We start from the raw sequence: 141302 nt of genomic DNA, 5'->3' as shown, positions 1-141302 counted from the left end.
GAAGGGGGCAGAGCTCTCCAGGCAGGGAGACCTGGGAACGGCCCCAGGAGAATAGGGGAAAGGGGGCAGAGCTCTCCAGGCAGGGAGACCTGGGGGAGACCCTGGGAGCACTGGGGAAAGGGGGCAGAGCTCTCCAGGCAGGGAGACCTGGGAGAGGCCCCAGGAGAACAGGGGGAAGGGGGCAGAGCTCTCCAGGCAGAGGGAGCTGCCACTGGAACTCAGAAACTTGTTTGGGGACTTTTAAGTTTTATCTGGACTCTGAGGGAAAAGCCTGCAAACCCTTGGGCTCCTTTCCAAAGTCGGTTTTAAAGGGGGGTTACACTGCTGTAAAGTTGTTTTCTCCTTGACTGGTAGGGTTGCCAAGTTTGGTTGGACGTGTTCCTGGAGATTTAATCACATTACATAATCTTTAATTAAAGATTAATCTTTAATTCCTGGAGACTCCAGGCCAATCCTTGAGGATTGGCAACCCTATTGACTGGGCTAAGTGACTTCATTGTTACTTCATTGGGTGGAGAAAACTGAGGCAGGCAACACAGCTGCAAGGGATGCTTGGGAGATGGCGGTGTCCCTTCTACAGTCAGCTGGTCTTGATAAGTCATCAAATCATAGAAATGTCAAGCAGGAAGGGACCTCGGGAGATTATTGAGTCTAGCTCTCTCCGCTGAGGCAGGGCCAAGTAACCTGGACCTTCCCTGGCAGGGGTTTGTCCAACCTGTTCTTAAAAACCTCCATTGATCAGAATTCCACAACCTCCCTTGGAAGCCTGTTCCCAATATCTGACCAAAATCTCCCTTGCTGCAGAGTAAGCCTGTTACTTCTTGTCCTATCTTCAGTGGACATGGAGAACAATTGATCTCAATCCTCTGTAGACCAGCCCTTAACATATTTGAAGACTATCAGGTCCCCCATCCAACTTGTCTTCTCATGACTAAATATGCCCCAGATTTTTTTAACCTTTCCTCATAGGTCAGGTTTTCTAAATCTTTTGTCATTTTTGTTGCTTTCCTCTGGACTCTCTCCAATTTGTTCACATCTTTCCTAAAGTGTGGTGCCCAGAACTGGACACAGTTCTCCAGCGGAGGCCTCACTAGTGCTAAGTAGAGCAGGACAATGACCTCCACTGTCTTACATACGACACTCCTGATACTACATCCCAGAATGATATTAGCCTTTTCACAACTGCATCAGATTGACTCATCTGTGATCCAACATAACCCCAGATCCTTTTCAGCAGCACTGCCACCTAGCCAGTTATCCCCCATTTTGTAATTGTGCATTCAACGTTTCCTCCCTAAGTGCAAAGTACTACACTTATCTTTATTGAATGTCATCTTGTTGATTTCAGACCAATTCTCCAATTTGCCAAAGTCATTTGGAATTCTAATCCTGTCTTCTAAAATGTTTAAAACACCTCCCGGGTTGGTGTCTGGGACGCTGGCAGATCAGGTGCCAGCCCTTGCCAAGACTTTAGGCCTCATCCAAGCACTGATCATTTCATTGCTGGAAGCAGTCTGTTTCCTCTCTGTGTTTAATATGGCTAAGATGGGTATTGACTTAGAACAATGTGTTTAGCATTTAGACTTTATGAAATGCTTGTAAGCTGCTGCTTACTTGTAACATCTTTATCACATGCTACACGCTAACATTTACGTTTTTAACAAGTGTTTGCCCTGAAACTGTCAACCCGTCACAGGGATCATCTCCTGCTCACCAGGAAGGCCTATCAAAACTAAATGGGTCATTGTGGGACATCACAATACAAAGACTTTGCTAATTGTCCCCCTGCACACCCATGAAGAGGTGACCTGTAAAAGGGCTCGTCCCATCAGCTGGAAGTCTTTCAAGAAGGTAAAAAATATAGTGAACAAGAAAAATTGTTGTCCGTTTTGCTGTTTGAACTCTCATGGGGCCGGAGCTATGAAACAGAAGCAGAGTTCCCCAGGGTCAACCTGGGTTAGTCCTAAACGACATTCAGTGCTGACAGATTAGTATGTCTCCATCACCCTTTGGAACCACAGACTGTAACTCATTTAATATAATAAATGGAGCTATACCTATCTCATAGAACTGGAAAGGACCCAAGAGGTCATTAAGTCCAGCCCCCTGCCTTCACTAGCAGGACCAAGTACTGATTTTGCCCCAGATCCCTAAGTGACCCTCTCAAGGACTGAACTCACAACCCTTAGCAAGCCAATGCTCAAACCACTGAGCTATCCCTCTTGCTTTAACCTGTAAATAACCCTCTTATTTCTTTTTCCTAGTTAATAAACCTCTAATTAGCTTATTACAGGATTGGCTACAGGCGTTGTCTTTGGCGTGAGATCTAAGATGCAAATTGACCTGGGTTAAGTGACTGGTCTCTTGGGACTAGGAGTAACCTGAATATTTTGTGATCTTTGGTGTATAGCAACCAACTATCACTAAGTCCAGCTCACCTGGATGGCAAAACAGACTGGAATGCCCAAGAGGGCTGCCTGGGACGCCAGGGTCAGACAGTTATAGTGTTTCAGGAGTCCACATTTGTTACTGGATTGGTGAAATCTAATCACAGAACATACCACCAGTTTGCGGTGTCTGCCCTGCTTTTTGACAGTCTGCCCTGAGGTTGTGAACCACGCCAGACAGTGTGACAGTGTTGTCTTCAAATTTTATAAGCTTCCTCTCCATTAGCCAACTCATTAATGAAATATTGAGTAGTCCCAAACCCTAGACTGACCCCTGCAGGACCCCGCTAGATACACCCTCCCAATTTGACAGCAAACCATTGATAACCACTCTTTGAGTATGGTCTTTCAACCAGTTGTGCACCCACCAGAGAGTAATTTCATCTAGACCTGATTTCCCTAGTTTGTTTATGAGAATATCATGTGGGACTGCATCAAAAGCGTTAATCAGAAAAGTCCCTGAGCCCCAGCTGGGCTTGGTAAATCCATGCTCCCTAGCTGCATTTGCTCCCCCAGCTATGTTACTCTCCTCTGTCTGGTTCCAAAATCCTGCGGAGCTGCAAGGGAACATTGACTGGGTGCTAGGGCCTCCTCACAATGGTGTTCAGCTCAGGCCGGCGCTCATTGTCATCCCACAGCCCTGCTGATCTTGTGCTCACCAGCAGCACGATCACAGGATGGCTGCTGTCTGGAAGGCCTGGTGCTGACCACCAAAGTGAGAGGTGATTTGCCCACGATCTCACTGAAGGACAGTTCAAATGGGAACGCAGGTTCCTAGCTGGGGTATGCGCGTGTGCGTGTGTGCGTGTTAAAAATGGAAAAATCCTCAATTTGAGCTCAATTTAAGTAAAGAAAATGTCTATTAGGATGGGACTTTTTATGTTCCAGCCCGGATACTTATCGGGAGTAAATTTGTATGACTGAATTCAAGAGAACCCCTGAAATTTCTAGTGTAAAAGAGAAACACGGATTAGTTCTTAACACAGGTGGGAGTGGCAGACACTATTGTAACACTATCTAGTCAGGACCAGCTTCAGGTTTTCTGCCGCCCCAAGCGGCGAAAAAATAAAAAAGCGCCAATCGGCAGCACTTCGGCAGTAGCTCAATCGCGCCACTCCATTCTTTGGCGCCAGGTCCTTCACTCCCTCTCTTCCTCTTTTGGCGGCACTTCGGCGGCAGCTCAAAGAGGAAGAGAGGGACTGGGGGACCCGCCGCTGAATTCCCGCCGAAGACCCGGACGTGCCGCCCCAATAGCGGACGGAGTGCCGCCCCTTTGTATTGGCTGCCCCAAGCTCCTGCTTCCTTCGCTGGTGCCTGGAGCCGGCCCTGTATCTTGTATATATTTTTCTGCTACCTTTTTGCTTTAAGAGGTAAAACGTATTTTAATGCCTGAAATGCCCCATTTTTATGGACATAATGAATCTTTCCCTGCAGTGACATTACGACCACTCCTGGTGAATTTCATGTTGCTACTGGGAGGAGAATGCCATACTTTATGTAATCATCACATTAACATGTATCCCTTTGTGAACTCTTATTGAAATATCATGGGGGGTGAGGCGCAAAACCATAGCAGTACCCAGAGGTGGAATTACTGGAAAACTTGAAGGAAACATTTGGACTCAGGACAAAAGAGAACTTATGAACATACGAGTCTTTTGGGAATCAGCTTAAGGCAAATGGCATAGAAAAACGAAGAGAGAAAGGATCTGCAGACGAGTCTTGCAATCGGCACTGTTATGGAAACACAATCGCGGGACTAGAACTCAGCGGCTTCATTGCAAAGGCAAACAACAAAAATGACACAATGTTCCATGCTAAACATCGTTCGTTAAAAGTAGAAAATACGCCACTACAAATGAGGGACAGAGCGTCTGACAGCAAATTTGGAGTATACTGAGGTTGTCAGCTCTTTGGGGCAGGGACTGTCTTTTTGTTCTGTGTCTGTACAGCTCCTAGCACAGTGGGGTCCTGCTCCAGGACTAGGGCTCCTAGATGTGATGGTAATACACATTGTAAATAATAACAGCTCCAAGAGACATTGGGTGGAAAGTGTAACCCCGGATAAAATAGAATCTGGTTCTTCCCAGTACTTCATCTTGAAGGTGTTTTAGTGCGTTTTATAATGTAACAGCTACTGCGGCTCAAGGTCTTCCCTCAGATATACATACCTGCTGCCCCATTGACATCCTTATCTGAATGGTACCCGTCATTGGTACAGCAGGGAGAATTCAGTGCTGCATGGACAAAGGGAACAATTATCATGCGCTCATCATTTGGCTCTGCTTGTTCTAGCTTCTTATTTACAGAGCTCCATTGACGTCAGAGGAGTTATGTCATAACTGAGAGGAAAGTTTGGCCCAATGACGTTCAGCATCCGTTTCGCTGACAGAGGGAAGGCTGCACAAGGACATGGGCTACTCATTTTGGAAAGCGTTGGGGTATCTTACTCCTGAGGTGGGCAGACGGGGCCTGAGACCTATATCTCTGACAGCCACCCCAGTCCCATACAACTCCCAGGAGTGTCGGCACTGGTTCTGAGCCTCGAGCCTTGTGTGGACCTTAAACCCCAACCTGCTGAATTCCAGGTAGATCGTAACCAGCTTAGCCATTCTGACAAGACGAAGTGGGGACAGGACGGGCCAGCATGAGCCCAACTCCAGGACACAGCGTGGGAAGGATGAGCTGCCAAAGCACAAACTCCGAGGGACTGGGGCTGAGCAAACTGGATTTGCTCAAACAAACCTGGACCCCAAACTGAACCCAACCACCTGGAGTTGTCACAAATTGCCCCGTGTGCCTTCATTTCCTGGTGTTGGTTCAGTTTGTAAACAACAGTCTCATAGGCCAGGCCAGTCCAACATGCTCCCAGGTAGAAAGGACAAGGTTGTTGTGGAAAGACCCGTTTCTGTGAGTTTTGATGCCCAGATTCTAGACCAAAGAGGTTGGGATGAGCTCTAAAACAACTGAGCTTCAGACCTCTTGTGGTTTGTTCAGTTCCTCGCAGCTTTAACAACACTACCTGAGACAGTCTGCTCGGCTAAATTCTCCCCAGGATTTGGCCAACACTGCCTGCAAAAGGGGGGCGGGGACTGTGCCAGAGAGAAGGCAATTTCTGTGAACCTTTGAGACTGAGGAGGGAATGAATTCCGCCCGCTGCCTCTCCTCTGGGGACACCCTCTAGATGACCAGGCACAGGTAACCTTGGCAAGGTTTATATCTGATCCAAGAGGAAAGGGCACAATCTCTTGGCCATCTGAAGATGAGAATTGGCTTGTCTGACCACTGGCTTTACCTGAGAGTCCAGGAACAGAGATTAATCCAAGACCCAAGACTTCAAACTGCTATCAACAATCAAGAGGCAAAATTCCTCAGTTGAGAGCACAGTTACATCCCATACTGGTTCCTCCAAGTATCTTCCTCTGCCAGCAAGCAGCATATCTGTCTCCTCCATTCTGAGCTCAAGCCAGCTAATTTCCATCAGTTCCTTTGGCCAGGGTGAAAAATATGTAAATCAATTTACTACAGTACCTAGAAAATGTCTGTCATTGTCTAATTACATTAATTGCTGCATGAGTCGGCATGCCGGATGGCTGGCGTATGGCTTTGTTATGCCTCCTGTCCCTTCCTGAATGATACATTTGTCCTTGGCACTGCTATTATAGCATTGTACCAGCAATGCTGGTGTTTGTTATTAATTAATTAATTCATTAGTATTATGGCAGTGCCTAGGAGCTGATGTATTAATTTAGATGGGCCAAAGGTGTTAATATAACCCAGTCAACGTCCAACATTAAACAGTTTTAAACAAGGTTCAGGGTTTGGTATGTGTTTGTGTAGTGCTGGGGCAAACAAACACATCATGAGGCGTCCTTTTAACATTTTATTAAAGATCAAAGAAGGAAAACCAGTTAAAGCATTTGAAATGTAAAGTGTTAAATAAAGCTTCCATTTTAACAGCATCCCCGCTTGTTCCCTTTCCCTTTAGCTGGAGAATTTCAGAAGGAAAAGAGCCCTCGTTGGACAGTCTCTTAGCTGGTATCAAAGCTGGTAATAATGGTCCATTGAGGGAAAGGGAAGTGAGCTAAGATGGGCTTGTAATTGTTGTTGCAGCTGCTGTGGTTACAGTCTGAGCCTGTTTAAACTCAGGTCATGTTTGGGATCCAGCTGGAGCTGGTAGGGATGTGGCATTATCTGGATCCCTCTCTCTCAGGACTGGCTCTAGGCACCAGCAAAACAAGCTGGTGCTTGGGGCGGCACATTTTTAGGGGCGGCATTCTGGCGCGGGCCAGGCCACCCCTAAAAATGTGCCCCGGCCGCCCTAACTCACCTCCGCTGCTGCCGCTCGCACGCCGCTGCTCGCCCTCCCTCCCAGGCTCTCAAACCCGGGAGCGAGGGGGAGACCCCGAGTGGCCGCGGCGCGCGAAACAGCTGATTCACATGCCACTGCTCCCCCTCCCTCCCAGGTTTGAGAGCCTAGGAGGGAGGGGGAGACCCCGAGTGGCCAGGGCGCACGCGCTGCTTCTCTCTCTCCCTCCCTCCCTCCTAGGCTTGAGAACCTGGGGGGAGGAGGCAGGGCTGGGGATTAGGGGAATGGGCGGAGTTGAGGCGGGGCCGGGGGGTGGAGTAAGAAAAAAACGGAGGGGGGGGGCGGCCAAAATTGTTTTTGCTTGGGGCAGCAAAAATCCTAGAGCCGGCCCTGCTCTCTCTGGCCCGATCTTGTCAGGACAGCTCTCAGAATGAGGACAGTGAAGGTCAGGGTTCTCTCTAATTTTTCCCACCCATGTGTGGAACGAATTTTTGTGATGTGCACCAATATGGAGGTGACGTGTGACACATCTCCTCCATATTGGTGCACCTAGCAAAATTCATGTGGTGGGGGTGGGGCCAAGGGGTTCGGAGTGTGGGAGGGGGCTCAGGGGTGGGGCAGAGGGTTGAGGTACAGGGGGGAGAGGGCTCCGGCTGGGGGTGCGGGCTCTGGGGTGGGGCCGAGGGGTTCAAAGTGTGGGAGGGAGCTCAGGGCTGGGGCAGAGGGTTGGGGTGCAGGGGTGTGAGGGCTGCAGCTGGGGTGGGGCTGGGGATGAGGGGTTTAGGGTCCAGAGGGGTGCTCTGGGGCTATGGAGCGGAGAGAGAACTCCCCCCAGCGCTCTCTCCTCGCAGCAGCACCTGGGCTGATGGGGAGAGGAGCCTCTCCCTGCCACGGGAGCTCTGGGGCTGGAGCTGCAGGATAGGCGCCCCTTCCCTGGCCCCAGCAGGTCCAGGCCAGTGCTGGGTTCGGGCCGGGGGAGGCATGCCCCTCCCCCGGCAGGTCCGGGCGGGTTCCCTGAGCACCTGCGTGGCGCTAAATAGGCTGCTGCGGGCTGCGCAGCTTACAGGGAACGTAGGTGAAGGTTGATGGTTCCAGGAGACAGTGGGGGTGGCAGCCATGTTGGTGAAGCTCCCTCCAATAGCCTCTGTCTGTTCTTCCATAAGGGCCCAAAAAGGGAGCGATGGGTGGAATAGCCCGTCCCCTCCTTGTTTTGTCGACCAGTTAGGCCTAGTTTCTGACACACCGATTTTGGTTCATAGATTTCTAGACCCACATTTTCTTGGTTACCACGCATGATCTTAACACAGTCTTGAGTTATAACCGGAGGCCTTTTTGTTTAGACTAATTCCATTTTTCTGTCTCCTTTTCATACCTTTCCCCATCTACATTTGTTAGTAGACTCATTACAGACTTTACGGCCAGAGGGGATCATCTAGTCTGACCTCCTGCACATTTCAGGCCACAGAACCTCACCCACCCACGCCTGTAACAGATCCCTGACCTCTGGCTAAATTACTGACTTCAATTTACAAAGAATCCACCATTGACACTAATTTAGACCAGAAAGTGACCCATGACCCATGCTGCAGAAAAATCCCCCAGGGTCTCTGCCAGTCTGACCCGGGGAGAAATTCCTTCCCGACCCCAAATATGACGATCAGTTAGACCCTGAGCATGAGGGCAAGACCCACCAGCCAGACACCTGGGAAAGAATTCTCTATAGTAACTCAGAACCCTCCCCATCTAGTGTCCCATCACCAGCCATTGGAGATATTTACTACAAGCAGTCACCGATGGGCCACATGCCATTGTCGGCAATCTCATCATACCATCCCCTCCATAAACTTCTCAAGCTCAGTCTTGAAACCAATTAGTTTTCTTCACCCCCACCCCCTGCTCCCCTGGGAAGGGTGTTCCAGAACTTCACTCCTCTGATGGCTAGAAACCTTTGTCTAAGTTCAAACCTAAGCTTCTTGATGGCCATTTACATCCATTTGTTCTTGTGTCCACATTGGTGCTTAACTTAAATAACTCCCCTCCCTCCCTGGTATTTATCCCTCGGATGTGTTCTAAGTTATTGTGACATCTGATGAACGTTCACCTATTTTTTACAGTTCAGTTCATGATTAGAGTTAATGTGTGGGTCCAATTATCACAACAGAGCCCAGCCACAGAACTGGACCCAATGTACTAGCTGCTGTATAGACACAGAATGAAATGACAGTCTCTGCCCCAGCCACTGACAATCTCAGTATAAGACAAGAGAGAACAGATGAATTCAGACCAACAGATGGGGGTGTCCAAGGCAATATTGGTCAGCATGACAGGCAGGGGTTGCAACACACCAACTGCCCCGGCTTTTGGGGTACTGGTCACTGTCTGCAAAATCCCACTCTGGCCAGATTCAGAACAATCTCAGAGCAAAGGAGATTTGTGAGTGTTGGTTTAGCTTAGTTTAATAAACTTAATTAGGGCCATTTGTGTGTTGTCTGAATGGGGGAAATAATGATGTTTTGTAGAATGAAAGAAAAAAAGAAGTATTTGGATAATAAAAAAAATGACAAACTGTCCCCCCCACCCACCCAACAACCCTTCAGATTTTCCATGGATGTAGGCCGGAGCCAGCCATGCCCTTAAGCAGAGGAGTGGCCTCATTCTCCTAAGGAGCATCAGCAAGGAGATCAGCTGCTGTGCTCAGACTGTCAGGTCACTGGGAAAGGGACTGTCTTTTTGTTCAGTGTTGGACAGCATCTCACACGGGGGGAGGAGGGTCCTGGTCTGTGGCTGGGGGGGTCCTGGTTACAATAATACCAGCAATAACTCCTCCTCCTCCGAGTGGCTTTCAGAGGAGAGGGGGGCTGGTGAGAAGGTACCTCCTGAGTCTAGAAGAGGCTGGTACACTTGGCAGATGAAAGGTGCCCGTGGCCAGAGTCTTCCACCAGGATCAACTGGAGCAAGTCACACCCCGAGCTTCCTTTCTGGACAGGGCTGCAGGCAGCCATCTGGCACTTTGACTTGGGGCTTTTGAGGTCAAAGGGAAGTGGCTTGTGCGGGCACTTAATGCACAGTAAATATCCCAGGAGCATCACAGATAAACCCTCCTTAGTGACCCTTAGCCAGAAGGATGCTGGTGAGCCTTCTTTGAGGGCTGGGACCAGCTTGGGAGGGGGAGGGGGCAGTGGAACCAGACATCCTGAGCGATGAACCAGACCCTCAGATCTGAGCAACCCCCCATTTTGGAAATACCTTGTCTCAGCTGTGCAGGTGGGGCCCATCTCTGATCCATCCCTTTCCTGTCTTTCTCATGTAGCTTTGGGATCAAGCCACTAGGAAAATCTAGGTAAGGGACACTGAATTGTCTGGATTAAATACAAACTCCATTGACCCAGTTCAATGGCGTGATGGGGACAGGGGATACGGCAGCCGCCCAGGGAGGTGGCACAGGGTTAGGCCGAAAGGTCATCATGATTGTGTGCTAACACAGCGCAGCCACCATTGCTGTCAGCGCCCGCTGGCCCAGCCTCTCCGTGTCAAAAGGAGCTCTGGCGTCACGGCGTTTCTTGGGAGGGGGCAAAGATTTTTATGGTGGATGTACGGAAACAGGCAAAAGGATTCCGAAAAATGATTTCATTCAACTAAACTGCCTGTGCCCTGAAACAAAGCCAATTACAGAGCAGCTGGGATCATGTTTCTTTTGCTTAATGAGACTAATTGCATCATTGTTGGGCTGTGCGGGCATCCAGCTCTCTCACCTTCCGTTTCATCGTCAGGAGGAGAGAGCTGGACACAGGAGACGTTTCAAACCTGTCCGTATTCTCTGCAGCATGATTCTTTCCAACGATTCATCAATTATGCTGACAGGGGCCTTAGCCGTTGAGCCTCAGCCACAAATTAAGGAGAAATTGTCACATAACCTTTTGTTGGTTAAGAAAAATGTTAGATTCTCCACCTTGAACTTTGCAGAGCACGTAGTGGTGCTCTGGAGGAAATTAAAACAATAACCGGCCACGTGTTCGGCTCATGTAAGCCAGCAGGAATTTAAATGTCACCGGTTTTGGAAGAGCACGTTGTGTGTCCCCCCTGCAGCCCCGGGACCGGAGGAGTTCTGTGACCCTGCCACAGCTCCTCACGTCCCACCGAAACCCTGGGGCGGCAGGACCTGTCAGCTCCTGCAGGGGCCGGAGAAGTTATGCACCCCTGCCAATTATTGGGGCGGGGATGCCCCTGCTTGCCCCCCCTTCTGCACGCCCCTGTAAGCCAGCATTGCTCCACTGATGTCCAGAGAGCTACACCGATTTGCTCGAGCTTAGGATCTTACTGGGACAAGTTCTACGGCTTCTGTAGGGCAGGAGGTCAGACTAGATGCTCACCATGGCCCCCTCTGGCCTTAGAGTCTGTGAATCTGAGCCAGTATTTCTAGCTAACTGACCCAGTGGAACACGTTTTTCCCTGTAAGCAGAAGTAACGGTCTCCAGTTGAACACAGCTCCATGGAAGACCAGGAATCTAAGGTGACTCGGCAGGGGTTATCTGAATGCCTTTGAGAATCAAACACTGCCTGTAAAAAAATGTGACACCTGGGATGGGAAAGAAAGAGCAAACCTCTGGGCCAGTAGTTCCAAAGGTGAGGAGTGGCGGTGGGTGCCTCTCCGCTGGGTGACTTTAAAGGAGGCGGGCTTGTGGGTTGTGAAAACTCCAGTCCTGGTAGGGTTATCTGCTGAGCGCTGCAAACAGCAGAGACCTTCCTCGCATCAATGGAACCAACATCACATTAAAAGGGAAATGATGCTGCGCCTGGCAAGTTTCACCAGCCTGCTCAGTTCAGGTGCGATGCCCCGGTAACGGCCCCAGCTCCCATAAGCTCCACTGCAAGGGGCCTTTTACCCAGGCTCAGATTCACACAGTAGGCCTGATTCTCATTTGCACTAGGGCCCCTTTCCGCTACTCCTTAGTGTAACTGCAAATCAGGCATGTTGGCTATGTGCTCTGGAGCTATGAACTTGCCTTCCCTAGAGGCCTTTTAGGAGACGTGGCCTTATTTGCATTTCACAGGAGAAAGGCCTCTAGGAAATGTGACCTTATATACATATGGCCTGATCCTGCAGACACGTATGCACATGATGTTCCTGCAAGGCATCCCTCTTGGAGACAGGAAAATTGGAAATGAATAGCAATCGATATGAAAGACAAGAAGCAATGGAAACAGGTGAGTTAGCGTCAGGTTTCCCTAGGAGCATGGCAACACTCAATGGACTCTGCCTGAGCTGCCAGCAAAACACATTTGTGAGCTTTCCAAAAGCTTTTGTGCCTTTTAAACTTTGATCTATATAGAATTACCTACTCTTATAAAAGATGATGTTTTCCTTAAAGCCCCAGCTCCTGGAGTCCTGTGAGTATGTGGGAATCTCAGCTTTCATTTTAAAAAATGTAAATGTCTAGTCCTCGTGGTTGCAAAGAAAAGCTTGAAAACATGATCCCAAATGTTACTCTGACGGCTCAGAAACCAGAAGGCAAATGGAACCCCACATTTATTTTTTAATCTCATGATTTTTTACCCAATCTCATGATATTTTGGGAGATGATTTACGACTTTCCAAGGTTCGGGGCTGGCAATACTGTCTACAGAGTGCCGTTTGCATGTATGTTCCATATAGATACTGTAAAACCCCAAGGGAATAAGGTCACCTACACCAATAAGCAGTTTAGTTATGCATAAACCAATTAATATTTCCCACTACAAAGTCCTGGTCCGATTCTCATTTTCCCTAAGAAAATTTCCCCGCTTATGCTGCTCTGACAATGTGAATGAGAATCACGTTGGAGTGTGTACCTGGAAAATCTGAACCTCCAGGTCTGACAAACAAGGCCACAGTTCCTGAAAGCTTCTCTGCTCTGTAGGGAGCCAGTCGTGTGAACAGTATGGGACTGCAGTGTCTACACACAAGTTTGCACTGGTTTACCTAACTTGTCTGTGGATACTTCTTTTGGTCTGAGAGTGGCTTATTTTGAGTTATCTGACATGTGCTCCTAATCCACTCAGGCAAAAGTGCAATAAACTGGATTTAAATTGAAATCAGAGTGTTCACGCAGCCTCTTGCACCCGTTTACCGAACTGGTATAAAATCACATCTCCAGTTAAACCAGTGCATTTCTGCATGTGGACAAGCTCTTTCTCACATGCTCTGGTTTGAGGACTTTGGTGGCTGAGGGTGAATCGTATGGATAGACACACGCAGGTGACCATCAAGGAAGAGTTCACGGACAGGTGGGCAGCAGCTGCACAAACCGAGCACACCTTGGTGCTGCTGAACTCTGAAAGCTGGAACAGCTGGTGGAAAAATCTTTTCCTTTCTTTTGGGTGACCTGTTGCTTCTCATCTAACACGACCAACGAACAGCGTCCAAGTGCCAGGGGTCTTGTATTCCTCCCTCTGCACAGGAAGGCGTCAGATGGCTAATGTGAGCTCGGCTGGGAGGGGGAGGGCTTTGAACATCTTTCTTGTAACACAATGAAAAGGGACTTCTTACAGGATTCCAATACAAGGAGAATGTACCTCAGAGCTGAGAGAATGCCTACGCCCAGCAGTCCTGGGGAAAATGATCCCAGCAGCTAGATACACAATATTGGGTGGGTTCATAATATAACTAGGAACCCAAGGGAAGTTCTGCTCTTCAGAAGCAGGGCTGGGGTGGCTACAGCTGGATAGCTCCCCATTGGAAGAGGAACAAGCAGCACAGAGCCTTCTCCCCTAATCCATTGCCAATCGCACATTGTGCCCAAGTCCTATTCACCTTTAACAGAGATGGCGGAAAACAACAGCAGAACAAACCTTTTCAGACCAGTTCAGCTCTAGCTGCTGTCAGCTGGAGCCAGTCCCTCCGTGGTGTTCTCCATATCGGGCCCATCTGGGTGCGGTGACCATAGCCAGGGGAGCCAGACTCTCAGCATTTAACCCCTTCGTCGGGTCAGGGAGTTTCACAGTAAACAATTCACAAGATGCATTTTGCCGCCACCTCTGCTAAGTGAGAGGCTCGGATTCTGGCTTATTCCTTCTGTGGCGATGGGGTTTGCCTGAGAACCTCAGGGATCTGTGTGTAAAGAATTCTACAGACCGGGGAGACAGCGCTCTCCAGCTGTGCACATCTAGGTGGGCTGGTGCGTACGCTGTGACAGTGTAGGCGAGAGAGATTCTGGATTGCCTTGATCCCTTTGGCTGGACAGTCTCTCTGGATGGCCAGGCCTATAGATCCCCCTGGCTGTAATGTGTAAGGCCCTGTCTATGGAATGGAAACGGTACCTGTATAAACCCCCAGTGTGGGTGCCATGCACTGGCGTAAAGTGGGGCTTGCCCCACTGTGACTCACAGCCCCACAGCAAGACCTGCTTCACAGGGGTCATTGGCCAAGCACAGGGGTCATTGCATGGGTCTCGCAGTACTGGCACAGGAAGCTCTAATGTACTCGGACCCAAGAGAACTGAAGCCTGGAGACCTGCCTCGCACCCCACACAGCCCCACTGCAATCAACAGATCACTCAGGCCTCAGTCAGGAGACAGTCTGGCTCCAGAGGGGTGAGGAAGGGGCTGTATGAGGCAGCATGAGCTGAGTTTGGTACAGGATAGATTGTCAAACTTCTCACAGCCTAGCAAGGTGAGGCTGGTCCTCCAGGACTGCTGTGCCCAGGGCCATCATGACGTGAGCTCTGTCTCGGGCTGATCGTTGAGCCAAGCTTTTGCCTGAGAACTAGTTACTCCCAATAAGGCAGGGGGAGCAAGCCCATTCCAAGCGAGGAAGAACAAGCCTCTGTTTTTCCCTGTGAGGACAGCCGGTAACACTCATCTTGTAAAGGCGTCCAGCAGCCCTGCTGGAATCAGAACAGGGCTTTTATCACCACCCACTGCCCACCGAGGGAAGACAGGGCACAAAAGAAACTCCAAAGGAAGCTGAGCTGAAATGCCTCGGTTTCCCTACCTGTAAAATGGGGATAAAGATACTGGCCTCCTTTGTAAAGTACTTTGAGATCTACTGATGAAATGCTATCTAAGATCTAGGGATCACTATTATTGTTATATTTCTTAGAAGTACATCTTGGGAAATTATATAGGAACCTGGATTTGAGTAATCCAAGTTATTAGAGAAAGCAGAGAAGCTAAAGAGAACATTTAAAGCATTAATGCCTGTTATGCTTTATAGACCCACTTTGAAAATGATAAAGTTTGGACAAATTTGCATAAAGATACTGGGCAATATTTTCTATAAACATTTTATATTACTTCAATGGTCCAGATAAAAACCCTGGGGGATTTGGTCTTAAAAAGGTGAAGTTGTATCATCGGAATGAAAAAAAGGAAGATCAACATGGTGGGGTAGATCCTCAGTTGGTTTAAACTGGCATAACTTCAGGAACATCTGTGGAGAGACACCAGTTTGTACCAGTTGAGGATCTAGCCCCGTATTATCACTTCAGTCAGTCCTGAGGTTCCTCTTGAATGTCCTTTGGATCCAGAGAATGTACAGAAAGATAAGAATGGATTTTAATGCATACTGAAGAATAAGGAGAAAAAATATTAGAGTGGCAGGAGATTTGGAGAGACATGACAAGTAACTAATCAGTTCAAACGTGAGACCCTGTTGTATTCATGGGCTCTTGACTCTGCCCGGTCCAGCAGTTATGAAGGTGTGACTGTAGTGCAATCAGAGTGTGACAGGTGTGACTGTAGTGTAATCAGAGGGTGTGACTGTACTGCAATCAAAGTGTGACTGAGGTGTGACTGTACTGCACTCAGAGGGTGTGACTGTACTGCAATCAAAGTGTGACTGAGGTGTGACTGTACTTCAATCAGCGGGTGTGACTGAGGTGTTACTGTACTGCAATCAGAGGGTGTGACTGAGGTGTGACTGTATTGCAATCAGAGTTTGACTGTACTGCAATCAGAGGGTGTGACTGAGATGGGACTGTAATTGAATCAGAAGGTATGACTGAGGTATGACTGTAGTGCACTCAGAGGTTGTGACTGAGGTGTGACTGTACTGAGATCAGAGGGTGTGACTGAGGTGTGACTGTACTGCGATCAGAGTGTGACTGAGGTGTGACTGTAGTACAATCAGAGGGTGTGACTGAGGTGTGACTATAGTGCAATCAGAGGGTGTGACTGAGGTGTGACTGTACTGCGATCAGAGGGTGTGACTGAGGTGTGACTGTACTGGGATCAGAGTGTGACTGAGGTGTGACTGTAGTACAATCAGAGGCCATGACTGAGGTGTGACTGTACTGCAATCAGAGTGTGACTGAAGTGTGACTGTAGTGCAATCAGAGGATATGACTGAGGTGTAACTGTACTGCAATCAGAGGCCGTGACTGAGGTGTGACTGTACTGCGATCAGAGTGTGACTGAGGTGTGACTGTAGTACAATCAGAGGGTGTGACTGAGGTGTGACTGTACTGCAATCAGGGGATGTGATTACAACTCCTGTAGCCATATACATACAGGCCCCGGAGCACTGAAGCTGCAGCAGCACCAGCTCACTCCATGAGCAGTTACCCCGGGATCCAGGACCTCCAGGACCTGAGCTAGCTAGATAAGCGCTAGCTTGGGTAGATCAACTGGATCCCCAATCACGCCATGTGACTGCCATTCAGACGTGCCCTGAGAGGCAGTCATCAGAGTTACAGCATTCACTGAACTTCACTCCTCGCGGGGACCTCGTCTGTTCTGCAACAGTCGAGCACAATGTAATTAAAAAGAAGAGCCCATGGTTTCCCTAACAGCTCAGGCTAATAATCCTGCTACATTTCACTGGATGTTTGTACATTGTCATTGTGAGCAAGTGCTTAATTTCCACCCCCACTGTAATGCTTCACCCCCCTCTCGAAATCCTTTTAGCCGCAATTAGCTCCAGGACGTGTAATGGAGCGAGTGCCGATAATGTCTTCGCCTTGGAAGAACGTGTTCTCTCATCCGTTCCTGTCTCTCTCTCTAATGTCCCTTGGTTAAAGCCAAGGCCAGTGGTGACACCTACACACACAGGGCTTCCTTCGGAGAGTACTGACTGAGAAGGCTGGTAACTGGTGTGTGGTGCGTTCCTCAGCGGTCACGCCCTGCTCAGCCTGCACATTGTAACTGGCAGGGAGGTAAATTGGAGCGTCGGTGGTGGCTTGTGCACTAAGCTGCCTGACCGTCAGGGGCAGATGGCACCTGTTACACAGGTGGGGAACTGAGCCCAGGAGCCCCTACAAAGGGACCCGTCTGTACCTGCTGGGCTTGGGCACCATGGCTGCTCCCTGCTATTCCCCACCACGGCCTCCCAGCACCTCACGGTCATAGGGGGTCTCTACCCCGTGCTGGCTTGACAACCAAGGGGCTGAGGCAGGAACTGCCTGCCAGGCTGATGGGCAGGAGATTAAAACGGCTGGGACGCCGAGGAGCAGGACAGCTGCCAGAGGAGTTGGCAGGCTGGAGACAGAAAGTCCTGCAGCAAGCTGATGGGAAGCCACCCAGAGACGGCCCCAGAGCAGGGACCCGACTGGATCTATGGGCTGGGGAAGCCCATAGAAACCCAGGGAGGTAGGAGCGAGCGCAGGGCCAGCAGGAGGAGTTGTGGAGGTCTGATTCCACCTGCCTGGTTTCAGGGCCCTGAGCTGAAACCCAGTGGAGTAGGTGGGCCTGGGTTCCCCTGCCAACCCCTTACCAGTGACTGAAGAACCAAAGAGGCTTCCAGACACCCTGAGGACCAGGCCAGCTGACCCACCAATTATAAGGGGAAACCCGCACACTCCAGCAGGACTGAAACTAACCCCCTTCACAGCCCAGAATGGGACTGCCCTAGAGACCCAGGTAAGAGGAGCTGACTGACCACCTGTGCAGTGCTCCATCCGACCAAAGGGGGCGTTGTTGCATTAGCACACCAGCCCTCACTCAGGCACCATGAATTCCCACAACACACCTGTGTGAAAGGGAAGGCTCATCAACAGATGGGGAAGGAAGCGAGATGTGGAGAGGAAATGATTGATTTACCCAGGTCACCCAGAGCAAAGCAGGGAACAGAGCCCAGATCCCCTACATGCCAGTCCAGTGACTTCTCCACAAGCCCACCCTGCACCTTTGGCTGGACACAGACTGAACATCCAGCCAGACTTAGGTACAGATCGATATGGAGGCTATGTCCCTTTGGACGGGGACGACAATAGATTCACATACCCACATCAGGCCAGGTATCTGGAAGCAAACGTACAACATCCTTCAAATGCAGAGCCCTTGTGCTGAGCTACCACAGATGGCATTCATCATCACTCCAGCAACCCCATAAAACGTATCTGGCCTGGTTCTGATACCCGAACTCTGCAAAGGATCCCATAAAAGGCAATAGTGGAGCGAGGAGCTGTTCTGGAGTCCGTCCCTGTGAGTGGTGTGAGGTTAGACAGTTGTAAATTAGCAACTAGCAGTTCTTTGTTCCAGACCCGCCAAACACAGATTCATTTTGTAGCCCTTATGCCAGGCCTGTGGTCCTGCTGAATTGGTGTCCAGCGAATGTAGGACCACGTCAGGGCAACTGCTTAGCGCTGTGTGGGACAGATCTCCTTGCCAGCCCCTTGCTGCACAATCCACACTCTGTTGTACAGGTGGTGGAGGCCGGTCCTGGATGGTGTCACCAGAGTCCGAGACCTCCTGGGCTTCAGATAATGGGACTGGGTGGATGCATGGTGCTAGCCTGGCTGGTCCATGGGGCTGCCCACGCTGCATGCTGCCAGCCCTGTGCTCCAGGAGGCGAGGACAGCATCATCTCCCAAGCAGGTCCAGTGGAAGGGTCTTCCCCATCTGCCCTACACCCCTGGCCCTCTGGTCATTGCCTCCCAAGCCCCCTCACAGCCACCTCCAATGTACTACTCGAGCAGGCTGAATGCCACCCAGCCAGCCCCTCTCTGAACCAGGCCTCGCAAGCACCTCTACATCCTCGTTCACTCCCACACCAGCCACTTCCTCGCCCTCATGTCCCGCCCTGATACCAAGTGGCAGGACTTGCTGCCGCCCGTAGAGGGCTGACGGGGTTCACAGAGTCTCCTGATGCTGCTTGCCCATTCTGTGTACTTCTCCAGCTCCTCCGGAGTGTGCTGAGGTCCTGGCTACACTTTTCCCCACTTCTCCTCAATTGCACCTACGCCATCCATAGCGCCACAAGGTCGCGAGACCTCCTCATCGACCTCCTCCCAGCACCAGCCAAGATGGCCACCCACAAGACGGGAGAAGGAAGCTCGGCAGGGAGGGGGTCGGTGACAGTGGGACTTATTTCCATTCTCTACTAGTTTTGTGTCTCCAGGCAGAGTTCCTCTGAGCAGCATCCACTGACTCCTTGAACTCTTTGCAGAACTCTGGGCGCTGTCCGGTGTTCTTTGCTCAGTGTCCTCATCTGGTGCCCTTGTTTTGAGCCTTTGACCGTCAGTCCTGTCCCTGTTTTTTCATTTGTTGTCCCCAGCAGCTAGTTGTGTTCTGGGCCCGGGGTCTCCTCCCTCAATTGAGGGGATGGGCCTTGAGATTTGAGTGGCCCTGGGCCCACCTTCACCCAACGTTGGGGAGCTACTTAGAGTCACACTACATGAGGCATGGGTCATCATGCTGCCATTGAACGGGATGCAAAACTCCAATTAACTTCAATGGGAACAGAACCTGACCTAGTCTACTTATGCCAGGGCTTCTCAAACTGGGGGGTCGGGACCCCTCAGGGGGTCACAAGGTTATTACATGGGGGGTCGCGAGCTGTCAGCCTCCACCCCCAAATCCCACTTTGCCTCCAGCCTTTATAATAGTGCTAAATATAAAAAAGTGTTTTTAATTTGTAAGGGCGGAAGGGTCGCACTCAGAGGCTTGCTGTGTGAAAGGGGTCACTAATACAAACGTTTGAGAACCGCTGATTTATGCTGACTTGTTCTGCCACTTCTCAAGCCACAAAAGCTGCTGCCCTGACCAAACGAAGGCTGAGGGGGGATATGATTGTTCTCTTTAAATATATCAGAGGGATAAATACCAGGGAGGGAGAGGAATTATTCCAGCTCAGTACTAATGTGGACACGAGAACGAATGGATATAAACTGGCCGTGGGGAAGTTTAGGCTTGAAATTAGACGAAGGTTTCTGACTGTCAGAGGGGTGAAATATTGGAACAGCCTTCCGAGGGAAACAGTGGGGGCGAAGGACCTGTCTGGTTTTAAGATTAAGCTTGATAAGTTTATGGAGGGAATGGTTTAATGGGATAACATGATTTTAGTCAAAGGAACAGCGTGCCATGGCAGGTAAATAGTATAATGGCTAATGAGGGTCAGGCTGGAGAATCTTGCCTACGTGCTCGGGGTTTTACTGATCGCCATATTTGGGGTCGGGAAGGAATTTTCCTCCAGGGTAGATTGGCAGAGTCCCTGGAGGTTTTTCGCCTTCCTCCGCAGCACGGGGCAGGGGTCACTAGCTGGAGGATTCTCTGCTACTTGAAGTCTCTAAACCACAGGATTTGGGGACTTCAACAGCAGAGTCAAGGGAAAGGGTAGGGACGGCTTTGTGACCTGCATCATGCGGGAGGTCAGACCAGATGATCATATTGGTCCCTTCTGACCTTAAAGTCTATGAGTCTATGAGTCTGTGCTGGTTCACGTGGTCAGGTGATGCAAATCTGTTTCCATCAATAAAAGCTTGAAATGGAACTTCTAGCCCCGGAGATCTTTAAACACAATCCACTGCTAAATAGCACTGGTGTCTTGAAGAGCCTTATGGAAAACAGATCCATGTGGAATAGGATCTTGTACTCGGTCAATAATGTGGCATAGGACAAGAGAAATATAAGGCAATGTGATCATAAAAAAATATGGGATTTTCCTTTGACATGGTCACAATATGTGTTGTCCAAGCAAAAAAGCAGTTGACCTGATCACGTTTTAGTGAAGTGTAATGGTCCCAACCTTGACTATGAAGAGAACAAACCTCATAGACTCATAGACTCATAGACTTTAAGGTCAGAAGGGACCATTATGATCATCTGGTCTGACCCCCTGCATGCTGCAGGCCATAAAACCGTCCCTACCCCTTCCCTGGACTCTGCTGTTGAAGTCCCCAATCCTGTTTTTAGTGACTTCAATCGGCAGAGACCCTCCTGCTAGAGATCCCTGCCCCATGCTGCGGAGGAAGGCGAAAAACCTCCAGAGGCTCAGCCAATCTGCCCTGGAGGAAAATTCCTTCCCGACCCCAAATGTGGCGATCAGTAAGACCCCGAGCATATAGGCAAGAGTCTCCAGCCCGACCCCGTTAGCCATTATACTATTTACCCACCATTGCTTGGCTTTCCTTGACTACTATGGACCACTTCTAGAAAGATTGCCACTGCGAAGATCAAGGTTTTCACTACTACTACACTGCAGACTGCTCACTTTCATTAAGGGCTCCCATCCAGTTAAAGTGGAACGCCAGCTTCCAAGAGAAGCCCCTTTCTCATTCGGTTGCATGTTCATTTCTTTTGGGCTGACATTTTCCATTTGCTCCCGTTTTTTGTTTCAAAGTACACACACAATGAGCTGAGCAGGGTTGTGAGTGATCAGAGATCGAAAAGCCCATTTCCCCCATACGTTCCACTCAGAAATGTGTGATGAAGCTAGAAACTGGGTTTATTTTCTAGATCTCGTTGAGTTTTGAAAGGGAATCCACGTTTGAAGAACATCACTTGAGCAGTTTTCAGGTTAACTTGCCAGCAATTAAATTTTGCCCATGCACAGTAGAACTTTTCTATTCCTTTTCCCCCCGCACAGCATTTTGAGGAGGAATTCTTCAGGGCACGGCAGCTCAGAGGGCTGTAAACTCTGCAGAGCAATCTACAAGCTCTGCCAGCAATGGAGCACATAAGCTCCACGGGTTGAAGAGGTCCAGATCAAGTGCCTTACACGGTCTGATAGGGAGGCTGACAGTGCTTATAAGCAGAGCTGCTAAAGGTTTTCAAAATTTCAACAAATTTTTTTTTCATGAAAAGTTGTCACTGTTTTCCAGCAAGCTCTGTCATTGGCCCAAGCCAAGTGGTCCAGATTTCTTCAGGGGGGTCTGTTATAGGTCAAAGCCAGCACCTTGAAGAGCTCCATCAAGAGACCAGTTGGTAACAAGAGCAGATTTCAGAGTTCTGACGTTCTGGGCTCGCTGCTAGAAGAGACACTTAGAAAACACTAGCTGAAGTCTCTGGGCTGTAGGGATGTGCTTTAAAACTATCCAATCTCAAGACGACAAAATTGCAGCAAATGAAGGACAAGAAATATCTAGTCACATCCTGGAAGTATCTCCGCCAGATTCCTAAGCAGGAATGATGAAGTGGGTATTCACCCACGAAAGCTGATGCTCCAATACTTCTGTTAGTCTTAAAGGTGCCACAGGACCCTCTGTTGCTTTTTACCGATTCAGACTAACACGGCTACCCCCTGATACTTGAAACCAAAGAAGAGCTCACCCTCACAACACCTACCCCAGTTCTCCCTCCGGACCCCGTGCATGCTGGCACAAGTTCAATATATCTAACAGCATGGAGCGGGCACAGATGACCCCTTTCTAACAGAGCCAGCTTTGGGACCCCAGAAAGAGAATCCTTTTGTTTTTCTAAACGGAAGTTTCTAATATCCCTTGTGCAGGTGGGCCGTGTGCAGCTGTGGAAATGTAAAATGTTGACAACCTATGTAAGGCCTGGAACAAAACAGCTGCGATCTGTTTCTGCAGCAGGAGGCTGCGGACTTAAAGATGCCACTCCAAACGCATGCTGTATGTCAGTGCTTAATTTGTGCCAGAGTTTGCCAGAGGTGAGCCCTGGCCAGGGCCGGCTCCAGGGTTTTTGCCGCCCCAAGCGGCGGAAAAAAAAAAAAGCCGCGATCGCGATCGGCGGCAGCTCTACCGTGCCGCTTTCTTCTTCGGTGGCACTTTGGCGGCAGGTCCTTCACTCCGAGAGGGACCGAGGAACCCGCTGCCGAATTGCCGCTGGAGAGCCTGACGTGCCGCCCCTTCCCCTTGGCCGCCCCAAGCACCTGCTTGCTGGGCTGGTGCCTGGAGCCGGCCCTGGCCCTGGCACCGCTAGGCTTGGAAGTTCATAGCCCCGGTACCTCTGGGCTTGCAGCATCCATTATGAAAATTAAAAAATCGCTTGAGCCCCGGCATCTCTTTCATTACAAAGTAAGCCCTGCGGTATGTACATTATAAGATATTTCTTCTCTCTGCAGCATTCTGGTCATTCTTCATTGCCCCTGACTTTGACGTGTTGAGTCTGGATTCTAGCAGAGCCCTCTCACTGGGGATACACCTTGTTTCCCCCAATTCCTCAGGCGTAGCATAACACGTTATTGTCAAACCCCAGGATTTTAGCCGCAGACTCAGGCTTTTGTGGCATGTCTTGGGCTTGCCTCCAAAACTGTGGGATTTCCGGGTCTGCAGCTGTGACAGCGGCACTTAGCTAAGCAGAGGAGAGATGCAAAGGTGGGACCCGTTTAGGCGGGCTGTGAAGAAGACAGCTTTAGAGCACTGCGAGATACCTCACATAAGGGACCCCGTTCTTAGCTGGTCCTAGGCACTGCTGTAATGAACATGATTCACCATCATCATCAAAGGGGAGCAGGGATGAGCCATGAGGAACATCTCAGGCTCTGCACGTCCCCACTGCAGGCAGATCCCCGGTGGCGTGATAACGGGGGCCGGAACTGGCTATCAGAGCCCCTCCCCACACATGAGTTAAAGCCAGACCTGCTTGTTCAGATGGTCAGCGCTGCCCGCGGCTAGCACTGGGCCTGACCTCTGCTCTTCACCCAGGCAGCTGCTGTAATATGGATGCATCTGCCACCACAGCAGATGCTCTCTGGGCAGAAGGAGGGGAGGGAGCCCTTCCCACATCCACTCACATTGCAGGGGGGGAGGGGAGCAGTGATGGTGGGGTGCGGAGGGCCCCTCCCAGCAGCACTGGCGGAAGGTCCCCTTCGGCTTTCATTTCAGCTGCGGCGGAGAGCGCTCAGCACCTCTCGGGACAGGCCCATGAGTGACATATTACAGGAAACAGCAGATCCGGGCACAGCCATCCCCAGGCAGGAGCAGGAACAGGAGCAGGGGAGAGTTAGGGGGTGAAGGGAGACAGATGCCCAGTGTAGACACCCTGTGGTTAGTGAGCCCGGAAGGGTGAAAACAGAGGCACAAAATAGAAAAGCCAATGGCTGCCTCGCTAGGCAATTGTCTTCTCTTCGTGACACACCCCATGCCAAACAGAGGGCTGCAGACTGTCACCCAGCACATTTTAAACCCACCTCAGTGCTTTGGCACCCTGATGAATTTTATTCATTTAAAACACAGAGGGAGAGGGAGAGGGAGAGGGAGGAAACTGGAGGCTGTGGGCCGGGTTCCCTTGGGCCATCGTCCGCCCCAGTGCAGCAGAGTGCGACACACTGCCCATTGGCGTTCCTGCTGTGAGACCCCCACTTTGCAATGGCTGCACAAGATTCAGGACACCGGGGACTCAGTCCCATGGAGGGTTGTAATAGTTTTCTTCATGCTGCTATGCTGAAAGATGCTAATACCTGCCAGCAGGGCGCTCCCAGCGGCAAAGCTAATCCCAGACCTTGTGAAAGCCAGTGGATGCGCCAAGCACTCACCACCTCAATAGAAGGAGCAACCAAGGCCCTTTATGGAACAAAGACAGCTGCAGATAACTGGGTGTCTGCCCAAACCAAAGCTGCGTGACAGATCAAAGCTAAGCTGTGTGGATTGAGGGGTTTCCTTGGTGGCAAAGGCAGTGGCTCGGAGGTTGGTTGCAGGTTGTGGGGGGGGGGGGGCAGACAGCCAGCAGAAGGAGTTGTGAGCACGACTCTGAGAGGAAGTAGAGAGACAGGGCTTCTTGGGCACAGAGCCTGTGGGAGCGGCAGATGTGGGGATTTCTGAGCCAGGAAACTGCCTGCTGATGTTTGTTTCAGGAGAACAGGACTGTGTGCACATTCTTTGTAAACAAGCCAGACTCAACACCAAGAAGATACTTGTCTCATATCCCTGATTTCTCCTCCAAATGGAAACAACTGTACAAGGCCCTGAATATTGGCTAACCTCTGGGGCTGTTGCAACACAATTTGGACCGTGTCTTGACCAGAAGAAAAGATGTTTTACCAGTCAAGGTAGCTCAGTGGAGCTAGCTTAACTGGACTGAAAACCCCACTCAGCGCCAGCGGGGACGCAGTTTGACACCTTCACTCGAACTGCTAACATTGAGCTTTAACTCCATGTTTATTCTCTCCGAAGGGCAGATGCCAGGAGCTTAAAATAGAGGCTGAAGAGCCATGCAGGAGTGTCTGTGCATCCTCTACATCTCGGCACAGGCCATGTATTGCGGGGGGTGGAGGCTGTAGATCCATGTTTTGTCCCCCAATCGTAGATTCTAAGGTCTGACGGGACCATTCTGACCATCTCATCTGACCCTGCAGAGCACAGGCCAGAAGATTTCACCTGCTGATTCCTGCATCAAGGCCCCGATCCCGCAAACACTTAGATGCGTGCCTAACTTTACTGCCACAAACGGTTCCACGTAGGGTGAGCATGCATTTTGCTTTGTCTAGCGTCAATTTCAGCTTGGAGCCCATGGGTCCGCCTGCAGTCAACGCAATGCAGGATCAGAGCATTGCATAGGTCCAGTGGCCCTAGTGCCCCCTGCAAATTGGCCTATAACAGGAGGAGTGCACTATCATCCCAATATTAGTAGTGTTGCCTGATCTATTGATTGTGTATTAATTATATTGATTACTTACGAATAGGGTGACCAGATGGCAAGTGTGAAAAATCGGGATGGGGGTGTGGGGTAATAGGCACCTATATAAGAAAAAGCCCCAAATATCAGGACTGTCCCTATAAAATCGGGACATCTGGTCACCCTACTTACGAATTCCCAGTTAACACGGTGAGGTTTGGTAGGGTCTGGTCCCAAGATGAGGCCCAATATTATTAAAATTGAAGTTCCAAGGGGAACCCCGACATGCACAATTGCAACACTCACACTTAGGGAAAAAACCTTCTGTATTTGGAATAGTTTTAACACACTTAGCAACGTTACAAACAGGCCAGGCCCAGCAAGGGAGATGGGGATCAGACAGAATGTGCATCTGAGTATCCATATGCTCACACCAGAAGCATTGTCTTCCTCATCATCTTCCTCCTCACCACCCCCAGCGGGTGTCAGCCTGGCATCTCTCAAGAGTTACATCTCCCCACGGCACACAGGCTGGGGTACAACTTTTATCATGTGTTACGCTGATACCACTATGCCTAATGCGTGTGCAGTAGAGGTTTCTCCCCTCTTCCTTATTTGTATTTCCTCACCTGACTAATGTGGGGGTGCCCTTCTCCCGTAGGTGACTAGTCCATTTGCCTCAAGGTGATTAGCATATACATCAATTAGTTACCATGGCATTCTTGTGGTCAGAGGGCTGCGAATGTTCTTAACCTAAAATAACCCCCGCTGGTATAAACGAGCATCTTGTGGTTACCTGGCAGCAGTTTAGTCATTCCAGTGCTCTGTCGTGTGGTATCTTATGATCTAGGGTTACTCCTGGTTAGCTGCTTATGCCAAGGCTTTTGTTTAACTAAGCTATTGTCTTACAGGCCTAATTGTTCGATTTCATTACACTGCTGCCTTAACTTATACCTGTATCTTACCTAGTGAATACCTAGACCTATAGGAAGAACAGGAGTACTTGTGGCACCTTAGAGACTAATAGATTTATTTGAGCATAAGCTTTCGTGGACTACAGCCCACTTCTTCGGATGCATCTTTTTGCGGATACAGACTAACACAGCTGCTACTCTTAGACCTATAGGCTACATTAGACTAAAACAGTCTGTCAGTTAAACGTGCCAAAGGCAGCTACAGATGATCCTTTAATCGAGGGTTTCTTTTTTAGCCCATTTCTTCTCCTGTTCCCATCAATCACTCCATCACGTAGGCCAGACAGCCAAAGCAGTTTAAAGAGAGAAGACTATCCCCTCCCAGAAACACTGCTTCCGAGTCTTCTGAGGTGAAGGGGGTTGAAATGATGATGAACATAAGGTTATCATTTCCCACTTTGCCCTCTCCCAATGCCACAGTTGCATTTCCCAGATCCCTGCACCTCATCTTTAGAATTCAGTTTTTTGTACAAAATACTGATTTTCCAGGGTTGAAACTGACACATACCTTTCCCTTTTGGAAGGGCTAGGCCAAGGGTGTTTCTGCCCTGCAGCTGAGAGCAGGCCTCCCAGCCCAGGAACACAGACTTGTGTTCATAGAATCTCAGGGTTGGAAGGGACCTCAGGGGGTCATCTAGTCCAACTCCCTGCTCAAAGCAGGACCAATCCCCAGACAGATTTTTGCCCCAGATCCCTAAATGGCCCCCTCAAGGATTGAACTCACAACCCTTGCTTTAGCGGGCCAATGCTCAAACCACCTGAGCTATCCCTCCCCCCATAGCAGGGCTGGTGCCAGAACTCACAAGGTGGCCAGTCTGGCATGGGCAGAGGCCAGGCACTCAAGCCCACTTGGCCCCGAGGCGGCAGAGCGCAAACTGCAGCCCGAGGTGGAATGTCTACATTGCTATGGTTAGCCCCGCTAGCATGAGCCTGTCTCCCCGGGCTGGGCTGCTCGCTCCAGCTGCGGTGGAGACACACCCGAAGGCCTAGGGAATAATAATCTGTGCTGCAAGATTGGGTCTTAACCATACATGGCTTAGGTGGCAGAGCGGACCGCCTCCAGGGGTAGGAGCTTGGCACAGGCACTTGGCTGGCCTGCCAGCTGAACAGCGGGTAAGTGTCACAAGGGAGCGGGTCCCTACAGGGCCTGTGTCAGAGAGCAGGTGAGCCGAATACAGCCAATCAAAAGGGGCTGGGCTACATTTGGGCTTATGAAGAGCTGCTAGAGGCTAGGCAGAGGGATGGGGCAGGCTAGCCATGGTGGACTGGCGTTAATGCCTGTGGTGAGTCCCTAGAGCAAAGGGGTAGGGGGTCAGGGAGGCAGCGCTGGGGTTACGGCAGTGCTCCAGGAACGGAGCTCGGGCTGCAGCCTGGGCGTCTACAGCCCAAGTCCGCTGGCCCAGGCCGGCTGTGGGTGTCTAACTGCAGTGTAGACAGACCAAAGGAGAGTGGGTGTGACATCACATACTTGGCCATGGGTGGGGGAGAAGCCCTCCATGGTCACAGTAATGTTTTGGAGAAGAGGGACCTCTGACAAACTTGAAAAGACTTTAGAAAACTTCAATTCCTCCCTAGTGGATGAAAATTGAGATACCGTTCGCCTTTCCTTAACCTCCCATTCCTGCTTTCTACCATCCTGGCTGCCTTTTTGTTCTCTGCTTCCTTAAAATAGCTCTTTATAAATGCAAAGGTCCAATCTTTTTTTATTTTCTCTTTTTAAGTAAATGCCAGGGCCCTGCTATGGAAGTGAGTTGGGGTCACCTAAGTGTTTCCATTCCAAGGGCCACGTTCCTTAAACATCTTGTTCCACTGGGGTGGCCTCCTGCTGACTTCACTGAGGCTTGCTGCAGGCCCGGCTCACAGGGTCAGGGCCTTTGGGAAGTTATTCTGGAATAAGGCTGCTGTGACGTTAAAGTGCTAGAGCGAGTGCCAGAAAAGAGCATCCGCGTGGGGAATTACTCTGGAATAGCCATCGCAGGCTAGTTATTCCGGAAAAGTTTCACTGGCCAATTGCCCCATGCAGACAAAATGAAATGCCCCTGAACGGATGTAACTGTTGTTGCACTTTTCACAACTATCTCCCACTTCTGTCGATGACCAATGGGAGCTGGGCACAGGGGCTGGTGGCTAACTTGTATGTAGTTAAAAGTGAACCCAGCCCTGCCTCCTCCAACCAGCCATGAAGCAAGAGCTCTGCAGGGAAACGGGGGAAGGAGGGGAAATCATCTCCGAAATGGCCTGACACAAGCCCACAGAGGTCTGGGCAGGTTAGGGAGGTGGGAAAGTTGAGGGGGAAGAGGTAAGGGAAGGGGCTGAGTAGGAGGAAAAGGGGAAGGGAATCGCATATGAGAGAGCAGCCCTGGAGGGTGGATGGTGAGACAGGTAAGAAGATTGGCATGACTTACATGGGGTAGGGGGCACCCTTCGCAGCAGGGAGCTGTGGGGCCAGGGAGGAGAGGAATTTAGGGGGAGTCAGTGAAAGGGGGCAGAGGGGCTAAGGGCACTGGGCATCACTGCAACATTGCCAGCCGCAACACTCAAACATCATGAGATTGGCTTAAAAATCATGGGAAGGGGAGGAGGGGTGTTTAAATTATCTTTCTGGTTGTTTTCTTCGAGGTCCTGGGTCACATATCTGAGGTTTTGCACCTCAACCAGGAGGGGTGGGGACTGACTTTTGTATAAATGACAGCTGTGATCCCCGGGACTCCAGCAGCTGGGGCTTTACAGAAACTACCAAACAGTGGGAGATTTGTGATAAAACTGCAAGGGCTGGCAAGGCTGGCACTGCCCAGGGGCTGGGAAGGCTCAGGAGCAGGTGAGAGTTTGGGGTGAAGGTGAGGGGCTGTGGATTTCAGAGGAGCCCGGACTTGGGTTGGCAGCTCTGGGGGGAGGGGGAGTAAAAGTTTAGGGTTCCTGGGAGCAGGAAGGGTGTGGGGGGGCAGTTGGCTGCACCACACTCAGGGAAGGATGGGGAGCAGGGAGGGGTTGGTGAGAAATTAGGGTTGGGGGACAGGAGGGTGCTCCAGGCTCTGGGTTGGAAGGAGCATGGTGTGGATAGGACGCAGGCTCAGGGACTGGTCTGGGGAGGGGGGATAGGAGGCTCTGGTGGGGTCTGGGTTGGAAGGAGCATGGGCGATTAGGAGGGTGCCCAAGGCTTACGGAGGAGTTAGGTTTTGTGGGGGTGTGACTGACCCAAGATTGGGGAAGGGTCAGGTTGGGGACAAGAGGAGCGGGCCACCCCAGGCTTGGGGCCATGGGGTGGGGGAGGCACCCAGCTGCCCCAGGCTTGTGGGGGGAGGCCTGCCCTGGGAAGTTGGGGTTGGGACTGGGGGAGCCTGGCTCGCAGCCTGGGGGTTGCCCCAGGGAGAGAGGAGGGAGGTTCGGGCTGGCCCAGGCTCAGGGAGCAGGGTTGGGGCTGATTCAGCCACAGGGGACGGGACGGGTTTAGGGTCGGGGTGGCTGCCCCAGGCTCAGGATAGCAAGCTTGGGACCAGCTGGGGATGTGCCCCAGGGAGGCTGGGGAGACCATCCCAGGCTGGGGGGGACCCAGGTTGGGAGGCTGCCCTGAGGGGCCATCCCACTCCCAGGCTGGGGGTCGGGGTTGGGGCTGTACCAGGCTGGGGGGGCTGTCCCAGGGGGTGCCCAGGTGGGAGGAAATGGGGTGGGGCCAGAGGGGCTGTCCCGGGGGGGGGCAGGCGGGAGGGAAAGGGGTGTGGCCAGAGGGGCTGTGCCAGGCTGGGGGGACTGTCCCGGGGGGAGCGGGGTGGGGGGGGCAGGCGGGAGGGAACGGGGTGGGGCTGGGGGGTGCCAAGCTGGGGGGGGCTGTCCTGGGGGGAGCGGGTTTGGGGGGCAGGTGGGAGGGAATGGGGTGAGGCCAGGGGGGCTGTGCCTGGTTGGGGGGGGCAGGCAGGAGGGAACGGAGGGGCGGAGGGCTGTGCCAGACTGGGGGGCTGTCCTGAGGGGAGCGGGGTTGCGGGGAGCTGGCGTGAGGGAACGGGGTGGGGCCGGGGAGGCTGTGCCAGGCTGGGGGGCTGTCCCGGGGGGAGCGGGGTTGGGGGCAGGTGGGGGGGAACGGGGTGGGGCAGGGGGGTGCCAGGCTGGGTGGCTGTCCCGGGGGGAGCGGGGTTGGGGGGCAGGCGGGAGGGAACGGGGTGGGGCAGGGGGGTGCCAGGCTGGGTGGCTGTCCCGGGGGGAGCGGGTTTGGGGGCAGGCAGGAGGGAACGGGGTGGGGCAGGGGGGGCTGTCCCGGGGGAGTGGGGTTGGGGGGGCAGGCGGGAGGGAACGGGGTGGGGCCGGGGGGGCTGTCCCGGGGGGAGCGGGGTTGGGGGGCAGGCGGGAGGGAACGGGGTGGGGCTGGGGGGTGCCAGGCTGGGGGGCTGTCCCGGGGGGAGCGGGGTTGGGGGGCAGGCAGGAGGGAACGGGGTGGGGCCGGAGGGGGTGCCAGGCTGGGGGGCTGTCCCGGGGGGAGCGGGTTTGGGGGCAGGCAGGAGGGAACGGGGTGGGGCAGGGGGGGGCTGTCCCGGGGGAGTGGGGTTGGGGGGGGCAGGCGGGAGGGAACGGGGTGGGGCCGGGGGGGCTGTCCCGGGGGGAGCGGGGTTGGGGGGCAGGCGGGAGGGAACGGGGTGGGGCCGGGGGGGCTGTCCCGGGGGGAGCGGGGTTGGGGGGCAGGCGGGAGGGAACGGGGTGGGGCTGGGGGGTGCCAGGCTGGGTGGCTGTCCCGGGGGGAGCGGGGTTGGGGGGCAGGCGGGAGGGAACGGGGTGGGGCTGGGGGGTGCCAGGCTGGGGGGCTGTCCCGGGGGGAGCGGGGTTGAGGGGCAGGCGGGAGGGAACGGGGTGGGGCTGGGGGGTGCCAGGCGGGGCGGGGGGCAGGCGGGGCCCGCTGGGAGCCCCGCCCCCGGGCCGAGCTCCGCCTCCCCGGGGCACAGGCAGCACCTGCCCCGCCGCCGCCGCCCGCAGGCTCCGCTCGCCGCAGCGCTCCGGCCACCCAGGTAAGGCGGCGCCCGGGGCGGCGATGGGATGTCGGCTCCGGGTGTGGCCGGGGGAGAAGCGCCGGGGCGGGGAGCCCGGCTGTCCCGGGCGGGGAGCGGGGTGTCCAGCCGGGGCGATCACTGCGGGGCTCCGGGCGTCCGGCGCGGTCCTTGTCCTCCCGCCGCCAGACCCAGCCCGGGCGGAGTCTGTGCCGGCGCGGCGGGGGACAGAGGGGCGAAGTCAGATGCCCCAGGGGAAACGCCGGGGCTGGCCGGCCGGTCCTTCGGCCTCGGGGCGAGGGAGTGGGTGAATCGGGATCCCTTCAGCACCCGGGGGTTGTTTTCCCTGCTCCAGACTCCGCTGGGTGACTAGAGCCAACAGACTATGTGGTTAGCTGCCCCCAGCCAGTCCGCCTGCTTCCTAACTCCCCTTCTCAGGGCCCGGGGCTGCCCTCAAAGACAGGTGCCGAGCCCCTCTGCGCGGTGACCATGTGTTCCCAACGGGGGTCTTTTACCTCCTAAGTAACTTGGTAACATCATCTTTCTGGCTGTGCTCTTACGCGTAGGATGGTAAAAAAAAAAAAATAAGAAGGTGCGTGTCTCGCTTTCTCCAGAGCAGCCCTCTTCTGGCTCTGGGACAATACAATAATCCATACCCTCTTCTGCCAGTGTTCAGCAGGACTGCAATGTGAGGTATAAATCTTGGTAAATGGACTCTCTTCCGGTAGAGCAGCGTCTCCACTAGCCTCATCATATCAGACTCCTGCTAATGTGAGAGAGAGCTGCTGGAAAAAGTTGTTTTCCCCTCTGAAGAGGGTTGTTTGTAAGTAGCAGAATGTATGTCATCACTGTGCAGACAGTACGCAGGGCCCAGTCCTGAGGCGCCCAGATCCTCAAAGGTATTTATGTGCCTCACTCCCATTGAAATCATAATTTGGACGAGAGCGGCCAACAACTGCCTGAGTAGTGGTGCCCATATTGTTTGTTAGCCTCTTGCATCTTGTGACACTTCTAGAGTTCGTTGCTACCCGGTTTCTGTTCATATTTCGCTGTAGACCCCTCCCTCCTGCTTATTACCATTATCTCCCAATTTATTGATCTAGTCTGTTTCAGCATCTTGGCAAACAACCACTCCTGACATGCAGGAGGCTGGATTCAAAGAGGGAGAAGGTTGTATTCGGCGTTCTGGTGGATAAATGGTGGCGTATGTATGTATTTATTTAGAGTTTCCAAAGTGATTATTTCTGGACATGGAAGGCATTCTGGAGTATCGTCAGTCAATTCTGAGCGAAACCTGCTAACGCTTCTTGAAAAACATCTAGCAAATTGCTTTGCTGATCCTGCTACACCAAGCTTCTGTAAGTCAGTGGAAAGAACTCCCCCCGTTCTCCCCCTGATGTTAGTGAGCTTGGGTCAGACAGAGCTGGATGCATTTATGAATGGGATGAATGATGGGGTTGCTTATGATGGTGCAGGCAGGGCTTGGCAGCTTTGGGGCTCTCGGCTAGTTTGTGTCTTATGTTCTGAAAATCTCGTGCTTTAGGGCTTCAGATAGTTCCTGCAGGGACGTTTTTTTGCTCTCAGTGTATTCCGGGGTTTGAGGGGAGGGGATCTGTGTCCTTCCTCCGAAGCGTCATGGCTGGAGATGGGACACTGGACAGGATGGGCCAGGACTCTGAGGGGGCACCAAACATTCTCTCCCTCGGGTGCTTGGCTGGTTTTCCAGGGTCTAACTGATCGCCATATGTGGGGTCAGGCAGGAATTTTCTCCGGGGTTAGATTGGAGTTTTTTTCACCTTCCTCTGAAGCATGGGGTGCGGGTCACTTGCTGGGATTATCTCAGTATATCTCACCTAATGATTTTTCTTCCATGGCAGGGCCTTGGGCACTGGTGTACCTCAGACCCTCCTATTCTCTGTTTGTGGCACATAATAGTCTAGTATCCGTGGGGTTGTATGACTTTTTGGTCTAATTTTGTTTCTTGGGTTTAGTGTGCGGGTGTTGGTGGCTGGATGACCTGGTGGGCCCTTCTGGCCTTAACCTCTCTGAGCCCCACAAACAGTGAAAGGGTAAAGAGTGAGATTTTGCGGTAAGATCCACCTGTCTAACAAGAGTCCAACGTTCTCAGGTTTTGATCTGATGTCCCATTATCACGTCTCATCCAAAAATAGCCCCGGGCTGCACCGCAGCCTTCTTCTGCTGTGTCTGAGTGAAATGCGATTGACCTTGAATGTGAGAAGCTTTCTTTCCAGTGAAGTGCTTTGAGTTGGATGGCTTCTGGCATGATTTCCCACTGTCACTGGGCCACAGTGAGTCTTGCCTAGGGAAAAACCTACAAGAGAACAACGAATTCCAGGAGAGGGACTTACATGATTGAAAGGGAAAATAGGAGATGGAGAAAAATCTCTGCGAGTTCTTGAACATGGAGGTTGGAGTGACTGTTGCCATTTGGATGGTGTGTGCTCTGGGTGAAGATTACTAGACTAGACCTTCTCAGCTGGGATGGTTGCTGGCTCCAGGCCTGTGGGTTAAAGAAGGTGCAGCGGGAAAGTGAGGTCTGCAGGAATGGTCATGAATAAGGTTTATAGTGCTTGAGTCGCAATGTTAGCAAGGACACAGAGCTCTATAATGAGGATGGTGGCATCTGTTCAGTTCAGGCATGGTAATAAAAACCTCCCGGAGGTCCCCCTTGAGTAGCTATCAGCAGGGAGAGTCAAAGCAGGGTCTGCATCTCCCTTCCCACGCACACAGAATGGGCAGGGGTCTTGGGGGAACCACGAGAGGCAGTTGCCAATGGCTCGGCGCTGCTTCCTGACGGCCACTGGTCCATGACTCCCTTGTTGGGGATGGGGGCTGCCTGCACCCGGAAGGAAAGCTCTCCGGCTATTACTGGCTGAGGGCCCAATCCTGTGATAGCCGCACTTGTGGCTACAGCCTGGGGATTGAATTGGGGACGGGACGTCCAGAGCTAAACGCATGAGCTGCTGCAGATGGAGGGGAGGAGCCAGAGCTTCCTAGTCGCGTCCTCTGTGGGTAACACTGGCAGGTGCGTAACTTCCTGTGCCGCCCAGGCCTGAATGGCTGCAGCAGCAGGGTCAGTCAGCGCTACCCGAGGCAGCGCCTCCTTCTGGAGTTAGTAGACGGGCAATGCCTCGGCGAGTGGTCCTCTCCCTCCCCAGCTCTGCCCCTTCCCTGGCAGCAGGTTCCAAGCCCTGTGAAAAGGCTTCTGTGCAGGGCGGGAACTGGCTTGTGCCTCACCCCAGTGCTGGGTTTACAATGGTGCCAGTGGCGCCATGGAGCCGGGCCCATGCTCAGAAGGGGCCCCGGCCTGCCCTGCTCGGCTCCCCCCCCACCCACCACCACTTCTCGGCCTGCAAGGTTGTGCAGGGCTCTGCATTTGTCGGGGGGTTTGGGGGGGCTCTGGCCATAGGGAGTTGCGGGGGAGGTTGTTGCAGAATTTCTGATTTTCCCATGGGTGCTTGATCCTAGCTTTGTCCCAAGCCCCACCCCCACTCCATCCTTTCCCCGTAGACCCTGCCTCTGCTCCACCCTTGCCCCGCCTCTTCCTGCCCCATTCCGCAGCCTCCCCAGAGTGTCCCCACCTCTTCCTCCCCCTCCCTCCCAGCGCCTCCTGCCCACTGCTGAACAGCTGATCAGTGGCGGGTGGGAGGTTCTGGGGACAAGGGGGAGGATCTGATCGGCAGGGCTGCCGGTGGGTGCTGAGCACACACTTATTTTTTCTGTGGATGCACCCACAGAGTCGGCACCTATGGGGTGTTGGGCAGGGGGGCGGTGTGGCATGACATGGGCCCAACCCCGAGGGGAAGGGGCACCCTGGCAGCATAGGGCTGGGTGGGCCACTGTGTGTCTGGCAACTTCCGGTTTGTAAATATTGCCTCACACTGGGCTGGGCAGAGCAGGGCCGCCCCTTCCATGCCATGCCCCGTTGCCCCTGGCTGGCCCCTTGCTCTGGGGACTGACCTCCCTGCACCATGCTCCATTGCCCCTATGGGGGCCCACAAATATGTTTGGCGCTGGATCCACAAAATATTAATCCGGCCCTGCCTCACCGCATAGCATTACAAAGCAAGCACTGGAAAAGCAATCGGTGAGCCTCGCTCTCCTTTTTCTGTGTAAATGCTGAAATCCTGCTTTTCACTGTCCTCTCCGCTGGACGATATCTAATGTGTGTGGAAGTGTTGTTGCTTTGGCCCCAGCCGGCACTTTTGGAGCTGTTATGGTACTGGCCAAGTGCCAAAAAGAGAGGGGTCCTGATGCTGCAGTCTTCACTTACATAACGTCCTCATTGACGTCCGTGGTGGTTGTACCCAAACGGGGACTAATGCCTACTCCACATTCCCTGTCCCAAGCCAGCAGCCCCAATGTGAAACTGACCTGACTGGGAGCAGAGTAACTCCCACTCTTAGAACCCCTGGTGTTCGTGAAACTGACCAGGATCATGTGTTGTAGTGATGAGCAGAGGCAGGCAATGGAGGGATTTGTGGGTGTGTGGGAAAGACTCAAGCTAAGAACGGACGTCTCCGCACCCAGTGTCAGAGCAGCAAGGAGGCTGGGAGAAGGGGAGAGGATGCATCCATTCTCTCACTAGCTGGGAGGGCCTGGAAAGGGTGGAGGGGTGAAAGAAGGCAGAAGACCTTCTAGCAGTCACAGGCCATTTGGGCTGGGGGGGGAGGTCAGTTTGCACAATCACAGACTGTGTCAGCCAGAGGCTGATATTCATTGGTCCCTTCTGGCCTGGGAACCTGGGTGATCATCTAATCTGAGCTCCTGCAGAACGCAGGCCAGGGAACTGCCCCACACTCATTCCCACAGCAGGTTTGTTAGAAAAACTTCCAGCCTTGATTTAAAAATGGTGGAGAATCCACCCTGGCCCTTGGGACGTTGCGCCAGTGGCTAATTATTCTCAACACGTAAAAACAATTTGCACCTTATCAGGGAGAGGTGCCCTTGAGCAAGATCCATCACAGCTGGGGGAAGCTGGTTAGTAGGGACGCCCCGTCCTGCATGTTTGAGCCTCTGGTGAGTCAGAGTCTGGGTAGTGGTTCCAAGTGCCATACTATGGAATCTGTCTGGGATTTTGCACCCCTGGGATTCTAGCAAACTATCTGCTGGAATTCTTACTAAGCAACCGTCTAGCAAGAGGAGTGCAAATGCCGGGCTTGACAATCACCTACTGTAATGCTGAAAAGAGGGTGACATTTTAAAAACTCCAGAGGAGCCAGGAGGCTGTCCGTGAAATGGCTCCACATGGAACGGCAATGTCAATGCTTTTCAGGTGGGTTTAGTTTTCCTTGCCATGTTTGCTTCTCTTGTTGGCAAGCAATTACATTTGACAGGAGTTTGTGCGGTGGGAAATTACAACCGGCATCATTTTCCCACTCAGTGAAATCCCAGCCAAAGAGACAGAGGCATGGCGGAACCCGTTACAACGTATGACCCCAATCCTGTAAACACTCGTGCGTGGGAGCAAATTTACTAATTCTCTGAAACTGAACGGGACTACTCACGTGAGTGAAGCTGCTCATGGGTGAAAGCGCATGCAGGATCAGGGCCTCTATCAACACACCCAGATCAGTAGCAATGGGTGGGGTTTGCATAGCCTCCCTTTGTGCTGCACAAATGGAAAATGGCCTGGAAATGCTGCTGATAGACCCTGTACCGAGCGGGTGCTGCCTGGCATTGCTGTATTATGCAAGGGAGGCACGAGAAAGAGAACCAACTGCAGTCAGGGAAAATTGCTAGCATGTCTCAGCAAGGAAGGTTATTAAGGAAAGATGAGTTAGGAAGGGAAAAACTCCAAAATGCTCTGCACTGTACACTCGCTGTTCTTGTCCAGACAGATATTGTTGCAGGAATTCAGGTCTCCATCACTTTTGCACACTCCGATATTTTTAGAAGTGAAAGCTATTTAGAAGGAAACTTATTGATTTCCCTTCTCCTCCCCCCACCTTGAACATTTTGTTTATAATTTTCTACATTTCATCTGTAATGGCCCCTGAGTGCAGCTATTCTCAAGTCTGCCCCTTCTCGTGTTCTCTTTGGGGGCTAAATATATTAGCTTGCCTAGGATGTGGCTTTTGCTGAAATGGTAACTCGGTTCCAGAATTCTTAGCACACTGTGTCCCTCGCCTTGTATTGTAAAACTACTTTAGTCATTAAATACCTCAAGTCTTGACTCTGTTGTGTCAGAGTGAAAGGTCTGCTGGGATAGGTCAGACGTATGAAAAGCAGAGCAAAGGCGAGGAGGTACCTGCAGATTGACTGGGCTGGAATAGGCTAATTCAGTTTCACTTAATTTCACCGAGACTTTGAGAAAGTGATGCATTTTTCAAGTGCTGCCAATCTCTCTTCTAGCTCATTAGTTGTACCGTCTTTTTCTCTGGGTTTATACTGTGCTTTTCACATTTTCCACTTCTAGTTCTGTAGACTTTTAAGGCCAGACATGAGTCTTCTGACCTCTTGCATTAGAACCGAACAGAGAATTTCACCTAGTAGATTCCTGCAAAAAGCCCAGATGACCAGTCCTGATTGAAAGGTACCAAGTGATGGAGGATCCACCACATCCCTAGGTGAGTCTATGGGTTGTTCGAATGGTTAATTACTAGGGCCCTACCAAATTCACAGCCCATTTTGGTCAATTTCATGGTCATAGGATTTTAAAAATAGTAAATGTCATGATTTCACCTATTTAAATGGGAAATGTCACGGTGTTGTAATTGTAGGGTCCTGACCCAAAAAGGAGTTGTAGGGTCACGAGGTTATCGTAGAGTGGGTTGCGGTACTGCTAGCCTTACTTCTGCGCTGCTGCTGGTACCGGCGCTGCCTTCAGAGCTGGGCAGCTGGAGAGCGGCAGCTGCTGGCTGGGAGCCCAGCTCTGAAGGCCGAGCTGCCGCCAGCAGCAGCACAAAAGTAAGGATATAAGAAGTAAGTACTTCTGCGCTGCTGCCTGCAGAGCTGGGCCCTCAGTCAGCAGCCGCCGCTCTCCGGCCACCCAGCTTTGAAGGCAGCGCAGAAATAAGGGTGGCAATACCACAATCCTCCCTAAAATAACCTTGTGACCCTCTTCAACTCCCTTTGGGTCAGGACCCCGAAGATGAGAAACTCTGGTCTCTCCCATGAAATCGGTATAGTATAGGGTAAAAGCACACAAAAGACCAGATGTCGCGGTCCGTGATGCATTTTTCATGGCCATGAATTTCGTAGGGGCCTATTAATTACCCTCCCTGTTTAAAAACAACCAAAAAAAACCCCCCAAAAACTGTGCCTCATTTCCAGTTTGACCTTGGATTCCAGCCGTAGTAACTTGTGCACGTTTCACTGTCTGCAAATGTGTGACGGTTCTGTACAGGGATCTGTAGCAGTCTAGCTTGTCGGGCACAGTGAATTCATGGGGGTCTCCAAGGAAATGCGAGTATGAAGTGCGGTGCTGCCCTATAGATGCCCGTACCTAAATGGCATGGTGGGGTTCGCTATAAATTGTCATGAACTGCCATATCTGATGTACTAGGTTTGCAAGTAAAAAGGTGTCTTTCTAGCTGGTAGCCCCACAAATTGGCCCTGAGCTGTGAAAGTGAAGCTGGGACCTCCCCTTCAGCATGGGAGAGGTTCTGCATGGCAGGCTAGGCCTCCTGCTACATCTGTGCAGCCCCATTGCCTTCAGTTCACGTTGCCGGTGACACGTGCAAATCCATCCAAGCTAGACAGGTTACCCCGGTGTCTCTGAGGCCACCCTTCAGCCTGCAGAGCCTGTGTTCATGGTGGAGAGGCATGAGATGCAAAGCTCTCAGCTTGGCTGTCAGAGCCCAGGGTGGACTTGTAAAAATAAAACCTGGATCAGTCCTTAAACTACTGTGAGGATGGCTTGAAGATTCTGGAATCTCTTTACTGTAGTTACTCATGCGCTGTAATCTATATGCACAGAGTTTTCTCTGCTAGTCCTGGGCACCAATCCTGTAAGCCTTCCTCAGCAAAATGGGGGACTTGGAGTTTTGCCTGAGTAAGGGCTGCAGAACTGGACGCTAGAACAATCTGTTTTGCATCCCCCTTATGCTTGCTCAAATGATTCAAAAGCCCTTTAATTGGAGAGATTTAGCATTCAGTCCGGCTGAAAATTTTCCGTCAAAACTGGGTTTATGGAAATTGGAATTTCAATTAAATTAAAGTTTTCATGTAACGTGGCTGCTTTCCACAGAAAATTGTGATTTTGGGAGGGGTGGGGGTCACACACACACACACACACACACACTGAAAAGCTTTTGGATTTCAGCTAGAAACCAAAATATCTGGATTTGGCTATGCTGCTGCAGTGTCTCATGGGAATTGTAGTTTGGGGGCCTCATGTTCCTATTCTCATCTATTGGTCTGGCTCCCCAGTTGGACTTCACCTCCCATGATGCACTCTGGCGATGCCACTGCCATGATGCACCACTCCCCATGCCAAGAGGGGAGACTATGGTGCATCATGGGAGATATCCATAGAGGAGAATAGGAGCATGAAACACCCGGGATACAGCTCCCGTGAGACACTGCAATAGCATTTCCAAATCAAAATATTTCAATTCTCAGCCATAATATTTTGATTTCAGTTTTTTGCAGGAGAAGTCAGAAAAACCGATATTTTCCAGGGTGTGGGGAACGACCCTGTTTTCTGACCAGTTCTATTTAGTGCAAGTCAACCCCCCCTCTTGTCCTCTGATTAAAGCCTCACTAAAAGCAGAAAGCAAATTTACAAGCATGAGATGCAATAAAGGAAAGAAACTGTGATTGTCTTGCTACAGGCTTCTGAACCCCAAGTCTGTTCAGCGCTACCCCTTCTGACACTGTGCAGCAGGGTTTGTGCCCGGCCCGTGGCAGGTGGAGAAAGCATTACCCTCTCTTGCAAAGAGAAAGGGCTACAGGAAGTTCCTACCCTTGTGAGTGGAGGGGGGCTGGAGAATGAAGGAGGAACTGAACCCAGCAGGAGACTTTTTGTTTGGTGTTTGTACAGCACCTAGCACAATGGGGCCCAGATCTGTGGCTGGGACTTGGAGGTGCTGCTACTCCTAATAATTGACAATAAAACAGCGTAGGGTGACTCTAATCTTTTCAGTTTCATAGGAGTTTTAAACCTTTATTCTGTAAACGTCTCCTGAAATGGCAAAACCCAAGACATGGAATATGAACTGTGAGCAGGGTTTGAATTGTTCATGAGGGGTTGGTGAAAGATGTTCTTCTCTCTGAATTAATTCATCTTTATCAGCCCTGCACTGTAACCCAAAACCTGACAAGTGACCACAGAAGAGTTAAGGCAGAATAACTTCCCCCGTGCGCGGAACGTGTGACAGTCAGATGGGCTGATCTATTGATATAATTGATACTGAAAAAGCAGAGCAGATCACAGTTGAGATCTGGCGTTGGAGCATGAGTTTAAAGTTGGCGTCTGTATTGGTTCCGGGTATCTGTTGGAGATGGAAGTGGAAGACTTACGGAGCGCGTTATGGACAGCGTTGTAGACTATAGGATCGTGAAAGGAATGTATGAGTCTTTCCCCTTCACTCCTGATTTCCCTGCATTTAAGGGAAATGGATGGAGCGTGTCCTGCCAGAATCTTAACTGGCATTAAATGTAGGTTTTGTTTGCTAACGAGTCCTCAGCATAGTGCAATGTGAGCATCTGTCGGCCTAGACAGGTTTCCCGGGACCGGAATGCAGCTGTGGGCTTTGTTCCTTGTTCCTGCAGGCCTGTTTGGGACCACCATGGAGACAAGCCTCGTGGTACCTGCCAAGGGCCAGGCTCTGGCTTTCATTGTACACACCGTGCAGGCATTCAGGGACTCGCCCAGTGTGGGGTCCTTGCTTGATAACCTTGACTGTCACACACATTCTGACCAGCTCCCAGAGGCAAAACTCTCTCCGGTTTGTCTTGTGCTGAAAACGAGGACACCGTTTCAGCACTGGGCTGTGATCCAGATGCTCTCCTCCTCCTTGTGGCTAGTGAGGATGAACAGTGCTGCCCAGAATGGGCGTGGCCAGGTAACCTCCTGAGGTGCCCAGAGAGCCAGATCCTCTTAGAATGCAGCACAGTTAGTGGGTTAAAGATACGGAGCCAGATCTTCAGCTGGTGTGAACTGATGTAGCGCCATGGAAGTCAATAGGGCCATGCCGAGGATCCCAACCAGGGTGCTAAATGGGCATTAGTTGCAAAGCCAAAACAAAATGGACTGAATATATAACTGGGCCGCGTTCAGAGAGGGGCCAGCACAGGGAGCACCTGGTGATGGGCTCATGGAGGCTTCAGTTACTTGAATAGGTGGCCACTTTCTACTAGGCGAAGCTTCCCAGGGCCAGGGCCGGCTCTAGGCACCAGCGCTCCAAGCATGTGCTTGGGGCGGCACTTTCCAAGGGGCGGCACTCCGGCTCCTTTTTTTTTTTCTTGGGGCACTAAAAGCCGGGAGCTGGCCCTGAGCGGAGGTGAGCTGTGGCAGTGCGGGGAGGGCCGCAGGAAGTAACCCTGGAGGGGCGGGGGCAGAGGAACCGCTCCCCCCCCCCCCCAGCTCACCTCCGCTCTGCCTGCTCCCCTGAGTGCGCCGCCGCTCCGCTTCTCCCCCCCTCCCTCCCAGGCTTGCAGCGTGAATCAGCTGTTTTGCGGCAAGCCTGGGAGGGAGGGGGGAGAAGCGGAGCGGTGGCGGTGCACTCAGGGGAGCAGGCGGAGTGGAGGTGAGCTGCGGTGGTGGGGAGGGCCACAGGAAGTAACCCTGGGGGGGGGCAGAGGAACCGCTCCCCCCCAGCTCACCTCTGCCTCCTCCCCGAGCGCGCCGCCACTCCGCTTCTCTCGAGGGAGGAGTAGGAGGGGAAATGCAACGCGCCTGGGGGAGAAGGCAGGGCCGGGGATTTGGGGAAGGGGTTGGAATGGGGCGCAGTTGAGGCGGGGCTGGGGGGGCACGGGGAAATTTTTTTGCTTGGGGCGGCAAAAAACTTAGAGCTGGCCCTGCCCAGGGCATGCGGCTTCTTTCCGACATACCAGCTGCGGTAATCAAGCCGGGACGTAACCAGTGTGGCTCACTGTGGCCACGTCTGTGTCTGATGGGATGGTGCATAGGCTGCTGGCCAGGGAGTGAAGTGGCTGCTGCTTCTGCTGCCATTAGGACTTCACCACTGCTGGGTATCCGGTAGCAGTGGTGAGGTCCCCATGTTGTGGAGCCACTTAGTGATTTGAGGTCAGTTGCCCTTGACGCTCGGGGATGTTCTAGGAGAGACGAGAGCCTGGCCTGGGCTCAGCGTTACCCGGCTGCCCTTCATCCATGTGCTGATTGTGGTAGTGTCTGCAGTGAGACTCCTCTTATCTGCCTAAAGCCAGTTCCCTTCTGATGCTTTGGTTCGTAGATTCAGCCAATGGCACAACCATATTATAAACAGCGAGGGAGAGGGATCGTGTCCCCGCTCTTCCCTGCCCGTTATCAGCGCTTGTGCATTTGGGCTCCCTCCAGAATCCGCACCTGTGCATTTCAACCACTCCCCTAGTCCCAGGGGACAACAATGAGGTTATAGTTGTCTTGGCAGGAGCACAAATCGGCAGCTGTCTGTCGCTCTCCTTGCCCCAGAGAGCTCCACGTGCCCTTTGAGGGGTATGCAGTCTAACAAGATCGGCAGGAACGGTAATTCGTGTACAAATGCCACTACTGTTCAACACCCGTCGTCTGCTGCTTTTCAAAGGCTGCCGTCTTTGAGCGGTGGCTCCGGACAGGGTGTGTTTGTGTGCGCAGTGAGTGTCTGTGCAGACATTCCGTAGATCTGCCATGGCCTCCTTGACAGATGGCCTTAATAAACCGAAGTGTGTTTGGATTTCAGGCTGTTGGTTTTCACAGCCATAAGGAGGCTACATTAACTATTCTCACAATTAGGCTAACAGCTTCATAACCCCCTTCTCTGCAACTCGCAGCTTTCTTGTCCCTGTGACCTAAGGAGCAGAAGCTTTTCATCGTCAGCTGGTTGGCATCTTCTCAATTAAATGAGCTGGGCTGGAGGGCCAATGACAATTAGCCAGTTTGAAGTACAGGATATCACAGCTGTGGCTTCCTTTCTTTCCAAACGGCTTGTCCTCGGGTACCAAAGTGATTGAAACAAGGCCATCAGCAGTGATCAGATAAGTGCCTGACGTAATAACACAGAGGTTAAACTATGCTAAATAGACTCTAATCCTATTAGGGAGATTTGGAAATGCCATGTCCTGTGTTCCAGGGGTGGTTTTTCTTGTGGGATGAGAATCCGTGCACCTGTAGAAGGTAAGAGACGGATAGAAACGGCTTCTACCTTCCGCTCTGATTTTCACAGACTTCTGTACATGAAGACTGGACCTTATTTAAGTTCAAGAGACAGATTTTTTTGTAATGAGCGGAGAGAATAAAGAAGGTGGAAAGAGCAGCTCCTTCTCTGTGCGACGCCTGATCAAATGAGCACCAGCCGCCTTTTTTCCTAGGGAAGTCATTTCTGTTTCAGCTTGCCAGGCTGGCTTCTGATCTCAGTGATGCCAGTGAAAAAACCGCAGTGCAACTCCGCTGAAGTCCATGGGAGCGATTCTGGATTTTTTTCGGGTGGAACTCAGGTCAGACTCTTGCCCCGTGACTTTTAGATCCTTCTCCAGGCTCTGGAAAAAATAAGATCTTATTACCATTTGCACACCCCCTCCCGACCCCAATCATATTTTGTATTGGAGTGAGATCTGCTGTGATGAGGGGAGGCGGGGGAGGATGGGATATATTTTTAAACGCACGCTCTTGTATGGGGTGGTTTATAATCTTCTGAAATGTGAAAACATTAGCAATGCAGGCATAGTTCAAATAGCTCCTGATCTTCAAAGTAGTGCCACTCCCAATCTTACCAGCATCTGGCTTTGGTAGTCTGTTTCCTTACTGTTTTGTATATTTGTTCTGCAGACTTTCTTTTCATTCCTCGTGTAACACCCTTGGGATGAGTTGTCACGCAGTGGGGCCTGAACCCCAGAGATCTAGATCTAAAACCAAGAGACTTCACCATTTGAGCTAAAGGAGCCAGCGTTCTTAGCTCCAGGGCTGTCACGTGGTCAGGAATGGGCTAGCCCCTAGAGGGGAACAAAGCCGTGCTGCTTCAAACTGGGTTACACTAATTTGGTAATGCCAGCTCTGAACTAAGATGCTCTGGGAGGAAGGGCGGTCTTGTGGTGAGAGCACTTGATTTGAGCTAAGGAGTTGAGTTCCGTTCTTGTGTCTACCACAGACACCCTGTACGACTGGGGCAAGGCACTCCGTCTCCATTTCCCAACTACAACGCGAGGAGGATAATTCCTTTCTCCCAGCCCTTGTCTATTAGACCGTAAGTTGTCTGGAGCCAGGGTATCTCTCTTACCATGGACCAGGCTGAGTGCAATGGGCCCCGATCTCAGTTGGGGCCTGCATACAATTGATGAGGACGAGATGCCTCAGCTGTTTGTGACTAGGATTGATGGGAACACTGGGTTCCCAGCACAGAACAACGAAAAGCCGTATTTCCTGAACCAACTAGCTTACGTTTTGCCCCACTGTGCTGTAGATGGATACTGGAGCTGAAGCGTTAGTCATACCAGCATGTTCACGGACACCATTTAATCCTTTCACCCACATAGCTGTAAAGCCAGGGACTGGCTGCATCCCGTGGGAAGCGCGGGCAGGTGTGACGTCTCCGAAGGCAGGTTTCCTCCTGGGAAGAATTAAAGGCACGCCTGTGTCAGCCTGGCACTTAACACAGACAATGGTTTAAAGGGTTTATAAGGTGACATATCTGAGCACAGGCTGTTTCCATTCTGGTGGCAGTCAGGGGGTTAGCAGGAACTGTGCCACACTGCCAGGTTGATGCCATCCCCTGGGCGGTGCCCGAAGGTGCTTCTTACAGCCCCTGCACGGAAAGGCCTGTAGCCGAACGACTTGTCCCCAGGAGGCTGGCACCACGGAGCCGACTTTCTAAACACCAGAAGTCGCTTGGTAAAGTGTGAGCCCAGGGCTGCCACTAGAACTGTAACGCTTGGTGCTAAGCCCAGGCTGCAAGATCACTGAGTTTTCTGAGCCATCCTCACCTTCCTTCCTTAGTTCCTGCTGGCCGACGGAGAACGGAAGAGTCCCCCACAGGGTGAAGTCAGTTCGGAAGGGCTGGCCTCGCTTTATCCATTAGCCCACGATGTCTCTGAGCAGTGGGTGGTGTCCGTCAGAGAATGGCAGGCTGCCGGGCGGTCCGTAACATAGTCCGGAAGATCTCTTGTCTGCAGGCTGGTTCCCACCCCGGTGTCCATGAATTGCAGACATGGGCTCCAGCTTTGGAGGTATATCAAGCTAGACTTGGACACACCAGTCATATTATTGAAAATCTCTGTACGTTTCGCTGGGCCAGGCAGGCTTTCACTGAACAAGGGCAGAAGGCACAGAGGGGATTTCCTGCCTGCACACGCCAGTCCTCTTCCCCAGGCTGCAGCTGGCTATGTAGGAGACACTCCATGACTCTTGGCTGCTTGGGGGCAGACCGGCCACTGGAGAGTTAAGCAGCAGGGCAAAGAGGTAGGTGTCACTATGGCAGTGCAGGTTCTCCGGCTGGTGGCAGCATCTCCCACCCCTTGGCCAGCTTTGCGGGGGAAGGAGGCAGCTGGCGATGGGCTCCCAGCTACCAACAGCTCTTCCGGGGGCCTTGCAAGCCCAACACGCCCCTGGGCAGAGGGCTGAGTTTCTATACTTGTGACAATACCTGCTCCATCCCCTTAATCCTCCCCGCTCCGTTAGTCTCCCTTGGGCAGCGTGTCGGCTGGCGGCCCCATCACCCTGCCCAGCTGCTGGAACTCAGGAGGGACCCTTCATCCCATCTGCTCCAGCCTTCCAAGACCGCAGCAGCTTCTGGCCTCTTGGCCCTGAGCTCGGGGTCAAGGGCCCTGCCCTCGACGGGGGACTGCCCGCGGAGGGCAGGGTAACTGTGAAAGAAACTGGATCTGATCTTTTCAAAGACGACCCCAGGGTGGGTTCTCGCGAGGGCTGGGTTTCTCGTCCGTTGTCATTTTTTACAGTCTGTGTGATCATAGCACCTCCCTGCCCATCCTTGGAGCAGGACCCCACTGTGCCAGGTGCTGTACAGCAGCAGAACAAAATTATGGGCCCTGCCCTAAAGAGCTGCTGAAGCAGAAGAAAAGAGGCAACAGGTGGCTACACGGATGGGGGAGCACGAGGACCCAGTGAGACTATACCGGTCGGGCTGATGGGCAGCGGTCTCTGCACACCAGCAGCCAAGCCATTGCCCAGTTCTTGGGAGGTGTCCTGGTGAAGGAGGGGTTTGAAGGAGGACAAGGGGGTAGTTTTGCAGATTCTTATGGAGCCTCCTCCCGAGTGTGGGGGCAGCACAAAGGGGCTGGTTTGAAATTGTAACCAGTGGTCAGTGAGCCATGCTGCCTTAGCCTGCCACCGCCCGGCCGGGACCCACATGTGCTCTTGCCTGGAACTGCAAAACAGGCAGGGTCCATAGTGAAGCCGCTCCCAGGGCGGGAGATGCTGGGGCACTGGCTGTTACAGCTGAGGGCTTTAGTCCGTTTAGTGGAGCAGTGGAAAGTATTCTGAAGTGCACCCAAGTAGGAGGTAGGATGGACTAGTGGTCAGGGCACTAGCATAGAGCTCGGGAGAACTGGGTTCAAGTCCCTGCTCCGCCACAGGCTCCCTGTGTGATGGGTAAGGCCTCTCTGTGCCTCGGGTCCCAGCTGCCCAAAGGAGATACCAGCCATGGCCTGTCCCCAGGGTGCTGCGAGGAGAAATACAGTAGTGTGTGAGGGCTCGCAACACTGCAGTGATGGGGGCAGAGAAGTGCTTTCCCTTGATAGGTTAAATTGGTGCAACTCACCAGAAAGGATGGGGGTCATTGGCCTGGGGACCCCAGTGTAACCTCATGATCGTAGGTGACAGGTAGCCTTGGATTTAAACATCCCAGGTGGTGCTGTTTGCATAGCTGCCTCCTGCTTTGCTCTCTGGGATCCTCAACGGTGAGTGTCAGGGCACGTCTACATGAACAGCTCATTCGTGGCGAGCTGGGGTGCGAATCTTCCCCGCACTAACTGGCCGCGTGGACCCTGCTGCCGGGTGCTACCAATTCCCTAGTGTGCTTTGATCCAGCCGGCTGTGAAACAGAAGTAGGTCAGTGGGCACGAGGGCATTTTTAGTGCCTGCTGGCAGGGTCCGCGTGGACAGTTAGTGCGTGGCAAGCTACAGTGCACACCTGCCACGCACCACGTTCATACAGACAAGCCCTCACTGGGTCTTCCTTTTGCTCCCGAATGGCCGGCCAGGAGGGAGCTGCCCATCAGCAGGTGGGGGCTGGGAGCAGCCAGGGAGGCAAACCGAAACTCTTGGTCTGCTCTCTGGGTACGTGTGCTCCCATCCCCAGAGGCAGCCAGGTGATAACACAGGCGCTCGGTGTGAGCTGTTGGCTTTCCCAGGGTTGCCAACTGAAAGCCCAAACGGAGGCTGCAGGAATCAGCCTGCTGCTGCTGTTCCCACACTGGCCGCCTTACGACTGTTTCCAAGTGATAAGGTGCGTGTCTCTAGGGACTGGCACGGCCACGGCCAGCCGGGTTGTCACAGTTCTAACAGCGCTGAGAGCCCCAGGCCTGATGCGGTACGTCACAGGCCATCAGACAGTGATTATCGCAGGCAGTGTGGTGTCTCTAGAGAGCCTGGGAAGCTTTTAAGCGGGGTGCAGCAGTTTGGACCCAAGCGGGACTGGGTTTGTTTATGTCTCTTTGCTTTGATGCCCTGGTTTAATGGCTCTGGGGTGTCACGGGGAAGAGCGAGTGGGATGCAATGAAAAGGTCTTTTTCCGACAAGGGAGTGCTTGAACTCCTTCTCGGAAGTGGCTTTCACAGCCAGAGATCCCTGGATTCTTAATGCGCTGGGTCCCAGCGGGGGGAGTTTCTGGCAGTGCTGTCAAAGCTGAAATTCCCCGAATTATTGTGTGTGTTAAGCAGCTAAGAGCCCAGGCATGGAGCAGGACCCCAGTGGGCTAGGTGCTGGAAAAACACAGTCCTGGCCCCAAAGAGCTGGCAATCTCTGCAGCAGACAAGAGGCAACAGGTGGATACAGACAGATGGGGGAGCACAAGAAACAATGAGACCGTTCTGGGCAGCATGGTGGGCAGTGGTCTCGGCACACCTGTGGCCTAACCCTATTCTGTAGCCGTCATGGCAAAGGAGAATAGCAAGGTGACTCTGTGGATGGCAGAACTTGTATAGGTAGCAGGTTTAAAACAAACAAAAGGAAGTACTTCTTCCCACAACGCACAGTCAACCTGTGGAACTCCTCGCCAGGGGATGTGAAGGCCAAAAGCATAACAGGGTTCAAAAAAGAATTGGATCTGTCCTCCATGAACTTGTCTATCAATGGCTATTAGCCAAGGTGGTCTGGGGGTCCCTATACCTCTGATTGCCAGAAGCTGGGACTGGACGACAGAAAATAGATCATTCGATTGCCTGTTCTGTTCATTCCCTCTGGGGCACCTGGCATCGGCCACTGGGCTGGATGGACCATAAGTATGGCCGTTCCTAGGTTCTAATGGCCATGGGGAGCCTCCTCCCCAGCGCGAGGGGCAGCACGCCGGTGCTCGGTTGAACATGTAGCACGTGGGTGCTGGCGGCTGGTTGGAGGTGGGAGTGGACATCTCCAGGAATGATGCCTAGCTCTGAGCTATCTACACCTGTGGAGAGTGGGGGGGAAACTGAGTGTGTTTCTGTGCCTGTATGAGGGCCCCCCCCATGCACACACCCCAAGAGCAGCTTTTGGCCGATTGTTTCAAAGTCCTGATTTTTTGCTGCAGGCGCTGGGACCCTGTCGCGTGAAAAGTAGATGCTTTTTTCCTTCCAGTGGACAGGCTCACCATGCATGGCTCCCCTTCCTGCCCACAGCCAGTGGAACGGGCCTGGAAAGGCAGGAGAGGCAAGGCCTCCTGGGCCACGCTTCCCTCCCCGGTGCAAAGGGCTTAGAGGCTAAGGTGAACAAGTTTTCTCCCTCCTCCTCATGATACCCTTTTAGATACCTGAAAACTGCTATCATGTCCCCTCTCAGTCTTCTCTTTTCCAAACTAAACAAACCCAATTCTTTCAGCCTTCCTTCATAGGTCATGTTCTCAAGACCTTTAATCATTCTTGTTGCTCTTCTCTCCAATTTCTCCACATCTTTCTTGAAATGCGGTGCCCAGAACTGCACACAATACTCCAGCTGAGGCCTAACCAGAGCAGAGTAGAGCGGAAGAATGACTTCTCGTGTCTTGCTCACAACACACCTGTCAATGCATCCCAGAATCATGTTTGCTTTTTTTGCAACAGCATCACACTGTTGACTTATATTTAGCTTGTGGTCCACTATAACCCCTAGATCCCTTTCTGCCATATTCCTTCCTAGACAGTCTCTTCCCATTCTGTATGTGTGAAACTGATTGTTCCTTCCTAAGTAGAGTACTTTGCATTTGTCTTTGTTAAACTTCATCCTGTTTACCTCAGACCATTTCTCCAATTTGTCCAGATCATTTTGAATTATGACCCTGTCCTCCAAAGCAGTTGCAATCCCTCCCAGTTTGGTATCATCCGCAAACTTAATAAGCGTACTTTCTATGCCAATATCTAAGTCGTTAATGAAGATGTTGAACAGAGCCGGTCCCAATTAAGGTGGGCTATTATCAGCAGGAGAAAAAAAACCTTTTGTGGTGATAATCAGGGTGGCCCATTGATTAGTCTCATTAAAGTTGGTTATATCTTCCTACTGTATTTTCCACTGCATGCATCGGATGAAGTGGGTTTTAGCCCATGAAAGCTTATGCCCAAATAAGTGTTAGTCTCTAAGGTGCCACAAGGACTTCTCGTTCTTTTTGCTGATACAGACTAACACGGCTACCCCTCTGAAACCTTCACCAGTAATGTATATTCTTCTGAGGCCATCATAGGGACTATTGTGTTAAAAGAGACGGGGCTCTGTCCTGCCAACAGTTACACACGTGAGCGGCCCCACTTAACCCCAGGAGATTACTCGACATGAGTGAAGTTACTCGCATGTGTAACCTGGCAGGATCTGAGCCTAAAGGTTTCCACTATGAACGCAAGAGAACAAGGAGAAAGTCCCTCTGCCTCTTGGGAGGATGGAGACTGCAGATCAGTATCCGTTAATAACAGGCTGTTCTCTGCAGCAGCATTGCAGGAGCCTGCACTTAACGCAGCCTTTTGATTTGGGGATTTTTCCCTCCAGGGATGCACTCTGGTGGCTCACAGCAGCCCAAAGAAATGCCTAGAAGATCTGAGAGCGGCAATGAAATACAATATTCATAGTCCTGTTGGAACAGCTTTAGGATTTGTGCAATTCCCTGGCCCACGTTGAGCAGAAGATCAGGTTAGCCTGTCGTCATGATCCCTTCTGGCCTTAAAAATCTCTGTGGTACATGTGGTCCCATTATGGGAGCACCTGAGTGCCTCACAATCTATAGTGCATTTATCCTCCTCACACCCTGGGATGGGGGACAGGACTAGTATCCCCCTTGTACAATGGGGAAACTGAGGCACAGATAGGTTAAATGACTTGCCCAAGGTCACAAGTCTGTGGCAGAACAAGAACTTGAATCCAGATCTCCGGCTGGTGTCCCAGCTACCAGACCATCTTTTCTTCCATGAAAATGCGTCTCCTGTATCAAAATCCCTGGGGTAGCAGTCGGCTTCGGTCTCATCGCAGCAAGGTACAATTGCTTGCTGTGTGTTCTCTCTGCAGTCTTGTTTTCAGATGCCAACACATTTAATCATGTCATGGAAAAATAATGTCCAGGGTGTGCAATATAAATGATGGAGGAAAATAACCACAAGCATTTATGCCAGAGATGGCCAATTAGCAGCCCTGGCATGGAAGGTTTCAGAGCAGGGGTGGTTTCACAAGCCTCCTTAGTCTGCACTTTCATTGTGGGATCTGCGGGGGCCAGAGTAGAGGGGGCTAGCGCTAAGATGCGGCAAAATTGTTTGATAATCCTGACCTTTCGGCCCTGGGAGAGCGAGAAGAATCCTCCTCTCGTGCTGTTTCTGTAGCCAGCGTAGGGAGAGCTGCTGTGATTCATCTGGCATCTTGCTAGAGGAAGAGACAGAAGAGGATGCAGCCGTTATGGTCCCCATCAGGTTCCTGAACCTCATTTGGACCATGTGAGGTAGAGAAGGTCTGGTCCCTGTAGGATCTGCCCCAGGTTTTACACAGGTCACTGCATAGAACAATCCAGAAGAAAACTGTTTGCTGAAAGTCACGGTTGCCTTCATCCATAACTCAACCCCACCCACCCGGAGAGAACACGTATAATAGGATTTGATTGATGCCACACAGGTCCCCTGCTGTGAAACTTACACCACGTTATGTACATTAAAACATTACTGCTAATTACCGAACAAGAGACACAAGTCACAACATGCAGCCTGAACGTTAGGTTGGAGATTGATGGTCATGTATGTAAGCCCTGGAAAGGCCGATTAAAAACTTGTCTGGCGTTTGCATGAGCCCATCTCCAATGATGCTTATTTTTAAGATGAGGTTGCTGGGATGACTTTTCAGTGTGACCGTTTTTATTGAAATGGGGTGATGCTCAAGGTATTGCACAATCTTCGCTCCGGTGTTGCTCCTGTGACAGCGAACTCCACGCCCTGTAGGAGCTTGGGTCAGTTTTCTGGCCGGCAGCTGCGGATCCAGGGTGCAATCAATAACTCTGTTCACCTTTATTTCGTTAATCGAGTCCCCGACTATCCGTTAGAAGCTACTCAGGCTTTTTGCCTCTTAAATCAAAAAGTTTTCCCTATAATCTGGGATCGAACGCTAGCCAGCTATTAAACTGCCGCAGTTCTCGTTTCCAGGAAGGTGAATCTGGGTAAAGAGGGTGTGAATTTTGTGCTAATTTTTAACAATTCAGAAATTACCAAAAAGCTGCCATCGTCCCCCTTCTTCGTTCACCTCACTGAACAAACGTAATCCAGGTAAGAGAATGAAAACCCCAAGGAGGGACCATGTTAATTACACTGCTGCTCTTGAAAGATTCCTAATGCCCCCTCCCCCACCCTGCAACAAGGTGGGTTTTTTAAATTGTTTTTAATTATTTGTCAAGGGTTATTTATAGGAAGGCAGGCAGAGCACCATAGGAAGTGGCAGTAATAATAGCAGAAGGAAAACAGCCCAATATCGGTTGATCATATGGACTGTGCCAATTTTTTGGGGACCAGGAAACCGCAGTTCAGGCTTCAGCTAAGCAGGATTTCAGGCTGTGGCTAAACACACATGAGGAGTTTGGATGCTACCCCTTGTGCGCAGACAGGAAGTCCTGGGTAGGCCGGGGCAGAAATTAACAGCTGTTACCTTGTAGGCTGAGGAAGTTATGCTGAAGATCTCCCGTTAGAAGGTATCTGAGCAGGCTAGTCCTTCAAAAATATCATAACAATCCCTAGCTCTCATATAGCGCTTTACAAAGGAAGTCGGTATCATTATCCCCATTATACAGATGGGGAAACTGAGGCACAGGGAGTGGCTTGCCCAAGATCACCCAGCAGGCCAGTGGCAGAGCGAGGAGTAGAATCCAGGTTTCCTGGGTCCCAGGCCAGTGCTCTAGCCACTAGACCCCACTGCCTTGAAGAATGAGGAGGACAAACTTGGAGCTGGCTCTTCTTTCCATTGAAGTCAATAGCAAAAAGCCCGTTGACTTCAGCGAGAACTAGACTAGCCCCTCAGCACTGTCTCCTGGAGCACACAGGGAGCTGAGTAGCTTACAGATGCTCCTGAGGCTAAAGTGAAGAACATGAAGCTTACAGGATGGAAATGGAAAAATTCAAAGTTGTCTCAGGTGTGAACAAATTCTGCTGTGGGGAAAGACCTTGGAATTCTAGGTGAAGATCTGACAGCTCATTAGGGGATGTCGAGACAAGTCCCTGGTGCAAGGACAGGGAGCTGTATGCCCAACTGCCCTAGCCAGCTTTGAACATCTCAGTGCTAGAAAATAAATCCAACTCCAAGGACTCCTAAAAAGGAATGGAAAGTTTGTATGTGTTCAACTTCAAGCACTTCTAATAATCCTACGTCTACACTAGCACTTTTCCTCAGCAATTGTCAACATGCCTCACGAAGGAGGTTGGTGTCATTATCCCCATTTTACGGATGGGGAAACTGAGGCACGTAGGGGGCAGTGACTTGCCGGAGGCCAGTGGCGGAGCCAGGAGCGGTGGCCAGCTCTCTGGAGTGGCAGTCCAGAGCTCTATCCACTAGGCCATCTCCCTCCTTTAGGGATTCTTGGCTTGATCCTGTAACAGTGGGCTACATAGGCTCCTAATCAAGAAGCAATTGCTGACCTTAAATTTATACTTTGCAAACTGTTTCAAGAAATAAAACACAGCCCTAAATACTCCCCAGACTTATTCAAGACCCTTATCTACTGCGCATGTGGAAAGAATCTCACTTCACTGCAGCCATACATGATGAAAATCTCACCCTGTGATTCCATCTGACACCAGCTAGATGTGTCTGACGATTCCTTCGTATCACAAGCTGCACGACGTCTCCCAGAATCCTCCTGTATTTCATTCCTTCCTCCCATGCGCTAGAAGATATGTTGCTGGAGGGTCGGGCGTCGTTCTGTCTCCGAATGCCACTTCAAGTCATTAGCTACAAAAATCTGTGGCTCCGAGCCTGCAAACACGCACGTACTTAACTTTACTCATGTGCGTTCAGCTAAGCGTGTGCATACATTTTAATGCCTGGATTCTATAGGAAGCAGGAAGCCTGCAAATAACTTGGACTTATTTAAATACTGACTTACTATTTGTATATCCTATTCAGAGCTGGCTCCAGAGTTTTGGCCGCCCCAAGCAGCCCAAAAAAAAAAAAACCCGCGATCTGCAGCAGCAATTCGGCAGGAGGTCCTTCGCTCCCAGGGACCGTCCGCCGAATTGCCGCCGAAGAGCTGGACGTGCTGCCCCTCTCCACGGTGGCCTCTCCAAGCACCTGCTTGCCAGCGTGGTTCCTGGAGCCGGCCCTGATCCTATTGCAAAGGAGCCCGTCATGGAACAGGTCCCCATTGTGGTAGCACTGTACAAACACAGATCAAAGACATGACAAACTCTCAAAAGAGAGCGGTTCTATTTTCTAGTTCTCAGCAATATCAAAAATGAAAAATAATTCCACCCTGCAATAGAAAATACACTGTGAGCTACGGCTTGGAAATTCCACTCCCTTACTTGCCGTGGGCAAGCAAAGACTGATGCAGAATCCAAGCTTTCTTTTAAAAATTGCATCTAGCCCTTGTGGTTGTGCACAAAGCTGATTGAAACACAGAATTTCCATCCAGTGGGAAATTCTGACACTTCAAAATGTATTTTCCCAATTAGAGCAAAACCAAAAACATTCAACAGTTCCCAGCAAATGAAGTGTTCCGAAGAAGTCAGAATGTGTACAAAATGTTTTGATGATATCAACATGTTCCTTTAACCCTTGTAGAAATCAACATGTTCCTTTAACCCTTCTGAGGGGAAAAATGTTCTATCTGAAAAATTTTGGACCGGTTCTAGTTATGAATATTCAGCTGAATGTAAACCTGTGCTGTGTGTCTGAGTCTGCAGAAAGCACCAGTGCCTTTGCGGCTGCCCATAGCTTTCTCAACCTGCAGCAGAAGCACACACTGATGCTATTCAGTGGGGTAGGAGAAAGGACTCAAAGCTGAGGTGAGGGAGATGCCCCCATTGCAGGAGCTGCTTGTGGTAGTGGTAGAGTATTTGAAACCTCCTTCTCCATCACAACAACCAAGAAGCTGGAGAGGGTAGAATATTGAAGATTTTCCTGATTCCCCCACCAGCAGCGAGAGGATAGGATGCTCCTCATTGGCAATAGCCAGAAGAGGTCTAAGCACTTCAAACCTATCCGAGACCTGCCAGCCAGAGGCTGATAAAGATGTTCCACCCTGGCATGCAGCTTATCACCCTTCACTGCCGTACCACCATTTTGGAGGTTGTGGGCAATAAGTCTTCTCTCCAGGAAGTGCCTCTGGCCTGTAGATACCTGGCATTGTTTTATACAGCTGTCTGGCTGGCATTGCTCAAGCCCTGCTATCTGATTCAGCAGCAGCATTGCTTTGAAAGAGAATGACGTCTCGGGGTTTCCCATGAGACATCTGTCACTCCTTACATGGGTTCTGTGTAGCCGCCGAACTTGTGTAATGACAGACATGCCACGAGAGGGCTGCGTCCGTCCTCTTCAGAGTTTAAGCCCCTCTTGAATATTTGGCTCCTGGGAGAGCCACGGTCCCTGGGTGACATGCTTGTGGGCTGGGCTATAAAATTAGATGCAACGGAGTAAATTATGCTCCCAGTTACACCAGTGTGATGGGGTTGTGGTGGTGTAAGTGGGGCCCAAACCTGAAACCCTGCTTTAGTCCAAGAGAAGAATGCAGGGCTGAGAGCTCTCTGGCTCCTTGGGCACCCCCAGCAGTGTTTCGGCACAGAGAGCCTGCTCTGTTGGGTGCAGTAGCCGTGTGTGCTCTGGGCGGGAATACCGGCTGGCAGCGCTAGACTGGCGTTCTGGTGGCGCTCGTGTATCTGCACAGGGCTCCAGGTGTAGCCACCCATTCTGCAGCCTGGTGTGGAGGAGGATTGGGGCTATGACCTGGACCCGTTGCGGTTGGTCGCAGTGCTGCCTAGGACCAGTCCTGGTGAGTCACTGTGTGGTTAGCCCTGTGCTGGGGTCTCTCCTTGCCTTTTGGGCACCCCCTTAAAAGGCAGGCCACAATAAGTATGGCCAGACTAATGGTCCATCTAGCCCAGTGTCCTGTCTTCCGCCAGTGGTCAGTGCCAGACGCTTAAAGGGGAAGGAACAGAACATGCAATCATCAAGTGCGATCCATCTCTTGTCGTCCACTGCCAGCTTCTGGCCCTACCTTCCTAGCTACCCTGCAACTTCAAGCCTTAAGCAGGAGAGACCAGCTCAAACTGCCCATCGCGGCCTCGCCTGGTGTCACTGGGAGTTCAGCCACTGAGATCGGTGCCTCTGTGCAAACATGACTGTCACCTACGTGTCTGACCCTGGTTAACGCCCTAGTGCACATCGTGCTGCACCAGTGCACATCGTGCTGCACACCACATCTGCACCAGGGGCTAGCACTGGCACAATCATGGGAGAGCGGTGGTGAAAACAGTGAGCTGTCCCCACTAGCCTGGGGTGAGCACATGAGGAGTGAGCAAAGCTCAGAGGTGAGCCTGGCAGGCAGGGATACTCTCCAGCCTCCTCCCTTCCTGCTTCAATCCCGCTAGACCCGCCTCAAAATTCCCCGGAGGGCCCTACTAGCCTGGGTATCTGTCTGTCTCCCACTGTCCCCCAGTTCTTTCAGTGGAACGATAGGAGCCTGCAGAGTCTGAGCTGACAGCTGGGCGCTCCAACCAGGAGGAAGTCCATTCTCCTGCCTCCTCCCTACCCATCTCTTGGGGGAGGGGGGGGCTCTGTGCTTCTCACCTGGGCACCTACTAGCCAAGGATGGATGTGAAACCCTTCCCCACCTCTTCTGGCTGCAGCATGCTTGTCAGCTCTCTGCTCCCCCCAGACCTCCCTGGCTGCTGCAGTGGGGGTGGGCTGTCAGGGTTCCCTCCCCACGCTGAACTCTGGGGTAGAGATGGGGGGACCCACATGAAAAACCCCCTAAGCTTATTTCTACCAGCTTAGGTTTAAAACTTCCCCAAGGCACAAATTCCTTCCTTGCCCTTGGTATTGCTGCCACCACCAAGTGATTTAAACAAACATTCAGGGAGGACCACTTGGAGCCCTACCTCTCCCAAAATATCCCTCCAATCCCCTACACCCCCTTTCCTGGGGAAGCTTGAGAATAATATCCTCACCAGTTGGTTACAAAGTGAGCACAGATCAACCCCCTGGATCTTTAGGACACTGAAAATCAATCAGGTTCTTAGAAGAAGTTTTAAAAAAAAAAAAAAAAAAGAATCACCTCTGTACAATCAGGATGGAAGACAACTTTACAGGGTAACAAAAAGATTCAAAACATAAAGGATTTCCCCTCTAGACAAAACTTTACAGTTACAAAAACAGGGATAAACCTCCCTCTTAGCACAGGGAAAATTCAGAAGCTAAAACAAAAGATACTGTGACGCATTTCCTTGCTATTACTTACTATTTCTGTAATATTAGATGTATCATTTCAGTAGGAGCTGGATTACTTGCTTGGTCTCTCTCTTTGTCTCCCAAGAGAACACCCACAGAGCACAAAACAAAGCTCTCCCCCCCCCACCCCCGATTTGAAAGTATCTTCTTTCCCCATTAGTCCTTCTGGTCAGGGGCCAACCAGGTTATCTGAGCTTCTTAACGCTTTACAGGTAAAGAAGGGATTTTATGCTACCCTTAGCTATATGTTTATGAGATGGGCTCACTCTTCCAGGGCAGGTCCCCTTTAAAGCACAGCGGTAGGAGCAGTTCTGTTGACCATGCTCAGGGGCGGCAAAAAAGCTAGAGCCGCCCCAAGCACGGCAGTCAGGCTGCCTGCGGCGGCATGCCTGCGGGAGGTCCGCCGGTCCCGCAGCTTCGGCGTACCCGCCGCCGAATTCACGGGACTGGTGGGCCTCCTGCAGGCATGCCGCCGAAGGCAGCCTGACTGCTGCCCTCGGAGGGACCGGCAGGCCACCCCCCGCGGCTGGCCACCCCCCGCGGCTTGCCGCCCCAGGCACGCACTTGGAGCGCTGGTGCCTGGAGCCACCGCTGTGTGTTCTCTGACCATGACACCATGAGAATCCACACTTCGGGTCTTGCTCCATGCGGGGGCGGGAAGGGGGTGTCTTCTGCACCCTATTTCTTGGTGGCGTAAGGTAACTTTCATAATTAAGGAAGGAGAAACCTAGGGTTTGCTCAAGCAGCCTCCTCGGAGAGGGCACGCAGGAATCATAGAGCCACGTGTTGTTGGACTAGAGGCAGGAATTCCTGCAATACTACCGCTCTCTCAACTCGCCAGTTTTGAACACTACCTTAAAATTCATGAGATTTCTTTTTAAAAAAATACAGTTTGGGTGGTTCTTATTTGCCGTCGGGTTCATATTGTCAAGCTTTTCTGACCGCTGTAAAATGGATTGTGCATCCGTCACGACTGGAATTAAGTAATAACCTTTTTCCCCATTAACTGAACTATCGCATGCAATAATCAGTTTTCAAAAAGGCTGTTTTCTCTGCTGCTTCTATTCCAGCGTGTGTCCCAGAAAAGCTAAAAGTGGGGGGCCGTCGGAGCTAAACACGCATTTGCAGAACTTACCGTATTATCATTACTTATTTGTTTGCGATAGCACCCAGGCGACTCAGTGATAAATCAGGCCCCCATTGTGCTAGGCGCAGTACAGACACAGAACACAGCCCAGGCCCCAAAGAGCTGACAGTCTAGGACAAGAGACCACAGACACAGGCACCGACTCCTTGCATGCTCAGGGGCTGGAGCACCCACAGGGAAAAATTAGGGGGTGTTCTGCACCCACCGGCAGCCAAGCTCTCCTCCTCTCCCGCCCCACCTCCTCCTCCTGCTCCCCCCCTCTCCTGAGCGCGCTGCGTCCCCGTTCCTCCGCCTATCTCCCAGCGTTGCCCGCCCGGCCGTTGCCAAACAGTTGTTTGGCAGCATTAGCACGCTTCTGGGGTGGGGGGAAGAAGCGGGAACATGGCACGCTCAAGTGAGGAAGCAGGAAAGAGGCAGGGCTGGGGCGGGGATTTGGGGAAGGAGTTGGAATGGGGGCGGGGAAGAGGCAGGGGAGGGGTGGGGCCTCATGGAAGGGGTGGAGTGGGGCAGGACGGAGCCGGGGGCGGGGGTCGAGTACCCACGGGAAAGGGGGGGAAGTCGGCACCTATGACCACAGATGGATACAGATATTGGCTCGATATTTCCTTGTGCTGCCCTACCAGTCAGCCTGATCTCAGCACGCCAGCAGCCTAAACTGTTGTCGACTGCTGAGGCATTGTAGCAGAGGGGGTGTTTTGAGGAGAGATGTGAAGGGGACACTGAGGTGGCTTTGGGAGGCTCCCAGAAGATCCTCTCTAACGTAAGGAGCAGCATGAGAGGAAGAACAAAGGTGTTTGTTGGGAAATGTAACAAGTGGGTGATGGAGCCTGGCATCGTGGGTGGCCAGAGGCAGGAGTCGACAACTCGACAGTGCACGAGAGATGATCCGTCTGGCGGGGGCAGGCTAGGAAGGCGAGAAGTTTGCATGGGATGTGATGGACAGCGAAGGGCGATGCGGTCAAAGTGACGAGCCAGGAAAATGACTATCTCGCAAGGTATCATCGTGTGCAGGCAGCTTGTGGGCTAGGAGTGGGCCGACCGGCAGGGCCGGCTCTATGCACCAGCAAAGCAAGCAGGTGCTTGGGGCGGCACATTTGCAGGGGCGGCATTTGGGCCATCCTTTTTGTTTGTTTGTTCGGGGGCCGGCCCTGCGGGCGCTCACCCAGGTAAACACTGCCCCGGCCCCCAGGCTGATGCTGAAGTCCAGGTGGAAGAGCCACAGCGGGTGGCCAGAGCTGGCCCCAAGACTGAGGTCCAGCAGCAGCGCAAAGGGCACCGTGAGGCCGCTGTGGTTTGTGCTGCTGGGCCCAGGCGGGCCATCCGACAGGCTCCGACACGTGGAGCACGGGACACTTGACCTGGGGGCCGCCCCGCGGGGTGCACGGAGCCACCTGTAAGTGCCGCAAGGCATTCTCCTCCCAGCGCCGCAACTGGGGCTGGGCGAATCGGCCCGAGCTGCCCAGGGGCTGCGGCAGGGCGGCCAGGAGCAGCAGCAGGGCCATAGAGGGGACCGGTGCCCCAGAAGCTGCCGGGCGGGGCCCACCTCCCACTCTCCGGGGCTCCGTTCCCCACCGGCCGCTCTCTCTGAGGCTGCCCTGCCCCAGCTCCTCAGCCCCCTGCCGGGGCGGTCCCCCCCTCAGCTCTGCCCTCCCAATTCCCGGCCGGTCCTGGAGGCAGGAGTCCCGGCTTGAGGGACCCTGGGCTTAGGCGCAGCCCGGAAGCCCCGCTGCTTACCCCGACCCTGCCAGCGCCGGATCGGCTGGGGGTGAAGGGGAGAGTGGGCGGAGTCAGGGGCCCCATGGGTGCCGGGAAGGAGTCGGGTGGATGCAGCCTCCACCCCTGCTAGTGTCATGAGTGGGATGCAGATGACGAGCCCTGGGAGCGAGTTACCAGTGACCCAGGGCTGGGGCAGCAGGGGGTGCGGGTGGGTGGGGGTGGTGAGAGCCCAGGGCTGGGGCAGCAGGGGGTGTGGGTGGGGGGGGGGGTGAGAGCCCAGGGCTGGGGCGGCAGGGGGGTGTGGGTGGGGGGGAAAAGGGGAACCTAGAGCTGGGGTGGCAGGGGGTGCGGGTGTGGGGGGAAGAGCCCAGGACTGGGGCAGCAGGGGGGGGGAGCCCAGGGCTGGGGGGCAGCCAAAAATGTTTTTGCTTGGGGCAGCAAAAACCCTAGAGCTGGCCCTGCCGACAGGAAGCATAAAGAATTCATGCGGAAAGGGAATTAACTCTCCGTATGCAGGGAACCAAAGCACCATGTGCTGTAATCAACAGCATTCCTTCCTTGTTTTGAACTCCTCCCTAGGCATGTGGTCTTCTTAAATACCCACCTGCAGTGCACCGTAAGCATCCACTTGCCTGCTCTGGCATTGCGCTGCCGGGCACTGCAGCCTTGTTTTCTGTCCAAGTTCCTGTTTGAGCTGAACTTTCTCCTCTTTCCTTTTGGAAAGTTCCTAAGCGTCCATCCCATCAGTCCGAGTTTGTTTCCAAGGTGGCTGCATAATAAAAGCATAATAAAGTTGGCTGCATAAGGAATGCCCTGTTCCTCTAGAGGATTCTTGGCCATTTTTCAGAGACAGATGCAGTAACAACATGACTGGAGGCAAAATTCCAGATCCTCCTGCCTCAGAAAGTCAGGCAGGCCTAAATGCTTCACTGAGGTAGGGTGACCAGACATCCTGTTTTGGCCGGGACAGTCCCTTTTTTAACCCCTGTCCTGGCCGTGCAGCCTTTTCTGGCAACTGATCAAGTTGGAAAGAGCAAACGGGACAAATGCCGATTTTGTCAAAGAGGAGGGTGAGCGGCGATGCCGGCATGGCTCAGGCGAAGGGCAGACAGGGCGCGAGCGAGCAGTCATGCCAACTCCAGCCTCGCATCGTGGAAGCAGACAGGGCTTGGGTGAGCAGCTCAGGCCAGCCCCATGCCAGGAACGGGGGCAGGGCTTGGGCCAGCCCCATGTTGGGCAGGGGGGAGTCCTGAGGCTAGGCCCAGGCAGTGTCCCGTTTTCCCTTTGGGAAATAGTCCCCCTACACCAAGGATCTACTGGGGAATGGATTCTATGCCCTTTCCTTCTGTCTACCCCAATGGAGCAGGAAGTGAAATAGATTACACGGCCACTCCCCGAGGGCTGAAGAGAAGCCAAAGCAGACCACTGGGCCTGGCCCCTCTCCCTCAGAAGAAAACTTGAGCTACAAGTGGTGGGGAGAGCGTGGGTCTTGTGAGGGGTTCTATTGGGAGGGGTCCTGGGTCAGCCCTAGATTCACTAAACCTCCATGGATTTCCACGTTTAGGTCTAAAACTAGTTGAATTTGCATGGTTCGGGCACAGAAGTTTCATACATCTCTCCTGGTAACCCTGCCATCATCTCTTCTGTACCTGGAGTGATGCTAAATATTATTTATTTATTTATTTGTATTGCATAGCCCCTAGGTGCCCCAGTCATGGAGCAGGACCCTATTGTGCTAGGAGCTGTACATACAAAACAAAAAGATGACCCCACCCCACAAGGGCTTACAATCTGAGTATAAAATGAGAGACAACAGGTGGATGCAACAGCTATATTCTGGTTTTCTTTCTATAGAGTAATACCGGTCTTCAGCTTTTCGTGCTTTTTAGATTAAAATCTCTTTGTGGTGTCCCCTTTTATTTTTGTGTATTGTGGATTCAGTGGTAGCCTACAACGTTTTCTGATCTAGTGTGTGAAAAGTGACTCTAAACATGGCTTAGTGGTATGCTGGATTGCTCTTAGCAAAATGCATTTTACCTGTAAACTAACTGACTGTGGACGTTGTTATAATTGTAGACTTGCAAATTCAACTTGGGATCTGAAAGTCAAGCTGAGCACTTTCTGTCTCCTCACTAGCCAGAGATTTTGTAGCTGGAATTCTCTAAATGACTTATTAGCCAGAACCCATCTAGCTCCTGCTCTCATAGCTAATTAGTTCAGCAGAGCTAATAGAGCTAAAAAAAAAAAAATCTTATTTCTGCCTGTAAAATCAGCATCTGTAACTCTGAACAGACAAGGGAATGGATCTGTTAAGAAAGTAGCCATTTTGACGTAATCCTATTTCTGACCAGAACCTTCAAAAGAGGTAAATAAAATTACAGTAAATGGAGCTGAAAAAGCATCTGTGGCATTTAGTTCTACTCTAGAGATAGGGACCGAGGCTCTTGGAAGGAATTATAATATTCACGTATATAAATATTGCTTAAATAACTGACAAATAGGAATGATTTGAGTGCAGGCAGCTTTCTGGAAGTCTTGTTTTTCTACACCAGTGGTTCCCAAACTGGGGTTCGTGAAATGTTACAGGGGGTTCTTGAGAAAAAAAATTCCTAGTGGCTGCCAGAGCTGTCCCTAGAGATCCCAGGCAGCGCTGGGCCAGCAGCCAGGAGCCCCTGGACTTCCAAGAGCTAAGCAGATCAAAGCAACCATATCTATCACACTGAGGAGATTTAAACTTCAAGACTCCTTATAAGAAATGGAAAGGGAGGTGGATATTTTTTGCTGTTATTAAAATTAAATAGGCAGCTAGTGTTGTTTTTAAAAGTATTATGAAGAACAAGTTTAAGCTTTGTTGTAACGTGTGGTGTTTGCCTGGACTGCTCAAGACCTGAATGCTTGTGTAGGAGGAACTCTGAGTTGGCTTCTTAAATCCCTTCGTGCTGTTTCACATCTAATACTTCTTGATGAAACATAGGAGCCTTGTCTTATAACAGGCTTATTCAAAGCGATACAAGCTACGAAAGTGAGATCTTGGAAGAGTGTTTGCCATTTTCATAATGTAATAATACTGTAATGATAAATTAATAATAGCGTGTAATAAGCATGTCATAAAAACAAATTTTATATTTCCAAGATCACTGCTTTTATAATTTATACTCAGGTAAAGGAGAAAATCCCTGGAAATGTTCATTTTTAGGAGGGAGTTCGCGCGACGACATTTTAGTGAAAGGGGTTCACAGGTTGTTAAAGTTTGGGAGCCACTGTTCTACACCAAAATCTCTGTGCCATCAAAAAAACTCCAGAGAACTGATTTGTTAAGAATTGAAGCACAATCCCCCTGACCCTTTATAGGACTATAGCAATATAAATCTGAAAAGCACCAGTTCTTCAAACAAAAAGAGACGTGTATAGATTATTCTTTTATTGCTTGAAATTGCTAATGCAGTCTGGCTATTGATGCAATTTATTGCAATTGTACAGTAAAATGATACCGCTGCATGGCTCGGTTGTATCATGGGCCCTCATCGCCCTTTTTCAATACTGCCATAACAAACTATTAAGATTGTAAAAGATGAATATAAAATGTTTGCCCAGAGACACAGGGTAATGAAATCTAGAGGGTTAGCATTGTCTTTCGAGGTTAGTCATTCTTGTTCGAAAGAACACACCCAGAATACCAGTGTTCAGTGATTTGACTAGAATGGTTTGGATGAGAGTAAGAGTGCGTGGCCGTCCCTCCCTGTCAATCTTGGAGGGAAGCCACACCCCCTCATTGTCTTGTTCCACAAAAGGCAGTCTGGAAAAGGGGGTGGGGATTAGCTATCTTTGGCGCCCAGGCCCTCTGAGCTGGGTTGGGCAATAAGCAGTCTCTGGGGCACAAGCCCTCAGGCAGGGTAGAGCCCCAAACAGTCTAAAGGGCTGTGGCCCTCAAGCAGGGAGGGCAGTAAATAGTCTAGGAGCCCAGGCCTCAGGCAAGGCAGAGTACCCAATAGGCTAGGGGGCTCTGGCCTTCAGGCAGGGCAGAGCAGTGAATAGTCTAGGGCCCAGATCCTATGGCGGGGCACCAAGCTCCAGCCCTCAGGCAGGGAAGAGCAGTACAGGATCTAGTGTCCTAGCTCTGGTGGACGGTAGACTAATGCAGGCCTCCTGACCCGAGGCGGGGAGGCTGCCATCCCAGGGATGGAGTGGTAGGGGGACCTGGGCCCACCCTACTCCACCAAGTGCTAGCCCAGAGCCCTAACAGTGGCAGAGCATTCTGCCACTGGGTCAGCAGGGATCCAGCCACAACACACTGACCTGGGTTCAGGCAGCCAGACTACAGTCAGCTGTCCCTAGGCCACTTCCTCCCCTCCCCTCGGGATGTACCTAGATCCAGGGTCATCCTCCATCTCCCCAGGGTACACCACCAATGGTAGTCCCAGCAGCTCCTCGGTGTCGGTAATGGCGGGACTCTCTGGAAGCTCAGGCAAGTCCTCGGGGCAGCAGAGGTCCTCCTCGGCGTCCCACTCTGGCAGCAGTGAAGAAGTGTCTTTCTCCCTCAGCAGCTCCAGCACAACTGAGCTGTCGGGCCCGACTTTTGTACTTCCTGTTCCTGTCCCGCCTCTCTGCTTCTGGTGGGGTGGGTGTGGCCTTCCTGGTTCTGCCCACCAGGGGGCGGGTGGTGGTCCCTTCCTGTCAGTCTCAAAGGGAGGCCACGCCCCCTCACTACAATGAGATTTGATGTTAGTCATTCAGAGAGATTAATCTAACCAAATTTACTTCTGTAGTCCAAGGATTAGCAGACATCAATCTAATTAATTATTAGTATAGAATTTAGTTTTCAGCCACCAGTTTTAACACCATTCCTACCAGTGTGAATGAGCTTACCAATCCCGTTCCTTGTGTAGCTGTTAATCTCCGTAGAATTCCTATGGCTACCTAGCCAGCATACATATTTAAAATGAGACAAAATTCTGTCACAGACCGGGCATGTGACTGCTCTCTGCAGTGGACATTCCTCTCCCCAAGATAGCTGGAACCTCCTCATCCAGCCGGAAACATTCCTCCAGCCTGAAGAATGACTCCCTTTTCCTTAGCACTAGCTGAAGTCGAGGGGGGTAATGACCAGCACAATCAGGTGGTCAAAGCCAATGATGAAGAATAACCAGAAGGGTGTTCCCCTGCACCCCCTGGCTAGGTGGGCTCATCCTTCCCAGTGTTGCTGCCTATGTATCAGGATTTCTTTGAATATAAACTGTTAAAGCTGTTGTCAGGTTGGACCTACATATTTCTGCAGCTCACAGGAGCGTTGACTGAACTTAAAATTTAGAATGTAGATTTGCAGGTACCTAAAATTGTAATAATGTGGAGTCATTGCTGCAGAGATGGGGGAGCGCTCGTCCAGAACTGGGACATGGCGCTGCTTCAGGGCACTGAAATCATGATTCTTTTTTGCACATCACGATTGCTGATACCAGAGAAGATTTAGACACTGACTAGCTAGAATTAGTTTCTGTAATGAGGCACTAGTGCCACAGCTGGCACCCAATAACTGTACTAATAAAATTCACACAAGGTGCAGGGAATAGAATGGTAGGAAGTTCTAGATATATTAACTCTTTCTCTTGGGGTACGTCCACACTACCCGCCGGATCGGCAGGTAGCAATCGATCTATCGAGGATCGATTTATCATGTCTCATCTAGACATGATAAATCGATCCCCGCCGCGCTCCCCGTCGACTCCGGAACTCCACCAGGGCGCGAGGTGGAAGCGGAGTCCACGGGTGAGCCGCAGCCATCGATCCTGCGCCATGAGGGCGGGAGGTAAGTCGAAATAAGATACGTCGACTTCAGCTACGCTATTCTCGTAGCTGAAGTTGCGTATCTTATATCGCGCCCCCTCTCCCCCCCCCCAGTGTAGACCAGCCCTTGGTAACACTTTGTTTTATCTAGGGCAGTTTTCAACCTGCGGCCAGTGGACCCCTGGGGTCCGCAGACTATGTCTAAGATATCCCAAGGGGTCCACACCTCCATTCTAAATTTTTTTAGGGATCTGCAAATGAAAAAAGGTTGAAAACCACTGATGGCACCAATTTGTGGGTTCATACAAAGTGACTGATCTCTTTCCATGTGTCCCTACATTATCAAGTAGGTCACATTTTGAGCATAGACTGCATAATACCTCTATTTAAAAATACATGAGCAGTATTCTCAACCCCAAGCATTCGGAAAGTGAGTTGGAGGTCTCCCAAGATCATGAGCTTTGAACAATAATAAAGGCTGGGTCTTTTTTATTGTTACCGGCTGGTATTGGAGGCACTGGGGCTTTGTGTTGTCTAGCTTTCCTCCTCAACAATGAGGGCTAAAAATTTAATTTAAAACAAAATAAAAGTTGAGAGTCTCGTGTAATCACACGAATCCAGGGGAGATGAGATTTGTGATAAAACCATGGGAGTGAGCAACTGCGTAGGGCCAAATCCTGCCTCCCAGAATGTGTGACTCAAGAAGGGACGCACATGAGATGCGCTAGGCTAAGCTTCCTGCATTCTGACAGACCCCTGTGCAAATTGTTCCTGCTAGTCGCACACATTGTGCACGGGGTGACTTGGTCAGTGCCGTACATGGCCAAACATGCAGCCCATGCCCCTGATTCCCCTGCAGCTGGCTGGAACACCCGACCCCAGGTTCTGTGCAACATTCCCAGGTTCTGGCCCGTTCAATGGAAATGCCTTTACAAGAAACGTCCCTGCGTTGTAGAAGGGATGTCGACGCTCATGCTTCAGGGCTCCACTAGCAGCCTGGGCCTAGGGGTACACCTCCCTGTATGGGCAGGTAATCCCATAACTGTCTAGTGCAGGGTTTGTTGCATCTGGTACTGGCTTCTGTCCGAGACAGGCACTGGACCGCTGGTCTGATCCAGTCTGGTGATTCCCATGTCCCTAAGTTTGTAATAACCTCTGTCTTCTTCAGGTAAATGGAAGATCTGGAGACTAACTTATTCCAAACACGCAAAGCACGTAGAATAGAACAAATGGTAGCAAGATGGCTCCGTCGATCTCGGGATAGCATATCCAGGTAAATACATTTTCATGAACAGGATCTTTACTATTCGGGTGCTGAACAAACTGGTTTTCAGTAAGGTAGGGAAGGTCTGAGACCTCGGGTCTGACCCCTCCCTTTGTTCCTTTCAGAGAACATGAATTCCATATGTTCTAGAATGTAACATGCATTACATCTTTAAGCAGCCCAAAGCTATTTACTGTGGGCCAGATGCTACATTTACATGGTGGGTAGCACCTTGCTACACAGTCCATCTCACTGTAATCGGTAGGATTACGTGTGGAATAATGAACTACCCAGCCTGGAATGCGGGTGGCCAGGTTTGGCCCTGTATCAACTGGTTTCTATTTCTCTTTGCTGTGTGCCATTTCTGTGTGATTTTTAGGGTCAGATGATGGCACTATGGCCGATGTGGAGTTGCATTGTATGCAGGGAGCAGCCTGGCCTATAGCTTCTTTGATCTGACCTGAGCTTTCTTATACGTTGCCTAGCTGCTAACATGATGTGTCACATCTAACATGAGATTATTAATAGAGCCAATAATGGATTTTTTGGTTTACTGAAAAATTGCCATGGGAGGAACTGTTTTGGGTCAAACAGAAAATGAAAATGTTTAGGGATTTTCAGTGAATCAAAAAGTTGAAAAACAAAGGCATTTAGGGTCAAACTAAATGTTTGATTTGCTCTGAAACAAAATGCTTCATTTCGAATTTTGAGCATTTTTAAAATGTTTTTAATAAAATTGATGGAAATTTGAAAACCAAGTTATTTCAAACTAAAATGTTTTGACTTTTCAGAATTTGGGGGGGCAGAGAGAATTTGACACAAACATTGGTGAAAATGAGACACAGTCGCAAAACATTTCTGTGTCGATCTGTATTTTTCTCCCCAAAAAGTTTCAGCAGAAAATGTGCCCAGCTCTTGGGTCAGGGGCCCTGTCTCTCCTCTGTCTATAAACCACCTGGCACATCTGTTGAGTGCTATAAAATTACAATAACGATGGATGTATTCTGCCTTTAAAGGAATTGGTTTTCTAGATTAGTCGTGCCATAATGTGTAACATACCCAACATTTGACGTAAGAGGTCATTCCGATGTTGGGTATACCCTATCAGACTGAATGCCATCAAGATAAGAAGAAATCTGTTAGGCTCTCTCAATCCCTTAGCAAGGCAGAACTGCTCTTTGCAGTACATTTTTCCAGCTCTTTGGCCTTTCTAGTTTTAAATGCCCTATACCTGAGGGGAGGAAGCTTATCTTAAAATTTCCCACTTACCGTTCTAATACAGCATTAAAAGAGAACAGAATTTGTTCTGTCTCCATATTCCCAGGCCTCATGGAATGTACAGCAATGGACCAATAAACCAGGCGATGTCACTTAAAGCTATTATAGCTTGTCCATTAAGTATTATTTGAAAAGACATAGTGTATCCTTCCTGTCTGGAAAATCTGCTCTAGCTCCCTGGGTTTCCACTCTCTCCGCTACTCCCACACCACTCGACAGGGAGCCATCAGCAAAACTCTGCCCGTTTGGTAGGGAATGAGGTTGTCGGGTGGTGCGTGCAGGGAGCGGATGGTATATTCTGGATCTCTCGGCCGCGCTGGGATGGCGCTGTCCATTCCGACTGCGCAGAATGACTTCTGGAAGCTCTCCCCAGCATGTATCCCTGCTGCCGTTACGCATGCGCCGGGATGCATTCGGGAATGTAGTAGAGTATTTAACTGAAGCTAATCTTCCAGACCATTTTGGCTGTGTTCAGGGCAGAACAGGATGGCTGCAGGGCCTGCGGCTGGGACCTCGAGTGTCTGTCTTCTAGATCACTGCTTCCAATCTGACCCACGTCGCTAGTGGCCACAAATAGTTTCCATCCAACAGCTGTTCAGCAGGTGGCCCGAGCCTAATGGCCCCTTGTTAATCTCCTTCCCTCATCCACCCCCAAGTCCCTCTTGCACGTGGGTCCCCTTAGTTCCTCCTCCCTTTCCCCACCACTGGGTGGATGGAGGGGATGGTCTGTGTCAGCTCCGGGGACGGGGGCTCTTTCACTTGCTGGCCTAGAGCTGAGCCATCCGCAGAGCAAACAGCCACAGCTGAGCAGGCCGGCCGGGAGGGTCTGGAGCTGGGCCAGAGCTGAGGCCCCTGCTTAGCATGTCTGGTTCCTCCTGCCCCTGGTGTGGAGCAGGGTGTGAGTGGCTAGAGGCACGGGTCTGAAATGGCTCCCATTTCCCAGGGCCGAGCTGGGGCCTCTACTCACCAGGAGCCAGGAGGCCCTTGCTCCCCAGATGGGATTCTCCTGCTAGGGGAGGAGGAGAACCAGGAAAAGGGAGTGACTGAGACACAGCTCCTGGACATAGATGGCTGAGAAGGTTCCTCCCAAGCTTCCCTTCCATCTGTATTGGTCTCTGCCACCCTCCAGACAAAGTATGCGCTGCCATGTGCATAGCAAGCCTCTTGTGATGGGTTGTCATCCCCGGGGTACAGTCTGGAAGCCGTGGGAACCGCTTTGCCACCTAACCATATAGCTGGGCTGGTCTCTCTCTCACTGCTCTGCTGGTGATTCAGCCAGCCTCTCCAGACCCTGTTATCACCCAACAGGACAGCAGGTGGTGCCACACACCCAACTGAGCTACCTGAGTGCTTTACCTAAGCCACTCAAGGACAGATAGAAGACAACAGCCAATTTCCTAGCTCCCCAGCCTTGCACCCTTGCTGAAGTATAAACCCAGTATTATACCATCTTGCACTGCACAGGGATTTGTACAATGCAAGCTCATTAATATAGTTCGCTTTCCCCTTGATGTGGGGAAGATATGCAACAGTCTTTGTTTACAGAGATTTTTCCCAGACACTTCACTCAAAACACACTGGTTAAGATAAAACATAAAACAAGTTTATTAACTACAGAAAGCTAGATTTTAAGTGATAGCAAACAGATCAAAGCAGATTACCTAGCAAATAAACAAAAACGCAAAGACTAACATACTAGATAGATAGGGTTTGAATTAGCAATTTCTCACCCTGACTGATGATACAAGCAGCCCACCAAGTTTCCATACACAGGCTGGAAATCCCTTTAGCCTGGGACCAGCACTTCCCCCAGTTCAGTCTTTGTTCCTCAGGTGTTTCCAGGAGTTCTCTTGTGTGGGGAGTGAGGCCAAGAGATGGTGTCACTCCCCTCCTTGTATAGCTTTTCCATATGATGGGAACCCTTTGTTCCAAGCTCAGTTCTCAGTCTAGTCTGTGGAAAAATACAGGTATCAAAATGGAGTTCGGTGTCCTGTGGTCTGGTCACATGCCCTAGCATGCCTTGCTGAGTCGTAGCAGCCATGACTCATAGGCTGGCTGAAACATTCACAGGAAGGCTAAGCTCTTCCATGGGCCATTGGCTTTGCTGATGGGTAGGGCCCTACCAAATTCATGGTCCATTTTGGTCAATTTCACAACCATAGGATTTTAAAAATTGTAAATTTCAGATATTTAAATCTGAAATGTCACGGTGCTGTAATTGTAAGGGTCCTGACCCAAAAAGGAGTTGTCGGGGAGGGGGGTCATAAGGTTATTATGGGGGGAGTGCAGTACTGCTACCCTTATTTCTGCGCTGCTGCTGGCGGCAGTGCTGCCGTCAGAGTTCAGCAGCTGGAGAGCGGCGGCTGCTGGCCGGGAGCCCAGTTCTGAAGGCAGAGCCACCGCCAGCAGCAGCGCAGAAGTAAGGGAGGCATGGTATGGTATTGCCCCCTTATTTCTTCACTGCAGCCTTCAGAGCTGGGCCCTCGGTCAGCAGCCGCCACTCTCCGGCCGCCCAGCTCTGAAGGCCACAGCGCAGAAGTAAGGATGGCATGGTATGGTATTGCCACCCTTATATCTGTTCTGCTGCTGGCGGGGCGCTGCCTTCAGAGCTGGGCGCCTGGCCGATAGCTACTGCTCTCCGGCTGCCCACCTGTGAAGGCAGCAGCACAGAAGTAAGGTTGTCAATACCACAGTCCCCCTAAAATAACCTGGCAACCCCACTGCAACTCCCTTTTGGGTGAGGCCCCCCCCCAATTTGAGAAATGTTGGTCTCCTCCATTAAATCTGTATAGCATAGGTAAAAGCACACACAAGACCAGATTTCACGGTCTGTGATGCATTTTTCATGGCCCTACCGATGGGCCATCAGCACTGTCCAGTTTCTTCATTGTTGTACTTGATAGGCTCGTTTTGGGTGTTACCCAGAGTAGGCACACTGGAAATACAGACACACCGTCAATATTCATAACTTCAGATCCCAAAATGATACATGCCTACAAATAGGATAATCGTATTCGGCAAATCATAACTTTTCCAGTGACACCTCTCATGACGCCTCTTGTACAAAATGCATCATAATTATGTCATAATCGTACCACTATGATGAGTATGGGGTGTAGTGTCCCACCTCTGGTCTCCTGGCGATGGATGAAGAGCAGCTTTCCTGACAGACTGTCTGAGATCCATCAGTGCCTTCCAGGCACAAAGCTTCACTGGCCCATCTGCAGCCCCAGCAGAGCTAGGACTCAGTCTTGAGTAGCCCCATTCCTATTTTGGAAAAGGTCCCAGAAGGCCGTTCGTTTGTCTTGAGGGATCACTCCCCAACACCATGCTCTGCATGTGCCTACAGGTGCTAGGAAGGCTGACAAGGCGATGGGAGCTGTGGTTCGCTCGGTATGCTAATGTCAGCCCGTTCACTGTCTCCATCTCATCAGAGCCAGCTAGCACACAGAAACACCCTCGCCAGTGACTGAGCTACGGACCTGGGGGCTGGCCGGATGGCCAGGGCTCATCCCAGATCAGACCAGCAACACTGGCAAAGTGGGCAAAGCGGCCCCAGGAGAGGTCAGAGCACCTGTGGCACGTGACTCAGCTTTGCCCTTGGCTCTGCGCTAGGTCCCCACTTACTCCCGGGTGCTTGGGTGGAGGCAGTGGCCAAGGCCGTGTTGTTGTTTCCATCTCTCCTTGGTGAGGAGTGTGCACCCTTTGGGTTTGGACATGGACTTTGCTACCCGTAGGCACACCTTGGTCACCCCCAGGCCAGGCTTTGGTGGTGCATCCTGCACGGGGCACCCCTCCAAGCCCTTTTAAGATTGGGGCTTTGTCTACACAAGAAAGAGTTTGCCAGTGGAGCTATACTCCCTAGCGGAGATGCAGCTTATACCAGCAAAGACGTGCTTTTGCTGGTCTAGTTTATACCAGTTCCCTGAACAAAATAAGCTGTACCAGCAGGAGGACTCTTTTTGTAACTTCATGTACCCAGGGTCACCTGGGGGAGGGGACAAGTGGGGCAATTTGCCCTGGGCCCTGCAGGGGCCCTGTGAGCCCTGGCCAAGAATCCCTTCCCTGGCTACTTCACCCAGTGACGGTCCAGGTCTTCGGCGGCACTTCGGTGGCGGGCCCTTCACTTGCTCCAGGTCTTTGGTGACACTTCGGCGGCGGGTCTTCAGTGCTGCCAAAGATGCGGAGCGAGTGAAGGACCCGCCGCCACCGCCGAAGACTCGGAGCGAGTGAAGGACCCGCCGCCGCAGACTCGGAGCACTGCCCAGTGAATACAAGCGCCGCAGCGGGTGGCGCCTTTTTTTATGTCCGCTCCCCCGCTTTGCCCTAGGCCCCCTGAATCCTCTGGGCGGCCCTACATGTACCCTAGGGCTCCTGCCAGCATAGCTCTGTCGGGCAGGGATCACGCCAGACACAGGTATGCTGGAGAAGTGCGTAGCGTTGACCTGGCATAACGCATCTTCGGAATGTGAATCCACTTAGTAAGCGATGCTTCGTGGCGAGAGCATGTCACACCAGCAGTCTGCACTGGCTCCAGCTGGATTCGGGGTGGAGTTTCAGATGTTGTCTTTGACCTGTATAGCCCTAAACAGTTTGAGACATGGTTGCCTCCCCTCTCTCTGTAGGACACTGCTGTGTGATCAGCCGTGGGACCTGGTCTGACAGGGAGATGGATCTAGCAAGGGGTAGGACGGGCTACCGGGCAAGTCTGTTTTCTTGGGCTTTCCTTGGAGGAGAGGTGTGAGCCAGTCTGAGGCAGGACTGCTTCTGCTTCGGGGGCACCATTATTCTCAGTCTGGGATGATGTTTATTTTCAATTCCTCTTGCACGTGTTCAATATTTGTAAAAGCCCCACCGCACTTTAAAAAAGGGGCGGTAACTGCATGGACAGGGTTCCATGTCCTCGTAGAAACCATCAGTGCGTCAATGTCTGCTAATCCTCAGCTTTTTCTTTCCCCCTTATCCAAATGCACAGGGGCAGATCTTCAGTAGTGGATGTCCCATCTGACGGCCTTAATCAGCCAGTAACGCGGGTGAAGCTCACAGTCACCGTACACAAGGATTTGCTTCTCGGTCACTATGGCTTTGAGATTTCACCCAACCCTCCTCCTACTATCACATCAGTTGCTGCAGGTAGGAATCGTCCTTTTCCTCCCCCGTCCCCCGCACACGTGCCTGGGGGAAGCTGCCTGGGGGTTGTGAACAGCTGGCAGGATTCCACGCTGACGCACCCCCCAATTAAGGCTGATTGGGTTATGTCCATTTCTAGCAAGGAACCAGCCTGAGATGAGAAGCTTGGATCTGGATCTGAACTTTTCCAGGACTTAGTGGGCTTTGGCTCTAGCCTTTCTCTCTTTATAATGGTGGTAGAAGCGATGTTCCCAGGAGAGCTCCGACTGTGTAGCCTCATGCTTCCTAGAGTCAGAGAGTTTAAATCCAGGAGGGACAACCAGATTATCCAGTCTGACCTGTCTCTGGGAGGCCACTAACGCTACCCAGCACCCGCACACCAAACCCTCTGCCCCTTGGCAGAGCTTACTGCGGAACAGTCTGCTGCTGCGGAGAGAGGCCTCTCCCCCTTCAAACCAGTGATTCATGAGCATGTTCTGCTAATCCGCTGCTTGGACTAGCTGAATTAGTAATTTCTCACCTTAAACCATCTATAGTTCAGTACTTTGAAGCAGATTCATTGACAGGGTGTTAGAATTATCCTTAACCACAGGCATAGTGAATTCAGAGTTAAAGCGAAACTTAAAAAAAATCTATGCTTGTTAAGGGCTGGAAATACACAGCTGCAGCACCCACATAGCTTTAATTTTGCCCTGGAGTGCCATCCTCGGGGGGGAACAAACAGTGTCTTTAAAACTGTTTCATCTAATATGGGCCCACAAACACACAAATGCCATAGTCATAATTCTGTGGCCCTTGTGTGGTGTCATCAGAGGGCAGAGTTAAGGTTATTTGGTGCCCTGCAGACCTTAGCACGTTTGGAGTTCTCCTAAGTTTAACTGTGAATCATGTACAATCGTAAGAAATACTTCTTAAATCTAAACAGACTGGGTGCACTGGGGCCTGCTGGGTTTGCTTTGAGGGTGAATCAGTGGAATGCCCTTCTTCATCCTTTCTTTCACCTCTCCCACCCTTCCCACTCTGGTCCGGTGTTCATGGGGAAGGGCCTTGTCGCGGCAACACCGCTTTTCACTAATGCTTCCCTCCACCGTTTTTCCCAGCCCAGCCCTGCTCCTTCTCCTGTTGGCATTCCCCTGATATCCCAGGCATGGTCTCCGATGGCTCCTTCCAGCCCTGAGTGCTGGATCAGCCTTTGTCAGGGGCTGGGTAGTTCGTCCAACTGAACAAAGTTGGGTGTAGGAGTCACTGTCACTGGGCCTCCCTGAGTCCCCCTCCTCCAGAGGCCTCAGCCAAGAGCAGCCAAGAAGCCCTGGGAAGGGTGAGTGAGCCCCTACCTTTAGCATCCCCCCTGAAGCCAGAGGAAGCCACATGGGAACATAGTCCCAGCTTTCATGGACCCTGGGCGCAGAGCTGGGTTTGACACCAGTGGCACCAAGCTGGGTTTGTTCTAATAGCGTTTGTTCCTCTCCACCTCGCTGATTGTGCCCCAGGCTGTGCCGCTCCATGACTCTTACCCCTCCCATCTATCCCTGCCTTATCTCCTTCCCCTGTCCGTCTGCATTCCCCTCCTCTGCCTGTGCCCCATCTCTACCTCCCTGCCTTGCCCTCACAAATCCATGCCGCACCTCCAATCCTTCCTTTGCCACCCCTTTCCTCAGGTGACCTCTCTCCCACCCCACCCTGCCCTGCCGTCAGCGCCACCCCATGTTAGCTCCCTTCCCCTGGTTCCTCTGCAATGCACATGCACGTTCTGGGCCTGAGCCAAAGCCCTCAGAAGTCACTGGGAGCTGTTCTGCTAACGTCAGTGGGCTTTGGATTAGACCCTTTGATTTCAGCGGCAAGTCATAGACTCTGAGACCAGACGGGACCATTGTGAATTGGTTACTAAGGTTATTAACTCTGGCTGTTAACTGTAGTTGGGGCTATTGACTGGGTTGAGTGGTGACTCAGTTTTGAGTCACCACTCAACCCAGTCAGTAGCATAAGTCTTCAGTTGTGGGGGGGATGGAGAGAGAGTTTGTTCTCACCATCTGGGGCTGGAAAACCCAATGTAGATGCTCCACTGAATAGCAGTGCCTGCGGTTGTAATCTGCACAAGCCATAGGGAAGCTGTTCTGAGCAAGTAGCTGACCAGCTGCTGATCTCTGCTAGGAAGCACAGCCGACGGGAAGCTGCTGCCCGGCGATCATATCCTCACGATAAACAACGAAGCTGTGGAGGACATTTCTATTGAGCAGGCAGCTGATCTGTTAAGGTAGGATCCTGTGAATGGCACTGGCCGCTCCTGGAAACCAAAAGGGCAGATGGAGATTAAAGAGCGAAGCTCTAGAACGCCAAACCCGCGGCTGCCTGGCAGCAATCGCAGTCCTGGCTTTTCACAGTGGAAATTCCACTGGTCGTTTCATAGCGAGTGCATCAGCCACAAGAGTGGGTTGTTTGTGAGTCTGAACACAGCTGTGCAAGAGAAACACTTGTTTCCTGCGAATCTCTCTCTCATGTTATGTGGGTTATGATAGTGCTGAGCCCAGCCCCCCCCCCCCGAGATCAGAGCCTCGTTCTGCTGCACGCAGTCACACCGTCAGTCTGTGAAGAGTGAATGTGTTAAGGTATCCCCCGTACAGTCACAGTTGCCTGTGGCTGTAGAAACAGCTTGGTGCTCCTGTCTGGGTGGCTCATTGGCTGCAGAGACTGAACGTGGGGCCTCTGGTTCTAGAAATATGATCATACAATCCTAGAATATCAGGGTTGGAAGGGACCTCAGGGGGTCATCTAGTCCAACCCCCTGCTCAAAGCAGGACCAATCCCCAGACAGATTTTTACCCCCAATCCCTAAATGGCCCCTTCAAGGATTGAACTCACAACCCTGGGTTTAGCAGGCTAATGCTCAAACCACTGAGCTATCCCTCCCCCCCAATATGAACTGCTGCTGCTGCCGCCCCCACTGGAGGACCAGCTACAGGTTAACCAAGGCTGTAAAACAGGCTCATCAACCTTTCTCTGTGGCCCAGCCACCACTAGAGGGGGACAGGGCTCCACACTGAGCGGGCATGGGTTACACTCTTGATTTTAAAAACCCATAAATGGTAAATGTCGCTGGCATGCCAGCTAATATTAACACAACTTCCTCAACAAAGCTGGTCGGAAAACAGAATTTCTGTTCCATGAGAAATTGACACTTGGGGGGGTGAAAAATTGTTCCAAATTGAAACAAAGAGCTGAAATTTCCCATGGAACAAAAATTCCCAAAAACGTTGATTCCGGACCATGGAAATGTTTCATTTTGATAATGTCCAAACTTTATAATAGGTAAAATATTCAATATAACTTACTATATTTAATGCATATGTGCTAGATTCGATTTAATATAGATCAAAGTCCAAATGAAATTGATCAAAACAAAGTCAAGATGAAATGTTTTTACCTTCCTGAAACGGAACGTTTCTAAATTGTCACAACGAAACGAGAAAGTTACAGTTTTGTCAAAGTTGACACATTCCCAGAACTTTTCAGTTTTGGCGAAACTCCATCTTCCGATCTGACGGAAAACTCTTCCACCCAACATTTTTCAACCAGCGCTACTCCTAGCAGCGAAAGCATCTTTCTATTTAAGGTAGCCTGCGCTGGGTGGAACAGAGTGGAAACCCCATCAGCCTTCTCTGTGACCATTGCCAAGCCAGTGCGCCTCCCTCCCACCCCGAGAGCTGGTAAAACAGAAACATGCAGGGGGCGGTATATGCTATACATTACTGGAATTGGTTCTTAGTCTGAAGGCAGCATTTTGTTTACTGCTACGCTCGGCTAATTGTATTTGTCTATTACAGGGAACCCGAAGACTCTCTCCTCCTTACTGTTCTGCGATGCACTTCGGTAAATTGAATTTCTCTAACCCTTTCACTAGCACTGCTCCTTTGCAACAGGACGTTGGCCCCAGGATGGGTAACAGGGCTGGGCCCACAAGTGGGGGAACTTACAGGGGCGCCTCGAGAATAACTGGCCCGTTTCAGAGCACAGCGAGGCTGGGTGTGTAGTGTTGAGTGGTATATCAAAAGAGCTGTTACTCATTCCAACGCACACAGCTCTACACGCATCTCTTTGGGGCCTGGCGCTGCGCATGGTGAGTTATTCCAGCAGCATTTCCTCACAGTTCTTCTGTTTGGGGGCAGTGTTGGGGGATCATCCCCCAGCCCTGCTGGCCTCAGGAAAGCTGCCAGAGGGAAGGACCCCTCTGCAGAGAGCCACAGGCCTCCACGTTGCTGCTGAGCCCCCGCAGTCCGATTCCTGGCTCCTTGGCAACGGGGCTGTGATATCATGGGCTCTCTCCCAGCAACTGCCCCAGAGCTCCCACGCAGGTGACGGGGTCCCGGGGCAGCATTAACGTGCACTGGGGAGTCACGTGGATTTTGGGGGAGGCATGCTGCTGTGCCCACCCCCTGCAGGGCCCCAAGAGCCACGGAGACGTGTGTTGGAGAGAGTTGGTGCAGGGGACGCGGGTGTGTCTTAGAGCTGATGCGCCACGTGCTTGTCCTGGCGTTAGGAGCTGGGGCCATGTTTGTTGTCTTGAATAGCAAGACGGCACTTGTGCGCTCGCAGTAACGTTCCTGAACCAGAAAAGGCTGCCAAGGTCTTGCGATCTCCCTGCGTCCAGGGGGCAGAGAAAAATGTCTGTCTGAAGATCCTGGCACTTCTGAGATGAGCCTGGTTTTTTTTTTACACCTGGCATAAGCCTAAACTCAGATCTCCCTGGGACATGATCTTCTCTTCTTGCTACGTCCCAGTCCCTGACTGCCAGGGGAGGTCCTGCTGTCCTGCAGCGAGTGCTCGGCTGTGCAATCAGGGAGCTCCGTAGTGGGACCCTGTGGCCAGGTGCCCTGTCACTGAATGCTACTTTAAAGCTATCGCGGTGGTCGAGCTGCTTTTTTTGAACCTATTGGTTCAATTTAAAGGTTAGTCCTTGCTATCTGGGCGCTGTGTGATCGTCCATCGCAGCCTAAGGAGACGTCTCCTTGGAAAGGTGAATTCCTGAAGTGCGTGTTGCCGTTGGTTGTCTGGCCAATCTCAGATCTCGCTACTTTCAGCTGCTAAACCTCCTACCTTGTTTTCCCCTTCTACTGGGTGGTTCTGTGACTCACTCCTCCCCTGCCCCGAATCAGGAAGTTGACTCTCACTCACTGTGTCCTCCTCCTTCCATTAAGGCTGAAACTGTGTAGTACCCAGGCCTTAGGAAGAGAACTGAAGTGTTCTGTTAGAACCTTTGCGCTTATGGCTGATTCGTTTATTATGAGGAAATCTGGAAGGACGGACTGCCTCCCAGGATCGATTGACAGATGTACTAAAGCAGAGCTGCAAAGCAAGGACAAAATTGGGATTGTGCCTTTTATGGCTTCCTATGATGTATGAAGATGGCCTGAAGCGTTTGGGGGTTGGGGTTATGTTTTAAAAAAAATCTTAGAAGTATAAAGAGTGTCAGGTCTCCTTTTCCCTGGATTTGCTGGCATCGTCACTACAGCTCTCAGACTCAGAGTGTGAGGTTTCTCGGGCCTTTCCTGAAGATGTGATGGGGACGGAGTCTTTTATCAGACTTTTTTTCTCCCACGGGTTTCTAGGGTGTTTGTTACACAGGCATTAACGCAGCTTTAAGCAGGCTGAGTACACAGTTACTCCCCGCTCAGTTAATCTGGCTTCCCCTGCGTGGGATGTTAAAATCCTTCCAGGGCTTTGACTGGCCGTGGCATCTTGCAAGAAAAATGGGGCAGACAAGACCTGAGCGCTTAACTTGTAAAACCAAGCAAAGGGAAATAATCCCTTTTTGAAAGAGAGAAATGCGGAGAAAGGGACGGGAAATGTCTCACAGGCCTTCACGCATCAGAAAGAGGCAACTAAGGCACAAACCCATTTTTGTTTTTCCTTTGCAGGTCACTTTAAGAACTCCTGCAAATACCCAAGATCAGCGTTGGTTAGTTGGGGCAGGCACTCGCCCCTAAAAGGCCTGCTGCCTACTGAGCGGAGAGGTACTGCCCCCGATCGCCAGCTACGTAACCGCTCTGCTGGGCCTCGTCTTTCGCTTGCCCTAGGCACGCTAGAAGTGATGGTTCAGGTCTCTGGGCCTCCACAGATGCACCCTGCAGTGTGTCTGTTCTATACAGGTCCCATCGGGCTAGAGAATTACCTTGTTCACTTGGAGAAGAGACTTTTCTCCCCTAAATGTGAATAGCTTTTCTCCAATAAACAAGATCATTCTGTAAAGCACTTACATGTAGTGAGAGTCTCATAGGAACATAGCAGTGTCCTGAGAGATTGCTATGCCAGATCAGATCAGTTAGGGGGATGCTAACAGATACCCCCCCCCCGCCCTATCACACACCCCAGTGCTCTTAGGAATTGTCACCATGTGAAAGTAAATAAGGTCAGTACTGGCGATTCAGCCTGCAAGTGAATTGTTTATCAGAGATCATATGCGGCACCTAACCAGCTCGCTAGGCTCTCCATAAGCACAAACAATCGCCTCACCCTGGGGCTTGGCTACAGAATATCTGGAACATGGAGACGTATGCACCGCTGTGGGCATGTTCTTAAATGTATGCAACTATCTAAAACCTATGTCAATTTACAGACTGCCGATTGGCTGTTGTCGAGTAACAGGACATCTTTGTGGTCATGTGACACCTTTGACAAAACCTTTCTAGATCAATGGTTGCCAGTCACTTCAGAGAGCTGGTCTACACTGTGGGGGGGAATCGATCCAAGATACGCAACTTCAGCTACGCGAATAGCGTAGCTGAAGTCGAAGTATCTTGGATCGAATTACCTGGGGTCCAGACGGCACGGGATCGATGGCCGCGGCTCCCTCGTCAACTGCGCTACTGCCACTCGCTCTGGTGGAGTTCCGGAGTCGACAGTGAGCGCGTCCAGGGATCGATATATCGCGTCTTAACGAGACGCAATATATCGATCCTGGATAAATCGATTGCTACCCGCCAATATGGCGGGTAGTGAAGACGTACTCTGTGTGCCAGTAACACCAGCCTTATAAAAACCCCCTTCCCGGCGCTTTAAGGATGAGCCTCTATGGGAGACCCTGGATGCCCTGCAGGGTGAGCCTGGAGTAGGGGGCAGTCCAAATTCAATTGCAGGGTGCAGCATGACCAGTGACATGGGAGTCAACGGGCACTGGCTGGCAGCCCTGGGTGTTTCCGCTGGTTAGACTGGCCCGGGTTCCCCAAAGGACTGCGAACCCCTGTTCCGGGTCATGGAGACCTCCAGCACGTGTGTCTTGTTCTCACGCTCAGCAGCGGCAGGTCACGTTACAAACACAGCGCTGTTGTTTTTCAGGGTGGTCCTAAGTCGTCATTTCTTACGGCCGAGAAGAGGGCGCGGCTGAAAACGAACCCCGTCAAAGTGCGGTTTGCCGAGGAGGTGCTGGTGAACGGACACACTCAGGTCGGTGCGGTGCTGTATGAAATCGTTCACAAGAGCTGCTCAGTGGCGGTGCTGGCCGGCTCGAACTACGTTGAGCTAAATGGGCGAGCACATTGAGCGCAGTTAGGATGGCGCAGATGCTGCCGAATTACAGAATGGAGTGAGCTCGTTCGACCTGGCATTCCCTTTGTTGTGTTTGGTCGTTTGTCTACACCACGAGTGGCCAAGGAAAGGCCCAGGATTCAGGTTACTATATGTTGCTACCTTGAATGCACTGGAAACGGGTGCTGATTCCCGTAGTTCTTCCATGCTGAGGAAGTAACCTCGGTACCGCCTCCTGTCCCTTGGCAACCGCGATCAAGTTTAATGAGTTGTATTGTCTATTGAATTTGGCATCGTATGTTTCCTTAAAGGTGTGTTGACAAGTGACCTGATGTAACTGAATTGTGTTCTGTAGCTCTGCTGTAACTTGCCTAAGGACATGTCTACATTTAGACGGCTACAGCAGCCTAGTGCTTCAGTGTTGATGCTACCTCTGCCTATGGGAGGGGGTCTCCCATCGGCGTACGTAGTCCACATCCCCCAGAGGCGGTAGGATGGCCAATGGAAGAATTCTGCCTTCCACCTAGCACTGTCTACATTGGGGTTAGGGCAGTATAACTACATCTCTGGCGGGGGCGGGATTTTTCACACCCCTGAGACAAGTAGTTATGCTGATGTAAATTCTCAGTGTGGACCAGTCCTAAGATGTCTGCAGGACTCAGACGTCTGCCTTCCTGATATTTCATTTACAGAAGTATCCAGTCATCCTAGCCTGGCTTGAAATATGAAACGCACTTGGGTAGCTCAGTCGTACAACAACGTTCAGTAACTGTACAATTTCAGGCAACTCGATACATACCGAGTATGCAGCATGTCTGTATCGCCGTCTGTCTGCAGCTCAGGCCAGGGAAATGTGGCAGAAAAGGATACCGAGTTGGAACGCTTCGGGGGCCATTCCTGGCTGTTAAAGGGAAATCATGTCATGTTTCAAAAAAAATCTGTTAAATAGTTATTCTTAAATTTGTCACAAGCAGGTTAGCGAAAGGACCATTTTTTGTGGCCCCAAGTTTGAAACTGGTTTCTCTCCCTTTTCCCTTCAGAACGCAGAAGTGTGTCTGAAGTGCCCCACCCCAGCCAGGCCCTTTCTCCCTTTTCAGAGTGGCTGCCCTTGTGGCCCATTTCCTCCCGTGCCACGCTGATCTGGCTCAGCGGAGTACAGCACTGGCTCCCGGAAGGGGGCTCGGCCAGACACACCCACCACCCCCGTGCCTCAGGTGTTGAACCCTTTGCGAACTCTGATGGCACCTGGTCCTGTCTCCCTTGGCACAAAGACAAAGAGGCTGCTGGAGAATCAATCCCTCTACAACTCTGGCTGCCCCCTGGGCATTTCCAGCCAGTTGGGCATGACCCTGGGCACATATTGCCAGCAAGCTGGCCTTTGAGCACCTCAAACTGCTGTTTAAATCCCTAGCATCCCAACTGCCTGTTCCCCGAGGTCCCTCATAAAGAGATGTTCATACTCTGCTGGCCCATTGGACAGGAGAAAATTCTCCCCACCAATAAGGCTGCCAGTTACCTAGGACTCTCCAGACACTGAAATTGTATCCTTCCTGCCAGCTGTTGCCAGATGTGCTGTGGTTTCTGCTGCCACTAAGGAAAGGGTCAGATCTAACCAGAGCAGGATCCCGATTCAGGAAAGCATCCCGGTTCGGTACACACTTAATCATGTGCAAACTCCTGGTCATAAATCTTAGGGACATCCAGCTTGCATTGCAATTAGTGCAAGATTTGTTTTGACAATGCCAGCAATGTGCTTCCTGAAGAGGCATTCCCAGGTGTGAAGCTGCAGCCCCTGCTTTCTGTGGAGTCATTTTGGAGATAGACGGCAGGAGAATCCATGAATTCCTCAGCCGTTAACCTTGTCATTTAAATGGCAACTAAGCCAGTAGTCTCCTGATATGTGCAGAGGCAAAATACGGTTGCATCCTCTGTTGTGAGCAAAACAATGGTGCAGTGAGACGCACTTCAAAACTAAACCAGGCTCTGCAGTGAAATAGCAACAAAACCGAAATGTGTATGGTATGTTTCTGCTTGCCTGAAAAGCAGCTCTCCCTGCAGCAGATCTATCCCTTCTACATTTCCATCCAAAAGTTGCCACTCCTTTCAGATAGAAAGTGGGATGAAAGAGCATAACATCCATAACGGTTAGTGTAATTCCAACAACTGCCTAGCCTTCTGCTTCAGGACCGGTACCGTTATTGTCCTCTTAATGGAAGGTTGCTAACTGAGCTAAACCCCATTTGGAAATAGCCCAAACGCTCCCTTATGCAGCTGAAATCTGAAACTCCAGTTCTAGAACAGGAATTATTGATGAGACCAAAAGCTTTCAAGCCTTCATTTCCCAGGGTAGATTTGGGTTATATCCTCAGAGCTCTGCTCTGTGTGGGAAGACAGGTCATGCCTGGGTGAACATCAGTACATATTTTAGGTAGATTTGGAAGCTGTAGACCAAATCCTAAACTGGCGTAAATCGGTGTACTGCCTCTGTAGTCAATGGAGCAATGACTGTTTACGCCAGTTGAGGAGCTGGGCCTACGTTTTTAGAATTAATTTTTAAATAGTCTACAAGATTCTGCCAAGAAAGACTAAAATTATCAACTTGGCTGGAATACAGAGAGCCTACAATAATTGCTAAGGGTGGAACATAATCATTACACACGTTGAATGTAGCATCAGCAACAACGTGTGGTTTTTAATTTGTCCCCAAGCTCTGTAGGTAGATTCCAAGATGACTTGTGAGCTGATGTTACAAAACAACAGCAATGTCTTATTTCTGCCAGTAGCCTCACCGGACACTTTGGGTTAGATCCTCATCTGGTATAAACTGGCATCGTTTCACTGAAATCAATGGAGATATGTAACCCAATAGGTTTGATTTAATCAGAGAAACATAGACTATCAGGGTTGGAAGGGACCTCAGGAGGTCACCTAGTCCAACCCCCTGCTCAAAGCAGGACTAATCCCCAGACAGATTTTTACCCCAGTTCCCTAAATGGCCCCCTCAAGGATTGAACTTACAACCCTGGGTTTAGCAGGCTAATGCTCAAACCACTGAGCTATCCCTCCCCCCCAGAATTTACCCAGGTGAGGGTCTGGCCTCTTGAGGCTAATGTGAGACCAGCAAAACAGTAGCATAAATGTGTTACCTTTCTCTGTAATAAATCATCATTCTTCGGTCCCCCAGTAGGAACTGGACCAAATTCATTTTTGGTGGGACCCACTGATTTGAGTGGGATTTTTATCAGGGGTGAATTTGTCACTTGATGCCTCTTTTGTCCTTTGTCTCATAGCAGGATAATGCTAACATGTCGTGAATGGGGCTTTATTTCAAGGTGGAGAAAGTTTTGCATTTAAACTTGTATTTGTTGCATTACTAAAGATGAGCCCTTGATGCAGTCCCAGAATACCAAAAACCCTTGACCTACGGTGCTGACACTTGACCTCCCAGCTTGTTTTGTTGTGCAGGGGAATGCTCTTCTGTGCGTGCCGAATGTTCTCAAGGTGTACTTGGAAAATGGACAGACGAAGGCTTTCAAATTTGACACCACCACGACGGTGAAGGTATTGTGGCGTGGTTGGCTACCATTATTCCTCCATTTAATCTGTGCTACTTCACAAAAGGTAAAAATAGACCAGGAATTGATTGTCCGAGACGATCTAGAGAACCTGGACCCCCGATGGGTAGATACAAAGCTTACCAGATTTGGGGGGCAGGGAGTGAAGAATGGAAATAGGCTCTGGGCTTTTACAGCCCAATTTTTTTGGAGCTGCTCAACACCTAGGTTGACATAGATCTGCAGGTGCTCAGCAGTTCACAAATGAAGCCGTTCGGTTTTAAAATTGCTTAGGATAAACTCTGGTGGTACAGCAGGTATGGAAGATCTGCAGGCAGGCCTGGGAACGCATTGGGACTTCACCTTCAACAGGGCAGTGGAGCGATAAGCATGGGAGAGTGACTGCTGTTCATGCTGCCATTCACCCAAAGGAGGGTTGCTGAAATCGGTCCGCCTGGAAGGGCAGAGGCAAAGGGATAAGGGAGGTATAAAGGGATCAGGAAACTAGAAGTCCAGAAAGAACTAATGAGGAACCTTGGAGCGAGAGAAGAGACAAGGTTAATGGCCTGGATTGGGTACCATGAGAACTTAGAATTAGAATCATAGAAGATTAGGGTTGCGAGAGACCTCAGAGGACATCTAGTCCAACCTCTGCTCAAAGCAGGACCAACCCCAACTAAATCATCCTTGAAGAGCTGGCGAAGATGCCAAGATCCCAAAGAGCCTGTCAAAGGAAGTATCCAAACGGTGGTAGTAAAATGAGCCTGTCGCTCCATCTGGTCTATAATGGGTTGTGGGAAAACCATCACCACTGTGCCATGGAAGCGGGAGGGAGCGTCCGGGAAGGGAGTCTCTCTGATCTCAAATGCAGCCCTTCCAGCTGAAAAGTCCATGATTACCTTGCAGAGCTGTCATTAGCATGCTGGAATCTAGAGCCTCTTCATTAACATCCGATCCCGTTACGTATCCTAGTGATGCCCGGCTGTTGTGTTTAAAATGCCTGAAAGCAGATTGTCCCTTCTGTCTTCCACAAGGGGGGAGGGATAGCTCACTGGTTTGGGCATTGGCCTGCTAAACCCAGGGTTGTGAGTTCAATCCTTGAGGGGGCCATTTAGGGATCTGGGGCAAAAATCTGTCTGGGGATTGGTCCTGCTTTGAGCAGGGGGTTGGACTAGATGACCCCCTGAGGTCCTTTCCAACCCTGAGATTCTGTGATTCCATTGGCAGGACATAATCCTCACCTTGAAAGAGAAGCTCTCCATCCAAAGCATTGAGCACTTCGCCCTGGCCTTGGAAGAACAGTACAACATTTCTAAGATCTACCTGCTGCACGAGGATGAGCTCATCGAGCAGGTCAGTGCTTCCTGTGGAGCTCCTGCCATGCCTGTCTGAGCAAGGCAGCCTTTGTCATGCAACCCGCTCAGAAAAGAGCCCTTGCCCAGCGGCTGACGTTTCCCTGGACACATCTCCAAGGATGCCCAGGTTGTGCAGACGGGACGGGGGAGGTAGTGTTGGGTGGCAGGAAGGGGATTTGGTGGGTTGGGAGAAGGAGGAGGTCAGTGGCTGAGTGCGAGACCTGATCATGAGCTCCCGCATCAAACTGGGGATTCGGAGCGGCTTTGCCTCCCCAGAGACGCCGCCGTCCTAGCTCTGCCTGTCCCACGCGTGCTAACTAGTGACGGCAGCCTGGCCTTGCTGCTCTGGTGACGGAACCAAGAAACAGCACCGCCAGAGTGAAAACGTTCGTAGCACCTCACTCCGTTCCTGCAGACGGCAACGGGCAGCACTCGTGGCCGGCTTGTTTTGCTGACGCTTCTTCCTGGTGCCCTTGTTTCGTAGCAATAAGGCCGTGTAATCTGAACCCCTGCATATCACAGGCCGTTCAGTGTCACCAAGATACCCCTAAACTGAGCCCAAAAGCTTCAGTTAGACTAAAGCATTTCAGGCCTCAGGCCATCATGCGCCCCAGGCAGAGAAGAGGAGAGGCCAAGCAGCAGCAATGGCAGGGAATACATTGTGTGTGGCGTGCCCAGATGATCCCAGCATGTGGTCCGTGGTGCAGGCTGCAAAGGGAGGTGAAAAGCCCCCAAGGTCCCTGCTAATCTGACCTCGGGGAAAATTCCTCCTCGACCCCAGACCAGGTGATCATCTTGACCCTGGACATGTGAGCAAGACCCACCAGCTCGGCATCTAGTAAGAGGATTTCCCCAGACCACCTCCGAGCACTGGCCTGCCCTGTCCAGCGTGGCCAATCCCTGCTCCTTCAGAGGTGCCCTTTTCTGGAGGACCATTTATCTGGGACTATATAAAAAGAAATTGAGGCTGCGGTTTTCCAAAGCAGTCGGCGAGGGGTTGCCTGGCTGGGCTTCCCTTTGAAGTCAATGGGAGTTTTGCCCCGGCAGAGTTAGGCCAACCCTGAGCGCTATTTGCAAATCCCACCCCTAGCGTTTCTATTTCTTGTCTTTATTTCCCAGGTACTTTATGTTCCTAACTTTGAGCTAAGACTCTGAGCAGCCCTTCCTCACTCCCGGACATCTCCCCAGTCAGGGAGACAGGTGCAAGATGTGGAGGCTCGCTCGTTAAGATCCCATTACTAAATACCAGGCATACGTCGCTTTGGGACCTTCTCTTTCCAGCCAGTTGATGAGCCAGTTGTGGGTTTATCCAAAATAAAATATGCTAATATAATCCAGTGACTTTCAGGTTTAGTTGACATTTCGGTAGCACAAATAGCATTTTAATCTCCTCTGTCTTTTTTTTTTTTTTTTTTTTTTTTAAGTGCTTTCCTCTGTTGTCATAGTAGGGCCATGTGATCAGTCTCTGTGTAAGCGGGGGAATGGTCCCGCTATTGGGGGAAACTTTCCTGGCTTCTGCACGACCCCGGTGAAGTGGGCTAGCGAAAGGATCTGAGTCTCGCTTCTACTTCCTTTACCCAGAGGCCTCCCTGCCCTTGAGGGCTCCCCTTCCACTCTCCTGTCTGGCAGAGTCCTCGTAACCCCAACAAGGCTGGGCCCAGGATTCCTGGGGGGCTCGACCCCCAACCCTGCTGTGGTCACCTAGGACAGGAGCTGGGGTGTCCCCACTCCGGGGTACTCTCTCTGCACTGGGCACCTCCCTGACGCACTGATCATTTCATACAATTTAAAGCAAATACAAGTTGTTTAATTAACAATTAATCTAAAGAAAAGAATAAGGAAAAATGGGAAAGGTTAAAGGAAAACACATCACCCCGCTCTGTGGCAGGGAACATCACAAACAGTGTCTCTGGAACATCAGGGCACTTCACAGTCTGTTCCTTGTAGGTCCCAGATTTCCTTCTCAGGCCCTGGCTGTGCTGCAGGGATGCTGCGGGTTGGACACTTGCAATGGTGGTGGCCACACACCTCCGGGCTTTGAGTGGTGGGACCCTTCTTCCAGGGTCAGCTCCCCGTCAGGTTACGGTCCCCGCCCCGGTCTGGCCTGCAAGGGCCCTTGGCTAGGGGTGTCTTCCTGTGCTGGGCCCTTTGCCCATGGTCCCCCCCCTTGGCTGGCCCCACTTGCTCACCACACCTGGCTCTGTGGCTGCAGCTCTGCTCCCAGCACAGGATCTGCTCTCCCTGGGCTGCGTCTCTGGCCCTGTGGCTGCAGCTCTGCTTCCAGCGGGGCCAGCTCCAGGTACCAGGCAACCAAGCACATGCTTGGGGCGGCTCCTGGTAAGGGGCGGCCAATCTTGGGGTGGCGGGGGGCACCGCGGCGTGGCGCAGCATTCCGCGGGCGGGGGGGGGGTGCTCCGGCGGCATGGTGCTCGGGGGGGGGGTTCCGGCGGTGCGGCACTCGGCGGGGGGAGGGGAGCGGGCTCCAGCGGCGCTCCGGGGGGGGTTCCGGTGGCGCGGCGGGCTCCGGCGGCGTGGCGCTTGGGGGGGGGGGGGGTCCAGCGGCACGGCGCTCGGCGGGGGGGCGGGCTCCGGCGGCACGGTGCTCGGTGGGGGGGCGCTCGGCGGGGCGGCTTGGGACAGCAAAAAACTTAGAGCCAGCCCTGGCTCCCAGCGCAGGATCTGCTCTCTCTGGGCTGTCTCTGGCTCTGTGGCTGCGCCTCTGGCCCCCCCGGATCTGGCCCAGTTTTGCTCTCCAGCTCAGCTCGGGCCCCTGCTCTCTCCTTAGCTCGGCCCCATGCAGTCTGACCCAGACAATTCCAACTCACCCGGAGGACGGGACCCACCCTGGCCTCCTGTCATGCTGATTAGCTGCCCACCCTGTCAATCAGGCTGACCTGGAGCATTGGCCTCTCGCCATTGTTCCTGGGGACTGTTAGTCTCAGGGTCCTGATTTGCCATCGACCCCTCCCCTTTCAGTGCTGGGAGCTAGCCAACCAAAACCCCCCCACTGAATGTTAGTAAGGGGGCAACAGTCCCCTTACATCTGGTTTGTAGCATTACATATTCACAAGATTTATATTTATGACACTGAGACCAGGGTGTAGGTCCTTTGCCCCAACTTGTTATTGTCCCAGCTGAAATAGTGTGATTGGATTTGGACTAGTTGTTGTGCCCGGATCCCAATTAAACTGTAACCTCGCTGGGGCAGAGCCTATCTCTGTGCAACGGTGCAGCACCTAGGGCTCTGGGCACAGCCCAGTGCAAATCAATCATCTTAATGGCTTTTCTGGGAGGTTGTGGAGTCTTTAATGAAGTTCTGCAGTGGAGTAGCCTCCACTTCATCTGACTTTACTTCTCATGTTGCTTCCCTCCCAAAGAGTCACTCGTGCCTCCTTGTCACTAGAGTGAGTGGCCGACTTGCCCCCAACCCAGACGCCGAGTGCTTTGTTCTGTAGCGTGTGAAGGGCTGCCCTGTGCCACTTCTTTGCACCTGCTGGTCAAGGATGGGTTTATTCAATGAGAGATTCGAGGAGCTGCTGTTGTTTAACACAGTTTTATTTTGTTCATTCCAGGTGGTCCAAAGGAAAGACTCCCATGATTACCGGTGTCTCTTCAGAGTCTGCTTTATCCCTAAGGATCCATTGGACCTCCTACAAGAAGATCCAGTTACCTTTGAATACCTTTATTTGCAGGTAAAAACGGAACGTCCCATACTGTATTGATAACCCTTTGTGTCCTAAGGCCTTGCCTCCCATTTAAGGTAAAGTGTGATACACCTCTACCCTGATATAACGCGACCCGATATAACATGAACTCGGATAGAACGCGGTAAAGCTGCACTCCGGGGGGGCGGGGCTGTGCACTCCGGCGGATCAAAGCAAGTTCGATAGAACGCGGTTTCACCCATAACGCGGTAAGATTTTCTGGCTCCCGAGGACAGCGTTCTATTGGGGTAAAGGTGTATTTAAATCACTATTGTTAAACTGGTGCCGAAAGCTGCGTGGATATTATCTGGCTCTGAGTGGCTTAGAGATTCCTAATCTGACCCTTGACTTGTTAGTTACTTGCGCCCTTCGCAGGCGCCGACTCCGTGGGTGCTCTGGGGCTGGAGCACCCACGGGGAAAAATTAGTGGGTGCTCTGCACCCATTGGCAGCCAAGCTCCCGTCACCTCCCCCCACCTCATCCTCCTCCCCCGCCCCGAGTGCGCCACATCCCTGCTCCTCCGCCTACCTCCCAGTGCTTCCCTCCAGCCGCCGCCAAACAACTGTTTGGTGGCGTGCTGGGAGGAAGGGGGAGGAGCAGGAACGTGGCGCGCTCAGGGGAGGAGGCAGGGCCGGGGTGGGGATTTGGGGAAGGGGTTGGAATGGGGGCAGAGTTGGAGCAGGGACTTTGTGGCAGGGGTGGGAAGGGGTGGGGCAGAGGCGGGGTCACATGGAAGGGATGGAGTGGGGGCGGGTCTGGGGGCAGAGTGGGGGTCAAGCACCCAGGGGAAAGCAGGGAAGTCGGCGCCTATGGCGCCCTTCGCATGTGAATCAAAAATGGTTGAGCCAGGCAAAAGGGGACACCCAAGCAAAGTCATTCTTCCTTTTTGCCGTGCCCCCCTGCGTGTGTTAACCAGGCTGTGTCCGTTCCAGAGCTGCAGCGATGTGCTTCAGGAGCGATTTGCTGTCGAAATGAAGTGCAGCGTGGCCCTGCGCCTGGCAGCGCTGCATATACAAGAGCGGATTTATGCCTGCGCCCAGCCGCAGAAAGTCTCTTTCAAATATATAGAGTAAGTGGAAAATTCTCTGCCGTTCTAGCTGACCCTCGTCCCTTATATCTTTTGTACTGGGGCTGTGATAGGCACCAGAGAAATGGAAAGTGGCTAGGTCAGGGCAGTGATAGTCGATTGGAATGTGCTTTGTCCTTGTTGTTTAATACCGATTCCAGATATTGGTTATGCAGATCCTTTTAGAGATAGATGAGTAGCCGTTTGAGATGGCTGCACAAAACCAACTCTCTCATATCTCCCTTCTAAACTGCTCGCATGGTGTAACAGCTAGAAATGTCAGCCAGTGGGCCTCTACAGCAGCACTACCGTAACGTGTTAGGTGGTTATTGTTGCACGGGGCAGGATTTCATTTAAATAAAGGTTGCCTCTTGCCGGCGTGTTTATTGGGAGTTCTGAGTGCAGTAGCCAAAGTCATAACTGCCCAGGAATGGCCCCCAGCCAATCTATAGCGTGCATGTCCCCTTCCTAGGCAGACACGCTTATTGCGTGGGTTGTTCTGGTAAAACAACCTCGCTCCTAAAAATTGTAAAGGGGCCATTGTTAAGTAATAGCCCAGACGTTTGTAGCTTAATACCTGCAGCCCCAGTTGGGTTATCTGTTCACCTCTGCCACTGACTTAATAATTATCGTCAAATATGCCATGCCCTGACTAACAGGCGCATCAAGAGAAAACTCCATGATGTGCTTAATTAGCAAGTGATACTTATTATGTTGGAAAAATTCTCCATTGGAACAACTGGCCTCTAATCTTAGACTGGCGGGAACTGTTAACCCGAAAGACACCAAAATATAATAATCTTTTAAGCAAAGCAAAGTGCACTTTACGAACGGAATCCTCAGTCCATAGATTGAGGCCAGAAGGGACCATTATAATCACCTAGTCTGACCTGTATGACATAGGCCAGAGAAACTCAGCCAGGAATTTGTGCAACAAGCCCGTAATTTCTCTTTGAGCCATACCCATCTGCTCTGTCTTCATGGCAGGAAAGACTGGGGAATAGAAAACTTTATATCTCCGACTTTACTCCGAAACATGAAAGGCAAAGACATCAAGAAAGCCATCAGCTATCACATGAAAAGGAACCAAATCTTACTGGACCCGAGACAAAAGGTAGAACCTATGCATGTGTGTGAGGTCACTCAATGAAAGCCATCCGGCTTGGCCACTGAGCCCAGCCTCAGTGGGACTGAGCCAAGATGGTTTTAGCACCATGCTCTACAACCAGCCTTCTCCAGCTGGGGTCCTCCCAGCCTTGCTACTGCATTTTATTTGGTCTTCATGGGGGCTGCATTGCACCTCTTTACTCTTCTTGCTCAGTCCCCTCTCCTTTGGTACAGCCATTTCTCCCAGCATTAGCATTGCTTGTGCACTGCTTCTGCAGGTATAGACCAGCCCTTGTCAACAGGGTTGTCCGAGATGGGAGCCAGAAGTCACAAAGTTGGGTCTCCTCCTAAGCAGATTATTCCCAGTGACCCCCTGGACTGCCAGCTTTGCCTTAGTGTGCCCTGGAACTGAATTCTTGCCTGCTGTGCATAGGAGGAGGGCAGTCATCTAGTCAGAGGTTGTTTTGTCTGTGTGTGTGTGTGTGTCTCAAATCCATCCAGTCCTGTGCATTGTACACGTCTGGTTAGATCCAAATAAACAAATTAGAAACCCCTTTACCCACATGCTCAACTTGTCCCAGTGGTTGGTTTGTAACTTTCTCAGCAATATTTCTTTTCTTTAAAATCCAAGCACGTCCTCTCGGCCACACAGGTGCGTCTGAGCTACCTGCAGATACTTGGAGACCTGAAAATGTATAGCGGGAAAATCTTTAATGCCACCCTAATGGTATGTGCATTCATTTGTCTGTGATTTTGGCAAATCTTTGTGTTTTCTCTGGCCATCCCTTCTGTGTGTTGTGTTACCATGCTGTGGGAAACAAACTCGTGCAATGGGAGTCATTTTTAGCACTATGCTGAAACTGACCAAGCCTCGTCTTGATTAAAGCGCACTTTCTGTAAAGCAGAATGTCTAATTTTTTTAACAGCTGAGAGTCAAAAACAACCCATTAACTTGCTGCTGGGGTATCTCCCCCAGATTTGTTCTGCCAGCAACACTCGCTTTATCACCCATTAGTCGTATTTGCCCTCAACCACCTTCATGCTTTCTCCCAGTTCTGCATCAGAGCAGCTCCCTGGAACAATCCGTAAAGCTTCCCCATGTCTTCCTTCACATCCCTCCCCTGCGCTCCCATCTGCCACGGACCGCTCCCCATGGGGAGTGTTGGCGCTTCTGCTTCAACCAAACGTGCGCATTTCTCTTGGGCCCTTTCCAGCAGTCACATTCTAACTCCTGGGTCAGAGCCTCAGCCAATGCGAACCAGCATAGCTCCTTTGAAGTCAAGACCATAAAACCATTCACCGAGGATCCTTTTATTTATGTGTTGTTAAAAAGCACAGGTGTGGCATTCAGTGTGGGTCTTGTGGATCTTCAGATGCGATTGGTCCATTGTTCCATGGGCAGGTTCTAATGCCCTTCGAAGATCTGAGAATATTTTAAATGCCATTAAAAAAAATACACTGATGTTGGTTTGGGCCAAGATTTAACCTCCCCTGAAAATGGATGAGTCAACAGTGTGCCCTTGCTACTGCATTTTATTTGGTCTTCGTGGGGGCTGCATTAGTAGGAGCATTGCCAGCAGATCGAGGGAAGTGATTATTCCCCTCTATTCGGCACTGGTGAGGCCACATCTGGAGTGTTGCGTCCAGTTGTGGGCCTCCCCACTACAGAAAGGATGTGGACAAATTGGAGAGAGTCCAGTGGAGGGCAACAAAAATGATCAGGGGGCTGGGGCACATGACTTATGAGGAGAGGCTGAGGGAACTGCGCTTATTTAGTCTGCAGAAGAGAAGAGTGAGGGGGGATTTGATAGCAGCCTTCAACTACCTGAAAGGGGGTTCCAAAGAGGATGGAGCTCGGCTGTTCTCAGTGGTGGCAGATGACAGAACAAGTAGCAATGGTCTCAAGTTGCAGTGCGGGAGGTCTAGGTTGGATATTAGGAAACACTATTTCACTAGGAGGGTGATGAAGCACTGGAATGCGTTACCTAGGGAGGTGGTGGAATCTCCATCCTTAGAGGTTTTTAAGCCCCGGCTTGACAAAGCCCTGGCTGGGATGATTTAGTTGGGGTTGGTCCTGCTTTGAGCAGGGGGTTGGACTAAATGACCACCTGACATCTCTTCCAACCCTGATATTCTATGATGCTTTCCCTTTGAAAGAAGGTCTCCTGACATAAGGCATGACCCAACCTTGCCTGACACATGGGATTGAATCAAGGACCTCCAGAGCTAAGAGCAGAACTGCTACAATTTATGCTAGAGAGCCAGGTTCTAGAGCTGGCAGCTGTGATGCTCATGTCCTCTGAGTACCAGGTGGAGACGGGGGCCTGGAATGAACACTCACCAGCAGGGCCGTCCCTAGGGGTGGGGGGGGCCCGGGACATAGGTGGCGAGTTTCTAATCTGCCAGAGGATATTCTTCCTCTCCCCCCCACCCAGCTCTGCCCCCACTCCACCCTTTTCCCCCAAGACCCCACCCCTGCTCTGCTTCTTTCCGCTCCCCCTCTTCCCTGCCCAGTTCCGCCCCCTCCACCAAGTGTGCTGCGCCCTTGCTCCCCCCCCCCCCCCCGCCAGCACCTTCTGACCCCGCGAAACAGCTGATCCACAGCAGGCACTGAGAGAGGGGGGAGGTGCTGATCGGCAGGGCCTGTCGACGGGCAGGAGGCACTGGGGGGAGGAGGAGGTTCCGGTAAGGGGGCTACTTCTCGCCCCCCCGCCCTTCTGCTCGCCCGCCCCTTTTCCTCCTCACCCTGCTCGCCCACCCACCTCACCTCCCTGCCTGCTTCCTGCGGGGCCCCCCAAAGCGCGGGGCCCGGGGCGGTCCCCCTGATTCGCCGTACCCAAGGGACGGCTCTGCTCACCAGTGGATTACTATTGCTCTATCCATATTCACGCTGAGTAGGACAAGTTGAACATTTTCCATCTCTAGCCTGTCCGTGGAAAATTGGGTTTTTGATTAAATTAAATTTTTCCAGAACAGTGTCTGTTTTCTGTGGGGAAATGTCAATATTTCATAATAGATAGATAGATTTTCTTGGGCAGTAGGGGACTAAAACGTTTCACAGCACAGAACTCTTGTTCCTCTCCCCCCGACGCCAGCTCCGGGAGAGCGGAGGGTGTAGCGATGTGCCTGGGCGCTGATCACCCCAGTGTGCGCCTCTGCCATGAGATTGACGGGGCAGCCACGTTGGGGGGAAGGGGGCTCCATCCTGGCTCTCGAGCGGTGGAATGTCTTACAAATGGATCGTTAGAATCTGGGGGGGGGTCACTTAACAGGATGTAGATGCCCATGGGAGGGAGATCCCAGTAATCCTCTCTCCTCGGTGAGCCACTTTGGGGCCGACAAGCCCCAGGTTCGCAGCGCTCGGTGCCGAAGCCCGCAGCCCATCCGACAACCAGCTATGGTAAATGAAGGACCGACAGAAAGATGCCCAGCATTTTATTCCCACGAGGGACAGGGGTAAATTAAAAGATGGGGATGGGAGCAGGCAAAGGAAGCCAGGATGTTAAACACATGATCTTGCAACAACAACCCCTAAAGTCCCACCAGACCCAATGGATCTAATGAAAGAGCCCCACCTGCCCAAGTGTGGGCAGTGGGACTGGAGCTCCATGTGGTGGGCTGGTGTCCCTTCCCGGGAGACCAACAGCTCTCCGTCAGCTCAACGGAGGCCCTGGCAACCCCAAGCCCTGGCCATCCCCCACTGGCTCCGTGTCTCTCTCCACCACAGGCGGGTACGTCTCCACAGCAGGTGGGCAGGCCTGGCGCTGGCAGAGTGAGGGGCAGAAAAGGGGACATCCCCCCCGCCCCCAAAAAAAGATCTTCAGGGGGCCCCCGATTGTTTGTCAGAAAGGCCAAACTATGTGCAAAGGTGTCCAGAGTTAGCCAGCGGAACAGCAGGTTGGAGAGTCTTCATCCTTTATAGAAATTCTAAATCACAGCAAAATACCAGCCACAGTTGCCACATTTTACTGTTTTAAACGCTTAAAAGCCCCGATTTTCCAGGAGTCGAACTAGCCTTTGGCCTTCTGGAAGGTGGCTTGTTGTTTGAATACCAACCCCCCCCCCCCCCCCCCCGCTACGGGAACCCTAGAATCGGCCCTGCAGCTGGGAGGACCCTCCCAGCACGGATAGGCAGCTAGCGCTAGCGTGGCCAGCTGCCCAAGTACAGTGCTGCCCGATCCTGTGGGTATGTACGCGGGCAGCTAGCCTGAGCCACCGCAGCCACGCTGCTATTTCTAGCACGCTAGCTCGCCTCCGTCCAGCCGTGCAGGGTAGCACCCTCCCAGTGACCGTGTAGATGTACCAGGTGAGGCAGGCAGCCTCCATCTCACTTTAGTCTCTGTGTCTGGGAACTGTCTCTGGAGCTACCCACTAGTCAGGTTCGGGGGCCAGTAAAAGTTGGCCGCTTCCCCTAATTGAAACGTGCCAAGCCGTAACGCACAACCCAGGATTCTACGTCCCGCCTTGTCACGAGGTTCCTGTTTAGATTGCTATTATGGCTGGATTCTAACCCACCTTTCTCCGGTAGCTACAGGACAGGGAATCGTATGTCGCCTTGCTGGTCGGAGCTAAGTATGGAATCAGCCAGATTATCAATAACAAGCTCAACATCATAAGCCCCCTGGCAGAGTTTGCTAACATCGGCAGGCTAGAGCTTACCGAAGAGTCTGAGAAAGCGAGCATGGTAAAAATCTACCTTCAGGATGTGAAGGTAATTGCAGCTTCAAATGAGGCGTGTGTCGGGAGAGTTCCTCTTCCATCTTCTCAACGATCTGACAGTCTAATTCAGGGGTCGGCAACCTTTTAGAAGTGATGTGCCGAGTCTTCATTTATTCACTCTGATTTAAGGTTTCGCGTGCCAGTAATCAGGGGCGGCTCCAGGCACCAGTGCAGCAAGCGCGTGCCTGGGGTGGCAAGCCCCCGGGGGCGTCCTGCCGGTCGCCATGAGGGCGGCAGTCAGGCTGCCTTCGGCAGCATGTCTGCGGGAGGTCCACCGGTCCCTCGGCTTCGGCGGCAATTCGGCGGCAGGCACGCCAAAGCCGCGGGACTGGAGGACCTCCCACAGGCATGCCGCCGAATCCACGTTACCAGCGGACCTCCCGCAGGCACGCCGCCAAAGGCAGCCTGACTGCCGTGCTTGGGGCGGTGAAATACATAGAGCCGCCCCTGCCAGTAATACATTCTAACTTTTTTAGAAGGTCTCTTTCTATAAGTCTATAATATATAACTAAACGATTGTTGGATGTAAAGTAAATAAGGTTTTAAAAGTGTTTAAGAAGCTTCATTTAAAATTAAATTAAAATGCAGAGCCCCCTGGACCGGTGGCCAGGACCCGGACAGTGTGAGTGCCACTGAAAATCAGCTCGCGTGCCGCCTTTGGCACGCGTGCCATAGATTGCCTACCCCTGGTCTAATTGAATTCTTAATGCTAGTAAAGACAGCGACGCGTTTGTTTTGCTGTTTCTGTTATCTTCATAAATGCAGTGGTGGGACTTTTTTCCTTCGTTACTTTTATAGTATATCACTGGCTATCATGACCAATGTGCTTTAACACTGAATTGTCTCCGAGTGCCTAACCATTTGACACGCTAGCAGACTGTATTTATCAGAGCTTAACTGTCCCTTGACAATTCTTTTAAGGTAAAATATTTTGCATTGGATACAATGCAAAGGGAGACAGGAAAGCCATTAGAAAAGATGCAGCCCGGTCAAGGAAAATGAGATTCCTTTTAAAAATATTTGGCTAGTCCTTCGTCAGTAGGACACTGGGCAGCAAAGAAAAATCGGTTTTCCCTTCCTCCTTGTGGCCCACTCTGTAATTCACCTCTCCGTATCTGGGAGATGGGGAATGTCCTTTTATTTAGTTTACATCTCTGCAGGTCACGTAGGGGGCCTAACACGTTTTTTTTCGTTACAGTTGCTGACGCTGATGCTAGAATCAAACAGTGCCAAGGATCTCGCCTGCCTCATTGCAGGTTACTACAGGCTGTGTGTCGACTCGGGCATCACCATATTCATGTGGGGGGAGGCTAAGCAGCAGGCCCACCGCATCTCCACGGAAGAAGGTAAGAACAAGTCGCCTTTTTCAACGAAGGGTGGTGAGTTGACTAATCACGTAGGAGCATCTGTCACCGTAGACACAGGTCAGGTGCAGAGTTTTCTCCTAGGAAGTTAGTCCCCTCTTGAGCCCCATCTCACGGCTCCCAACTCCTTGAAGCTATTGGAAAGACTGGTCTCTTTCTGCTTACCCTGGAAGCCACTTGGGGCAGGGACTGTGCCTTTGTTCTGTGTCTGTACAGCACCTGGCACAGTGAGACCTGGTCCATGACGGGGGCTCCTAGGCACTACTGCAATACAAAGAAATAATAGTAATGATTATCATTATAATACCAATAATAAGCCACACGTAGGCGAGGGTTCAAAGAAGAGCCACGAGAATGATTAAAGGATTAGAAAACCTGCCGTACAGTGATAGACTCAAGGAGCTCGATTTATTTAGCTTAACAAAGAGGTTAAGGGGTGACTTGATCAGTCAATAGTACAAATATTGACGAATGGGCTCTTGGATCTAGCAGAGAAAGGTCTAACACGATGCAAAGGCAGGAAGTCGAAGCTAGACAAATTCAGGCTGGAAATAGGGTGTAACGTTTTAACAGTGAGAGTAATTAATGGCTGCACCGACTCACGGAGAGTTGCCCGCGATGGGGAATCCACCACAATTTGTAAATCAAGGCCGGAATTCCCGTCGGAAAGCTCTGTGTTACCGGGCAGGTCCGACTAGGTGGGCCCAGTGGGCCCTTCAGCCTGGGAATCTAGGCATTAGACTGTATTAGTGACCAGCTCCAGCACTGGCCTCCGCTTGCAGGCCGTGGCCCTGTGGGACAGACTGTGCTCTGTGCTCGTTTGTTCGGAATCCGAGCAGCAGTCACAGGAGTGGGTCTCTTTCTAGGAGTGCAAGGGGACTGAAATGCCGCTGCTTCTGTGCTAGTTCAGCTGCTCTACCCAGCCGTTTGCATTGGCCAGCGCTCACAGCAAGCACGGTGTCTTTACGTTGCAGGGTACGAGTCGAGAGCCTGCAGCGACTCCGAAGACTCTTGGGAATTGGATTCCTCTGCAGAGCGCTTTTTGGACCCCCCCTGGCTGAACCCCGGCAGCATCCAACCTCTGTGTGAGGAGGAGGAGGAGTTGCCTGAGCTGGAGCCAGAAAGCAGAAACCCCGGAGGCAGGAGTGACGTGACGGACAGTGCGTCCGAAGCCTCTGACTCGGCCAATACCGAGAGCAGAGGTTGCAAGACCAGTGGCTCGAGTGACTCGATGGACGCTCTGGAGGAGGACGACTTAGAGGCCTGCTCCTCCAGCAGGCCACAGTTCCTCCAGTTTTTCACACCCACTATTGAAGAACTCAACTGCCAAGACAAGAGCGTCTTCGCTCTGGCCAACAAGGAGGAGAGCGGTGGGGCAGAGTCTGAAGATTTCCTTTGTTTCTTGCAGTTATCCCAAGGAAGCCACCCTGTGCCTGAGCAGACAAGCCCCGAGCAAAGAGGGGAGAATGTGGCGGATGCTTCGGCTCTCAAGACCAAGCTGTCGGAAGAGAACGTGATGGAGTATTACAGTCTCTGCTCCAGCATATCTCCAGGCAGCAACGGAGAGAGAAGCATCCTCAATCATAGCCCAGGGAACGGCTCTTTGAAGGACCTGCTGGCTGAGTCGGGCCAGCAGGAGGGATTCTGCAAGGTGGATCCAACAGCAAAGGAGTCTGATCTCATCCTGCACCCGCCTCCAGGCTTCGGGGACACCAGCTCCGAGGATGAATTCTACGATGCCGCGGACCGGCTGACCCCAACAGACGCCCTGGCAGGTGCGCTCAGAGAAGAGCTTATGTAATAAATCAGATCAGTAGGGCAGGGACGCTCTCTTACCCTGTGCACCTGGCAGGACAGGACCTTGTCATTCCTGGGGTCCTCTGGGTGGTACGGCTGGACGAGTGATGAATAATGAACCTGGGGTGGTCATGCGTCAGATCCACAATGCCGAGAACATGTCCCCCTTATTCAATTTCCCAAGGTTGTCCTGAAGCTCTTTGGGCTCGCAAACAAGCTTTAAACGTCCCTTCTCCAAGAATGAATCCCTTGCAGGCAGAAATGCCGTGCAGAGAGAGCGCCTCGCTATCGGAGCTATAGGGTTGGGTGGGATTTTTCAGTAGCACCCAGGTGAGTTCGGCGCACCAGTCCCAGTGAAAGTCACAAGACCTGTGCTCCTAAAACAGTTTGGCATTCTCGAAACCCCACCCGCTATCACAAGCACACCGGAGTACAGATACATATGGAACACGCATGTTATTTAAAGGTACACGTGTCATTAAGCCTTCGTAGTACCCATGTGAGTTTGCTGTGTTCGCTGTGTACATGATGGACTTTGCAAAGTGTGTGTGGTCCCCACGAATGCTGTAGGAGCCCAGAGGCTGACGGCTGTGCTTGGGGGTGGCGTCGGCTGGCAGGAATCCTGGGAGGTGTAGATACAGGAGCAGGCCAGAAGAAAAGGAAGCGGGAAAGCCGTGTAGGGAGGGAGGAGCCACTGTGTGATGGTGGGAGGCTGCCAGGAAGGAGATAGGGACCCATTCCTGCCAGGCTTGCCTAACCCCTGACACCGAGCGATGATTCTTAGACATTCTTAAAACCTAAGGAAAACCCCAGACTAAAAGTTGAAAAACGCTATCGCTTAAACTCAGCCCCAAAACCTCAGGAGAACCCACTGCAGCTTCCTCTCTCTTCCCCTCGGACAGATCACAAACTACCATTCCGTTTTACAGCCCACCAGCCCATGTCTGGACAACACAGAAATGTATAGCTACAGGCACTCACGCAACCTTCACTTCTTTTCCCTTAGTTCCAACCTGAAACCCAGGCAGAAATTCCAAGACCACCTTATCCATCCATCACCCCCACCAATTAAGACCTAGAGTAAACCCCAAAAAAGAAAAGTTTTCAAAAGAAAAATGATTCGTTAAGCAAACAGCCATACCGTTAGCACTTACACCCTGCTACCATTATACTCCCACTCCAAATGGTGTGTCAATGGGTGATACGTCCCCGGACAACGGAGTGAGATACAGCCTTACTATCCTGGAACCTAACCATACCTTTTTCACGAATTTACCCCTTTTATAATTAACCTGAAACTGCCCTTTCCCTGAATTCTAGTTCTACCACCGCCTTATGGGCTCTTTACAATCCACACTATTGAAGTTAACAGCTGCACCCCCGTCCCTCCCATGCTATCAATGGAGATCGCATTTTAACAAACAATTCTCAAAAACACTCATTTAAAAACCCTGCAAAAACCAGCTACCACGACCAGCAGCTTGTAACAAAGCTAGACTAGCCCCTGTTCAGCAGTTAGTGTAATTAACCCTGGGTCATGTCCTTGCTAAGTCTTACTTTCCCATAACACTCTGTCTCCTATACTCTTGTATGCTTAGGCCCCAAACCTAACTTCTGCTTAGTTCTTAACCTAAACCATCCTATGAGCTACCCCCTCTGTGCCGAGCCACGTAGGACGCAAGTTTGTCACAGCCCCCCATTTACAGAGCTTTAGCTCAAACTATAGCAGTTCGTGCTTTTAGTGCTCAAGGGTCCCCAGTTCAATCCCCGGTGTCTCAGCCAAGATGGCCGCCATCCCCGATGCATGGTTCTCATCAGTCCAGGAGATCCCATGAACAACCCGTGGCCCTCTGTGTGTACACTACCATTTCCTTACCCTTGTGTTCTCTTCTTTCCTGGTAGGCTCTAAGGCACTGACCCGTGAGGGGAAGGGCGATTCCTGCTTCCTGAAGAAGTCAAGGTGCTACAACCTGGGGGAAAGCTGCATGTCGAGACAAGCTACCAGGGAGAAGCACAGAAAGGAGAAGGAGCTGAAGCACGCCAAGAGCCTGAGAAAGAGGAGATCTTTCCTACAGACGGATTACACATCGCAGGTTACCTTCCCGGTGGCTCCATCTCCCGCCCTGGAGAGCACTGATCCTGCGTGCTGCTCTGAACGGGAGTCCCAGCTGCCCTCCATCTCTCTCACTCGCATGACATCCTCCTTGGACGACACCACCGGGGAACCCCCGCTGCTGGTAGCCAGGACCTTTGCCCAGTTAGAGCCTTGGAGCCAAGCCAAGAGTAAAAACCCTTCATCTGCCTTCATGGAAATGGAGCCTGACACCACAGAAACCAACTCAGTAACCGCCTCGGTCATCCCTTCCGTTTCAGCCAGTCAGCTCCACGGTGACCAGGAAGGGAAAGAAACTTCGGACCTAACCCCATTGCCCAGCTGTGCGGAGAACAGCCTGGGGCCTCTTGGTTCTGCATGCACGCGTGACAGTGGCTGCATAAGTCCTGAAATAGCCTTCCATTTGGGAGACATCAGAAACCCAGAACAAGCAGGAGGCGCCTGGGACAGCCCCGGTGGCTGTGGTCGCCCATTTTCTGAAACCGAGGATGGATGTATAACCCGCACGGTGCCGCAAGAGCAGCCGATGCCACAGAGTGCCGTGGAGGCTCTGGAAGCCCACCGTGAACTTGAGACGTCTGCACAGCCGGGCGAAGGAGGGATACCTGCTAGTGCTGTGCCAGTTCTTTCTCCATTGGGGTGCTACAGAGGCAAGCCATCGCCCCAGGCTGCAGCTTCAGACCCGGGTTCTCTATCCACTGCTGATAAAGGAGAAGCATGTGAACTGCTTGTGCCATCATCTCCCTTTGCAAGGGGAACAGCTGGTCCCACTAGCTGTGCAGTGAAGCCAGAGGCTGAAATGGTATCTGGAGAGAAAACCAACACGAACCTAAATGAAGAACCCTTAAAAAGAGTGGAAGATAAAAACCATTTGGGTTTCTCTAATGCCACGGAGCTGCTGTCCGACTTTAACGGAGCGTCGGGAATAATCACTCGCCTCTCCTGGCTTTCGTTTGGAACCAGGACAGACCAAGCAATGCCCTGCCAGCAGGGGGGCATAGAAGATACTGACCAAGCTGTTGACCGACGTCCCTGGACAGCAGAGCATTCCGACTCAGGTGCCCTAAGGAAGGAAACGCATTTTTCCTCAGCGTCTCCGAAAGCGCGTCCTCCTCCGGAGCTGCTTAGTGGCCAGCGCACAGAGGAGAGAGAACCCAGAGAAGATGCACTATGTGCGGATGGTCGCCACGAACAGCCCCAGCCCACTCTGACTCCCCTTCTCACGGAGGAGACCGCAGAGCAAAGAAAGGGCTGCCACTTCAACACATCACCGGGGCTACGTTCTCCTTCCCCCAAAGACACTGGTGGCGCCTCAGCACACAGAGAGGGAAACTTTGGTGCAGATCAATCGCTGCTTTGTGTGGCCCATGAAAAAGATGCCCCGGTGTCTACGAGCTGCAGCACAACTCGTCCTTTGGGCTTGACCAGTGTTAAGGGGACCCTCTTCCCCAAAGCTGGCACGGACAAGTGCAGCTGTCACTTGTCTTACGCCAGCTGCTTCCGGGGGCTAGACAATGACCTAGATTATGAGTATGTTGATTCTGCACACAGCACTTCCTCCAGGCCTTTAACAACCCCACCGGCTGCTGGGAGCTTGTCGTTTCCAGACCAGCCCCCTCCCAGGACCACGGACGAGAGTGTGAGTGAAAACGGCCCATGGCCAGAATCTCACCTGGAAGCGCTGGCTCAGTTGCAAGAGAGAGCAGGGAAGTCATCGGCTGACTTCTCTCCGTTCCTGGCAAATGTGGCAGAGCTCCAGGCCGTTGTGAGGCAGTTCTCAGGAAACCGAACGAAACACCCTCAAGATACGTGCGCAGAACATTACTCTGAACACAAGCACGTGCTCTGCGCGGAGTCCCGCAGGCTGATGGCCAGCTGCCAGAAGGTCCTACAACCAGACAGGCCTTCTGAAGAGCTGCCCAGTGCATTGCAGGAGACCTTCCAGGACCTCATGCGACTGACAGCGCTGTGTTTCCAGTTCACAGCCTGTGGGCTGTGCGGGAGACGCCACAAGGAGCTCACCGTCAATCTGAAGGACGTGGTTTGCACCTACCATCAGTTTGTCCGTGCTGCTCTCCAGACCGGGGGGAAGGACTGTCGCGATTTCAGTGCCACGCTGCTAGCACGCCAGGGCACAGCCCTCACGGCAGCAGTGTTCTGTCTAACCCAGCGGTTCAGGGCAGCGCCGGCGGTGTGAAGACAGCAGCTCCATGAGACAGACTCTTAAACTCGTGTACCGCTGACAGGAAAGTACCCAACAAACGTTTACTGTATAACCCATTAACCCAATAAAATATCTCCTGCAGAAAAGCAATGCGAGTCATTCAGCGGTCTGGCCGCACACCTCAAGGCAGGATCATGCACAAGACTCAGCCGAGTTTGGGTCAGCGGCCCTGTTTGCTCACTCGAGGATGTTCCAGTCCATCAGGGGATAATGTTGGGGGAGGTGAGTCCACAGCCCCCCCACCCGCTCTGTCTGTATAAAAAAATAATGGTCTCGAACGCAGAGTGCAGTTTGTGGCTTTTTTCCCATGGCTCCAGTTTGGGGTGTGTTTCCTGGGTAGCGCGGCGTGTCGTCCCATCTTACTCAGGGCCGGCTTTAGGCCGATTCCCCGGAATCGGGCCCCGCACTTAAGAGGGCCCCGCTCCCCCAGCACGAGCCCCACGGCCTCTCTCCCCCGGCCAGAGCGCCGGCCCGAGCCCTGCAAGTCCGTGGCCCCACAACCCCGGCCGGAGCGCGGCAATCTGAAGTGCCGCTGAAGACTAGGAGTGCCGCCCGGTGAGTACAAGCCCCACGAATTGGGCCCCGCACTTGCTAAAGCCGGCCCTGATCTTACTTTACATTTCAGACATTGTAAACAGGCACTGAATGGAACGTAGCGTCCGACAGCAGGGTCAGCTCTGCATTCTCCACCCCACAATCTCGGGGCGGCTGTCGGAGTTGCAATGGAAACTGATTTTGTAGAATCCGACTCCAGTACCTGCAGCGCTAAGTCGTTCCACTGCCAATGGTTCCTCTGCAGCTTCCAGAGAACTTAACACCTGAAGGCAGCAGCAGCAGCGTGGTATAACCACAAACCAGCTACCACGGCCAGTAGCTTATAACAAAGCTAGACTAGCCCCCGTTCAGCAGTTAGTATAACGCAGCAACTGCCTTGAAATCACTGAAGGCAGCAACTTACTAAGCAGAAGGCAGGATGTGTTCCCGAAACTCCCCTCCCCTTCTCCCTGTAGCCACGCCCCCTGGGGCTAGGCGGGGGCAGAATGGGAGTGTGACCACAGGGCATTAGGCACTGTGTCATATGGACAAGCTCCGCGCAGGGTTAGACAACACGTAACACAGCTGTGGCCTCTGCTTAAAAGGCTGCCTTCCATTAGACAACTCAGGCACTTACACATTCCAGCGACAGCCTCTAACAGCAACCCCAACGTCCAGATTCCACCCAGCAGCGACGTCCAGCAGGGCTGGAAGCTGAGCCGTGACACCACGTCAAAAAGCAAAGCCTCCCCTCTACCTGCACACCCGCCCAAGGGGGCAGGGGGTCATTGTGTGCGGTGGCACTGCTAGAATTTGGAGGGAGGGCCGGGAGAGAGAGTCCTGGGGGAATTCTGTACCAAAAAATTAAACATTCTGCACCCAGTATTTGAAAAGTCTGCAAAATTCTGCATATTTTATTTGCCAAAATAACACACTCAGACCAGTTTCAATTAGTTTGGTAATTTATTTCATAATAGGTGTCAGCAAGTATGTCTGTAACAATACGGACAATGAAAAAGATTCAGGAAATGGTTTTGACAAATAGGTGCCTTAGTAGGCCTATAAATACAGAACTGTATTTCTCACCGCCCCCCCCCCCCCCCAAGCAATGCAAAGGGTTGGGGAAGTTGGGGGTAACAGAGATGCTGAGGGAAGTAATTGCTGGGCAGGAGCCGGAGTGTGAACGTGGGGGGGGGGGGGGGGGGGGAGTTGTTGGGGGTGGGGGGGGGGGGGGGGTGGGAGACGTAGGGAACAGGGTTTTTGAGGGGTAGAGGGAGATTGTTAGGGACCCTCCTCCATGCAGACCCTGGCTGCTCCCATTCAGTCAGGCACATCTGCCTGTCCCCATAGGGCCGTGCATCCCCCAACCCATGTGTCCTTCCACCTTCGCTAACACCTCCATGTCTCCCCTGCACCCCCTTTCCCATGTCTGTGCCCCCACTCAGCTACCCCTTACCCCCCCCCGTGTCCCCACGCCCCCCACTCAGCTACCCCTTACCCCCCCCGTGTCCCCACGCCCCCCACTCAGCTACCCCTTACCCCCCCCGTGTCCCCACGCCCCCCACTCAGCTACCCCTTACCCCCCCCCGTGTCCCCACGCCCCCCACTCAGCTACCCCTTACCCCCCCCGTGTCCCCACGCCCCCCACTCAGCTACCCCTTACCCCCCCCGTGTCCCCACGCCCCCCACTCAGCTACCCCTTACCCCCCCCGTGTCCCCACGCCCCCCACTCAGCTACCCCTTACCCCCACGTGTCCCCACGCCCCCCACTCAGCTACCCCTTACCCCCACGTGTCCCCACGCCCCCCACTCAGCTACCCCTTACCCCCACGTGTCCCCACGCCCCCCACTCAGCTACCCCTTACCCCCACGTGTCCCCACGCCCCCCACTCAGCTACCCCTTACCCCCTGTATCCCTGCACCCCCACCCCCATGTGTCCCATGCCCCCACGCCCCCACCCCCACGTGTCCCATGCCCCCACGCCCCCACGCAGCTACCCCTTACCCCCATGTGTCCCTGTGCCCCCACGCAGCTACCCCTCATCCCCATGTGTCCCTGCACCTTCTCCCCTGTGTCCCCCTAGGGCCCCGCACCTCCACCTCCTCTCCCATTCAGCCCCTCCCCCAGTCTGTCCTCCCTCAATGTCCCTTATGAACCTGTCTGTGACACACACACCCCAGCAGACCCATATGCCCCACACTGTTTCTACCTCCCTCCCCCGCATATCCCCTGTCTCCTGACCTGGCCCCACAGGCAGGGTGCTACCTTCTCTTCCCTAGCAGCAGATGGGGCTAGCCCGGAAGCAGCTGTTCTGTTCTAGTGCTACAGTGGCCCCTGGTGGGCAAAAGGCATAACTTCAGCAACTTTCCCTCAGAAGTTATTTGCTGCAGGGAAAAAGAAAATTCTTCTCGGCCCATGAATGCTGCGCAGGCGCAGAATTCCCCCAGGAGTAAACACTGCAGCCAGCCACAGCACCTGCAGCTGTTTGTTAGCTAGATCTTTAAATACTTTGAGCCCAACTCTCAGGTACATTAAGGCCCCATCCACATCTCCGGCCGCATAAAGGAGTCCTAGGATGTGGCTGTACAGCAGCTGTGCGTGTCATTTGCCGCTCATGTAGACATTCCTGCACTTTAGAAAATAGCAGAGAGAGGATGCCACAGGGTAGGTTTCAGAAGCCTGCCTGCCCATGAATATTCATTTAAGTGGCCTGCACAGAAGCTCATGCTACAGCATCTTCACTTCCACTTTTAGTGAGCTAGGTAGAGTACAGCTAGTGCTGGTAGATTGCTACAAGCTGCAAATCACACCCCCAGTTGCAGCGCACACAGCCCCCCCACTGGAATGATACTCAGGCCTTCTAAATGTAGTTTGGGTGTCCCCCCTCCCCATTTAAATGGGGGGGGGAAGTGTGTTCAACAAAGGTAGGTGGCAACAGCACTGGATAAGCTAACAAACTTCCCTTTATGTGCACTTTATACTTAAAAATGTTTATGCTTCCTTTCTTCCTGGAATATATCCTGGCAGTATAACACACCACAGCTACCAGAAGGTGAATAGGTAAAGTGGGGCGATAGTATCAATTTAGGGCATCTTCCCTGCAAGAACTGTTTTCATCCTAGTGCTTGTTTCAAGAGAGCAGCTATCACTGGTTCCTGGGGGGGTGGAGGAATCAAGAATAAATATTCTATTATAACATTAATTAGATAAGTATCAGAGGGGTAGCCATGTTTGTCACTTTTTACAGATCGAGACTGAGTCTTGGAGAACCTTATAGACCAACAGACGTATTGGAGCATAAGCTTTCGTGGGTGAATACCCATTTCAGGGGATGCATGTAGTGGAAATTTCCAAAGGCAGGTATAAATATGCAGGCAAGAATCAGTCTAGAGATAACGAGGTTAGTGCAATCAGGGAGGATGAGGCCCTCTTCTAGCAGTTGAGGTGTGAACACCAAGGGAGGAGGATATGGATAAATGGACATAAGTCAGATATTAGGAATAGCAATATACAAAAACCTGTAGGAGAACACTTCAAGCTCCCTGGACACACAATAGCAGATTTAAAGGTAGCCATCCTGCAGCAAAAAACTTCAGGCCCAGACTCCAAAGAAAAACTGCTGAGCTCCAGTTCATTTGCAAATTTGACACCATCCGCTCAGGATTAAACACAGACTGTGAATGGCTATCTAACTACAAAAGCAGTTTCTCCTCCCTTGGTGTTCACACCTCAACTGCTAGAAGAGGGCCTCATCCTCACCGATTGCACTAACCTCGTTATCTCTAGACGGATTCTTGCCTGCCTATTTATACCTACCTCTGGAAATTTCCACCACATGCGTCGGACGAAGTGGGTATTCACCCACGAAAGCTTATGCTCCAATACGTCTGTTAGTCTATAAGGTGCCCCAGGACTCTGTCATTAATTAGATACTAAGTAGCACAAATATGGGTACAGCATTACAAGAGAAACTTTAGGAGATAAGAATGCTGTGTTTTACCTGTAAAAAGATCGTTCCAGTTAACCGCTACACTGGTGTAGTTAACGACTTTAACCCCACATTGCTTACTTGTAATTAACATGACAGTCAAAACCTTAAGGAATTTTTGTACATCTTCTCCCTGCCCTAAAGAGGAACTGGTAGTCCAGTGGTGCAGACAATTTCCAAAACACTAACAAAACACCGGCAAGAAGTGACACGTTCCAGTTGGTCTGTATTTGAAGCCCAGGGCTGACCCTTGTTTTCCAGCAATACACCAAAGAGGTAGAATGTATGAAACTGATGAGCTCCTTATGTCAGGTGAGCCACATTTCTCTGTACACAAGCTACGCTGATGCCGCTGGTTGAAATAACGAGGGAGGAGTTTGCTTCCTTTGGCCGTGCACATTAACATCACAGAATAAAGAGTCTTCTTGCGTGTTGCTAAGCAGATGCATTTTCCATCATAGAGCTGTTTCCTGGAGAACGTAGCCTTTTCCAGGAGGAACTCCAGCTTTCAACGCTTCTGGCCAGCTCTGGGTCTCATAGTAAGTTGATAAGGCATCAAAGACTGTCAAAAAGAGTGATCAAGATCAGTCTAAATACAGCAATCACTGGAAATCTGGGCTCGTTTGTCACTAGTTGGAACAAAGGCTGGAAGATTTGACAGCTGACAGCAGCCAGGCATCGATGCTATGGTTTAGAATCTGATGGGCAGGCACCCTAGGAAACTAGTTTGTGACCAGAGGTCATGTATCGGTAGCTAAAGATCAATGGCATTAGGAAATTCTACCTTCTAGCTGACAGCCATGTTGACCTCCTGACAAGCCACCACGGATCAACTACAATTTCCCGGAAAAGCAGAACATACCAGGGCCTCTCCCCAAAGAACAGCTTCTCCAGTCACACTTCTGTGTTTCCTAACCCTGCTCTTCACGTTTTGTAACTTTAAGGTGGACACTTTCACATTTATTAAACTTGGGCCAACTTTTCACACTTGGGTGCCTCAAGATCGCAGCGTGCTCCAGAGTGTTAGGAAAAACAATCAGGCCCCCTTCAGCAGGTGCCTACAGTGGGCGTTGTGAGCATAGCTTCCGGCACTCGTGTTTGAGAACCCTGGCATTGAGGCAAGCTGATGTGAGTGCTACGTCCTGTGTCTGCATCTACCCCTCACTGATTAGACCATCGAAGAATTGAGTTTTCTGATGCATTCAACAAAAACATGCAGACTCTAGCCACTTGCATGCGCGCGCGCACACACACACACACCCGCTCTATCCTAGGCAGTATGTTGGATGCTCCTCTTCATTATCCTTTCCTCCTCACACCACGCCTTCATTAACACACATATGGACAGCACCAGGGCGTTCCCCAATACAGCAGCCTACAGAGATGCGCAAGGCAGCGCTGAACCCAGCCACTCGTCTGAGGAGCAGCAATTCACGTGTTTTGGTAAGGGGGGAGAGGGATTTTGGGCTCAAGGGATAATGGTAACTTGTTTTCCCACTCCGCTGGAATTACTGCCCTCAGTCCTTAGACGATGTTCATGAGTCAGGGAGCAGTTCTCCAGCCTGAATACCGCACTGATCAGCAGCAGCCAGTGTGCAGACGCAAACTGGCCCAGGTCTAACAGAGCTTGGCCTCAGACTAGTTCTTCACAAATAAGTGTTTGCTTTGCCAAGCTAACAATCAGTGGCACTTCTGCGGGCAATACTAACATGAGTGGGCCCTGCCACTGAACTAGCTTTCCAGCAGAGGGAGGGGCCACGTACCCATGTTAAGGCAGAGGGATGGGAAAGCTTCCACCCCTGCTATACCCGGGCAGAAGACAACCTGGTATCGAAACCCCACCACACACTCAGCCATATCGCCCCTTCTTTTATTGTTCTAGTCCAATGAACTCTGGGGCCTGAACTTTCCTCCCCGTTCCCTGGCCCAGGATGGATACCATGGTGTAGAGCTCTGGCCTGTAGCTGCATTCTGGCAACCTGGCAATAAGCAGCCTGGGAGCTATACCTTGATTGATTGCTAACGTCTCTGAATGGTAGTTCTTCACGTTGGCGTTCTTCACCATGTACTCTGCAATGGGCAGCCGAGCGGTCTGCAAGGAGTGCTCCTGTGCCTTCTGCAAGGTCAGTTTCTGGAAGTCAAAGGAAGAGATCATGCACACGCACGCACCCGGACCTTTTTCAGTCTGACGACCTTGTAGCACACACATTGCCCTTTGCTTAGGAGGGGCTGGGGGCGTGGGAGTCAGGCCCATGCCCTCCATGGCTGGGGAAAGCCAATTAAGACAGACTGGAACTGTCCCTGCTACATCCCTCCATTCCCCGTGGAAACTGCCACCCCAGAACAGACCGGGGCACCAGCTGTCTGCAGCGGGCAGGTCCGGAACAACGTGCCCCCCCAGGGAAGTTCCTTCCCAGCCCCCAAGGGGCAGAGGTTAGCTCATCCCTGAAGCATGAACACTGATCTCCCTCCCAGAAGGTTGCAAGGGGGGCTGCCAGCCACACTTAGCAACAAGCATTGGGCAGGCCGCTGCCCAGAAGGCCATTCGGGACAATAAACTCCTGCCAGTTCCCAGCCCGTTTCTACCCTCCCTCCCACACCTGGTGGAAGGTGAATGAGTGGAAACAGATGGACACTGGAGTCCAGACTCCTTTGATCGCTCTCCAGCTGAGGCTAGACCTGGGTTTGGCGTGGCGGACAAGTTCTGTGGCCTCGTCTGCGGCGCCTCGTGGGAATGGATTGAGTGGCTCTCGGTTTGGCTCCTTCCTCTCAGGGAAATCCCCTCAGCCAGTTCATTCCCTCCCTGAGGGCCAGTCGTGCAGGGGCTCGGGCAGGGTCCCAACCTGCCATCCCTCCTGCTCTAGGCCTGTACGAAGCCACGAGCGCAGACCGAGTCAGTCTGAGCAACCACGGGCTGGGGGGATTCAGCTCTGTCTCCCTGGAATCGGCAGCCTCCTGGCGCTCCCAGAGCCTCGCAGACAGGAAAGGAAGGAGGCGGTAGGCCAGAAGCGATGCTTGTCAGCAGCGGAGGAATGGATGGCGCGGACGTCTGCACCTGGTAGTGAGGGTATATTTTCCACTGACCCCACATGATCCGCGGGGATCCATCCTTGCTCCTGGATTCCCAGACCGCAGCAGTAACTGGCAGTTCCTGTCACTATCTACCACAGGCCAGGAGCCTGCAGACATTCCTCCCAAGCATCCAGGTGTTTGTTGCCTCCAGGCTAGACTGCTGCATGCACTCCACACAGGTCTAGGCCTTCAAAAATAGTTCAGTCCATAATGCCCATTGCCTTCAGTGGGAGCTAGGTGCCTACATACTCTGAGGGCGTGGGCCTCACGGATGATCTTTAAATTGTGATTGGTCTGGGCCTGGCTTATTCAAGAGCTTGCCCGTCGCCTACACCCTGCACATCTGTCACCCAGTCCCTGGCCCAAGAGTGCCCCTCAGCTGGGAGACACATGCTGTCAGAACCTGGGTTTAGTGCCTCCAGGACAGAGGCAATGGGGAGCGTCCTCTACCTATGGACTCCACGCCCCTTGGAAGGCGCCACATCTAAATCTCCAGGGCACAAAGCGAGACGTTTATTCGGGTTTGGCGCCAGATGCTATGAAACTTACAACACCACACGCTTGAAACACTTTAACGCCGCGAGCCAACGGCGTTCTAAACCACTGACTTATCTGGCCTCTGGTAATTTGCATCGCCAAAGATGTCCGACGGTGGGACGTGTACGGCCCCAAACCTACAGAGGGATGGAGCCATTCCCCACTGGGACTCTTCGTGGCGCAGGGGTCCATGCTAGCGCATCCGACTCAGAAAGGAGCCTCAGAGATTAGGAGAGATGGCAGGGCTGGAAGTCACCAAACTTATATTCACAATATAGTTTTGGGACCATACATTAGGAATCGTTTGCTAGTGAAGAGGAGAAAACTGCATGATTTCCGGCATCATTTCCTGCCGGGGGCACCACTAGTGCTGGCTGAAGGTGCCATGGGATTTTGTAAGTGTTGGGTCCAGCTTCCACCGAGCACTCACCTTCTGAATGCTTTCATCCACGAGCCCGCCGAGGACGTACACTCTGTGGGGGTCAATGTCCTGCAGAGCTAGAAAGGAAACGGAGGGCTAGTTAAACAGAACACTAGGCCGGTTAGCAGCAGCCGATCTACTGCAGAGGAATGATTGGCTCAAACTGTTCTCTCTGCACAAGCTGGGTCCCATGTGCTCCAGGAAGCTGGGGCCGTGGAGTGTGCTGCAGAAGCCACCCTGTGCCCCAGAATTGTGTGCCGTACCCTAAGCTTGTATTGGAGGACGGGGTCTAACCCTAATGGTTACAAAGGAAACCGTCAAAACATGAACATATGCCTGAGTCTGTAGAGAGCCTGAAACAACCGCTCAGAGGTGGGCTGAAAAGGGAGAAATCTGAAGATGCAAATTGCAATGGTAACACTTGTTAACTCTTTCACTGCTGATCACTTTGACTTGCAGCTTGTGTGCTTACCCTACAATCCCAGAGAGCCAGGCCTCGCCACATGCCAAAGGCCCCAACTGAATCTACCAAAGTTTCCCCCACCCACCCTTCAACAGCTTCCATAGACCCAATACACATTTCCACTATGAAATTCTGCATCAGGCGGTCAGTTAAAAATAGAGGAGCAGCAGATAATACATTCAATAGCAAGCCACAAAGGGGATACTGCCGTGACTGTTTTATTTAGTAAAACCCTCGCTTTTTTAAGATGGATCTGAAACAGCCACCGAATTTCCAGCCTGCTGTTCTGGAGTACTGCAAAGTGCAGGGCTCTAACCACACAGCACCCAGGTCAAGACATTCAAAGGTATTTAAATGCCTAACTCCCATTGATATCAATGGGAGTTAGGCATCTAAATACCTTCAAGGATCTGGGGCTAAACCTTCATTCATTGCTGGGACATCTTGAGCATTGATTAGTGTAGCTCAGATCCAGATGGAGATCCCAGCTACACCAGTTAGGAACTGATCTGTCTGAAGTAGTTTTAAACATGGTTTAAGAAAAGCTTTCCAACCGAACCAATCTTGGGTCAATTTTTTTTTTTTTTAAATAAACTCTAGATTTTAACATGAGTGCTCTCCTGCCACAGCTCCCCCAAGCAAGCAAAAGACTCACCATTCTCTGAGTCAGGAGTGAGGTAGACAATTGTCTCCAAAGGAAATAGGTCAAGGTAACTTTCTGGAGTGGTATCTATCTGAAAAATGCAAAGGGAGAACACACATGTGAAATAGACAAGAAGTGTCTTCAGCTAGAGTCTAATACCCTTCTCTAGCAGGGTGGACACCCACTCCTACCCTGAAGGGCTTGAAAGCAGCTCTGAAGAGAGCTGCAGCTCTGAGACCTGGGCTGATTGGGGAAGCAGCCACAGCTGGGCCATGCCCCAATCAGGCCCCAGCTGGCCTGTATAAAAAGGCTGGGAGCCAGAAGCCCAGGACAGTCTCTTTCTGTATTCAGAGAGAGAAGGGCCTGGCTGCAGGGAGCTAGAGACAAGGTACCTGAGTGGAGCAGGGCTGGGAAACTCCAGCCTGGAAAGCCCCAGGTTGTAGCCTAGCATTGAGCTAAAAGGTAGTGGGAGTTGCAGAGGGCCGCCCAGGGGTAGGCCAAGGCAGCAGGTCCAAACCCGACCTTGCCAGTGATGAGTAGGCTGATACTGCAGTCTGCCCCAGGGCATGGGGCTAGATGATGACTGGCAGTAACCTTATACTGAGGTGAGGTGGGAATAGTGTGTGGGGGTTCCCTGGGGAGAGGAGACCCTAAGACTGAGGGGTTACTGCCAGGGGCAGCACCCCAGGTAAAAGGGCACCAGGGTCCAGGGAGGGACACAGGGGCCAGAGGACAGGCAGATCACCGGCCTGCAGAGGGTGCTCCAGAGCTGGAACGAGCTAATTCCCAGAAGTCACCAGCAGCAGGCGCTGCAGGGGTGAGTCCATTCTTCTACACCTTCTCAGACATGAAGCATATCAGAATTGGTAAGGCCTCTGGGTCATTCAGACCCACAAGGGTAAGATATTTTTCAGAAGAAACTAACACACATTCCACATCTATAAATACCACTGGTAATTTTCAAGTTTTGTTAAATTCTTTCCTAAGCAAAATTAGCAGATGTACTGAGGGAAAGAGATTAGCAATAATCCTAACAAACTAACTTCACTGTCTCTGTTGAGAATTAGAATATCGTCCATGATTAGTTATCGTAAAGTCATGCATTTTCCCCCTGTAACTGCCCAGTTCGTGAAGTTTATTGGAGGGAATAGAGCTCAGTTGTATCCAGGGGTCAGGTCTCCATGGTGCCAAGTGCTGTACACACACAAGACAAAAAGATGGGCCCTGCCCCAAAAACCTTAGCTGGCTTGATTCATTCCTCAGTTGCTCTGGCTTTTTCCCATGGAGACGCTGGCTGAGGGATCGGAGTTTTATTCCCACAGACCGGCTGTGTGACCACTTGTAGGGCAAGCCATGTAGGCCAAAATTTCTCATCAACGGCTCCTCTGCAATTCCACCGATGGCAACGGAGTTTCCCAGGTGCCACTATCTGAAGACAGGGTTACACAGATTTAGCTAAGGTCATAGTGTGGCCTACAAAGCCTTAACTACGTCTGACCTTGGGCGCAGAGGAAAGAACCCAGCTTGACTCGGACATTCTAGGCTGAGGTTGCAGGGCTGGCTGTTAGGAAAAACCTCTTTTTATTTGTGAGCTGGACAAGTCTGATGTGAAGTCCAAGATCCAACAACCATGGAACACCCCTCTTCCTGCAGGCCATATTCCACGTAGAATCACACATGAAGCCAAACTTCAGTTAGCAATGAAAACGGAACATCTGAATTCATAGAATATCAGGGTTGGAAGGGACCTCAGGAGATCATCTAGTCCAACCCCCTGCTCAAAGCAGGACCAATCCCCAGACAGATTTGATTTTTTTTTTGCCCCAGATCCCTAAATAGCCCCTCAAGGGTTGAACTCAAACCACTGAGCTATCCCTCCCCCCACATGACCCTTCCTAAGGTTCCCTCCAGCAACTAGTTCTGGCATGGTGGAACCCACAACAAGGCAATGATCAATTCCCCTTCAATAGCCATTCCCACCTCCCTAAGGCTTCTGTCTTAGTGGTGATAATGGGCAGGAGAATGGATAATTGGGACTTCTGCATAGATGATTAACTCTGAGCCCTCCCAGACTACTCAGTCCATCAGGGTCAAGTTTCCTCCCCAGACTCACTCAGGAAGGTGGGGGAACAGGGCAACTCCCTAGGCCCAGCGGAGGGAAAGGGGAGGGGTCATGCCCGGAGCAGGGAGGGAGTCTGCGCTGCTCAGCAGGCCCGACCAGGGGCTGGGCTGGTGTTGGGGGCACAGGCTGAGGCTGGCCCCAGGACGAAGCGGTTCGGAGGGTGGCATGGGCAGGGCTCATCCATACCTGGTGAGCTGGGGACAGAGGGTGTTGAAGAGTCAGAGCAGGTGGCGTCAGGAGCTGGTTGTTCGTGCCGCACCTGGCAGGGTGGGCGGGACAGCGGGGGACGGAGAGGCTGAGTCTCTCCGAGCCAGGTAGAGACTGGACGCTCTGCGGCCCGGCCGGGCCTGCTCCTTAGGCTGTGGCAGCCGGGAGGCTGCTGCTGCCACAGCCCAGAGATAAGATGGATATTGCAGGCCTCAACCTCAGTCAGTGTCGCCCCGCCCCATGGCCAGGCAGGGGAAGCCCCACAACCCGAGCCACTCCTGTCCCCTACTCACCCGAGCCTGCATCACGTCTCCTCTAGTCCCCTCCCAGGCACCCCCCGCTGATTGACACAGTGGGTCAGACCCAGAGTCCAGCTCACCCAGTATCTTGTCTCTACCAGGGGCCAGCACCAGATGCATCAAAGGAAGGTGCAAATACTACACATCTGTCCAAAAAACAGTGTCCCTCCAATGCAGCAGGGGCTGTCTTTTTGTTCTGTGTTCACACAGCACCAACCACAATGGGGCCCTGGACCACGGCTGGGGCTGCTTCGCACTTCAGCAATGCAAATAGTTAATAATAATAATTTCCATGTCATCTGCAGCAGCTCTACACCCAGTTTATGAGCCCACTGAGTGTAATTCACTCTTGTTTCATTGGCTTTGAATAAGACACTTGTCTCGAAGTTCAAACTATGATACACAGCTGCTGTGTTCATAGGAGGGGCATACGAAAAGGTACAACAAAGAGGGGAAAGATCCTAGCTTGTGTTACTGGGTTTTAAACACAGTCTTTTAGATTATATTGATAGGAGTCACAGGAGCAACATGTTTTGCTGTGTACAAGGGGGCATAGCCACTGTCTTGTGGAATTCACTCACGTCAGTTACTTTTACGATACTTACGAGGTAATTGGAAAACCCATCGTTCATTCGGAAGCACTCTTCAGAAATAGGACTGCCGGCCACAAATCCAGTAAGGCAAATCCAAAACGGCTTTCCAGCTTTCTTGTTGGAACCATACAGCCTCCTTATCTGAGCGGCAAGGCGACTTATTTCCTTCCAAGAGAGAACGAACATCTGCACACAAGTGGCCCAGATTGGTGCCCTTAGCTCTGAGCCCGTACCCCTTACTCCCACCTCAGGCCCAGCTTGGAGATCTCCCATCACCGCACGGGTCCGGCCCGGCCCAGCTTAGCGCACACAAGCTGAGGAGGTGGCCGAGCTCATGGACTAGCAGGGGTTTTAAACATAGGCGCCAACTTTCCCGGGCGCCAGTGGGTGCTTGCGCCCCCCCGGGCCCCACCCCAACTCCACCCTTTCCCCACCCCTGCCCCGCCCCCATTCCAACCCCTTCCCCAAAGTCCCGGTCCCAACTCCGCCCCCTCCCTGCCCCTATTGGACCCCCTTCCCCAAATCCCCACCCCTTCCCCAAGCGCGCCGTGTTCCCCCTCCTTCCCTGCTGTGAGGGGGGGGGGAGGGAAATCGGGCACGCAGCGTGCTCAGGGGAGGAGGCGGCAGCGGAGCAGAGGTGAGCTGGGGAGGGGGCATGGAGCTGCCAGTGGGTGCAGAGCACCCACCAATTTTTCCCCGTGGATGCTCCAGCCCCAGAGCACCCACCGAGTCGGCGCCTATGGTTTTAAAGGCCATTTTTCATGAGGGATGGTGGAGATTTAGGCTGGACAGGGAGAGTGGGGTAACCAAGGCTCTGTTCTGCCCTTGGCCTTTGGGTTCCCATCCTGTGTGCTGCGTCTCGGAGAGAGAACGTGCCAAGGGCAGGGGCACACTGCCTGGGTACAACGCAGGCCGAGGACAGAAGGGCCAATCAGATACTCCCAGGGACCAATACATGCAGCTAGCAGAGCTCTATGCCTAGTGGGTGGGGGCTGGGATTTTCCCCATGTAAAAGCCTTTGTTTTTTTTACAGTAGCCCCTGACACTCCAGCTCTGGGATAAAGCTTTGCAGAGCAACCCTGCTTGCTGAGCGATATTGCTGACCAACCAGCCACCCCTTCCCCCAGCTCCCATCCCCCATACAATCTAGCTCTGAGCTCATTGGTTATTTAAAAGGAAACACCCTGGTTGTGCAGCAGACAAGCTTCAATAGCAGAAACAAAACAAAATCACCTGTCAAAAATGGATACATATAAATGAATTGTTCTTACCAGCCAGGCCCCAATCCCGCAATGGGACCCGCTGGCTCGGGCCTGTGCAATGGGACCCACTGGCGCGGGGTCTCTGCTAAATACTTCCCGACGACCTAAGGGAGGTGCTTATGTTGGCAGACCTCATTGTACGATTCCTCCCCAAGAGGTGCATGAGCACTAGGGACAGTTAGCGGTTGCAGCGCATACCTTCTTCGTCATGTGGCTGGTCATACTCAGGTCTACACATAGCCAGGGGGCTGCCTCTTTGGCCGCCAGAAGCCGCTCCTTGGTGATGGCTTTTAAAACCCGTTTGCTGTGCTGGTGAGCAGCACCTGGAACGCAGAGAGAGAGATGGGAGGGGGAGTCAGGGAGAGGGGAAGGGAGGGAATTCAATCACTGAAATAATGCCAAGCACCTGTAACATTGCCTTAAATCCTGGGCCCCAGTATTCTTGTTGGGGTCCTCAGAGGCGGACTGGCAGAGGAGCTTTTTCCCCCATTTCCCTGCTTGGGTTCCCCAACCCCTCACTCCCCCAGTGGCCCCTCCCCCACAGAGCTATGTTGGTGTGGGGGCGGGAGAGTCTCCGTTGGTCACATCCCCTGGTGAGGTACTTGCAGTAGAAAGAGGGACTTATTAATGCTGTTGCACAAGGCCCTGGCCAGACCTCTTGCGTAACACTGAATTCCGCTCACCCGTGCTCCAGGGAGACCAATTCAGCCTGGAAGAGGTGGAGAGAAGGGCTGCTAGGGTGATTAGGGGACAAGAGGAGGCTCACAGCGCCTGGCTTGCTCCGCCCACCGAAAGGAAAGCTGGGAGGGAATCTGATTGCTCTCTATAAACACACCAGGGGGCAAACACCAGGGAGGGAGAAGAGCTACTGAAGCCAAAGGACAAGGCGGGCACAAGAGCCAATGGGGATAAACTGGTCAGGAGTAAATTCAGGCTGGAAATGAGACGGTTTCTAGCCACCAGTGGGGCGAGGGTCTGGAACAACCTCCAAGCAGGAGCCGTGGGGGCAGACAACCTGACTGCTTTCAAAATGGGCCTTGACAAGTCCATGAACAAGATTATCCAGTGGGGTTGCCTGGGAGAGCAGGGGACTGGACTCTCTGACCCAGAAGGGCCCTTGCAGTCCTGTGCTCCTTGAGTTCTCAGGGTTGAGCCCCGTGCCATGGAAAGAGAAGAGAAGCTTGGTCTGGCAGACAGCTGCCTTGCCACGTGATCTCCTCCCACTGAGGGCCACAGCAGGAGCAGAAAAGGGCTGCAGTTACGCAGAGGATCCAGGGATATGCAGCTTTCCTTATCCCCACTGCTTCTCACGTCTGTTCCACACCCTGAACTACTGTGGCCTCCCCCACAAAAAGGGGGGCTGTCTTTCCAGGCTGGGAAATGCTGCCTTAAAGAAACACAAAGGGGATGGTTTGTTGGTTTCAATATGGACTTGCTCGGTCTTAGATCTCAGGGCTTGAAACAGATTTAGATCAATGGCTGGTAAATTGTCACTCCAATTTCTTGGTGGCATCCACACTAAATGATTGTTCAGTTTCAGCTTGTCCACGAGGAGCTGCTGGCCTCAGAGAGGATTCTTGCTGCAGTAACTGCATGGAAAGAAGCCTCTGGAGAAGGGCCACATACAGATTGCTCCCGAGGAGAAATGTCTCAGATGGGGAAAGGCGTGGCCTATTCCTAGACGCTTGTACCTGAAGATGTTATCCTGCACTCACTTAAACGTGTGAGTAACTTCGCGCAGATAAGGATTCCCACTGAAGTACATGGGAACGCAGCAACATGAAGCACCCGCCTGCACAACATGAAGAATGTATGCGCATGAGTCTTTGTAGGCCTTAACCGGCAGGACGTTTCATTTTGACGGGGATCAAAACAACTCCAGGTAAGATTTACATTTTAATAAAGCACAGGCCTCAAAAAAATCAAACCGGCTCATGTTCTAGGAGCTCATATAAGATGGGTTTGTAAAAAGGCAATATCATTGTCTTGTGTAGATTGCTCACGATTGTATTGTTGGATTTTGTTCTATATTACAAGGGGAGTGGGCTCTTTATGAATGTGCTGAACTCCAGAGGTATTTCTGGACACGATGTTTGGCGGCTGCTTATTTTGAAGCAGCCTTAAAAATAGATTCCCCGCCTGCCCCCCACCCCATGTGTTAAAAGCCTGATACGGTGTTGTCAATAAGCAGCAGAATCTTGGAGGAGAACTCCCTCTGAGCATCCATGGGAGTGTCTTCACAGCAGGGTTAACTCAAGTCTCATCCACACACACACACACACACACCTGTGAGCAGGGTGGGGCTTTCATTTGCAATGGCCAGCAGGACCAGAGGGATAGGCAACAGGTCAAGTTAACACAGTCACTCTGTGCCGCTCCAGTGTTATTCTGCAGTGTTGCCGCTTTCACTAGAGCTAGGCTAACTGGAGAGGTCTGAACTAAAGTGTAGATCGTTTGACTTAACTCCCCAGTAAAAATAAAACATTGCCTTGGTCTACACTTGAAATTTAGGTTGACATAGCTACGTCCCTCAGGGGTGTGAAAAATCCACACCCCTGAGCGACCTCACCCTCGGTGTAGATGCAGCCAGATGTGTCCTTGGGAAGGTGGTGTTCCTACAGTGGTGGAAAAACCCCTTCCATTGGCATATGCCGCATCTACACTACGATACTACAGTGCTGTTGCTATGCCCCATAATCCCCATAGTGTAGACTAAGCCATAGCCTAAGAATCAGTCATTAAAACACGTAGCCCGATTCACAGGTGCTGTAAGATTAGCTGGTGTACACCACCTGAAGAGCTAACCCCATAGTTTTCAGTTTGCTTGTACCTTTATCTTCAGCATGTTTAGCTTTTCTCCTCTCTTTTTCCTGTTTTCTCTTCTTCTTCTTCGCCGTAACTATTTTCTCCCAATGCCTCTGTTTCCTCAAAACATTCCTCTTTTAACACAAAAGAGAACAAAAGGATCTGAGAAGCTCATAAAGATGCAAAAGATTTAAAGTGCCGACCTCACCAGTTTTTCTAAAACCCAGACCTACGTTTGAGTCCACTTTGGGAAAGAGGCCAAGTTTTCGGCTGCAGCTTTGTGCACCCATAGCCCTGAACGTGTGCACACACGCTGAGCAGATCCCTACCTACCCAATTTGTGTGCACAAATTTAGTTTTTGCTTGTGCAAAATCGTGGGGGCAAATCGATAGGCCGGACTGACACGCCATTAAACGTTTGGGTCTAAACAACAAAATTTAGTGGTGGATTTAAAAAAACAAATTGTTTTGAAAAGCATTTTTGTCTTTTAAACTACTCCAATAAGAGTCAAGGAAACAAAGCAACACATCAAGTCTATTTCTCTTGATAAGAGCCCATTCCAGCTAAACTTACTTGACTTCCAGGCTGCAAGGTCAAGCCTCTACCAATATTTTCTTTGCTCCTAAATGATAGTTCTTGTTTACATCTAGCTCTGTCATGCATTTACCAAAGGAACACTGTCAAAAGAGACACCATACAGCTAAGAAACCACCTTCCTTACCTGAGTCACTAATGGCTCAGATCATTAGAACAGAGCTTTGAAAGATCCACTAGGCTTCTCCCCCTCCCCCCCGCACTTTTTGCGCTATTTCTCCCCTACTTTGTATATGTCTCTCAGCCTGGATGATGCAAACAGACTGGTCAGTTTCACGGCCTGGGGACCAGTCTGTAGCAGGATGCGGCTGTGTTTGGGTTCCCAGTTCCACTAGCAGTGAATGTTTACATGGGTTGTTAAAGAATATCATTTCTAGTTTTAGTCGTTACTTTTAATAGATCCAGCATCTAGCTCTGACCTTGTGTGTAATACTGTTAGGCCCTGATCCTGCCATGGATCTGTACAGGCAGTGCTGTGTGCCCATGCAAACCCCCTGGCTGCAAGGGGCTGCCCATACTGGCCCACTGGCAGGATCGGGACCTTATCTTATACTGTACATACCGAGTACCACTTTTCGCTCCCCACAGGAAGGTCCTTGGGGCTGTCACAGCCTGTGTCAATCTGCAGGAGCCGGAAGCTTTCACAGATGCTTTCCCGGTCCCCTCCATCATCCTGCCAGGCAACCTCGCATTCCCATTGTCGATCTGCTCCCCCCACAGGGTCACTCTCCTCTGTGTCATGCTCTGCATGTTTCATCGTTGCCCTGTGCTCCGGCACGGTGCGGAGTGGTGGCACTGCACAGAAAGGGAAGGTGATCAGAATCCAAGGGAGACTTTGCACGTTTAATTCAACAGACCAGATTGACTCTTCCTAGGTGCAACTCACGCCTGCATGGCTCACGGCACCCGGCAGTGGGAGAGGGAGGCGGAGAAAATCAAGCGGCATTTCCACTGCTGCCCTCCTCCAGGGCTTCTACTGGGGGAAAGCAGCTTTGGTCTGACCCCCAGGAGCCTGCCAGGGAAGGCTGCAACAGAGTATGGGGCTGCAGTCTATTCAGGCTGCACCATCTTTTAAAGGCTCCTCCAGAAAAGGGGAGGTTCTAGGAACCTTGAGCCATCAGGGGATTCCCTGGCCCAGTGTACACAGACCCTGGAGCAAATCTGGCCCCATACATCTTTAAACCCTGCTAACTGAAAATGTAGGCAGTGGCATAAATAGCCATCGAGCGGGGAAGAAAGCAAGAAGAGGTTTTGTACACTGCATGATTAATGAGCCTACAGGGTCACTAACGATGTGTGACCCTCCCAAGGGACAGAGTCAGATGCAGACAGGCTGCAGGAGGATGGGATTATTAGAATAGATGTGTGGCACTGGGACATTTCTCTTTGGAGAGGAAGGAAGTAGGGCAGCAGATTGCAATTGACTAGCCGGTACAAATATAGCATCCCATAATCCAGAGGAACAAACTCATGACACACACAACCCTGTTCAGCTACATCTTCATTTTCCACATTTTTATAATAAAGCATAAAAAAATTAAAAATAAAGTTCTGACATCTTTTACCCCAAAGCTGTGCAAACTTTTTCAAAACTGAACTGACCCTTCTTTGGAAGGGTGATGGTACTTGATCATTCCCTAGTGCTTAGGTATACCTTATCCCTTTCGGGCAGGACTGTGACAGAAATAAAAGTGAAGATGGCTTACTTGTATTTGTCTCGATTTGGCAAAAGAACGCCAAACGCTCCATGCTATAAACTGCACCTGAAAAAGAGCTCAGTATACCTCAAAAAAAATTATTTTTCACCAACAGAAGTTAGTCCAATAAAAGATATTAACTCACCCACCTTATCTCTCTAATATCCTGGAACCAACATGGCTACAATTACACTCCAAACAACAAATAGCACACACTCTGTACGCCAAAAAGAAAAGAAAAAACACCAACCCATATTGCTGTTACCCCATCCACCCTTCCCTGTCCCCTTGGTTCAACCATCTATTGCTATCCTGAAACTAAGCTTTTGAAGGCAAGGATTATCTTTTATTGTACGTCTCTTCAGTGCCTAGCACTGTGATCTGGGTGTGACCTCTAGGCACTGCTGTAATATTAATGCCTGCTGAACATAGACAAGCCCATGAAATTCCCAGCATTCCCTTCTCTATTACATATAATGGTCAGATTTTGCAGGCCCAGCTAAACTGGTTTAAATCCAGAGTAACTCCACCCCAGCCAAAGGAGTAAGGGAGTTACTGGAGATTTACCCTGGTGTAGGAAATCAGAATTGGGCCCCATGACTTTAAAATAAAAATACCCATATGGCCTTCAGCAATTCAGTAGTTACAGTAACAGGCCATGCAGAGGCAGAGACACCCTTTCATACTATTTCATTCTTTAAAGTCTGAATGTTTGCTACTCACCAGCCACACTTGGTCCCCCAGTGACAATACCTAGCGCTCAGGACACAGCCACGCTGTAACAGCACCTGCACCTTTAAGAGGCTTGCAGGCATCAAACTTCCTATGTGATGGCTAGACATAGTCATGTGGCTCACCCTCAAGGTCACTTCCTCTGCTAAGCCAACTGCATTCTGGGAGTTGTAGTCCTAATACTCTGAAGAGCTAAGAGAACGAGCCCCTTGGACATCTAACATTGCTGGTTTTAAGCCATGTGAAAGAAGACAGAAAGAGCTAGTCTTGCTCCTCTCTGGCGTCTTCTTAACCTGAAAACAAACCTTTCTCCCCTTTATTCATGTTCTAAACCCTCTTTTCCTTTGGGGAATTTGGGGTCAGAGGGTTTTTGCTTTACATTTTATTTCCATAGTTCCTATTTCTTGGTATCTATACTTAGTTCAGGTTGTCTGACACTTCCCATTGTAAGCCCCTGTTCTCAGTTGCCTATAACTTTGTCAAACTTTACAGGTTTGTGCTGAAATCTTCCATGCCAGGTGTCTGCCTCATGTGGAATTTTTTGGAAAGTTTCAGCTAAAGCGCTTTCAGTTGTTTCCAAGAATGAGATTAAATACATTGTTTAGCCCATATTAAAATAATTCTTACAGTTGTTTCTCTGAGAAGTTCTAGTGCATCCATGTTTTGGAGCAAGGACTTGAAATCTAGCAGGGCAATTTTGCCCTAGTGTCAGGGAGTTGCCATTTGTCGTCACTATGAAAAGCCACCCAAATTTGGCCAAATTATAAGCTTCTGAAAAATTGCAGTTCACACATGCTGAGAATAGACTTGTTTGAGTCTGGCAGCTAAATTGTCCAAAGATTCCATTTGGACTGAACATGCTCCATCCCCTCAGAATTCCCACCTGTGACCAGACCAGGTGCCATCCCAACTGAGCACGTTCCATCCTGGGCCTGCAGGGGCGGAGCAGGACTTTTGCTGAAACTATATGGGCAAAACTTCATTCTGGCATTTCCTAACTTTTGAGCATTTGACTTTGTAACCTTAGTGTTCTTTTAACATAGAGTGTCCTTAAATATAACTATTTCATCTTTGTATTATGGTGGTTCATAGAGACTTAAACTGAGATCAGGACCGTGTTGCACTAGATATTACACAAACACATCGTAAGACTGTCCATGCCACTGAAGAGCCTACAGGCTAAGGGGACAAAACAAAAGCACCATTATTATCCCCATTTTACAGATGGGGAAACTGAGGCATGGAGCAAATAAGGGCTTGTCTACACAAACAACTAGACCGCAGCAGCTAACTGTCCATGTGCACGCTGCTGACACACATTAAGAAATTTGTTTGAGTGCTTTGAGCTAGTCCTGTTTCAAAGAGGAACATATGTTTTAAGTTAATATGTGTTAAGTTATCCTCACAGCAGGGAAATATACCCATTTTACAGCGAGCAAGCTGAAGGCAGACAGCAGTTAAGTGACAAGGCAGTTAGGCTCTCCACAGGTGCAGCTGACTGACTCCCACCAAGTCCCACGCTGTAACAGGAATGTTTTTCATGCAAGCTCAGAAGAACAGCTGACAGTCTACAGAGTAGGAGCCGCATAGCAACTCCAAGCACAGGTCTAGAGGGACCTGAGATGACAGGTGGTTACTGTCCTGATTTTGCTAAGCAGTTTAGGATGTTGCCCCTACCTAATAATAGATCTCACAACAATAATTAGATTGATGTAGCTGTAATGGGGTGAAATATGCATGCATAAGGGTCAGCACAACTGTCTTTAGAGCCCTGACACACATCATGTCATGAAGTCATACAAGTTCCTCCTCATTCTTGTCATAAATCAATTATTTTCTGGGTGTTTTGTCACAGATTAGTCCCATGTGGAGGATTCCTTCCTCTGAAATGTTGTTAAGGTAGCTCTGCGAATCCTCATCAGCATACTTTGATGAGTGAACTGCAGGCCAACTCAGCAAGCAAACGGGGGAAAATACAGAGAAACAGTAAACTAAAAAGCAGACATCACGCAGCAGTGAAATGACAATTACTGGTATTGCTGGCTCCTTGGAGGATCTGGGCCCAAGTCACCATATTACATAAAAACTTTGCCTGGAACCCCCAAACTAATTATACGCCTGCCTTTTCTGTAAATTTGAACAGGAGCTCTGGAGAGGACAGGCAAGCATTGATCTAGTTGGTCACACTGACTACTCCTTCTGTTTAATTAATGTATTTGACTAAGATAAAAGCCTACTGGACACAGCACATTTTCTTTGATGTCCATAACAGAAGCAAAACAGTCGTTGCCCATTAACTGCACGGCACACATTATAACAACCCAATACATAATGTCTACCCCATACATCATTAGAAACTCTTTAGTGTAAACTTTTCTACCCACAACTCTCTCTTCACAAACGCACATCAAACGGGGTTATCTCAAAGGATGTATCTGGATTTGTCGGGCATGTTGCCAGGAATGGATTTAACTGGATTAGCACACAGTGTAAACAGATGTTAGCCCGGTTGTTTTCTCTCCAAAGGCTTGGAAATTATTCACCTAAAATTGTGTGTGTCAGGCTAAGGAAGTGATCATCAGGATTTCTTGAGATTCTTTAAAATGCTCCTGGGAAACTCATCCAAAATATTTGCTGGGCTTGGCTTCTCAATCTGACACGAGAGTGCATGGGCTGATTCTGGGGTTCTGAAACAGTGGGGGGAGAGGGTGGTCACTAATAGGCCCTAGGGGGTTCCAATCACTCTGCCTTTCCCTAGTGCTAAATGGATATGACACCGGACTGACCATGAGACGGGAAGCAGGAACTCTCGCGTTCTAATCGTGATCCGTTAGTGAGTTGCTGCATGGCCTCGGGAAAGTCACTGAGCCACTAAACCATTTTATTATTTTACTTGGAATAAAGCGATTTCTTCTGAAGGGCCTCAAAGAATCCGAGAGATTTCAGCTGTGCTCTGGGGCCTCTTTGGCCTTCTGGTTTCTGAGCCCTGGGTGCAGACTCCAGTCACACAGTTCTCAACGAGCAGGGCTAGAAACTAAGCGGTTTGAAATGAAAACTGAATTTTCCCCTAATCCCACTCCAGGCTGATTGTGGTTTCTGGCACTCTAGGCCTTAGAGGGGGATGGAAGGGAGATTCTTAGGCCCTGGCTGCCCCCAGACTTCCTGCTATCCCACTATCTTGGCAACCTTCAGGAAATAAGTATTTTGAATATGCTGTTCTCTTGTTTAGTCTCACAAAAAGAAGGCCGAGGGGGATATCATGCTCTCTAAATACACCGCGGGGGGAGGTAAATACCAATGAGGATGAAGAGCTATTGAAGCTAAAGGACAAGGCTGACACAAGAACAAATGAAGTGGCCATGACCAAATTCAGGCTGGAAATTAAAAGGTTTCTTACCATCAGAGGAGTGAGGTTCTAGAACAGCCTCCCAATAGGAGCTGATGGAGCAAACAATTTACCATAATTAGTTTTAAGAGACAGTTGGACAAATTTGAGTGAGATTACATGACATGGTTGCTCATGATGATGTGGGGCAGGGCTCAAAAGCCCTGGGGCTCACTGCCAGTTTACATTTTATGTTCCTAAAGTTCATGCTTCAGGGTTTCAGCCAGCCACTGGCAGGGGTCAGGAAGGATTTCCCCTCCCCAGTGTATTCTGGGAGGGTTTATAAGCTTCCTTTGAAGCATCAGGGATGACCATGGCTGAAGATGGGATATTGGACAGGGAGGACCAGGGCTTTGAGGTGGCACTGAGTATTCTCTCTCTTAGGTGTTGGCTGGCTGGTTCTTGCTCACATGCTCAGGGTCTAACTGACTGCCATTTTCAAGCAGGTCAGACCGGCAGTGACGGGCGGGAGGGGTGTTCAGCTTCCCCTGCAGCGTGTGGGTGACTGGCAGAATTATCTGGGTATATCTCATGTAGTCATTTCCCTGCCATTGCAGGGGCCTTGGGCACGGGTGCACCTCGGTCCCTCCTGTTCTCTGTGACATGTAATAGTCTAGACTCCTGGGGGTCTCACTGACTTTGGTCTTGTTTGGGTTGTTGGATTAGTGTGTGGTGCTGGGTGGTGTTGGTGGCGTGTGACATATGGGCGGTGGGGTCAGATTAGATGATCTAGTGATCCCTTCTGGCCTGAAACTCGATGAGATTAAAGCACCGATTCATTCACCGCTCACTTATTTCTTCTCCAGGGATTCCAAGGTGCTTGGTGATCCTGCCACCCACCTTGGGCCCAACTACTACTAGCCACTCCTCTTGTGGCTCCAGCCAGGAAAAGCAGGGCAAGAAAAGTCCCTTGTTCAGCTGCCATCTGTGCGCCAACTCTTTGGGCTGGGCAGACTGGGGGACTGCTCCTGGCTCCGGGTGACGGCAGGTAAGTCTCCGTGCCTCAGTTTCCCCCCGTGACGCGCGGATGAAGACACCGGCCGCCTCTGTAAGGCGCTGTGAGCCCCGTGGGGGCCGGCAGGGAGAGCCGGGCACGGTGTGGGAGGCGCTGACCCCCCTCTAGTCCCCTGGTTCGGGGCTGGAGCCCCCGGGCCCATCCCGGGCCGGGCTGCGGTGTCCCTGCCGGGGGTGACGCTCAGCTGTTCCGCGGGCATCGCCCTCCCCGCGCCGCGGGGGACCTCAGCGGACCCGCCCCGCTCCGGGCGCGGCTGGGCGGGACGGGGCGGGACGGGACGGGGCGGGGCCCCGCCGCCGCCGCCGTGCGCGGCTCCATGTAGCCCGGGCACTTCCCGCCCGCCAGCGCCATGAGGGGTTCGCTCCTGCGCCTGCTGCGGCCGCGCCCCGCCTCGGTGAGTGCGGCCCGGGGCCGCCCGAAGCCCGCTGTCCTCGGGGGAAGCGGAGCGGGGCCCGCGGGGGGCTGGAGCCGGGTCTCCCCGCGGGAGCGGCCGGGGACAGGGGAGAGGTGTGCCTCGGGCTGCCCAGCCCTGGCGGTGACAGCCCCGGCCGCTCCCGGTGCTCCTGCCCGCCCCCGGCTGGGCATTGAACGGGCTCCATAGACGGGCCAGGTCCCCTCTGCCCTATGGGGCCAGATCCCCTCTGCCCTATGGGGCCAGGTCCACCCCCCTCCTGCTGCCAGATCCCCTCTTCCCTATGGGGCCAGGTCCCCTCTGCCCTCCTGCGGGGCCAGGTCCCCCCCCCCCATGCTGCTGCCAGATCCCCTCTGCCCTGCGGGGCCAGATCCCCTCTGCCCTCCTGCTGCCAGATCCCCTCTGCCCTGCGGGGCCAGATCCCCTCTGCCCTCCTGCTGCCAGTTCCCCTCTGCCCTGCGGGGCCAGATCCAATCCCCCTTCCTGATGCCAGATCTCCTCTGCCCTGCCCTGCAGCTTGGGCAGAAAACACAGTCATGGGGGGTGGGGGTTGCTATTGCTTGAAACCCAGCTCCGTATCACCACAGGTGGTGTTTTGTAACAAACGTGTTTCCCCATGCTACTCGGGACTGCCCTCTTCATCCAGCCTTTAGCAGCTGGCACAACACCGGTCGGGGGGGCTGGAGCCGGGTCTCCCCACGGGAGTGGCCGGGGACAGGGGAGAGGCATTTGCCTCGGGCTGCCCAGTTCCCTGTGTCCTTCGTCTGCCCAGCCCTGGCGGTGACAGCCCCGGCCGCTCCTGGGGCTCCTCCCGCCTCTGGCTGGGCATTAGACGGGCCAGATCCAGCCCCCCCTCCTGCTGCCAGATCCCCTCTGCCCATGAGTGCAGGGGACAGGACTAGATGCCCTGTCGAGGTCACCTTCCAGTCCTATGATTCTGTCAGGGCCTCTGGGCCTTTGGTTAGCAATCCGCCGTTCCCTGAGAGCATACTTCTCAGGTGCCAGTGGGAGCCACAGCTGTCTAGCTGTGGGGCACCTGTGCCTTCAGGCCCAGCGCACTGCTCAGAGTTGTGCTGTATCCAGCTGTTTTTAAGGATATCTTCTTCGCTGTGTGACTCAAATAAACCGCTCTTGCAATCTGCCTCTGGGAACGGGAATCTTTCCCCCGCTGCCAGAGTCAGACATCGTTTTGGGTACAAGCAAGCCCCTAGCCCTGTCTGTCCCGCTGTTTGCTGGAATGGCTGCTTTGCTGTGTTTCTGTAACTTCACTCCTTTGCCAGGCAGGGCTGGGCTATTGGCCTGGCAGAGCAGTGGGCTGTTGCTTGGCTAGTCCCCATCCTTTGACCTGGCCAGCACGGATGGCTGTACCAGGAGTTCAGCCTCCTGCTGGCCTAGCCCTCAGGCTCACTGGAGCACGCAGCTTCCCACCGGGCCAAGGCACAGCGGGCAGGAAAGGTCTCTTGCCATCGGTGCCAGGCTAATCGCGTGGGTGGTGGGCTCCATGCCATAGCACCGGTGGATTTGATTCAGTCGGTAGGAAAAACTGCTGAAGCCAGGGAGTATACGTGATAGCCATTCTAAGTGTGTCGATTAGAGCATGACAGGGTGCCACATTTGAGGCCTATGTGTGGTGTCCCCAAATTCAGTTAATGCCGCCTACCCTCCAACAATTAATACCACCCCCATGCCATGGTGCCCCTCGAATACAACTCCCCACTTCTCCAGTAACCCTCTCCCCTCCAGGGACTTCAGCAGCGGAGAGGCGAGAAAGGTGGGGGCAGCTGATAATGTTCACCAGAGAGCAGTGGGAAGGCGGGAGCAGAAAGAGCCCATCAACTTTGTGCCAGGCCTGATCCCTCCTTCGCCCTCCTGTCCCTCCCCTATTTGAAATCCCATGTTAGCTACTGTGCCGCTTCCCCCCCTCCCCCCGCCTCTTTCTGCTCCTGCGGGATGGGAACACGGGGCCCACAGCTGCTGGCTGGCAGACACTGCCTGAGACTGATATGGGCATGTTGAACTAACACAAGACAGTATATTGTCCAACACTGTAAGAAATTTCGATTTTAAAAAGGACTTTGTTCAATTTATACTTTATTTTCCATTCAGTTTTTTAACCATTCCAATATGGCAGGGATATTACAGTGTAAGGGTTGCAAAATTTTGCTACATTAATTCTTTGTCATCTTGGTTAAAAGAAAACAAACCGATTCCAAAGAATTAAAACCTCCCATTGACTATGCCATAAGGTTTTTATTGCAGTAATTAAATTGATATTTTCAATTTTTTTGCTCCAATGGAAATAAAAATCACACTCCTCTGTTTAAATGCATGGAATCAATTTGGCTATTTCTAAAGAACAAATCACTTCCGGCAAAGTCAGCTTAGGGAATTTGTTTGAGGCTCTTCTTTCAAACAAAGCAGACAACATATATTCCAGTAAACAACAATCCCCAGAAACATTTTTCCTTCAGCAGCACAGCAACACAGTACTAAATGTACATTTTCTCCATGAAAAGAAAAACAAGGGTATTTGTATACAAAAAAATCCATGTAATCTTTGGTACCAAATGTAAAGACACCTTCTTATTAAGTACATCCTCCCCAGTTGGCATGTAACAGAAACTTTTCCTTAAGAATGGCTCAAAATTACCCATCTCATAGTGGTTCTGTTTAGCTGGTACTGACAACTGCAGTTAAAAAAAACAATCTGGAGGTTGAGAGGTCTGCAGGAGACATTGGGGCATTTTATATCCGTGTGGGATGAATCTGGCCATTCAGGGTATTTATGGAGGGCGAACACTGATGTCCTTTGAATGAATATTGTTTAGGGAAGTGATCTACCTACAGGGCTGGGGACCTAAAGTACTTGGCAAAGTCTGTGGCAAGATCTGAAATTCTCAGATGTGGATTCCCGTCTCCCCTTGTGGCTATGCTCTTGAATCTCATCTCTACAGAAAAATTCTTTACCTGCACCCTGCAGTCAAGTGCAGGAGAGTCATACAGCTCTTCAGCTAATTTGGTTTCGTTCCTCATTCCATACTCTTTTTATTTCAATACTGCCAAATGGAATTAAAACTCTAGATCAAGAGAGGAAAAAAGGCTATGGATTTCAACGGGCAGCTTGGGGTTTTTATTTTGAAGTAGAGTGCTTTGGAAAAGGCTCTCCTAGAGTTCCTGACTATAGCGATTGGTTGGTTTCAGCAACAGGTGACTGCTGTACAACTATCAGTGAGTTGGTCCATTTTTCTCCTCTTGGACTTCTAAATGTTTTCAGTAGTAAAAGTCTCTCTTAATGTAACATGTCTTTTCTAACTGGCTGCAATGGCTCCACTCCTGCACACGCTTATGCATGTAACTGACTCATGAAGTTAGTCCCCCTGAAGTCAGAGAGTGAAATCACTGGTCATAGGTGCTGGAACGAGGGGTATGGGATGGGCGCTACTGCACTCCTGGCTTGAAGTAGTAATAGCAACAAAGTACACGGTTTCTGCCTTCAGCACCTCCATTGTTAAAATTGTTGTAGTACCCCTGTCACTGGTGTCAGAGTTTACAAAACTGGGCCCAATAATTGCACATTGTTTAGTTTGGCTTTATTCCATAAGATGAACTGTTTGAAGGCAAGTCCAGTTACAGATTTATTTAAATGAATTAAAAAAACCAAACCTTTAGGGAATTACACGACTTGTTCGGATAGCAATTCTCTCTCTTCCTTGTTTGCTTTTTCCCACACCAGAAGAATAGAAAAATCTGGTGAATAAAGGGCACATTTATTTTACTAACTGTTACTTCCTTTCACTTAGGACAAATCAATGATGTTTCTTAGATTTTCATCTCTTCAGATTTTTTAATTTCCCCTTTAGAATTACCAGTTAGACCCATAAATCTTATTTTTTATTGCCTCCAATGTGCTTATTCCGTTTTTTTAATATATGTGCAATTGGACTTTGTGATAATACAGTATTTGTCTAACAATGATACTACTGCAGATATTGTTAGAATAGTTCCTCTTAGATATTTTGCCATTTACGTATACTGCAGGATCTTTTTAAATCACTTTAGAGCATGGTTTCAATTCCACATCAGGATCTGACTGCTGGAGATAGCTGTTTTACTATTTCAAGCAATGCGGACAGACTTCTTTCCCTGATTAATAACAATAATTTGTACTGCAGTGTCTGTGTCTCACTCAGAGACCAGGACTGCATTGTGCTAGGTGCTGTACAAACAGCGAACAACGAGATCCCTGGTGCTTACGATCTAAGCAGTATAATTGCCATTTAAAAGTGGTGGTAAGGTGACAGCCAGTGCATTTCCACAAGATTGCACAGGCGACTCTGGGTTCTGGGATGGTAATATGTGAAGTTCTAGGCTGCAGGATATGTGTGGATTATTATACCTTTCTGGGAGAAAGCAGGAATAGAGTACATGATGTTCGGTGGTAAGAGTCGGGGGACCTAAATTCTATTCCTAGCTCTGCTACTGACTTACTATCTGACCTTAGCCAAGTTTTCTTCAACCCCAATGGGGGGGAGGGATAGCTCAGTGGTTTGAGCATTAGCCTGCTAAACCCAGGGTTGTGAGTTCAATCCTTGAGGGGGCCACTTAGGGGTTTGGGACAAAATCAGTACTTGGTCCTGTTAGTGAAGGCAGGGGGCTGGACTTGATGACCTCAAGGTCCCTTCCAGTTCTAGGAGATAGGATATCTCCATTCATTCAGTTTCCCCGTCTGTAGAATGGGGATAATGATACTGACCTTCCTGTGTGAAACACTTTGAGATGTACAGATGAAGAGTGCTACATAACAGCTAAGCATATTAGGCGCTGCTCCCAAAAAGCATAACTGCAATCTTGTGCTAACCCAGTGACAGGAGAGTTCTGAAGTAAGGGATGTGGTCCAGTTAACTAAACCCATGCCAATGGGGTAGGAATTGCTCAGGTTTCAACAATTGATTGTACTTTGGATGGTGGTGCCGCTTTACAGTACTTAGAATTGGGATGGATTCTGTTAAAAAAACTGAATCCAGGAGTCCCTAGTATCATTCTTTACTGAGGGAGGTGTTTCTGGACAATTCATTGCACACACATTTATAAAGCAAGCTTCTAGAAATAATGCTGTTTTCCCCATAGTGTCAGTTAGATGCCCATACACTAACTATATCACAAGTGGGCACGGTTCTATTGATTTTTGTTGCTGTTGATACACACTTCAGGGACAGGGCATGACAGGTATTTGAACTCAGGACCACTGGCATCCAAAACTGAGGTGCTAATCCTAGGCCACAGAGCCATTCACCGGAGGTTGGTGCATTTATGGCAGTGGCAAATTTAGTTCTTTGTTGATACCATTCATTTTGGTTAATTAATTTGATGTATTTTTTCTTGTAGGTTACTGCAGCGATAGGCTTGTGTTGCGTTAGTTCTGAGAAACAGCTTTGTGACTTTAAGAGGATACCATGTAGAAGTGGAGAGGGTGAAGATAATACACCAGTGTGGTCATTGCCGCATTATTGCAATAGTGCCTGGAGGTCCCAGCTGAGATCAGGGCTCTATTGTGCTAGGAGCTCTACAAACACATCCTGAGAGACTGAGCTGCTTACGGTCGAGTTAGGGTGGAAGGGGAAACTGAGGCACAAAGTGAGGCCCCGAAGAGCATGCTGCAGGTCAGTGGCAGAGCCAGGAATAGAAGCCAGGTCATTTGTCCCAGTGCCCTGCACACTAGACCATGCTGTCTCGCAATGGTCAGTTGTGTAGGTTGTCATGGTGAAGTAAGATCTAGCAGTGGGTGTGATTTACATGAATTCTGAGGCAGTATCGGAGCAGCTAAGCAGAGAAGGGAGCCAATAACCATCCGTCTGGCTAAACAAGCCTTTCCCCCTCTCTCTCTCTAGCCTCGGCCTCTCCTTGTGTCAGGGAGCCTGTGGGGAAGGGCGCAAACGGCAGCCGTAAGCCATGCATACAGTACACAGGCAGGGAGCACCATGAGGCCGACTGGGCGCTATCCAATACCCAACAAGAAGGACCTGCCGTATGATATAGTGGAGCTCATGGAAGAAGTAGAGATGAAGGTAAGAAGAGTCTGCTGAGAAAAGCTCTTCCCAGAGGACACAACCCAGCCTCTGAGTTTGGCCAATACCAAGAGTCCATTTCTGGATCAACAGTAGGGATGGCCCCAGCACCCTTGGAGTTCTGCGCAGTCCATCCACATGGAACAGCCCGCAGGATCAGGCCCGTTGTTAGAAATACTTGGGTGTCTCAGCATGATTATTATTCGCCTTGTTTGTTCCAGGAGGTGACGGTTGGTTTCACATGGCTTCTCGCTCCAAAGGGCAGCAAGCACCATTTCCCCACCTTCCCTGTTTGTTTTACTAGGGAAAAAGGGGATGAAGTTAAACCTGACCCAAAACTTTCTTTTCAATACTGATGATGCACTGAAAAGGCCGGCAAGATTTTTCTCCTGCTTGTTTTTCTCCTTTCCCCAAAGCATCCAAATGGGTGTACTTATTCTAAGCAACGCCACAAGGTGCAAGGCCATGGAGAATCAGGCCCCTTGTCTCCTTTTTTCTCTTCCCCCTAATGCCTGTCTGCTCCTTTCTGTCCCACTCCCCAGAACCCCCCTCCGGGCACTATTTCCTGCTTCCCTGCCCTGTTCCTCTCTGCGCTGTCTCCTAGTCCTGAGCCCCCTTCTCTGCTCTCTCCATCCTGAACACCCTCACCAAGGAAGATCTTGGCTTGGCTTTCCTGGGAGCTTTGGTCCATCAGTTCCTACCTTTTTCCTGTTGGGCTAAAGTCTCTGTTCCCTGATCCTGTTATATTGCAGTGGCCCCTTGTGGAGTCTGCCAGGCTTGTTCACCTTTTACAGGCATCACAACTTTCTATTGAGGCTGGTGGTTTGTAGAGTTTTCCCCTGCAATATCCCTCCCCCTAGTTCCTTCTGGCGTGTGCTGTACAATTTTATTCCCCTGTATTGGAGCTAACAAGACCCACTGGGTCTGACTGCCAGGAGGAATCAGAAGCAATAACTGTGCCTCTCTGCACCTGACCAGCTAGTAGTTATCTGTATTACCGTAGTGCCTGAAGCCCCAGCTGAAGTCATTATATCAGTAAAACATGGCATAGGCCAAAGTGTATTGTAACCGGGCCGTCTAAGCAGTCCCCCCTTGTGGCCCATCAGAGCACAGCCCACCCACCTGTGGGTCTCTGACAGTCAGCTGACACCCTTGCTCCAATCCAGTGTAGCATGCCTGGGCACACTGGAGTCCAACTCTTACCAAGGTATTAGAGTCCAAGAAAACAAAGGCCAACTGTGAACTCAAAACTCAGGGTCATGCGAGGGATCTCAGCAGGCTCATGCCCTTCTGCTCAGGGTTTGCTTTGCCCGTTTCTTTTCACAGTCTCCCTGGGCCCCATTGTCACCTCCACCAGGTAGGAGGTTGCCTCAAGCTTGGGCTGGAACCCAGCATCCCTCTCTGAAAGAGATGTAAAACTCTGCTTTCGTCCCTGGCCAGCCCTGAGCTGGCCAAGGCCGCCTCCTTTTATCACCCCACTCCCTGATTGACATTGGCTGTAGGCCTAATAGGCAGGATCAGCTGGGTCCACAGGCTGTCCCCCAATCCAGCCAGTCCCCAGTGTGGAGCATACCTGCCTCATTAGCCCCATCACTACCAGCATAGGGTCGATCAGCCCCATCGTATGTATTTTCCACTTGGAGCTTTTGTAGCGTGTGCTCTCTGTAGTAAAGTTACAGCCATTGACTTCTCTTCTCTTTAACCCTTGAACAGAGTGGATTTTTGCCCAATGTGTTCAGGGTGATGTCTCATCGGCCTGCGGAATTCAGAGCATTCTTCGCATATTACAATGCCATCATGAACAAAGAGAGAGGTAAACTATGCAGCAGCCTTGAAACTGCCTTTAGCTTTGTAGGTCAAAAGTTGCTAAAATGTGGTGCTTGGCTCTGAGTTCTGTATGTCCTGCAGCCAGCCTCATCTTCACCTAGAGAGTTACAGCCAGCAGAGACTACCAGATCCAGCATGCAGTGGTAATCCACACTCTGAGGTCTGGCTGGTCCACATAAGAGGTTTGAGTCTGCTGCTGCTTCCCGCTGAAATAATATTTGAGGCTCATGCTCTTAGTACTGACAGTCCTGGGTTCAGGACCAGCTGTCAGGCCAAGCAGGGCTGCACAGTGGCTCGGTGTTCTGCTTTGTGGATTTCTAAGCCAGCAAAGTTATCCATATCCGGAGGGAGCAGTAATAATCTGATACCTTTTTGCAACAGGCTCTGGAAGCAGTAAGGGTGCAGGATACGCTTTGAGTGTTTCTCTAATAAAAATAGAGGTGCCCGTCGGCTCTTTCAGTACTGAAGGGGCGTTTTGACCAAGTGCAGTGTGCATAAAGAACTGCTCAAATCACATAGAAATCTTTAGAAAACATTGTAATAGGAACATTTCTGTATGTGTCACATTTTCAATAGGGGAGAAGTCCTCTCATTGATGTTACCTTGGAGGACATTTCCATAAAGGCAGAATCTCTTAAGACCCCTTGAAAATTTGACCCAATCTCTATTGGCTTGAAAAAACAATCCAACCCCTGATAGCGAGAGGCAGACGCAGAAGAGTTGTGTCTTCAGAGGTGGGGATGTCACTAAGGTACGAGAGCAATGCCGTGGTGTGTGACCCCACCTTTCAGAAGGCGCTGCATCTCCTACCATGGTGTTCTCCCTGGTCTTTGCTTGTGGCTTCATATTTTGCAAAAGTGGCTGGCTAGTAAGCTTGAGCCCTGCCCCCCTCCTGTCAATTCTAGAAGGATGTTTATTTTTCTTTCTTCTCTACCCTCCAAGTCTCCTGTCAGCAGCTCCAGTGTCTACTGTAAAAAAAAAAAAAAAAAAAAAACTCCAAAAGTGTTTCCTTCTTCGAACACTGAACTTAAGGTTCTCTCTTTCTCTGTTTCACTGTAGAGCTTCTACCTTACCTAGGCCTGCCTGTCTGCTACTGATTTAAAAGAAACTAAACCTGTAGCCTCACACCTATCTCTGCTGCTTGGGACAGTAGCCAGCAGCCTGCAATGTGAAATTGACATGCTTTTCATCAGTGTCACAGCTGCCTACAGAATTCTGAAAGCAGCAGTGAAAATGAAACTGACCAGAGTTTTATTTCATCTGGCTCAGGCTTGGAAAGCTGGTAGCAGCAGCAGAAGTGGACTCAGGTACACAGCATTGTATAGGTTTTCATGGGGAAGGCTGTCTTCCCAACCATAAGGGCTAGAAAATTAATTTAAAAAAATGAAATGCTGCAAAAATCAATGACTTGTCTTGAGAACCTGACTGTGTTTGGCATTGCATATGTAAATCCCTAGATTTATATTTAACTCTATCACAGCTCAAGTCACATTCCTAGGACTTCTTTGGCGAATGATCATAGAGTATCATAGAATATCAGGGTTGGAAGGGACCTCAGGAGGTCATCTAGTCCAACCCCCTGCTCGAAGCAGGAACCACTGCTTTGATGGGCTTCAGTCTGCCCAGGGTATACAAACACCAACAATTTTTGGGAAATTCAAACTCTCTGGAAGCTTGGTTTAGGTGACTTGCCCAGCCTGATGGTTATAAAACATGATCTCAAGCCCATCAACTTCAGGAGAACTTCATTATTTCTATTTTGTCTCCTGCACAAAAGCGAACCTTCCCCTAGCCCCTGGACTAATAAGCAAATGCAATGTTACAGGGCCTATAAGAACAACATTCAAATTGAAAATTAAGGGTTCAAGAATCAAGTAACAAGATGCAAACTTATTAATCATTTGACTCTGAAATAGGCACAGAAAAGTACTGATTAAGGATCTGTATGCTGCAAACATTTAGGCACATGAGTATTTTTACTTAGGTGAGAAGTCGATAGGACTAATTAGCAGTTCCACTAACTGCTTACATGAGTACAATGACTTTTGTTTGAAAGTTAGGGCCCTAATTATATATGGATCAAATGTGCAGTTCTTACCCCATCAAAACTTAAATAGGAATTTTGCCTGAGTGAGGACTGCAGGATTCAACGCTCTAGCTATTAAATTACTGGCATAACTGTACTGGTCAAACGTAGGTTCTGAAACTAGGGATGTTGGGGATGTGGCAGCACCCCCTGGCTTGAAGTGGTTTTCGTCATAAACAGGGTTTACAGTTTGGGTCAGTGGCTCTCAGCCCTCTCCGCTATACAAATTGTTCCAGTGCCCCTGTAGTCAAGCTGTCTCTCTGTATACTTTCTTGCATGCTTCAGTACATGCCAACCACTGACTCTACAGCATCTGTTATTTCCCAGTACCATTGATCCGTGTGTATTCTTTTGTAATAAAATGAAAAGCTTCAATAAGCAATCTCCCTTAGATTATTTATTTTTTCCCCATAGGAAGACTCAGCAAGGCTGACAAAGAACTTATTGTTGTGGCTACAAGCATTGTTAACAGATGTCCCTACTGTGTAATTGCACACGGTGCGTTACATCGGATATATTCTAAAAAGCCAGCTTTGGCGGATCAGGTTAGTGGGATTGTTTGGTTGTTTTTAAACTAAGTAATGAAAATATCAGAACAAAAGGGCATACTCTGTGCCTGCTTTGTAGGCTCATCTTGAGATGGAGAAAAAATATAATCAAAATAAAGTCTCTTCTTTTCCTGACTTCTGAAGGTTCCAATCTGACAATCTGTTCCATGCAGATGGACCCCACTGGGCCTGCGTGAAGCAGTTTGCAGGATTGGGGCCTAATACAATAGCTCTCTTTTTCCAAGCTAGTCCATTTGTTTCTCTGCCCACGACTGGGTTATCCTCTGTTAACAGTGAGCACAACAAGCTAATGAAGAATTTAGTAGAAAGCATTAGTGGGGGCTGTTTGATCCATCCTTGACATCTGAGGAGCATTGAAGCACTCCTCAAATTGACAGTGCACCACTTTATTTGCACTCATCTTTTTAGTGGCAGGAAGATCTGAAAATTGCTTTGTGAGGACCAAATCCTGATGAGCTCTGCATAGCCCCGGTAAACAGGCTATGTGCATGGCATCTCTGGTAGGGTTCAGAGGAAACTAAATCTTCTTCCTCTTCCCACCCTGTGTGGGGGTTTCCATCAGACGATTTGTGTAGGAAATGGCCAATAACATCACTAACTTGCTCCCACCTCTGCTCTGGAGAGACCTGCTACAAAGCAGTGCTCTGCAGCGTGCTGGCTGCGTCTGGCCTCCACTGCATAGCCTCTGTGTGGCTTTTCCCTTCTTCCCATATGCTCAGCGGTACTGCTACAGTCCCAGTGCTTCTAGGGCCTGCCATATGCAAGGGGAGGCCCTGAATTTGAAAGAAAAAGAGATACTTCTCTACCACAACAGCCAGGAGCAGGTCACAGAAATGGACCAGCCCAGCTACCAGGGGAGAATTCTCCATTCTGTCAGAACTCCAGTTGGTGCTAGAATGGAGGGGCAGGGGGCAAAGCCACATTGCACTACCCCAAAATCTGATACTGGCTGGGGGCCTGCCTGATCCAGGCCAAGACAGATTTTTCAGATGTGCTGAGCAACCTACAGCTTCCATTGACTTCAGCTGGAGTTGACACTGCACTGCTGACAGTCAGCTGCCCCTGCTCTCTCAAGTTGGGGTACCCAGAATCAGTGGCCAATCTGGGAAAATACTGGCCTACATTTCTCCTTTGCTGCCATTGCATGCCTTTTCAGGACTTGTCTCTCTCCTAGGAGGAAAAATTTTCTAGTGAACCTCTCTCAGTTCTTCCATGAAACAAAACATAGCTGTGACACTGTCTACCCAGGTGCCAGTTCAGGACAGGACTGCAGGCTAATTCACTCAGAGGCTAATAGAAATTAAAGGCGTGTCAAAAGATATTGTAGTGCAATCAGACTGTGACGGGGTGTACCTACCCTGCACTGGGCTGGAGGGGATTAACCCCATGCTATAGGCTGAGGAAGCCACGCCCCCTCGCCCCAGCTGAGTACACTCCGACTGGAACCACAGTACAAGAGGGAGCAGCTCGGTCTGGGTGGACTGCACTGCTGACGAGAGCAGATACGTGCTGCTGGCTTCCGCTGGGAGACTGTTGGATCCACCAGAG

General features: G+C 51.3%; 3 protein-coding genes across 5 annotated transcripts in view; 2 read left to right on the top strand and 1 right to left on the bottom strand.

Moving 5' to 3' along the window:
* The first annotated feature begins 31368 nt into the window (after positions 1 to 31368).
* FRMPD1 (FERM and PDZ domain containing 1) lies at positions 31369 to 104510 on the top strand. Of its 3 annotated transcripts, none has more exons than XM_054031259.1 (16): positions 31369 to 31432; positions 67400 to 67504; positions 73749 to 73906; positions 76055 to 76157; positions 77725 to 77770; positions 81233 to 81340; positions 84887 to 84982; positions 86203 to 86328; positions 89903 to 90022; positions 90967 to 91103; positions 92088 to 92214; positions 92839 to 92934; positions 96736 to 96918; positions 98125 to 98272; positions 99265 to 100065; positions 101990 to 104510. In XM_054031259.1, the coding sequence occupies exons 2-16, from the start codon at positions 67404 to 67406 to the stop codon at positions 104395 to 104397; spliced, it is 4758 nt and encodes a 1585-aa protein (XP_053887234.1). In that variant the 5' UTR covers positions 31369 to 31432; positions 67400 to 67403; the 3' UTR covers positions 104398 to 104510. The 3 variants fall into 3 exon arrangements, with proteins under 3 accessions (XP_053887234.1, XP_053887235.1, XP_053887236.1); XM_054031260.1 differs by lacking the exon at positions 31369 to 31432 and adding an exon at positions 43990 to 44011; XM_054031261.1 differs by lacking the exons at positions 31369 to 31432; positions 67400 to 67504; positions 73749 to 73906; ... (2 more) ...; positions 81233 to 81340; positions 84887 to 84982 and having other exon boundaries at positions 86226 to 86328; positions 90951 to 91103.
* Positions 104511 to 109156: 4646 nt separating this feature from the next.
* On the bottom strand, positions 109157 to 124481 carry TRMT10B (tRNA methyltransferase 10B). Its single transcript, XM_054031312.1, has 9 exons — positions 124387 to 124481; positions 122529 to 122761; positions 121397 to 121505; positions 118765 to 118889; positions 117317 to 117469; positions 114096 to 114174; positions 112987 to 113054; positions 110955 to 111078; positions 109157 to 109509 (listed from the first exon to the last, which is right to left on the bottom strand). Exons 2-9 carry the CDS (start codon positions 122721 to 122723, stop codon positions 109403 to 109405), a joined length of 960 nt encoding a protein of 319 aa, XP_053887287.1. The 5' UTR covers positions 122724 to 122761; positions 124387 to 124481; the 3' UTR covers positions 109157 to 109402.
* Positions 124482 to 129094: 4613 nt separating this feature from the next.
* LOC128839336 (uncharacterized) overlaps positions 129095 to 141302 on the top strand; it is a 14378-nt gene continuing 2170 nt past the window's right edge. Inside the window, exons 1-4 of the mRNA XM_054032241.1 lie at positions 129095 to 129189; positions 135096 to 135272; positions 136986 to 137085; positions 139600 to 139730. Of these exons, the coding sequence (XP_053888216.1) occupies positions 129145 to 129189; positions 135096 to 135272; positions 136986 to 137085; positions 139600 to 139730 (453 nt within the window). The 5' untranslated portion in view covers positions 129095 to 129144. The remainder of the gene's footprint in view (positions 129190 to 135095; positions 135273 to 136985; positions 137086 to 139599; positions 139731 to 141302) is intronic.

This window comes from Malaclemys terrapin, chromosome 6 (genome assembly GCF_027887155.1).
Source record: "Malaclemys terrapin pileata isolate rMalTer1 chromosome 6, rMalTer1.hap1, whole genome shotgun sequence".
NCBI lineage: Eukaryota > Metazoa > Chordata > Testudines > Emydidae > Malaclemys > Malaclemys terrapin.
Note: the sequence above shows the minus strand (reverse complement) of the source record. Positions and strands in the feature narration are given on the sequence as shown.

Coding starts and splice junctions, on each gene's coding strand:
- FRMPD1 (XM_054031259.1), top strand. CDS start 67,404: ATGGAAGATCTGGAGACTAACTTATTCCAAACACGCAAAGCACGTAGA. Junction 76,158..77,724: donor CAGGCAGCTGATCTGTTAAG/GTAGGATCCTGT, acceptor TGTCTATTACAG/GGAACCCGAAGACTCTCTCC. Junction 98,273..99,264: donor CCGCATCTCCACGGAAGAAG/GTAAGAACAAGT, acceptor TTTACGTTGCAG/GGTACGAGTCGAGAGCCTGC.
- TRMT10B (XM_054031312.1), bottom strand. CDS start 122,723: ATGAAACATGCAGAGCATGACACAGAGGAGAGTGACCCTGTGGGGGGA. Junction 117,470..118,764: donor CCAGCCACATGACGAAGAAG/GTATGCGCTGCA, acceptor CTCTCTTGGAAG/GAAATAAGTCGCCTTGCCGC. Junction 113,055..114,095: donor CACTCCTGACTCAGAGAATG/GTGAGTCTTTTG, acceptor TTTCCTTTCTAG/CTCTGCAGGACATTGACCCC.